Below are 144,179 nucleotides of genomic sequence, written 5' to 3'. Positions count from 1 at the left end.
ACCCTGTGAGCCCTGATGGAGATTAACTCTCCCCTGACCACCGTCTTCAGCGCCTCCCATACTACTCCCACCTGCACCTGCCCGTTGTCGTTCGCCTCCAGATATCTTTCAATACACCCCCCTCCCCCACCTCCCCGCCGACTAGCCATCTCCTATCTTAGGCCAGTCCCGTGCTCGCGCCTCCCACACCCTCCAGTCCCCCGCCCTTTTCCATTTTCAGTTCCCCCTCGGACAGTGCAGCAGCAACCCTAGAATCTCTCCCCCCCCCCCACGCTAGATCCACATCTAGCACTTTTGCTCCCCCCATATTACTTCCGTGAGTCAGCTGACCTCTGCTGACCCCGGCTTCCCCCGCCTTCCCGTTGATCTCCCCGTGTGGGAGTCTCTCCTCCTCCTTACCTTCCTCTATCCCCCCCCCCTTTATGGCACGGGAAAAAAGCCCGCGCTTTCCTGAACCAGCCCCGCCCCCTGTGGCGCAGCTCCTGTTGCGGCCATCATCCCAGTTCCCTCATCCCCGAGTCTCACCTCCCTCCAGGACCAACGCCCACACCCCCCATCATCATCATTTTGTCTACAGAAAGGAAAAAAGGAAATTTTAGGAATTTTAACCAGAACTCTACCCACATCCCCATCCATCATCCCATCCACAAAATATTCTTTACCCATATTTACAACCCCATATACAACCACATCCCCTCAGCTCGAGTCCAGTTTTTCCGTCTGTATAAAGGTCCAAGCCTCTTCTGGCGTTTCAAAATAATGGTGTTGGTCCTGATAAGTGACCCACAATCGCGCAGGCTGCAGCATGCCGAACCTGACTCTTTTTTTATGCAGCACCGCCTTGGCCCGGTTGAAGCCAGCTCTCCCCCTTGCCACCTCCGCGCTCCAATCCTGGTACACTCGGATCACCGCGTTCTCCCATCTGCTGCTCCGCATCTTCTTGGCCCATCTCAGAACACTTTCTTTATCCACGAAGCGATGGAACCTTGCCACTATCGCCCTTGGCGGCTAATCTGCCTTGGGTCTCCTCGCCAGGACCCGGTGAGCCCCTTCCAGCTCCAGGGGGGTCGGAGAGGCCTCCGCACCCATCAGCGAATGGAGCATCGTACTCACATACGCCCCGGCATCAGCTCCCTCCACTCCTTCGGGAAGACCCAGAATCCGGCGGTTCTTCCACCTTGACCTGTTCTCCAGGACCTCGATTCTCTCGTCCCACCTCCTGTGCACCGCCTCGTGCGCCTCCATTTTTACCGCCAAGCCCTGAATATCGTCCTCGTTGGTGTTCACCTTATCGTTCACCTCACGAAGCCCCACCGCCTGGGTCGCCTGGGTCTCCTTCAGCCCCTCGATCGCCAACAGCATCGGCGCCAGCACCTCCTTTTTCAGCACCTCCACACATCTCATGAAGGACTCCTGCTGGTCTGGCCCCCACGCTGCTTGCACTCCGCCCTCCGCCATCTTGCCTTCTTCCCCTCGTTTTGTTCTCTGCTCCATGGCCTCTTCCCTCGTTGCTCGACCGCTGCTCCCTGCCAAATATTGTGGGGGGGTCCTCACTGCTCCTTCTCACACGGGATCAACCAAAAAAAAGCTCCGTTAGGGCTCCTCTGTAGAGCCCGAAAGTCCGTTTTCGCGGGAGCTGCCGAAACACGCGGCTTAGCTCCGCATCGCCGCAACCAGAAGTCCCATGTTCGGCTTCTTGAGTGTTACTGGAACTGCACTCATCCAGGCAAATGGAAAGTATTCCATTACATTCCTTACTGGTGCCTTGTAGATGGTGGACTTATCTAACTTGGCAGTCTGATTAACTGTTAATTTGTAGTCTCCACAGATGTGAACAGTCTTGTCAGGCTTTACCACAGGATGCTGCCCACTCTGTGAATTGAACTGACTGGATAATACCCAGTTCTTCAAACTCTTTAATTCCATGTCTAACTTTTCTCACAAGATGTATGGTACTGGTCTTGCTCTGAAAAAACAAGGGGTTACCTCTGGATCTACATAGAGCTTTGCCTGGATGCCCTTTATTTTACCTAATTCGTCGTGAAAAACACTCTCATACTTCTTCATTCACTCAAGCATTCCCTCTTCCCGCACTTGAAAGATCTCCATCTAGTTTAACTTGATTACCTTGGGCCAATCATGGTCCAATAGACCTGGCCCTCGGCCTGAAACTTCGTATTGGAAGCTGAGTGCACGGCTGCTGATAGCTTATATGTACTGTGGTAGTACCCTTAAGCGACTTTGGTAGTACCTGTAAATGACTGTGGTAGTACCTGTAAGCGAATGTGATTGTACATGTAAGATACTGTGGTAATACCCGTAAGCTACTGTGGTAGTACCTGCAAGCGACTGTGGTAGTACCTGTAAGCTACTGTGGTCGTACCTGTAAGCAACTGTGATAGTACCCATAAGCTACTGTGGTAGTACCCGTAAGCTACTGTGGTAGTACCTGCAAGCGACTGTGGTAGTACCTGTAAGCAACTGTGGTCGTACCTGTAAGCAACTGTGGTCGTACCCGTAAGCTACTGTGGTAGTACCCGTAAGCTACTGTGGTAGTACCTGCAAGCGACTGTGGTAGTACCTGTAAGCAACTGTGGTCGTACCTGTAAGCAACTGTGGTCGTACCCGTAAGCTACTGTGGTAGCAAGCAACTGTGGTCGTACCCATAAGCTACTGTGGTAGTACCCGTAAGCTACTCTGGTCGTACCTGTAAGCTACTGTGGTCGGACCTGTAAGCTACTGTGGTCGTACCTGTGAGCAACTGTGGTCGTACCCATAAGCTACTGTGATAGTACCCGTAAGCTACTGAGGTCGTACCTGTAAGCAACTGTGGTCATACCCATAAGCTACTGTGGTAGTACCCATAAGCTATTGTGGTAGTACCCGTAAGCTACTGTGGTAGTACCCGTAAGCTACTGTGGTAGTACCCGTAAGCTACTGTGGCAGTACCCTTTATCTTGATGGCTTCTCCTGTGCAAATTGTTAGTTTTGCTGTTGTACCCCTCAAACTAAATTGTTGAATTCCTTTTTGCAAATATCAAAATTTGTGTTCTATCACGGTGGCAGAGGCTCCTGTGCAAACTTCCATCTTTAAGGGCCACCATTTACCAAAGACATCACAGCGATGGGGGCTACTTTGCCCGGTTTCACGTTGAACATTGAATGAAATTGAAATCTGTAGTGCTGGACATATTATGCCCTTGCGATGTATTACTAACTCTGTTACTGGGTAGACTTAACTTACTTTAACATCGGTGCCTTAAGTGACCTTTCCTGTGCCAGAAACAACATTCAGCCTCTTTATACCAGCAGGCTTTAGGGGAGTGATTACCCCCGTGCCGTTAACACTTTACTTCAATCCTAAGCAATTGATTAGCTCTTTTAAATTTTCTTGCTGTATTCGTGGTTGCATTTGTTTCCCATTTTAAAATTACATCTTCATATTTCACACCACTGCTGATTGCAGCTTCCTGCCCTGGTGGGCCAAGCCATTTTGCGGGTTCTGAAGCTTCTCTGTGCACTTCTCAGCACTCTCCATCGCCAGTGCTATCTTCAGTGCTTTCTTTAAATTTATACCTGCCTCTGCTAATAGTCTCCTTTGGATGGCCTCATTATTCACCCCGCAGACTACACGGTCCCGCAGCATTTAATTGAGAGTGGCTCGGAAGATGTCGTGCTCTGCGATCTGTCTTAACTTGGCAATATAAATTGCAACAGTTTTCCCAGGGGCTTCCTGGTTAGGTTAAACTTAAATTGCTGCAATATTACCAATGGCTTTTGGTGGCAGTGTGTTTTCACCAATTCAACTATCTCAGTGAATGACTTGGAGTTGTGCTTCGTCGATTTGAGGTTGTGTATTAAATTATAGGCCTGGGTCCCACAAGTGCTCAGAAAGATTGCCTTTCTCTCCCCTTCCTCCTCTATTTTGTTTTTCTGAAAAAAGTAGCCCGAACATTCAATGTATTGTGCCTAATTCTCCACAGAAGCATTAAAAGGATCGATCTATCTGAATAAGGGCATTTCTGTAAACACGCATCAGTTTCTCAACTTGAATTGAACTTCAGCGTGACTTAATACTCACGATCTTGGGAACGCTTTTTTTTATCATCGTTGCCAATGTAATATTTCCTGTTCTCCAGTTAGGTAAATAGCAACTGCAATGTTTATTTACAAAGAACTACAATGCAGAGGCTTGCTAGGGTGATCACCCACCCTTGTCCCTGATTGGTTACATGACCTTCTCGGTAGATCGCCCCTTAAAGGGGACAAACACCACAGTGATGGTTCGATCCGCTCTTCTTGGAAACGATCATTGACTGGCACTTGTGTGACATAAATGTAACTTGCTGCTTGTCAGCCCAAACCCGGATATTGTCCAGGTTTGCTGCATTTGGACGCTGACTGCTTCAGTATCTGAGGAGTTACGAATGGTGCTGAACATTGTGCAACCATCAGTGAACATTCCCACTTCTGACCTTATGAGGTCATTGGTGAAGCAGCTGAAGATGGTTGGGCCTAGGACACTACCTTGAGGAACTCCTGCAGTGATGTTCTGGAACTGAGATGATTGACTTCCAACCACCACAACCATCTTCCTTTGTGCCAGATTTGACTCCAACCAGGGGAGAGCTTTCCCTTGATTCCCATTGACTCCAATTTTGCTTTTTATTAACAGAAGTAATAGCCCGGGAAATGCAATCCAAAGATGTGTAGGTCAGGTGGATTGGCCATTCTAAATTGTCCCTTCGTGCCTCATAGAATCCCTACAGTGCGGAAGGAGGCCATTTGGCCCATTGTGTCGGCACAGACCCACCCCCCGAGATAGCGTCCTCGGGCCTAGACCCACTACCCCACCATATCCCCGTAACCCCACCTAACCTTTTTTGGACACAAAGCGGCAATTTATCATAGCCAATGACCTTCACATTATTTGACCGTGGGATGAAACCGGAGCATCCGGAGGAAACCCATGCAGACACAGGGAGAAAGTGCAAACTCCACACAGACAGTTACCCAAGGTCGAAATCGAACCCGGGTCCCTGGCGCTGTGAGGCAACAGTGCTAATCACTGCACCACCGTGCCTCACTGTCCAACGTTTAGGTGGAGTTATGAGGATAGGGCAGGGGCGTGGGCCTAGATAGGGTGCTCTTTCAGAGGGTCAGTGCAAACCTGATGGGCTGAATGGCCTCCTTCTGAGCTGGCGGGATGCTATGATTCTAGAAATGCAACTAGACACCTAATCATAGCGTTGCGAAGGTTGTGGGCCAGAGAGCTTGACAGGGGGTGACTGATACTGTCAAAGTTCATTTTTTTCCCAAATATTTACAAAGTCGAGCTTTCACCACATCCATGTGTTCCTTTAATATTGTTGAAAACAAATTCACTGGAAAGTTTTGTTTCAATAAAATCCATCCCTGTTCCTAATAGGGTTAACTGTGCTTTCTGACCAATGAACACACGTACACCATCCTGGTTAACCTCTCCAACAAACTTCCCCTCCTCTGTTGCGGCCTCTACCTCAGAAGCGAGACCATTGCAGCCACGAGTGCGGACTCGAACTTTCAAACCAACACATTCTGGTCTGTGTTCCTGAAGAGTTTTCAGATGAAGTCAGCAGCAGGGCGGCTGTAGCCAGGACCCTCAGCCTCGGGTCTCTCACCCCGAGGACACTCGCCCTCACCGCCGCCTTCACTAATCAGATTAGTTGAATGGAGCAGGGTTGTTAATTGTGTATCAATTTTGTTAAATCATATGCAGGTGGATGGCGTCGATTGGGTTTCTATTCGAGCCCATATAGAGAGAGACAGCCTTTTAGCGGGCTGTCCATTAATTAATTTCATCATTAGTTTAACACACAATGTTTCTCTCCCTTTGGGGAATAGTGGGGAATTCCCCAGCTGATGATCAGCCCGTTGAACCCCGTTATGAACACTCCTTCCGTGGTCAGCAAGTCCTGGCATTAGACTCGAACCTGGAACCTGTGGTAGGGGCACTACCACCACGTCACTAGGCCTGCTAGGAATATTCAATGTGGTGATATGGCTATGGGCTATATCATAGATGGATGGTGTGCGACCTCCATCCAGCAGGTGGTGGTGCAGGCACACTAGGCGGTCTCAAGACCAAGGTCATGTGACCAGTGACTCCCATATAAGGAAGACACATCCGGCCATCTTCAGAAGAAGACTGAGAGGGTATTGAGACATACAAGTGAATGGTCAGTGCCACATGCAGATTCCAGAGGAGTAATGAGCAGACTCCATGATAACGTGCTCTATAACAGATCGCGATCTTACCACACGAGACTCAATAAGGATCCTGGTTTGGACAAGTCGAGGGGCTGGACTCTCTGTCATGCCGCACCACATTTCTGTCTCACCCCGCCGGCGGGATGCTCCATTACGCCGGCTGGTCAAAGGGGTTTCCCATTGTGGGGCAGCCGCACGCCGTCGGGAAACCCCCGGGCTACTGGCAAAATGGAGCATCCCACCGGCGGAGAATCCAGCCCGAGGTGTTTGATGGATTCCTTCGTAAAGCATAGAAGAGCAACACTCAAGAAAGAGCCTGGCCCATTTGAGGGGTTGCTAATTAGTTAACGAGGTTTTAGTTTACTCGACAGAGTATAAAGAGACGTCCAGACACTAGGGGTGGCTGGGATAGGAGGTATATAATTGCAGGGTGTCCCTCTGTGAATAAATCTCAGATGGAGCAAAGATTGATTCCGGTATCATCCTTCACCAACTGGCTTTCAGGACAGTAACAAAGATATGACAGAGACAATTAGCAATATTAATGCTCCAATGGTGTCTGTTCATCTACAGAACTTGGTGACTTGGAGGTCACAGCAGGATTAAAATGGAGTAACAGAGGATAATGTGTCTCTCACTCGATGGCCCTCACCCTAACGTGGGAGAACACAGGGAGGCTGCTTCCACAGTGCGGTGTCCACAGGGGAGCAACCTCACAGAGGTGAAGAACCACCCAGGAGACTGTAGCAGCTGCTGTTCAGGTCAGGGCCTTTGGTCATAGTTATGGAGTCATAGAGTTTTGCAGCACAGAAAGAACCCTTCGGCCCTTCGTGTCTGAGCCAGCCATCAAGCACCCATCTTTTCGAATCTCATTTTCCAGCACTGTCCCTTGGCTTGTATGCCATAGCATTTCAAGGGTTCACCTCAGTACTTCTTAAATATTGTAAGGGTTCCTGCCTCGACTATCCTTTAAGGCAGTGAGTTCCAGATTCCCACCACTCTCTGGCTGAAAAAGCTTTTCCTCAAATCCCCTCTAAAAGAGTTAAAGCATCGTTTGGAAAAACTAATAGATTAGTCACGAAAATCACACAGGAGCAAGAGGACCAAACATTGTGTTGGCAGATATTTGCCGCAAAACCGATTATACATTTCTTGTGATTTACCTGCCGTGGTTGAGTTTATTTTATGTTTGGGAAACAGCATTGATATTCCAGAAGAATATTGTGGTTTGTTGTATGTTTGCTGCTCTTGACAATGACAGGAATTGATGTTGATCTATGTGGGAGACATTTAGGGCCTACTTAAGGGAAGGTTCCTCTGTCAAGTGTGACGGATGGTGCTTGTAGAGGCTGAAGGCTATTGCAGAGCACCTTCGCCAAGCTTTCTGCTCACTTTTTCCACTTCTTGCTCGTCTGTGGATGGCAACTTGAGCAGAATGCAGCAGGTCCCAATGATCCTTGAAGCTCTGGTTCTACTGTACCGAGGGACACCCACCAATGTACCCCACCCCCAACCCTGTGGAAAAATCAGACATTACTTCCTGCGCAGTACCCTTCAGAGAATCCGGTGTACATAGAACATAGAACAGTACAGCACGGAACAGGCCCTTCAGCCATCAATGTTGTGCCAAGCATTGTCTGAAACCAAGATCAAGCTATCCCACTCCCTGTCATTCTGGTGTGCTCCATGTGCCTATCCAATAACCGCTTGAGAGTTCCTAAAGTGTCCGACTCCACTATCACAGCAGGCAGTCCATTTCACACCCTAACCACTCTCTGAGTAAAGAACCTACCTCGGACATCCCTCCTATATCTCCCACCCTGAATCTTATAGTTATGCCCCCTTGTAACAGCTACATCCACTTTGTTATATCTGCCTCCTGCAATTGTCATTGGATGCCACAGAGAGGTTGTCAGCCAGGGTGGTAGCAAGTAATCCTGAACACCTAGCAGCCACCCTCTGAACCTCTGGGTATTAGCTAGTGGCGTAACCTGTGGTATTAATGCCTCCAGCCAGGGCAGTGGGCATTCATGTACAATAATCAGCAGTGATATAACTTGAACATTGATGAAGAGGAGCTTTGTGCACACTATTGCTTGTTGGAATACATTGAGCTGTATACATTCCACCAACAATTCCCAGAAACTGCCACGTAAATAAAACCTTGTGTGGTAAACCACTATTGCACCTCTATTAGGTGATGTATGGTAGGACCCGTACTACAGTTATGTTGGTAGTCCCTGTCTGCTGGCTCCGCCCAGTAGGCGGAGTATAAATATGTGTGTCCTCCATGCTGCACCCATTTTGCCAGCTGCTGTGGGAGGCCACACATCTTAGAGCAATAAAGCCTCAGTTGTACCCAACTCAAGTCTTTGTGCAATTGATTGTGCCTCACCTTGCGATCGCTCTCATTGTTCTGCTCTCCTGTTTCTGGGCTGTGGATTATCCTGCAGATATTGCAGAGCTCAGTAAGGGCCTTGGTGGTGAATCTGAGCCTGGGATGGTATCTGTGCAGTCCAAAAAAATCTCAACAAGGATTTAAATTTGGCAGGAGTCGTGTGCAGACACGGTATTTTTTTATAATATATGTATTAAGGTAAAATCAATAAATAGAGAAGAAAATGTGGAGGAATGACATGGTTGATATACCGTTCTCTTCCCGAATCTGAGTTGGTGTTTATGGTTTGACCACAATTTCCATCAGCAGATGCCTCTTATAAACTAACATCTGCCCCTAATGGGTGATGTGTATGTAGTCTGGATCTGACCTTTCAATTACTGGAGAATAGTTTGCACAGCAGCCACATTTTTCCTATAATCTCAGAGAGTGGAAAGTACCACAGTGGCAGGCTCTGAACTCAGGCAAACAACTGTCCAGATCTATTCGCAGATAGGATGATATATAGAGGAAGAAAGACTCTGCACCATACAGTAATTAAACTTGCATTGCCTACCAACTGTGCTGATTGATTAAAACTGTCTCTGCAGTCCTTAGAATTCCCCTCATCCAGCTCTTAAAATCATCCGCTTTATCTTGCTCATCATGTTTCGGTGGAGTGAGCAGAACGCAATGGTTGAATAGTGCAGCTGGTCTCCGAAGTAAACTGGCTGCAGTCTAGATCTGGAGGAGGGCTCTGATGGAACAAGCCACACGTTTGCAGCTCACACAAAAATGGTGGACAGGAGTTGAGGAATTTTGAGCACTTAAATAGATTCGGACGCATTGGGAAAATGAGCGCAGGTGTGGCAAATGTGGGACAGTGTCCTGCGTTTGGGCGTGCGGCATGTCCAGACTGGTGTGTACAACGCAGGGGCAGCCACCAAATGGCTAGAATCAGAGTTAATTAATTAATTAAAAACTGACAAGGGATGGGATGGGGTCTTAAGGAGTGGGTAACTAGTGTACGTGACTGCGCTATATTGGATGGGCTTGTTGGAGCAGCTGATGGGAGTCTGGAATTCACTGCCTGAGTTGGTGGTGGAGGCAGAGGCTCTAAACTCTTTTTAAAGGTACCTGGATCCACACCTTATGTGCTCTAAGCAACAGGGCTATGGACCGGGTGCAGAAAGGTGGGATTCGAAAGGACACCTGGGTGTCCTAGGGCTGGCATGGACAAGATGGGCTGAATGGCCTACTTCTGTGCTGTAACGTTCCTATGATTCTATGATCTTTTCTGGTCCTTTCCAGTTGTTCTAGCACAGCAGACAAGCCTGGCTGAATAGCCCCATTCTATGTTGTAATCAATCCATGATTCTATGTTTGAATATGTGACATGTGCAGAACAGCTGTTTTGCCATTGTGTCCACATGAATTCTCAGTGTTACAATGTCAGTCAGTGAGGATGCATTTATCTATTGACATGAGGAAATTGCAACATAATAACATCACGGGCAGCACGGTAGCATGGTGGTTAGCACAATTGCTTCACAGCTCCAGGGTCCCAGGTTCGATTCCCGGCTTGGGTCACTGTCTGTGCAGAGTCTGCACGTTCTCCCCGTGTGTGCATTGGTTTCCTCCGGGTGCTCCGGTTTCCTCCCACAGTCCAAAGATGTGCAGGTTAGGTGGATTGGCCATGCTAAATTGCACTTAGTGTTCAAAATTGCCCTTAGTGTTGGGTGGGGTTACTGGGTTATGGGGATAGGGTGGAGGTGTGGACCTTGGGTAGGGTGCTCTTTCCAAGAGCCGGTGCAGACTCGATGGGCCGAATAACCTCCTTCCGCACTGTAAATTCTATGTAAATCACAAACGTTGCAACTGGAGCTGTATGTTTAATAGGCAGAGTGACAAACGGCAGTGAGGATTGTGGTAGTCACCACTGATGTATATATTGTATATATAGGATGTTGATATAGGTGCTTTACGGTAAGACCCCTGTACTACAGGTACGGGGGTGATCCCTGCCCGCTGGTTCCGCCCAGTAGGCGGAGTATAAATATGTGTGCTCCCAGTACAGCAGCCATTTCGTCAGCTGCTGTAGGAGGCCACACACCTCAGTGTAATAAAGCCTCGATTACATCCTACTCTTGTCTTTGTGTAATTGATAGTGCATCAATTTACTACACTAAGTTTTCAGAAGATGGACCTCCGCATCAAGCCAGATCGCCTGCAGCTGCATCCGCAAGCAGACAACGGCAAAAGGGACTTTGAACACTGGCTAGCCTGTTTTGAAGCGTACGTCGGGTCTGCGCCAGATGAAATTCCAGAAGCACAGAAGCTCCAGATCCTTTACACGCGGCTGAGCTCCAACGTCTTTCCACTTGTCCAGGACGCGCCGACCTACGCAGAGGTCATGGCACTACTGAAGGAAAACTACGCTCAGTGGACTAACACATTCTACGCCAGGCACCTCCTCTCCACGCGGCGTCAACTTCCCGGTGAGTCAGTGGAAGATTTCTGGCGCGCCCTGCTCCCCCTTGTTAGAGACTGTGACTGTCAGGCCGTTCCGGCCACGGAACACTCGAATTTGCTAATGAGAGACGCATTTGTTACGGGCATAGGGTCTGACTACATCCGCCAGCGCCTCTTAGAGGGGGCCAGGCTTGACCTCGCGGTGACCAAAAAACTAGCGCTTTCACTTTCGGTCGCATCACGCAATATTCAGGCCTGTGCCCCCGACCGTGTGGCCCACCCCCCCTGTGCATCATGGGCTCAGCAGACTGCCGCCCCACCATGGACCCCATCAGCGACTGCCCTCAGCAAATCCCACGCCTGTGCCACACGGCAGCCAACCAACCCCGGGGAGCCCAAATGCTACTTCTGTGGGCAGTCAAAACACCCCCGACAACGCTGCCTGGCATGGAGTGCCCTCTGCAAGGCCTGTGGCAAGAAGGGACATTTCGCTGCAGTGTGCCAGGCTCGCTCGATCGCCGTTATTGTCCCGGCACCCCCCACGTGCAGCCAGTGGGCGCCGCCATCTTCCCCTCCTAGGACCACGTGCGGCCAGTGGACGCCGCCATCTTGCCCGACTCGCAACACACGCGGCCCGTGGGCGCCGTCATCTTGTTCCTCCCAGGACCAACGGGCGCCGCCAAATTGCTACCCCCACGACACGTGCGGCCCATGGGCGCCGCTATCTTCCCTGACTCAGGAACCATGCCCGTCGGGCACCTCATCCGGCCGCTCATTGCCTGCAACTGCCAACGACCAGCCGTGTCTCGCCTCGGTGACGATTGACCAGTCTCGACCCCACAACCTCGCGACTGCTTCAACTAAAGTGAAGGTCAACGGGCACAAGATCTCCTGCCTGCTGGACTCCGGGAGCACTGAGAGCTTCATTCACCCCTAAACGGTAAGGCGCTGCTCTCTCGCGGTACACCCCGCTAAGCAAAGAATCTCCCTGGCCTCCGGGTCCCACTCCGTGGCAATCCGGGGGAACTGCATCACCACTCTCACTGTCCAGGGCGTGGAGTTCAGCGGCTTCCGCCTCTACATCCTCACCAACCTCTGCGCTGCCTTGCGACTCGCCTGGACTTCCAGTGCAACGTCCAGAGCCTAACCCTGAAATTCGGCGGGCCCCTACCACCCCTTACTGTGTGCGGCCTCGCGACCCTTAAGGGCGACCCACCTTCCGTTTTTGCAAACCTAACCCCGGATTGCAAACCCGTCGCCATCAGGAGCAGATGGCACAGCGCCCAGGACAGGACCATCATCAGGTCTGAAGTCCAGCGGCTGCTTCGGGAAGGCATCATCGAGGCCAGCAACATCCCCTGGAGAGCCCAAGTGGTAGTGGTCAAAACTGGGGAGAAAAACAGGATGGTCGTTGACTACAGTCAGACCATCAATTGGTGCACGCAGCTCGACGCGTATCCCCCCCCACGCATATCTGATATGGTCAGTCAGATTGCACAGTAGCGGGTCTTCTCGACAGTGGACCTGAAATCTGCCTACCACCAGCTCCCCATCCGCAAGGCGGACCACCCATACACTGCGTTTGAGGCAGACGGCCGACTTGACCACTTTCTTAGGGTTCCCTTCGGCGTCACCAACGGGGTCTCGGTCTTCCAACGGGAGATGGACCGAATGATTGACCGGTATGGGCTGCAGGCCACTTTCCTGCACCTGGACAATGTCACCAACTGCGGCCACGGTCAGCAGGACCATGACGCCAACCTCGCCAACTCTCCTCACTGACCAACGGTCGGTTGCCTTCATGTTTAATAATACGCAGCAGGGCAAGATCAAAAATGATAAAACCTTGAGGTGGAGGATCGAGCTCTCCACCTACAATTACGAGATTTTGTATCGCCCCGGTAAGCTCAATGAGCCCCCCGATGCCCTATCCCGAGGTACATGTGCCAGGCACAAGTGGACCGACTCCGGACTCTGCACGACAACCTCTGTCACCCAGGGGTCACACGTCTTTACCATTTCATCAAGGCCCGCAACCTGCCCTACTCCATCAAGGAAGTCAGAGCGATCACCAGAGACTGCCAGGTTTGCGCGGAGTGTAATCTGCACTTCTACCAGCCAGACCATGCGCGCCTGGTGAAGGCCACCCGCCCCTTTTAACGCCTCAGCGTGGACTTCACCGACCACAACACGTACTTTCTCAGTGTGGTCGATGAACATTCCCGATTCCCCTTTGCCGTCCCATGCTCCGACATGACGTCTGCCACCGTCATCAAAGCCCTCAACACCATCTTCGCTCTGTTCGGTTTCCCCGCCTCCGTCCACAGCGACCGGGGATCCTCATTTATGAGCGATGAGCTGCGCCAGTACCTGCTCAACAGGGGCATTGCCTCGAGCAGGACGACCAGCTACAACCCCAGGGGAAATGGGCAGGTGGAGAGAGAGAATGGGACGGTCTGGAAGGCCATCCAGCTGGCCCTACAGTCCAGAAATCTCCCGGCCTACCGCTGGCAGGAGGTCCTCCCCAACGCACTTCACTCCATTCGGTCGCTCCTGTGCACCGCGACTAATGAAACCCCCCATGAACGTCTCTTTGCCTTCCCTAGGAAGTCCACCTCCGTGGAGGGTTTCGCTCCCGACATGGCTGGCAGCTCCAGGACCCGTTCTCCTCCGTAGACATGTTCGACTCCACAAGGCGGACCCGTTGGTTGAGAGCTTACAGCTACTTCACGCCAACCCACAGTACGCCTATGCAACGTACCCCGACGGTCGCCAAGACACAGTCTCCCTCAGGGACCTGGCACCAGCTGGTTCCACCCCCCCCCCTGCCCCGGCACCACCCTCCCCTCCCCCAGCGCAGCCCCCGCTCCGGGACAATCCGTCCTCCCCTTGCTCACACCCGGGGATGAAGAGGATTTCGACACGCTCCCGGAGTCACCGAAGACCAAGCCGCCGCCGGAGTCACCACCAGCACTGCGACGCTCTCAACGACAGATCAAGGCACCCGATCGCCTGAATTTGTAATATCTGTACTTTTCAAGCACAACTTTCTGTATATAGTTCTCCACCACCCCTGCAGGACTCATTTTTTTAACGGGGGTGAATGTGGTAGTCACCACTGATGTATATATGGTATATATAGGATGTTGATATAGGTGCTTTACGGTAAGGCCCTGTACTACAGGTACGCGGGTAGATCCCTGCCTGCTGGTTCCGCCCAGTAGGCGGAGTATAAATATGTGTGCTCCCAGTACAGCAGCCATTTCGCCAGCTGCTGTAGGAGGCCACACATCTCAGTGTAATAAAGCCTCGATTACATCCTACTCTTGTCTATGTGTAATTGATCGTGCATCAAGGATCACCTGGTAAAATTGTGTCTTTTTGATGACCAACATGAACAAGTTTAGTTTGTTTCGGTAGGGATTACCACTGACTGTGGTTAAGATGAGGGGTATCGCATCTCTGCGAAAGGTTTGGGTTGAAGTTGTTTCTGGATCTGTGATGTATTAATATTGGGATTACATTTGCATTACATAAGTGCCTGGCAATGACCATCTCTAACAAGAGACAATCTAACCTTCTCTCCTGGATATTCAATGGCATCACCATCACTGAATCCACCCACTAACAACATCCTGGGGTTAAGAATGACTAGGAAATGAACTGGACAAGCTATATAAATACTGTGGCTACAAGGCCAGATCAGAGGCCGGGAATTCTGAGGCAAGCGAATCACCTTCTGTCAAAGCTCTCCAAAGCCTGTCAACCATCAAGTCAGGAGTGTGATAGAACAGGTCGCGGGCGGGTGTCGGGAGGGTCGGGGAGCCATCCGTCGCGGCACCTCAATCACGCAAATCTGCGCGCAACGGCCGCAGCAGCTGTCTGTTAATAACGCCAGCTTCAAGCGGCCTTCAAAATGGCCGCGAGCATGTTAAAAAAATGCGGCCGCACTGTGCATGCGTGCCAGATCATCGGCGCGCACGTGCAAAACTATGCATGATGATCGGCGCGCATGCGCAGTGCGGCCGGTTTTTTTTTAAACGGTCGCAGCTTTTTGTTTTACAGGTTCGGTGGGGGTTTTATTCATTTATTTTATTCATTTAATTTTTTTTTCATTTATTTTATTCATTTTATCTTTTTTTTTCCAAGTTCAGGGGGGTTGTATTTGGTAAATGTTTGCAGGAAAAAAATGCAGAACTTTGGACAGATGGAGTCTCCATACTTTCCGACACCGGAAGGCTTCACCTTCATTCAATAGGTTCCATTGGAGGGGCCTGTACGAGGGCCAAAGGGACCCAAAACCATTTCCTCCATTTTTGTCAGCAGCAAACAAGGTAAGAGAAAATGGTGGGTCGCGTAGGTCGGCCGGCGTGGGTCGCGAATGTCGACCGGCGTGGGTAGCGAAGGTTGGCAGGGTTGGGTCCTTAAGGTTGGCCGGTTGGTAAAAATGGGTCCCTGGAAAAAAAGTTTGAAGAATGCTGTGATAGAATACTCTCCACTTACCTGGATGAGTGCAGCCCCAACAACACCCAGGAAGCTCGACACCATTTAGATCCCGTTGATCGGCAAATCCTTCAACAGCAATTTCCAAACTGCAACCTTTCCACTCTAGAGGGACAAAGGCAGCAGGCGCATGGGTACACCACCACCTGCAAATTCCCCCTCCCAACCACACACCACCCTCACTTGGAAATATATTGCTGTTCCTTCACTGTCGTAGGGTCACGACCCTGGAGCTCACTACCCAGCAGCACTGTGGGTGTACCTGCACCAGAGCGGCTCAAGAAGTCGGTCCACCACCAGCTTCCTTAGGGCAATTCGAGCTGGGAAACAAATGCCAGTAATGCCCACATGCCACAAACTAATATAACAAACTAACTGTTGGCTCCGTGGCAAATTTCAGCTGAGTTACTGCTGGCTTTATGCTATGTTTAAGTCTAGTTGCTGCTGGCTCCATGAGTTACAAATAGCAAGTGACGGTGTTAAAGCAACATGATGATTTGCATGTAAGATGACGTTTTAAACAGCCCCTTCATGTATAACTGAAGACTGAAAGCAATGAATAAGTAATTGTATTATAAAAATGAAATGACAGAGAAGATGGGTTCAAATAAATCTGGAATATAAAGCTACTCTCAGGAATGGCAATCATGAAACTATAATTGATCATCGTAAAAATACATCTGGCTCACTAATGCCCTTTAGGGTGAAGAAGCTGCCATCCATACCCAGTCTGGTCTACGTGTGACTCCAGACCCACTGTAATGTGGTTGGCTCTGAACTACCCTTTGAAACAGCCCAGCAAGCCCTTCAGTGCAAGGGCAATTAGGGATGGGCAGCATTGCTAGTGACACCCACATCTAATGAAAGGATACATTTTTTTAACAATATTTTTATTGAACTTTTAACATTTTGCATCTAAAAGTTTGCAAAGCACAACAGAACCAACATGTATATCAGAAAGTATACACAACAAACAACAGGAACAAAAATAACAGATATGCAACCCAAAACAATTCCCCCCCCCCCCACCAACTACCCTCCCGCCCACTAACAGTTAACAGTGACCAGGGATGTAATTCTCCCTTTCTGAGACGAACTGCTGATGCCAACACAGAATCTGTGGATTTTTACAACAGAAAAACAGGCGCCGCAACTGGACCCATTCCGTTACCGTTACAGGGTCTGGCACCGGTGCCGGCGGGAACACAATCGATTCCAATGAAAAGCGGTGCGGGATTCGCCGAGTCCATGATTGACACTTGGGAGGCTGACAAGTTACAATCCCGACACACACTTATCCCAGCCAAAAAGATGACACTGGCTGCACTGGAATGTGCCGATACAGCTGATTTAGCACAGGGTCTTGTTTAGCACAGGGCTAAATCACTGGCTTTAAAAGCAGACCAAGGCAGGCCAGCAGCACGGTTCAATTCCCGTACCAGCCTCCCCGAACAGGCGCTGGAATGTGGCGACTAGGGGCTTTTCACAGTAGCTTCATTTGAAGCCTACTTATGACAATAAGCGATTTTCATTTCATTTCATTTCATGATGGGTGGGCTGGGGCCAGAGGGCACCCGGGGGGGGGGGGACACCTATACGACCCATGGCACTAAGTTCAAAGTGGACTGTTAGCGGTGTGCGCAGCTGCATGGCTGCCTTGCCGGTTGCGATAATGGTGTTCCGTGCCCGTCCACCCTGACCCCACAGCCCACCTCCTGGCCACTCCCCACTACTCCTCTCGGCCCTGGCAGAAGCCCCCGGCCAGCGGCACAACTGTCAGCAAACCATGGTGATGTTGGACACTTTCCATATCCCCTTGCTCTCCCTCAGCAGCCACCAGGCCGGTTTCATGATTTTTAAAAGCACAAGTGAACCGCGCCGTCAGGAACTCAGCCCATCGGAGGCAGATAATCGCGGAGGCCCCGGAGAATACCGGATCGGGCCCGCTAATGATATGCAAACGGTGTCTACTGTACGTGTGTTCTGGAACGCATTGATACCACTGTTGAGGCACTGGAGAATTTTGATTTGCCGGCAAATCGCGCCTGCCATAATTTCGGCGTTGGAACTGCTTCTCCGTCCAATTGCCTTTCCCGATTTTGGTGTCGGCCAACGGAAAATCCTGCCCCAAATCTTTAAGGTGCAGAATAAATGGCCGCCATCTTTGATAGAACCCAACAATCGACCCCTCACTGCGGACTTGATCTTCTCGAGGTACCAGAATTCCATCAAATCACCCAGCCAGAAAGGAAACATTTGTTAAAAGGTGACTACAGGCGGATTTCTCCGGTCCCCCTGCCGTGTGTTTCTCAGTGTTGCGCCCTTCACTGGCGGTGGGATTCTCTACCCCCGCTACTTGTCAATGGGAATTCCCATGGAAGACACCCACGGCACTGAGAAACCCACTAGCACTGGCACGCTACCGGCAGGAGCAGAGAATCCCAATGTCCGGAAAATTCCAGCCCAGCTACACTCATTAACAAATTTTAATGTGGATTCCTCATGGATACTAGTTCGCAAGGAAATCACTGAAAAACAATATTATTTGATGATATATCCATTTCAGTATTTCAAGAGGAGCCAAGTTATTTGTATATATAAAGGAGATTTCTTGGATTCCGAAACAGATGATAGCCAATGGCAGAGGAGTTCTACTGCAGTTACTGTGGCAACAGATTGTTGTTAGTCTTTCAATAATAACACAACAGTGTTATTATCTAACTCTCTTTACAGTACATTGTCATGATATTTAGATCAGCATATCATGGTGCAATCACACACACACTGATGGACACGCAGTAGGACCAACCAACACACACACAACATCGCAGCCAATCACCAGTGAGAGCACACACACTATAAAAACAGGGGACACTACAGTTCCCACTCATTCCAGCAGCAGCCAGCTCAGAGCACCGAGCTCAGAGCCTGCCACTCAGACATTCACCATGTGCTGAGTGCCTCACCCAGACAGTGATAGGACAGGGTCCACAGATTAGCTGGTAATGCACGTACCCAAGTTAGCAGTGTGCTGTTACAGTTGAGTAGTTAATAAAATTGAGTTACACCATCTCCAGCCGTGTTGGATCGTTTGTACATCAGAACACCCAACACGACATACATTAGCTAACAAGCCTGGAATATAACCTGGTATCTAGAAGCTGAGGGATTAGTTCCAGCTCTCTAGGCTATCTGCCTGGTTGTGTAGTTCCCTCTGTCCAAGAATTCTAATTTCTGGAAGAACAATGCTCTATCTGTTTACGATGCAGCTGCCTTGCGCTGAATAGGAGCATAGGAACAGGAATAGGCCATTCAGCCCCTCGTGCCTGCTCCGTCGCTCAGTGAGATCATGGCTGACCTGTGGCCTACCTCCATATGCCTTTGGCCCGCATCCCTCAATACCTTTGCTTAACAAAACTGTATTTTAAATAGCATTGAGTGTTAGTTGCCTTAGCTAGTCTTTCAGTGCTACAGTTATTGTGATATGTTAGGATCTTAGCAACCGCGCTTCTCTAGGTGCCTAATACTCTAAACTTGGGTGTTATCCTGATTTTGAAACTCCTGGTGTTATCCTGGTCTTTCAAACTCTCCTACCACTGACACTTACCCTCTTGGTAAAATGTCTGGAGCTAAGGAATGACAATTTAGTTTCAAACCTGATGGGCTAATGGCCTCCTTCCATGTTGTATTGACTCTGTTCATAGAATATTCTAATATTCCCTCCTTTTGATGTTGAATGGTTCCACTCAGGTTAAATTTTCTCAAGGGTATTTTCACTTTTCCCCTTAACATCCTTCTGGCCTTGATCACTGTCAAGAGGCTATGTCCCGTTCCTTTTGGAAATGTGGTTTGAAACTTTCAACTGACTGGAAATTTTGCAATTTAAAGTGAGATTCAACAAACTTACTTGGTGATCCAAGGTGAAGGTGAAAAAGCAAACATGTTACCCTCAAGGGAGTGTGAAGCGAAAGACATTTCCCATCATTCAGAGATCCATCAAAACGCATCACTGTCGAAGGAAAAGACATTGCAAAATGCTGGGAATTGAAACAATGACTTTCCCAGACAAGACCCACCCAAAACCTCCTGGAAATACACACCGGGTGAAGTATAACAGGACAGGCTGCAGCTGTTGCAGAGAGATTTGCGAGAAATATTTCAAAACAAGTTCTCCCTCTCGCTATTTTGGAACAATAAATTACTCTGTTTGGAAGCCCAACTGTACAAAACATCTACCAGCGAACTGAGATCTCGCAATGAGGGCAACGTTCCTCTACATCTGACCACATCCACAAAGCCAGCTAACCCAAATCGGTTGCTATGTATAGAAATCCATGCCTCAAAAACAATCAAAGGATTGGTCCAGAGGGGCAGATTTTCCACACAGAGGGTGGTGGTGTCTGGAACGAGCTGCCAGAGCCTATAGTAGAGGTGGGTACAATTTTGTCTTCTAAAAAGCATTTAGACAGTTATATGGGAAAGCTGGGTATAGAGGGATATGGGCCAAATGCGGGCAATTGGGACTAGCTTAGTGGTTAAAAACTGGGTAGCATGGTCAAGTTGGGCCGAAGGGCCTGTTTTCATGCTGTAATCCTCTATGATTCTGTATATAAATCATAACATTTCTACAGTGCAGAAGGAGACCATTTGGGCCATCGAGTCTACACCAACTCTCTGAAAGAGCACTTTACCTAGGCCCACACCCCTGCCCTATCTCCATCACCCCATCTCACTTGCACATCTCTGGACACGACAGGGCAATTTAGCATGACCAATCCTGCACAATTTTGGACTGTGGGAGGAAACCAGGGCACCCGGAGGAAACCCACACCAGAGATGGGGACAAACTGCAAACTCCACACAGTCACCCAAGGCCGAAATTGAACCTGCATCCCTGGTGCTGTGAGGCAGCAGTGCTAACCACTGTGCCACTGTGCCGCCCCAATGCTTTTAACTTTTTTATTGGACCCTCACCTCTCTATTGCAGATACCTGTGTGTGGGATGTCACGTTGACTTTCTCTCTCGGGTCTCATGGTTAATAAATTTGCTCTTCCGTCAACTAAAGGCAATCTTATTTGATTGGCTCCTTAATCCTCGCAGTTTACATCTGGATTCAGAAAAGGCACATCCTCAGGAAAAATAAACTTAAACTTTTTTCGGGGCCTACTGAGGAGGCTGAAGAGAGGGGGTGCCAGTTCACTCCTTCTCACTCAGTCATAACAATCACCCTGAGTTAGTCTTGAAAAAGAATCATACGGACTCGAAACGTTAACTCTGTTTCCCTCTCAGCAGATGCTGCCAAACCTGTTGGGTTTATCCAGCATGTTCTGTGTTTACCCTTAGCCTATTAGCTCAGTTGGCTGGATGTAGAGTGGGGCCAACTGTACGGTTCAATTCCCATACACCGGCTGAGGTTATTCATGAAGGCCCCACCTTCTCAACCTCGCCTGAGGCGTGGTGATCCTCAGGTTAAACCACCTCAAACGGGAAAGCAGCCTATGGTCATCTAGGACTTTGGCGACTTTACTTTTATTTACTATTCTTGGCTAATATTATCTTCACAGATTCACACATAACATATCCAGATAAATCCAGCAGTCCCTTTGTTGATAATCACCGGTGAGATCCCCTCCACTCTGCGTCTGTGAGATTCCCTGGGTTGCTCTTTAATTTGACACGCAACACTGCCATGATACCCAGTCTAAATTTAATTTGGCCAATATGTCATGTTGTGAATCAGATAGAGAAAATCAAAATGCACTGTGCGGAAAGCCATTATCAAGAAATACTGGATTTAAAGGGTTCTACTGCTCTCCCTTTGCCTTTACCCACCTCATGGTTAATCCCTGTTACGTATTATTGCTCACCATTTCTCAATTGTCCCAATTTCACTGTTATAGAGTCACTGTTAACCAAACCTGAATTTTGCTAACCCAGACCCTTACTTTCCTCATTAATTTAATTTCAATCCCTCTCAGCGTGTTTAATTCAATCCCAATTGTTTCATAGAGAATTGGTTTCTCCATGGAATTTGGGTCAGTGCCTTGATTTTGGAGGGACAGTGGTGTCGAGGTAACGTTACTGGACTAATAGTCCAATGTCCTAGGCAGAATGCCCTGGAGACACAGGTTCAAATCCCACCACAGCACCGGTGCAATTTAAATTCAATTAATAAAATCTGGAATTAACAGCTGGTCTCAGCAATGGTGACCATGAAACAATTGTCAATTGTCATAAAAATGCACCTGGCAACCAATCCTTTAGGGAAGGAAATCTGGCACCCTTATTTGATCTGGCCTACATGTGGCTCCATGTTGAGTCTTGACTGCCCTCTGAAATGGCTTAGAAAGCTACTCAAATCAAGAGCAATTAGGAATGGGCAACAAATTCTGGACCAGCCAGTGACACCGAAGGAATTAAACAAAAGGTCTCTCACTCTCCTGAGCCACCTTCCCCATTTCATGTCTTGCTGTGTTTAAGTAAATCACATTTGCAACACATATCCCAATATTTTGTCATGCGTAACATCGAACAGATTGAGCCTTCAAGCTCAATGTCATCAACAGATGGTTGGGGGTGGGAAGGGTGTTCAGCCTGGAGACCTTTGCTCATCTGCCCCTGGATGGTCCCAATGTCATTGCTTAATGGGCAGGCTATCACATTCAGTTTTCTTATTGTTCAGTATAGGAAGGGGCACAAATATCTCAAAGAGATGTATAGATGGTGCAGTAGCACAGTGGGTAGCGCGGCTACTTCACAGAGCCAGGGTCCCAGGTTCGATTCCCGGCTTGGGTCACTGTCTGTGAGGAGTCTGCGCATGTAAGCCTACTTGCGACACTAATAAAGATTATTATGAAGAAAAGCTATTCTTAACTCTCCTTTGCTGGTTTTCCATTGGACTGTACATTGATACTGAGTATTGTTTGGGGAATGGTGCCCAGCTGATTTATGTTACTCATGAGTGAAATCACTCATCTTTTCCCCTTTGGAATGATTCCAATTCATCAAAAGAAAAAGAAATTCCAGTTGGTGGTGCAATTTTGCACCACCCATTCAATTTTGCACAGTAATTGCCATTTTGTCTCATTCATGAGGCCTGGAGGAACTTTACTCTCCAACACAATAGGCGAGGTTTTCTGGTCGTAAGATCCCGCCAACAATGCACCCCAGTTTCCCAATGGTGAGGGGTGAATTCAACGGGACACTCCGTTGACAATGGCGTGACCAGATGATCCCGCCACCTCCAATGGTGGGCCACCTCCAGCTGCGAAACATGCTGCAGGTTGCTCGGTAAATCCCGCCCAATATTACAGATGGGAAACCTAGGTTAAACCTTCCCACCTGGTCCAGCCGATCGGCATATTTTGTTTGTTTATTTACTTAATTGAGCCTCTTCTTGGAGCTATTATTCCCCAAAAACTAATGAAGAAAAACAATAAGTATACTGGTTAAACCAGAAGAGAAAAATAATAAACAAGCAAATAAAGCATCAGCGTTGAGGGACAGGTTAGTGGGTAGAGCCCAATTAAGAGTTCTATATATTAATCCACGCAGTGTAAGGAATAAACTAGATGAGCTGCAGGCACAAATTCAAATTGAAGCTTATGATGTAATTGCTATTACAGAGACATGGCTGCAGGATGGTCAGGACTGAGGACTAAATATTCCTGGTTATAAAGTTTACAGAAGGGACAGGAGAGGTGGCAGAGGGAGTAGAGAAGCCTTACTGATTAGAAAAACCATCTCTCAATGGTGAGGGAAAATATAATGAGGAGAAAGTGTCCAGTGGAGACCATGGGCATGATCAAACTAAATTGCAACAGAGTTCCATGTCAACCATGTTTAGCTTGTAGCACCGAGAAAGATCGCGCTATCAAGCGGGACTCTATTGCAATCTGGGGTCTCAGCAGGGAACGCTCGGCTGAAACCGCACTTCATCCTGTTTCCTGTACTGAGGGGCTCCACTTGCCAGAACTCCTCACTGCAAGAGGAGATCAGGACACCATTTTTAAATGGTGCACCGATCTCTCATAGAATCATAGAATACATACAGTGCAGAAGAAGGCTGTTTGGCCCATTGAGTCTGCATCAACCCGGAGTGGGGGTGCGTGAAATAGCATGGACGGAATTCCCTTCTGGATCCCACCTGCCCCGACTCAGACACAGTTTTACCATGGGACGGACAGAAAGCCCGCCCAAGCCCCAAGTTTCTGGGGCTTAGTCGCAGACACAGTGCTGCAGTACTCCTGCCGGCCACTGCAGCACTGTGCCTGGATGGGCTGTGATGCACGATCAATTGCACAACGACTAAAGTTGGGTACAACTGTGGCTTTATTACAGTCAGATGCGTGGCCTCTTGCTGCAGCTGGCGAAATGGCAGGGCACTGGAGGTCATGCATATTTATACAGTTCTCCCTGGGCGGAGCCAGCCGGCAGGAGCTATCGGCGAACCTGTAGTGCAGGTCCTACCTTACATCTCCTATTACAGTGGTTCACCACAGGCTGGAGAACCGTTGGCCAATCAGATTGGACGGCAACTCTCAGAGAACATAGAACATACAGTGCAGAATTAGGCCATTCGGCCCATCGAGTCTGCACCGACCCATTTAAGGCCTCACTTCCACCCATAACCCAATATCCCCTCCTAACCTTTTTGGACACTAAAGGCAATTTATCATGGCCAATCCACCTAACCTGCACATCTTTGAACTGTGGGAGGAAACCGGAGCACCCGGAGGAAACCCACGCAGACACGGGGAGAACGTGCAGACTCCACACAGACAGTGACCCAGCAGGGAATCGAAACTGGGACCCTGGCGCTGTGAAGTTGTGCTACTGTGCTGCCCTAAAGCAGGGCGGAATTCCAGGGCGGAATTTCTTTCCAAGTAAGGCCGGAGGTCCCACTTGCTCCCAATCAATGGTGATTGGAGGGTGAAATAGCAGTGGCGTGTCAGATGGCGGGTGTCGAGCGCTCGGCATCCGGAATATTCAGGCTTCTGTGTCTGATGCATAATACACTGGTGGGCAACGACCATCCAGTTGGTGCTGGAAGAGGCACCACTGCTCTAGTACTGGACAAGGAGGGTGACAGTGAACCAGGATGGCGGGTGAGAGCAGCATGTTTATGATGTGACTGAATGCTTGCTCTTGGTCTGGAGTCTACCTGTCCTTTCCTTTTGTTGCTTTATGAGCTGAACGGTTGCAGTTGTTCTATATATATGGAAGATTTGGGCCCTTTAGAAAGTTTTGGGAGTATTCCAGACCGATTAAAAGGCGATTCCTGACTCTGGCTGAGGTTTTCAAACTGAGCCTTTTATTTCACTGGAACTTGGTTGCCACATGGTATGGTGCCAACTCTGAATTGGGACTGGCCGCGGAGGTTAAGTTCGGGATTCTCCGCCCCGCCCCGCCACATTTCTGCCCCGACCGGCCGGCGGGGTTCTCCATTTCGCCAGCCGGTCAGTGGGGTTTCCCATTGTGGGGCAGCCCCACGCCGTCAGGAACCCCCGGGCACCGGCAAAACGGAGACTCCCGCCGGCGGAGAATCCCGGTCTAAATAATGGAATTGTTCTGCCTGATGAATGCCCTGAATACTGTTAAAGGTTAATTCAGACCTTGTGCTGAATATTTGCTCACCCTTGCTAGGTCCTCTGACCCTGCAATCGATAGGGATTCACAATGGGCTCTGGTGGAGTACTTTTAGCTGAACAGTGAATTTTTCTTCTACACTTCAATCTCTAAATCCGCAATGGTGCTTCTCATTTGGTGATCTCCTGGTGTACATATTCGGCCCATCCAGTCTGCAACGACCCACTTAAGCCCTCACTTCCACCCTATCCCCATAACCTAATAACCCCTCCTAACCTTTTTTGGACACTAAGGGCAATTTAGCATGGCCAATCTATCTAACCTGCACGTCTTTGGACCGTGGGAGGAAACCGGAGCACCCGGAGGAAACCCACGCAGACACGGGGAGGACGTGCAGACTCCGCACAGACAGTGACCCAGCGGGGAATCGAACCTGGGACCCTGGCGCTGTGAAACCACAGTGCTAGCCACTGTGCTACCGTGCTGCCCCCACGGTCTTCGGTTTAGATGCACTTGAGTCAGATCACTATACTGTTCCTTTAGTTTTCCAGATTCCAGGATACTTCGCCAGCTTCTCTAGGCTGAGAATGATTCCAGGGTAGCTATGAGGATAGCTGGGCGGGTTGGGTCTGTTTTCCTTGGAGGAAAGGCAGCTGAGAGGAGATTTTAGGGAGGTATTCAAGATCCTGAGGGGTATGGGCAAGTTAAATAGTGCGAAACATCCCATTCAGGCGAGAATCAAGAACGAGAGTGCGCAGATTCAGAATAATGGGAAAAAAGGAGTAAAAGTGATGTGAGGAAAAATATTTTGGAGTCTGGAATGAACTTCCTTTGGGAATTGGATTTCTATCTGAAATGAAAGAATGTATAAGGTGACAGGAAAGTGGGATCAGGAAGAATGCACTTTCAGCAAGTCAGTGTAAACCATGATGGGCCAAATGCCTTATACCACAACTGCCAGTGCAGCATGGCTACAGCATGCATCATCGACAAGAGCTGACCTATGAACCCATGAACCTCTGACCCAGAGGCATGTGTGCTGCCAGTGAGCCACAGTGGATCCTCCGGAGCACAGCTGCCAATGGTGGACTAAACCGAGGGGCTGTTACACAAATCGGAAAGAGAGAAACAAAGGCTGGGATTCTCCCCCAACCGGCCGGCGGGCCATACCGACGCCAAAGAATGGCGTGAACCACTCAGGCGTTGGGCCGCCCGGAAGTTGTGGAATCCTCCGCACTTCCGGGGGCTAGGCTGGCGCTGGAGTGGTTGGCGCCGCGCCAACTAGCGCCGAAGGGCCTCCGCAGGCCGGCGCGGGTTGGCGCATGCGCGGGAGCGCCAGCGTGTTCTGGCGCACGCGCAGAACCGCTGCCGTGATCCCTGCGCATGCGCAGAGGGTTTCTTCTCCGCGCCGGCCATGGCGGAGCTTTACAGAGGCCGGCGCGGGGGGGAAATAGTGCCCCTACGGCACAGGCCCGCCCACAGATCGGTGGGCCCCGATCGCGGACCAGGCCACCGTGCCCCCCCCCCCCCCCCCCGGGCCAGATCCCCCCCGCGCCCCCCCGAGGACTCCGCAGGTCGCCCTCAGAGCCAGGTGCCGCCGGTATAGACCTTGTGTATTCCACGCCGGCGGGACCGGCCGAAAACGGGTGGCCGCTCGGCCCATCGGGGTCTGGAGAATCGGGGGGGGGGGGGGGGGGTGCCACTGCCAACAGCTCCTGACTAGCGCGACGTGATCCCCGCCCCCACCAAAAAAACAGCGCCAGAGAATTCGGCAACCTGCGTCGTTGCAGCGGGGCGGGATTCACGCCGCCCCCCCCACCCCCCCGGCGATTCTACGACCTGGCGGGGGGTCGGAGAATCCCGCCCAAAGAGTTTGAGAGGCAAAATTGTAGTGCTGATGGAAGTTCCAGAGATAGGGAGTAGCAGAGCCGTGAAGGAATTTCAACATGCTGATGAGAAATTTAAATTTGAGACATGAGGGATTTTGGGAGATAGTTTGAGGTCAGTAAGCGCGTGAGTGAATGTGCAGAATAGGATATGGGTGGTAGCTTTGGACCAGCTGAAGTTTATGAAGGGTGGAGGATTGGAGTTTAGCCAAGGAAACATCAGGATAATGAAACCTCGGGTTGGAAAAGGCATGAACGAGGATTTCCACAGCCTAACACGCACTGAGTCCCCTGTACCTCTGTGCTCACTGACCTGTTGGAAAACCAAATCCTCCACATGTTAAAACTCCATAAACTATTTCTATAACCTCCTCCAACCCTACAGTTGTTTTTAAAATTTAAAGTTCCCAAGTAATTTTTTCAATTAAGGGACAATTTAGCGTGGCCAATCCATCTACCCTGCACATCTTTGGGTTGTGGGAGTGAAACCCACGCAAACACGGGGAGAATGTGCGAACTCCACACGGACAGTGACCCAGAGCCGGGATCGAACCTGGGACCTCGGCGCTATGAGGCTGCAGTGCTCCACACTGTGCCACCGTGCTGCCCTCCAGCCCTACAGTTGTCAGAAAACCCTACAACGGACCAAGTCTGGCCTCACTGCACCTTCAGCTATCTAGACATTAAGTTATCGAATGCTGTCCTCAAACCTCTCCAACTCTCTCCTCCTTTAAGACTCTCCTTCAAGCGAACCGCTTTGACCACGCTTTTGCTCACTCGTTTTAACATCTCCTCTGTGGGCTCCGTGTCAATTTCTGCCTGATTACACACTCATGGTGAAACACCTTGAAACGATTTAATATGTTTACGGGCATAGCATGAATGCAGCTTTTAGTTGCTGAGTTATTTATTGTGCAGTAAGGTATGGGATGCTGCATGTTTTGTTTTTATTGTGCGGCAACGTGTGGGTTATATTAATGCTGTTCACTGGTTCTATCTCCCGTTGGTACAGTTACAGTTAGTGTCTTACCTGGGCCCAGAGACACTAAAGGCAGGGTGATTCCCAGTTGCACTGTTCACTGATGATAACATTTGTTTTGAACAAAACTCATTTTACAAATTCTGCCAATTGAATCTGAAGGAAGTGTAAACATTACCCCCACTTTGAAGTTGAAACACAAGATGTCGCTTGCCTGTTAATGAGGCTGATTTGCAATTCCTTGTTGAGTGCCTAGCCATCGCTCTGCAAATTGGCAAAGGTAATGACTAATATTCAAGTTATGGAAGCCCAAGATTCTACCGCCTGCTGCTTTTTGATCTTGTTGCTTTCAATTTGATTTTAATAGATGCATCCGAATGTTTTTCATGAATCATAATTATGAAAACTGCAACTGCAAACAGTGAAAAAGTATAAAACTTTAATTGTCAGAAACTGGTTGCCAGCCCTGCAGAACACCAGGCCCCCAGGAAGTGCTTTGGAAACCCCTGATAATCAACTTATAACAAGAATTAGTGATTCTGAGTCACTGTTCAATTCCTAATAATCTCTCCATTAGTGATTGAAAAGGGGACGTTGAATTTTTATGCTGCGTTAGGTCTGCTAACGCTGTACCTTTGCTTGAAAAGGGAGTGAGGCATGGATCAAAATATTCCAGGCCGGCCAGTCACCTCGGTAGTGGGCAACTTATTGGAATCAATTCTGAGGGGCAACTTTCATTTCGAAAGGCACAGATTAATCAAGGACAGTCAGCATTTGTTAATGGAACATACAAACACACGGAATAGGAGCAGAAGTAGGCCATTTGGCCCCTCTGGCCTGTTCCGCCATTCAGTAAGATCATGGCGGATCTGTTCGTGTTTCGAGTTCCACATTCCCATCTGCTCCCGATAATCTTTGATTCCCTTGCCTAACCACCTTAGCCAGAAAGGTCGTGGAAGGGCTGGAAGGAGGGTTGATGAGGATGGTGCAGTTGATGTGGTCTGCATGATTTTAGCAAGGCTTTTGACAAGGTCCCTCATGGAAAACTAGTTGAAAAATATAAGCCCATGGGATTCAGGGGAATGTAGAAAGCTGGATACAAAGTTGGTTTAGCGGCAGGAAACAAAAAGTAATTATTGTCTGAATTCTTTGTGACTGAAAGACAGTGGGGTTCCACATCATTCACTACCAGTGTGGTAGCGTGGCTCCTTGAAGGGGCAATCCTTCATGGGCCACGTGACCGGCCCACAGCCTATGGGGACGGAGCGCATGAACATTATCCTATCAGGTGTTTCGGCACAGACATGGCTGTTGGGGTTTGGTCAATGTACACTTGGGAGTCAAGGGGACTAGACCTGTGTAGTAGTTCTGTATATAAAGTTCTACTTAGTTAAATAAATCACCGTTGTGATTTAACATGCCTCGTCATTTGCCTCGCAATACAACATTGGCGATGAGAATAAATCAACCCAATAGAAGGAAACTCGTCGACGATTGGAAAGGGTGGAAGAGTGGCCTCCCAGAGTCCTGAAAAGGTAAAAGATTGTCAGCAGTCAAATAGCTATGCCACTATTAGGGAAAATTGTTCCCTTTGATCTAGAGGTTGAACGTTGGGGCCAATATGTCGAAAGACTTCGACAATTCCTTGTAGTCAAGGAATCTATACAGAAAGTAATATTACTTAAAGTTTGCAGCCCACAAATATATACCCTCGTGCAAAGCCTAACATCTCCGGAGGCTCTGGACTCCAGGTCCTTGGATCAATTGTTGCAACTAGTGAGGGCCCATTACAATCCCCGAATCTCCATTATTATGCAGTGCTATAAATTTCATACAGTGATTAGAGGTCGTGGAAAAATGGTGTTCGCATTTGTTGCCAGGCTTCAACAAATGTGGGAACATTGTGAATTTGGTACTTTTCTCAGTGACATGCTGCCTGACCGGTTGGTCTGTGGGATCAACAACTTAAATATTCAGTCCAAAGATGTGGAGGTTAGGTGGATTGGCCATGCTAAATTGCCACTTAGTGTCCAAATTATGTGCAGGTTAGGTCGGGTTATGGGGATAGGATGGGGGTGTGGGCCTGGGTAGGGTGCTCTCTTAGACTCGATGGGCCAAAAGGCCTCCTTCTGCACTGTAGGAATTCTATGATTCTAAGATGCTGGCAGAAACCAAGATATGCTTGGACAAAGTGAATGAGTTGGCTTAAGTGACTGAAAGCGCTGTACAAAGCGCTTTTGAATTACAAAGCGTGCTGACCGAGATGAACCAGTTATGGCGGGAGGCAGCGGCCGCTCGAGATTCCTGAAGCAAGGGAGCAGCAGAGCCAGAGATGAAGAAAAGTGACCAGCAGTCACAAGGGTTAAAGGCTTGTTACCGTTGTCACCAAGACAGATGCAAGTGTAAGGAATTCATCTGTTTTTGATGTAATATAAAGGCCATATACAAGCCAGAGTCAGACAGCCTACTCCAAGTACCTAATAAAAAAACATCAGCAACTCCAGTAAACAAGCTTGAAGAAGACCTTGAAGAAAAGTTGAAAGCAAATATACTCAAGGTGGTAAGGTTAAACAAACATCCTCGATTGAGATTGTTCTTGTCGTCAACAACCATCTGCTTAAAATGGAGGGTGATACAGGGGAGGCTGCCACAGCAGTGGGTGTGAAAACGTTGAGGTATCTGCAGGGAGGGCTATAGCCTTTAGTGCAGGGCGATACGGTAGAACCGTGGTTAGCACTGTTGCTTCCAGGCCAGGGACATGGGTTCAATTCCCGGCTTGGGTCACTGTCTGTGCCGATTCTTCTCATTCTCCCCGTGTTGCCGTGGGTTTCCTCCGGGTGCTTCGGTTTCCTTCCATAGTCCAAAGATGTGCAGGTTAGGTAGATTGGCCATTCTAAATTGCCCTTAGTGTCCAAAAAGGTTTGGTGGGGTTACTGGGTTATGGGGATAGGGTGGAGGTGGTGGACGTAAGTGGGGTGCTCTTTCCAAGGGCCGGTGCAGACTTGATGGGCTGAATGGCCTCCTTCTGCACTGTAAATTCTATGATTCTGTGATCTCAGCAGTACATCGGCCACCTTAGCCATCTATACTGGGGAGGCACTGAGGAATTGGGGACGGCATCAATACCAGTGTTGTACCAACGTCAGTCAGCCCAGCTGCCTTTAATCATAGTGAAGGGACAAAGGCCAAGCCTTATAGAGCGGGATTGGCTGAAGAAAATGAAGTTAAATTGGTTAGAAATCTTCAGCATCACTGACGGGGTTGTTGTCCAGGAGTTTCTGCGGAAATACCATAAAGTCTTCCAGAGAGCGTTAGGGTGCATCATAGCAGTGAAAGCAAAGATCCATGTCGGGCTAGAAGCAATGCCAAAACCTTTTCATGCCAGATCGGTGTTTTATGCTCTACACCAAAAGGTGGAGGTGAAGTTGAAGCACCTGGAAGACCTGGGGGTAATTACCCCAGTTCAGCTTTCAGAATGGACAGCAGCAATCATCCCAGTGTTGAAGTTGGACAGCACAGTGCGACTCTGCGGTGATTACAAGATGATGGCGAACAAGGCTGTAAAGTAGATAAATATTCTATCCCCGGAATAGAAGATTTATTCGTCAACTTGTCAGGGGCCTCAAATACACCAAATTGGATTAATCCGTACATACCAGCAGCTTGAGCTGGAAGATGGGTCCAGGTTTGTCACAATTAATCCCTACAAAGACCTGTTCCAATATACGGGGCCGCCTTTTGGTATTTCATCTGCCTGAGCTATATTTCAGTGCACAATGGAGAACCTTTTTCAGGGACTTCCAAAGGTTGTCTTGTATTTGGATGATGTCCCAGTGATGGGAGCAACACCAGAGGAACACAAGGCAAATTTGGAAGAAGTCCTCAACAGGTTTATAGAAGCTGGTATTCGGCTCAAGCAACAGAAGTGAATGTTTCAGGCTGATGAAGTCGCATATTTAGCTTTCCGAGTTGATGCTCTCTATTCCCTTATTTTCTCTTTCATTTATATTGCCGTTACATTTTTGATCCATAGATGATCAATGGACATGTGCCTTTAAGGCAAATAGCCTCTGCCTATAATTCAAGCAGAAGATTTAATTAGCGGGAGTGACCGCTGTGCTAGGCTGTGCAGTTCATACTGGAGTTGTAGACTGACCGACACCAATGACAGAGATTGGCTGGGACTCAGTTTGATGATTTGGCTGGTGGCCAATGAATTGGCCCAAAGGGCTGTGCTGTGCCTGCTAACAGGCGGTGATTGGATCTGATCCCACTGCAATGTTTTTCAGAGCTCTGAGGGTTGCGTTTGGTTTCAGTTCTGATCCTGGCAGCCCCAAGAAAGGACCTGCTAGCCTCTCCTCTCTGTTTTTCTCCAGAATGCGGTGTTTCTGAACTGGCAGAGAACTGGGATGGATCTATGAACAGGCAAAGTCCAGAACTGACCAACTCTCTCTCCTGAAAGGCAAAAGGCAGAACCAACAAACTCTCTCTACAGAAAGATAGCGGCCTGAATGCGAACCTTGAGCTGAAGGCCCAGTTTGATGAGAAATAAGATGTCTCTCCAGAAACTGTGAGTACTGCATTTTCTAAACTGTGGGTCCCTGAATGAATGACTCTACAAAGAAAACCATTACCGGCTGCAAACCAGAGACTCTAATCTGCAAGCCTATTGTGGAGAAGGTGTGCTAAAGTGTCACCATCTAAAACAAAGACTCTTATCTTTTGGCCTTCATCCTTATCATTTTGTTTACCTCTTTCCACCCCCTCTGTGCTTGTCTGCCTTGTGTGTGTGGGTAGAGGTTGGACAGTTAAGATGGGTAGTAGGTATTAGCTTATTGTTATCCTGTTGTATATTTCATGATTATTCTTGGTATAAATAAACAGTAATAGTGTTTACATTTACAAATCTGGTGACTGTGATTATTGGGCAGCCAAGGGCAAAAGATTTTGGGTATTTTTATATGAATTATTGATTAATTCACTTGTCTTGTGACTCCAGGACGAGTGGGGCTGCAATTGACCATGTATTTGCCCAGGGTGTCATAACAATGTGAAGGGATTGCACCCACTTGAAGATAAGATAACGACAATAAAAGGGGCACTTGAACCACGGAACGTGTTGGAATTGAAGTCCTTTTTAGGGATGGCCAATCATTACGCCTGCTTTTTACCCAATCTATCTACCATTTTGGTACCCCTGCACGAGCTGCTGAAGAAGCATGGAGCGTTTGAAGTGGGAAGATTTCCCAGAGGAAGTTTTTTGATCAGGTCAAACAGGCCCTGCAATCGCCGGGCTTGCTGGTCCATTTCAACCCAGATAAACCCATCATAGTCACGGGCGCTCCATCACCTTATAGCATCGGTGCGGTACTCTGGCACTAAATGGAAGATGGTGTGGAAACGCATGTCGCCTTCACAACCAGAACAAGGTCGCATGCTGAGAAGAAATATTCCCAGATCGACATAAAAGTCTGGCAGACATTTATGTCGTAAATAAATTTCATTAGTATGTTTATGGCCAGCACTTCGCCATCGTCTCGGACCATAAACCATTACTTGGCACTTTTGTGAAGATAAACCCGTCCCCCCAATAGCATCGTATCGAGTGCAACGATGGGCACTGCTCTTGTCCACATATTCGTAAACCTTTCAGCATAGGCCGAGAACCCAGATAGCAAATGCTGATGCTTTGAGCAGGCTCCCACTGTCACAAACAATATCCGAGTCTCCCACTGCACCGGAGATCGTCCTGGCTCTGTATTTTCTTGACACTCTATCTATTTCACCCGGCCCCATTAGGACATGGCCCAAGAGCGGCCGAGTAAAAAGGATGGTTCTCACGTGCTGGAATTTTGAGAAGTCAGAACAGATCAGGCCTCGTATGCAATGAGGGGGCAAAATCACTTGTGAGGATAGGGTTCCCCTGTGGGGTGGCAGAGTGATAGTGCCAACCCCGGAGGTGGGCGGTGGTGCTTTTCTCCAAGAATTGCACAACGGTCATCGTGGTCAGTCCAGGATGAAGATGCTTGGTGGCCAGGGATCGACAACGAGGTTGAAGCTATGGTCAACCGATGCAAACAGCAAAAAGACACAACTTTCCACCTACAGAAAGTTAGCACCCTTGGGATTGGCCGAGGCGTTAGTGGACGAGGCTCCACATCAACTTTTCAGGCCCACGTTTGGGTAGGATTTTTTGAATTGTGGCAGACGCCCACTTGAAGTGACTGGATGTTCAGCTTACGCGTCTGACCACTGTGGCAGCCACCCTGGGCAAGCTACACCAAATCTTTGCCATTCATGGCATACCCAAGGTGATTGTAAGCTCCCTGACTGTAACTCTCTTCTACTGTATGTGATTGTAAATAAGAGTTTTTCTGTTTCTGTATTTCATGGATCTGTAAGGGAACTTAAGGGGGGGGGGGGAGGAATGTGGTTGCATGGCCCCTTTAAGGGGCAATCCTTTGCAGGCCATGTGACCGGCCCGAAGCCTATTGGGACGGAACGTGCGGACATTAGCCAATTAGGTGTTTAGGCGCGTATCTGGCTGTTGGGGTTTGGTCAGGGTTTGCTTGGGAGTCGAGGGGACTGGACCTGTACATTATTGTACTGTTCTGTATATAAAGCTCTTCTTAGTTCAATAACTCACCGTTGTGATTAACACTACCGCTTGCGGACTTCCGGGTGCGGCGATGACCAGCTAAGTCGCACGTTTCGGCAGCTCCCGGTGGAACGGACTTTTGGGCTCTTAATAGGAGCCCCAACGGCAATTTTAACGGCTAAAAACACTGTGCGGTAAACCAGAAGGGATTCCCCCCTGGACACGGATGGAAAAAGGAGAGGAAAGTGGCCGGATTGCGGTGGATCCTTTAGAGCAGCGGCAAGGAAGGCAAGCACAAACCAAGATGGCGTCGGAAGGTGGCAGTTTAATATGGGGCCCTGAACAACAAGAGTTTTTGAAGCGCTGCGTGGAAGAACTCAAAAAGGAGATGAAGAAGGAGCTGTTGGCCCCGATATTACAGGCGATTGAAGGGCTAAAGGATGAGCAAAAGACCCAGGAGCAGGAGCTTCGGGTCGTGAAGGCAAAGGCTGCTGAGAACGAGGACGATATACAAGGCCTGGTGGTGAAGATGGAGATGCACGAGGCACACCATAAAAGGTGTGTGGAAAGGCTGGAGGTGCTGGAGAATAATGCGAGGAGGAAGAATTTAAGGATTCTTGGTCTTCCCGAGGGTGCAGAGGGGGCGGACGTCGGGGCATATGTGAGCACGATGCTGCACTCGTTAATGGGAGCGGAGGCCCCGACGGGTCCGTTGGAGGTGGAGGGAGCCTATCGAGTTATGGCGCGAAGACCGAGGGCTGGAGAAATTCCCCGAGCCATAGTGGTGAGATTTCTCCGATATAACGACAGAGAGATGGTCCTCAGATGGGCAAAGAAAACTCGGAGCAGTAGGTGGGAGAATGCGGTGATCCGCGTATATCAAGATTGGAGTGCGGAGGTGGCGAGAAGGAGGGTGAGCTTTAATCGGGCCAAGGCGGTGCTTCATAAAAGGAAGGTCAAATTTGGAATGCTGCAGCCGGCAAGACTGTGGGTCACACATCAAGGGAAACACCACTACTTTGAAACGGCAGATGAGGCATGGACATTTATTGTCGAAGAGAAATTGGAATAAGTGGGTTATAAAAAAGAACGTTTGAGACAAAGTGGTGGGGCGAATATGGGGGGCGAAGAGGGGGGAAAAGGGGGGAGAGATGATTTTTAAGTTGTTAATCCTGCGACCCTGTAACTTTTCTCTCTTCCCCATGTTATGGGGGAGGGAGGGAGGGAGGTGGAGGAGCTGGGGGCGTCGGCCATTGGGGGCAGGGCCAAAAGGGAAGCGTGGGCTTTGTTCCCGTGCTATGATAATTATGGCGGGAACAGGGAAGCAGGAAGGAGGGGGCGTCGCACAGTGCGAGCCGAGGTCACGGGGGGAAGCCGAGGTCGGCCAGAGTTTGCTGACTTCTGGGAGCAACATGGGGGGAGCAATTACGCTAGTGAGGGATCTAGCAGGGGGGGGGTGGGGGGGGGGTTAACTGGGTTGCTGCTGCTGGGGAGAAGGGGGAGCTGGTATGGGGTGGGGTGGGCGGGGCGGGGGGCGCCGCCTGGGTGGGACACAGCTACGTGGGAACCGGGTGAGAAGCTGGATTAAAAAAGGGGATGGCTAGTCGACAAGGGGTGGGGGGGGGGGGTAAAGAGCCCCCCAACCCGGCTGATCACGTGGAATGTGAGAGGGCTGAACGGGCCGATAAAGAGGGCACGGGTACTCGCACACCTAAAGAAACTTAAGGCAGATGTGGTTATGCTGCAGGAGACGCATTTGAAACTGATAGACCAGGTCAGACTACGCAAAGGATGGGTGGGGCAGGTGTTTCATTCGGGGCTAGATGCAAAAAACAGGGGGGTGGCCATACTAGTGGGGAAGCGGGTAATGTTTGAGGCAAAGACCATAGTGGCGGATAGTGGGGGCAGATACGTGATGGTGAGTGGCAAATTACAAGGGGAGGCGGTGGTCTTAGTGAACGTATATGCCCCGAATTGGGATGATGCCAACTTTATGAGGCGCATGCTAGGACGTATCCCGGACCTAGAGGCAGGGAAGCTGGTAATGGGTGGAGATTTTAACACAGTGCTGGAACCAGGGCTGGACAGATCGAGGTCCAGGACCGGAAGGAGGCCGGCAGCAGCTAGGGTGCTTAAGGACCTTATGGAGCAGATGGGAGGAGTAGACCCCTGGAGATTTAGTAGACCTAGGAGCAAGGAGTTTTCATTTTTCTCCTATGTCCACAAAGTTTATTCACGGATAGACTTTTTTGTTTTGGGAAGGGCGCTGATCCCGAAGGTGACGGGGACGGAATATACGGCTATAGCTATTTCGGATCACGCTCCACATTGGGTGGACTTGGAGATAGGGGAGGAAAAAGAACAGCATCCACCCTGGAGAGTGGACATGGGGCTATTGGCGGACGAGGGGGTGTGCTTAAGGGTGAGGGGGTGTATTGAAAGGTACTTGAAACTCAATGATAATGGGGAGGTCCAGGTGGGAGTGGTCTGGGAGGCGCTGAAGGCAGTGGTTAGAGGGGAGCTGATATCAATCAGGGCACATAAAGGAAAGCAGGAGGGTAGGGAACGGGAGCGGTTGCGGAAAGAACTTCTGAGGGTGGACAGGCAATATGCGGAGGCACCGGAGGAGGGACTGTACATGTAGAATTTGATTTGCTGACTATGGGTAATGCGGAGGCACAGTGGAGGAAGGCACAGGGTGTACAGTACGAATATGGGGAGAAGGCGAGCAGGTTGCTGGCCCACCAACTGAGGAAAAGGGGAGCAGCGAGGGAGATAGGTGGAGTGAGAGATGAGGAGGGAGAGATGGAGCGGGGAGCGGAGAGGGTGAATGGAGTGTTCAAGGCATTCTATGAAAGATTATATGAAGCTCAGCCCCCGGATGGGAAGGAGAGAATGATGTGTTTTCTGGACCAGCTGGAATTTCCTAAGGTGGAGGAGCAGGAGAGGGTGGGACTGGGAGCACAGATTGAAATGGAGGAAGTAGTGAAAGGAATTCGGAGCATGCAGGCGGGGAAGGCCCCGGGACCAGACGGATTCCCAGTTGAATTTTATAGGAAATATGTGGACTTGCTGGCCCCGCTACTGATGAGAACCTTTAATGAGGTGAGGGAAAGGGGGCAGCTGCCCCCGACTATGTCAGAGGCAACGATATCGCTCCTCTTAAAGAAGGAAAAAGACCCGCTGCAATGCGGGTCCTATCGGCCTATTTCCCTCCTGAACGTGGACGCTAAGATTCTGGCCAAAGTAATGGCAATGAGGATAGAGGATTGCGTCCCGGGGGTGGTCCATGAGGTTTGTAAAGGGGAGACAGCTGAATACGAATATACGGAGGCTGCTAGGGGTAATGATGATGCCCCCACCAGAGGGGGAAGCAGAGATAGTGGTGGCGATGGATGCCGAGAAAGCATTTGATAGAGTGGAGTGGGATTATTTGTGGGAGGTGCTGAGGAGATTTGGCTTTGGAAATGGGTATATAAGATGGGTACAGCTGCTGTATAGGGCCCCGATGGCGAGCGTGGTCACGAATGGACGGGGGTCTGAATATTTTCGGCTCCATAGAGGGACGTGGCAGGGATGTCCTCTGTCCCCATTATTGTTTGCACTGGCGATTGAGCCCCTGGCAATAGCATTGAGGGGTTCCAGGAAGTGGAGGGAAGTACTCAGGGGAGGAGAAGAACACCGGGTATCTCTGTATGCGGATGATTTGTTGTTATATGTGGCGGACCCGGCGGAGGGGATGCCAGAGATAATGCAGATACTTGGGGAGTTTGGAGATTTCTCAGGGTATAAATTGAACATGGGGAAAAGTGAGTTGTTTGTGGTGCATCCAGGGGAGCAGAGCAGAGAAATAGAGGACTTACCGTTGAGGAAGGTAACAAGGGACTTTCGGTACTTGGGGATCCAGATAGCCAAGAATTGGGGTACATTGCATAGGCTAAATTTAACGCGGTTGGTGGAACAGATGGAGGAGGACTTTAAGAGATGGGACATGGTGTCCCTGTCACTGGCAGGGAGGGGGCAGGCGGTTAAAATGGTGGTCCTCCCGAGATTCCTTTTTGTGTTTCAGTGCCTCCCGGTGGTGGTCACGAAGGCTTTTTTCAAAAGAATTGAGAAGAGTATTATGAGTTTTGTGTGGGCCGGGAAGACCCCGAGAGTGAGGGGGGAATTTTTGCAGCGTAGTAGGGACAGGGGGGGCTGGCACTACCGAGCCTAAGTGAGTACTACTGGGCCGCCAATACCTCAATGGTGTGTAAGTGGATGGGAGAAGAGGAGGGAGCGGCGTGGAAGAGATTGGAGAGGGCGTCCTGCAGGGGGACTAGCCTACAAGCTATGGTGACGGCGCCGTTGCCGTTCTCACCGAAGAAATACACCACAAGCCCGGTGGTGGTGGCTACACTGAAAATCTGGGGGCAGTGGAGACGGCACAGGGGAAAGACGGGAGCCTCGGTGCAGTCCCCGATAAGAAATAACCATAGGTTTGTTCCGGGTAGAATGGATGGGGGATTTGGAGCATGGCAAAGAGCAGGGGTAACACAATTGAGAGATCTGTTCGTAGATGGGACGTTTGCGAGTCTGGGAGCGCTGACGGAAAAATATGGGTTGCCCCAAGGGAATGCATTTCGGTATATGCAACTGAAGGCTTTTGCGGGGCGGCAGGTGAGGGAATTCCCGCAGCTCCCGATGCAGGAGGTGCAGGACAGAGTGATCTCAGAGACATGGGTGGGGGACGGTAAGGTGTCAGACATATATAGGGAAATGAGGGACGAGGGGGAGATCATGGTAGATGAGCTGAAAGGGAAATGGGAAGAAGAGCTGGGGGAGGAGATTGAGGAGGGGCTGTGGGCTGATGCCCTAAGTAGGGTAAACTCATCGTCCTCGTGTGTCAGGCTAAGCCTGATACAATTTAAGGTGTTACACAGGGCGCATATGACTGGAGCACGGCTCAGTAAATTTTTTGGAGTAGAGGATAGGTGTGCGAGATGCTCGAGAGGCCCAGCGAATCACACCCACATGTTCTGGTCATGCCCGGCACTACAGGGGTTTTGGGTGGGGGTGGCAAAGGTGCTTTCGAAGGTGGTGGGGGTCCAGGTCGAACCAAGCTGGGGGTTGGCTATATTCGGGGTTGCAGAAGAGCCGGGAGTGCAGGAGGCGAGAGAGGCTGATGTTTTGGCCTTTGCGTCCCTAGTAGCCCGGCGCAGGATATTGTTAATGTGGAAGGAAGCCAAGCCCCCGGGTGTGGAGACCTGGATAAAGGACATGGCAGGGTTTATAAAGTTGGAACGGATTAAGTTTGTTCTAAGGGGGTCGGCTCAAGGGTTCACCAGGCGGTGGCAACCGTTCGTCGAATACCTCACAGAAAGATAGAGGGAATGGAAAAGAAGAAGACAGCAGCAGCAACCCAGGGGGGGGGGGGGGCGGGGGGGGGGGGGGGGCGGGTGGGGGGGAAGAGGGGGTTGGGGGGAGGAATCAGAAGGACTCTCAGGGATGTTATTGTATATGTATAGGTAGTTGGTATATGTAATTGTATATTGGATTGTTGGATTGTATTTTTGGAGAGTATTTATCTTGGACAAGGCAGTTGCCATTTAGTTTTATTTTTGATTTTGTTCATATATTATTTATTTACTTGTTTAAAACTGGCCATTGTTATTTATATTGTTTTATTGTTGTGTAAAGGAAACACTATGTACTGTTATGTTTGGCCAAAAAATCTTGAATAAAATATATATTTTTAAAAAAACACTACCGCTTGCCTCGCAATACAATAACTAGGTCCCCTGCTTTTTGTGGTGTATATTAATGATTTCGACATAAATATAGGGGGAATGATCAAGAAATTTGCAGACAGCGTAGAAATTGGTTGCGCAGTTGATAACAAGGAAGGATGCTGTAGGCTGCAGGAAGAAATCAATGGACTGCTCAGGTGGGAAATCCAATTAATCCCAGAGAAGTGTGAGGTGGTGCATTTGGGGGAGGTCAAACAAGACAAAGGATTATGCAACTAATGGGAGGATACTGGGAGGTGTAGAGGAAGTCAGGGACCTTGGAGTGAATGTCCACAGATCCCTGAAGGTATCAGGACATGTCAATAAGTTGTTATGTATCTGGGAATACATTCTTGCTGGTTCTGCGTTATAGTGAAGTGTTTGCCCGGGCTTTCGGCAGATCACCATCCTGATTGCATGAGCAATACCCTTAATAAACCTCTCAGCGTGTTTTACATGAATCTAGAGTGTGGGCACATCCAAACCTGTTCTCCGTGTGGCTACAAAGAAATATAACAGGAGAGAAAACTGGTAACGAGCATGGGAAAGGTATACACCATATCAAATCAGCGGCATACTACCACGCAAAGTTCACCGGCAACTTGTTGTTTAACAGTTTGATTTGTTTTCTTTTTTAAATTTAGATTACCCAATTATTTTTTTCTCCAATGAAGGGGCAATTTAGCGTGGCCTAATATGCACATCTTTGGGTTGAAGGAGTGAAACCCACGGGGAGAATGTGCAAACACTAGACCAGACAGTGATCCGGGGCCGGGATCGAACCCGGGTCCTCAGCACCGTAGGCAGCAGTGCGCCACTGTGTCGCCTCACAGTTTGATTTGTTAATTCCACCTGATACTTCAGAGATGGTCAAACAACAACAACAAGCAGAAATGATAAGGTGGGAGAAAATCTCTTAAAGGCGAGTATTTAACCAGGGAGAGAGATTGTTAGCAAGGACGTACACCACCAACGATAAATGGGTACCAGCTATGATCCTAGCAAAGACAGGCCCAATATCATACACTGTACAGATGGATGATGAAAACGTTTGGCGACGTCATGCTGATCAGCTACTTGCTGCACAAAGTGAGTTTGCAGAAACCTCTCAAGAGGTTCGAACTTTAGAAGATCTGGAGAGCTATACTTTGGAATGGAGACCAGAGACAGTGACGAGTTCAGATTCTGCTTCTGAGGACTTTTCAATGCCCTGAGTGACAGATACTGGAATATCTCCTCAACAAGTACCATCTACAGAAAGGAATGAGGGCACGTCTCAGGTCGCAAGTAGCCGAGTTCAAGAACACCGAGTTCTGCCAAAAGGGAATTGACGCCCACCACAGAGACTGTCTTATTGAACTGTATGTACGTGTAGAAATAACATATCGGAGGATCTTTTGTATAAATGTTAATTGTTGTTGTTGCACGAATGAAGTAAAGCGGGAAGGTGTTATGTACATGAGAATACATTCTTGCTGGTTATGTGTCACTGGTTTGCCGTGACGGCAGCAGAGAGTTGTGCGGGCTTTGGGCAGATTGTATGAGAAACACCCTCAAAAAACCTTTTATTGTGTTTACAAGAATCCAGTGTGTGGGCACCTCCAAACCTTTCCCCTTTGCGGCAACAAAGAAATATAACAGGAGGCCTTTGGAATCCTTTCTTTTATTTGCCGAGAGATAGACAATAAGTGCAGGGAAGCGATGCTGGGACTGTACAAAACATTAGTTGGGCTACAATTTGAGTACTGTGTACAGTTCTGATCACCTCATTATAGAAAGAGTGTGATTACATTAAAGAGGGTACAGAGGAGATTTGTGGGGATGTTTCCTGGAGCGGAAAGTTGCATCTATGGGGAAGGATTGGATAAGCTATGTTTGTTCTGCTTGGAACAGAGGAAGCTGAGGCGAGATTGGATTGAGGTGTACAGAATGTGAGCGACCTGAATAGAGGGGGAGGGGAGTGTGTGGGGTGAGGTAGTGGGTGGAGAGATGGAAGGGGGTTGAGGGGGGCGAAGGAGGTAGGGAAGGTGGTGGGGGCTAAAATTGGAGTTGGCAGCCCCTGAAGTGGTGAGGGGTTGGAGGCGGGGTCAGTGTGGGTCGGCCGACCTGGAGTCATATAAAAAGTGGTTCCTAAGAGTAGTTGGTCCGAGTGGCACCTGATGACTGTAGCTTTGGAGGAGATATTGGCTGGGATCTTTCGGCCCTGCCCGGCACTGCGATCTTCTTGTCCTGCTGAAAGTTAATGAACTGTCATATCCCCTCTGGCGGGTCCCGCCATGCGGGGCCGGGACATAGTCTCCAACTGTCGGATTATCCTAGAATGGATGGCCAATCATGGGCTTTCCCTGTGGTGGAACTATCATTGATGTTTCCAAACGTAATCTGCTGCACCAAGCCACAGCCTTGGAGATTGTGGAGTCTTGTCACCACAACTTGATGCAGATAATATACAGGGGTTTAGTAAGCTGGCTCGACTCAGTGGTTGAATGAACATCTTTGCCATGCTCATTATCCCATCCACTTGGCCTATTGCTACTTGTCTTTCTGGATGCACCACCCGCACTGTGGACCATTGACCAGGTCCTTCACATTTGCAGTATGAGTGCCTGAGTGAGATGGAGTAAGCCAGTAGGGTTGCCAGTTGACCGTGAACACAGCATGTCACCTTGGAATGGCAGCCACTGCATACACGGCACCAAGTGTATGTGCGGAGCTCTCCTCTCAACCACACCATTAAGAGTACTCATGGGTGAGATGATATGCATGGTTGGTGCATGTAAGCGCGCAAAAGTGAATTATGGTAATGTATTCCAAATTACTCATGACTCTTCTCGCCTTACATTTTAATTAATTAATTAATAGATCTATTAATTACTAGCATGTCGCACAGATCAGTCACATCTGAAGGGATGGGGCCAGCTGCCCCACTTTCTTCCGACTGGGCCTTGAGGGCCTGGTGCAGGAGGTGCAAAGGCGAAGGGACTTCATTTACCCGGCTGGCCATTGATAATCACCTGCCCTGACCAAGAAGTCATGGCTTCAGATTTCAGCAACAGTGAGTGTGACCAGCAATCTCAGAAAACTGTGGACCCAGTGCCTCAAGAGGTTCTGTGACCTTTCACATTCTGACAAGGTGAGTTACTTGGCTTATAGACACAGAGATCCAAGAGAAGGTCACACCTGCACGCTGCAGATAAGGCGCAGAACATGGCACATGCAATCCTCAATACTGAAGCAGAGGATTGAGTGAGCAGCTAATTTATCTGCACACAAAACAGATGTGAATAGGCAGTATGGTGCACAAAAGCATTGGATAGCATTGTTTCTGCATGTGTTACATATGAGGGTGATAGAAATGCATGTTATACTTGTAGAACAAAAAAACAGCAAATGCTTGGGCCCTACCTGAGGTCTGTGCACCCCATGGAGCAGATGGCCCTGGATATCGCTGGGGCACCAGAGCGGCTGGATGTTGGTGATGGCAAATCTCCAGTAGCAGGTGATAAAGAAGGTGTTGAGATTGCCTTGGCGCATGGTAGATGGTGGAGGTCATGCTGTCACTCCACTGAGGACAATGAGATGTGGGCAGGCGAGGGAGTGCAATGAAGGGGTTAAGTCATGGGAGCAGCGGAGGCACGATTAAGGCAGCAGTGTACATCTGAGCATGCTTTCATTATGAGGTGCCTCTCATACCTCCCAGCTCTGCTGGTTCTCCTTCTGGGTCCATAACATCCCTCAGGCATCTGAGGAGGAAGAGATGACTGAGGAGGCAGCAACACATCGTACAAGTTCATAAGCTGCAAACTCAGATACAGGCACTTCAAATGCATGTAGCGCACATTTAGAGTCAGTGGCACAGGGTGAAGGTCACCGCACCAGTGGGCTGGAGTCAGAGACGTCTGCACACATTGTCCCCTGGAGGAGGGGGAAAGTCACAATGATGCTCGAGTGCAGGGTTTTTCTTTTTTTTAAAATATGTTTTATTGAAATTTTTTTCCCAAACAACAATTTTTCCCCTCTTACAAAGCAAACGCAACAATAACAATACGGAAATTTTTAACAATACACAAGTAACAAAGCCCCTTTATCTTTGATCTAAACTAAACTAAACCCCCCCCCCCTCCCCCCTCCCCCCTCCCCCCCTTCCCCCTGGGTTGCTGCTGCTGGTCATCTGTCTTCCCTCTAACGTTCCCCTAGGTAGTCGAGAAATGGCTGCCACCGCCTGGTGAACCCTTGAGCCGATCCTCTCAGGGCAAACTTTATCTGCTCCAGTTTAATGAACCCCGCCATATCATTTACCCAGGCCTCCAGTCCGGGGGGTTTCGCCTCCGTCCACATGAGTAGGATCCTGCGCCGGGCTACTAGGGACGCAAAGGCCACAACGTCGGCCTCTTTCGCCTCCTGCACTCCCGGCTCTTCCGCAACTCCAAATAGAGCTAACCCCCAGCCTGGTTTGACCCGGGCCTTCACCACCCGCGAAATCACTCCCGTCACTCCCTTCCAATACCCTTCCAGTGCCGGGCACGCCCAAAACATATGTGCGTGGTTTGCCGGGCTCCCGCCACACCTCCCACATTTGTCCTCCACTCCAAAGAACCTGCTCAATCTTGCTCCCGTTATGTGTGCTCTATGTAGCACCTTAAATTGAATCAGGCTAAGCCTGGCGCATGAGGAAGAGGAATTTACCCTGCTTAGGGCATCAGCCCACATACCCTCCTCTATCTCCTCCCCTAGTTCTTCTTCCCACTTTCCTTTTAGTTCGCCCACCGACTCCTCCCCCTCTTCCCTCATCTCTCGGTAAATCTCTGACACCTTGCCCTCTCCGACCCACACCCCTGAAAGCACCCTGTCCTGTATCCCCTGTGTCGGGAGCAACGGAAATTCACTCACCTGTTACTCACCTGTTGTCTAGTAAACGCCCTCACCTGCATATATCTCAAGAAATTTCCCCGGGGCAACTTATACTTTTCCTCCAATGCTCCCAAGCTCGCAAAAGTCCCATCTATAAAGAGTGCAGGGTTTTTCTTTTTTTTTAATAAATATTTTACTGAAAATTTTTGGTCAACCAACACAGTACATTGTGCATCCTTTACACAACATTATAACAATACAGATAATAAAGACCTTTTTTATATAAACAAAAAACAACAAATAAATAAATATTAAATAACAAAAATGAAAACTAGCCCTAATTGGCAACTGCCTTGTCACAGGCTATACCCCCCCCCACCCACCACCCCCATCCCCCCATCCCCACCCCCCCCCCCCCCCCCCCCCCCCCCCCCCAAGTCCTGGGCTGCTGCTGCTGCCTTCTTTTTTCCCCCATCTATCTTTCCGCAAGATATTCGACGAACGGTTGCCACCGCCTGGTGAACCCTTGAGCCGACCCCCTTAGGACGAACTTAATCCGCTCTAGCTTTATGAACCCCGCCATATCATTTATCCAGGTCTCCACCCCCGGGGGCTTGGCTTCTTTCCACATTAGCAATATCCTGCGCCGGGCTACTAGGGACGCAAAGGCCAAAACATCGGCCTCTCTCGCCTCCTGCACTCCCGGCTCTTGTGCAACCCCAAATATAGCCAACCCCCAGCTTGGTTCGACCCGGACTCCTACTACTTTTGAAAGCGCCTTTGTCACCCCCACCCAAAACCCCTGTAGTGCCGGGCATGACCAAAACATATGGGTATGATTCGCTGGGCTTCTCGAGCACCTCGCACACCTATCCTCCACCCCAAAAAATTTACTGAGCCGTGTTCCAGTCATATGTGCCCTGTGTAATACCTTAAACTGAATCAGGCTTAGCCTGGCGCACGAGGACGACGAGTTTACCCTGTTTAGGGCATCTGCCCACAGCCCCTCCTCGATCTCCTCCCCTAGCTCTTCTTCCCATTTCCCTTTTAGTTCGTCCACCATAGTCTCCCCTTCGTCCCTCATTTCCCTATATATATCCGACACCTTACCATCCCCCACCCATTTCTTTGAGATGACTCTGTCCTGCACCTCTTGTGTCGGGAGCTGCGGGAATTCCCTCACCTGTTGCCTCGCAAAAGCCCTCAATTGCATGTACCTGAATGCATTCCCTTGGGGCAACCCATATTTCTCGGTCAGCGCTCCCAGACTTGCGAACTTCCCGTCCACAAATAGATCTTTCAGTTGCATTATTCCTGCTCTTTGCCACATTCCATATCCCCCATCCATTCCCCCCGGGGCAAACCTATGGTTGTTTCTTATCGGGGACCCCCCCAATGCTCCGGTCTTTCCCCTATGTCGTCTCCACTGTCCCCAAATCTTCAGTGTAGCTACCACCACCGGGCTCGTGGTGTAGTTCCTCGGTGAGAACGGCAATGGGGCTGTCACCATAGCCTGCAGGCTGGTCCCCCTACAGGACGCCCTCTCTAATCTCTTCCACGCCGCTCCCTCCTCCTCTCCCATCCACTTACTCACCATTGAAATATTAGCGGCCCAATAATACTCACTTAGGCTCGGTAATGCCAGCCCCCCCCTATCCCTACTACGCTGTAAGAATCCCTTCCTCACTCTCGGAGTCTTCCCGGCCCAAACAAAACCCATGATGCTCTTTTCTATCCTTTTAAAAAAAGCCTTCGTGATCACCACCGGGAGGCACTGAAACACAAAGAGGAATCTCGGGAGGACCACCATCTTAACCGCCTGCACCCTCCCTGCCATTGACAGTGCTACCATATCCCATCTCTTGAAATCTTCCTCCATCTGTTCCACCAACCGCGTCAAATTTAGCCTGTGCAATGTGCCCCAATTCTTAGCTATCTGGATCCCCCGGTAACGAAAGTCTCTTGTTACCTTCCTCAACGGTAGGTCTTCTATTTCTCTACTCTGCTCCCCTGGATGCACCACAAACAGCTCACTCTTCCCCATGTTCAATTTATACCCTGAAAAATCCCCAAACTCCCCAAGTATCCGCATTATTTCTGGCATCCCCTCCGCCGGATCCGCCACATATAGTAGCAGATCATCCGCATATAAAGATACCCGGTGTTCTTCTCCTCCCCTAAGTATTCCCCTCCATCTCTTGGAACCTCTCAGCGCTATCGCCAGGGGCTCAATCGCCAGTGCAAACAGTAATGGGGACAGAGGACATCCCTGCCTTGTCCCTCTATGGAGCCGAAAATATGCCGATCCCCGTCCATTCGTGACCACACTCGCCACTGGGGACCTATACAACAGCTGCACCCATCTAACATACCCCTCTCCAAAACCAAATCTCCTCAACACCTCCCACAGTTAATCCCATTCCACTCTATCAAATGCTTTCTCGGCATCCATCGCCACTACTATCTCCGTTTCACCCTCTGGTGGGGCCATCATCATTACCCCTAACAGCCTCCGTATATTCGTGTTCAGCTGTCTCCCCTTCACAAACCCAGTTTGGTCCTCGTGAACCACCCCCGGGACACATTCCTCTATTCTCATTGCCATTACCTTGGCCAGGACCTTGGCATCCACATTTAGGAGGGAAATTGGTCTGTAGGACCCGCATTGTAGCGGATCCTTTTCCTTCTTTAAGAGAAGCGATATCGTTGCTTCAGACATAGTCGGGGGCAGTTGTCCCCTTTCCTTTGCCTCGTTAAAGGTCCTCGTCAGTACCGGGGCGAGCAAGTCCAAATACTTTCTGTAAAATTCAACTGGGAATCCGTCCGGTCCCGGGGCCTTTCCCGTCTGCATGTTCCTAATTCCTTTCACCACTTCTTCTACCGTGATCTGTGCTCCCAGTCCCACCCTTTCCTGCTCTTCCACCTTGGGAATTTCCAGCCGATCCAAAAAATCCATCATTCTCTCCCTCCCATCCGGGGGTTGAGCTTCATACAATTTTTTATAAAATGTCTTGAACACTTCATTCACTCTCTCCGCCCCCCGCTCCATCTCTCCTTCCTCATCCCTCACTCCCCCTATTTCCCTCGCTGCTCCCCTTTTCCTCAATTGGTGTGCCAGCAATCTGCTCGCCTTCTCCCCATATTCATACTGTACACCCTGCGCCTTCCTCCATTGTGCCTCTGCAGTGCCTGTAGTCAGCAAGTCAAATTCCACATGCAGCCTTTGCCTTTCCCTGTACAGTCCCTCCTCCGGTGCTTCCGCATATTGTCTGTCCACCCTCAAAAGTTCTTGCAGCAACCGCTCCCGTTCCTTACTCTCCTGCTTCCCTTTATGTGCCCTTATTGATATCAGCTCCCCCCTAACCACCGCCTTCAACGCCTCCCAGACCACTCCCACCTGAACCTCCCCATTGTCATTGAGTTCCAAGTACTTTTCAATACATCCCCTCACCCTTAGGCACACCCCCTCATCCGCCATTAGTCCCATGTCCATTCTCCAGGGTGGGCGCCCTCCTGTTTCCTCCCCTATCTCCAAGTCTACCCAGTGTGGGGCATGATCCGAAATGGCTATAGCCGTATATTCCGTTCCCCTCACCTTCGGGATCAATGCCCTACCCAACACAAAAAAGTCTATGCGCGAATAGATTTTATGGACATAGGAGAAAAACGAGAACTCCTTACTCCTAGGTCTACTGAATCTCCACGGGTCCACACCTCCCATCTGCTCCATAAAATCCTTAAGCACCTTGGCTGCTGCCGGCCTCCTACCAGTCCTGGACTTCGACCTATCCAGCCTTGGTTCCAACACCGTGTTAAAGTCTCCCCCCATTATCAGCTTTCCCGTCTCTAGGTCCGGGATGCGTCCTAGCATTCGCCTCATAAAGTTGGCATCATCCCAGTTCGGGGCATACACGTTTACCAAAACCACCATCTCTCCCTGTAATTTGCCACTCACCATCACGTATCTGCCCCCGTTATCCACCACTATAGTCTTTGCCTCGAACATTACCCGCTTCCCCACTAATATAGCCACCCCCCTGTTTTTCGCATCCAGCCCCGAATGGAACACCTGCCCCACCCATCCTTTACGCAGCCTAACCTGGTCTATCAGTTTCAGGTGCGTTTCCTGTAACATAACCACATCTGCTTTAAGTTTCTTAAGGTGTGCGAGTACTCGTGCCCTCTTTATCGGCCCGTTGAGCCCTCTCACGTTCCACGTGATCAGCCGAGTTGGGGGGGCTTCCCACCCCCCCCCCCCCTTGCCGGTTAGCCATCATCTTTTTCCAGCTTCTCACCCAGTTCCCACGCAGCTGTATCTCCCCCAGGCCGTGCCCCCCCGCCCATCCTCTCCCGTACCCACTCCCCCCTTTCCCCAGCAGCAGCAACCCAGTAATTCCCCCCTCCCACCCCCCCCCCCGCTAGACCCCCCGCTAGCGTAATTACTCCCCCCATGTTGCTCCCAGAAGTCAGCAAACTCTGGCTGACCTCGGCTTCCCCCCGTGACCACGGCTCGCACCGTGCGACGCCCCCCTCCTTCCTGCTTCTCTATTCCCGCCATAATTATCATAGCGCGGGAACCAAGCCCGCGCCTCTCCCTCGGCCCCGCCTCCCATGGCCAACGCCCCATCTCCTCTCCCTCCCCACCTCCCCCCATCACCACCTGTGGGAGAAAGAAAAGTTACCATACCGCAGGATTAGAACATAAAACCCCTCTTCGCCCCCCCCATTCGCCCCACCACTTTGTCCAAACGTTCTTTTTCATAATCCACTCATTCCAGTTTTTCTTCTACAATAAAAGTCCACGCTTCATCCGCCGTCTCAAAGTAGTGGTGCCTCCCTTGATATGTGACCCACAGTCTTGCCGGTTGCAGCATTCCAAATTTTATCTTCCTTTTGTGAAGTACCGCCTTGGCCCGATTAAAGCTCGCCCTCCTTCTCGCCACCTCCGCACTCCAGTCTTGATAAACGCGGATCACCGCGTTCTCCCATTTACTGCACCGAGTTTTCTTCGCCCATCTAAGGACCATTTCTCTATCCTTAAAACGGAGGAATCTCACCACTATGGCTCTGGGAGTTTCTCCTGCTCTCGATTCTCGCACCATAACTCGGTACGCTCCCTCCACCTCCAACGGACCCGTCGGGGCCTCCGCTCCCATTAACGAATGCAGCATCGTGCTCACATATGCCCCGACGTCCGCCCCCTCCACACCTTCAGGAAGGCCAAGAATCCTCAGGTTGTTCCTCCTTGCGTTGTTTTCCAGTGCCTCCAACCTCTCCACACATCGTTTCTGGTGTGCCTCCTGTATCTCCGACTTCACCACCAGGCCCTGTATATCGTTCTCATTCTCGGCTGCTTTCGCCTTCACGACCCGAAGCTCCTGCTCCTGGGTCTTTTGTTCCTCCTTTAGCCCTTCGATCGCCTGTAGTATCGGGGCCAACAACTCTTTCTTCATTTCCTTTTTTATCTCCTCCACGCAGCATTTCAAGAACTCTTGTTGTTCAGGGCCCCATATGAAACTGCCACCTTCCGACGCCATCTTGGTTTTTGCTTGCCTTCCTTGCAGTTGTTCCAAAGGATCCGCTGCAATCCGGCCACTTTCCTCTCCTTTTTCCATCCGTGTCCAGGGGGAACACCCTCCTGGTTTACCGCACGGTGTTTTTAGCCATTAAAATTGCCGTTGGGGCTCCTATCAAGAGCCCAAAAGTCCGTTTCACAGGGAGCTGCCGAAACGTGCGACTCAGCTGGTCATCGCCGCACCCGGAAGTCCGAGTGCAGGGTTTTTCAATGTGCGAGTCTTTCGTCGGAATTTGTGTTAGTGCCGAGCCCTGTTTCACCTCAAGCTCTAATGGGTTCACTGTAATTATTGTATTCACGTTGCGCATGGCACATTTGAACCTTTGGTCAGTGTATTTCGGTTAATATCGGTTGTGTGCTAGTGTCACTCCAGTGCCTGCATTGTCATTTCCGGTGTCACAGGATGCGGTATATTTAAGGCAGGACTGAAGCATGTGGCGCCTTAACGGGCAGCACGGTGACATGGTGGTTAGCACTGCTGCCTCACAATGCCAGGGACCCGGTGTCGTGTTGGGTGTTCTGATGCACAAATGATCCAACGTGGCTGTAGATGGTACAACTCTGTTTTATTGTCTAAACAACTGTAACAACTAACTACTGGCTTGGGTACGTGCTTCACCAGCTAACCTGTGGACCCACCCTATCACTATCTTGATGAGGCACTCAGCACATGGTCTATGTCTGAGTGGCGCGCTGTGAGCTCTGTGCTCTGAGCTATCTCCTGGTATAATGAGCGGGAACTGTGGCATTCCTTGTTTTATAGCGAGTGTGCTCTCACTGGTGATTGGCTGCGATGTTATGTGTGTGCTGGTTGGTCCAACTGCCTGTCCATCAGTGTGTGTGTGATTGCACCATGATATGCTGATGTGGATATCATGACATCCCCCCCTTTCACAAAGGATATGTGCCTACATGATAATAAATAGAAATGTGTACTGAGTGCATCTGAGTATGTGTGTGCAATATTTACAACATGTACATGAGGCTAAACTATATACAGAGGAAGGTGTCAGGTGCAACAGAACAACGAGGTTGTACCAAAAACAGAACAAATGCAATCAACAAACGACGAGAGAAAACTTCTGGAACAATGAACGACAAGAAAAGAAACTCGTTAACAGTACTGTAAAACAATTCAGTGAGTCCAATATGCTAACAGGCTCATAAGTCAAGTCTCTCAGGTGGGCGACGAATTCGGGTTGACCACCTCAAGGGTGGGTCAGGATCCACCGGCTGAGGAATGGGCCTGGCCACGGGCAAGAGAGGAAGAGGCAGAGTGGCAGGAAGCTCAACAAAGTCAACATCAGCGATAACAGGAGGGCGTGGCACCGGTGCATGATCTCGTAGCAAGCGCAGAACCAGAGGAAGGGCCTGCCAATTACGTCGGCGAATGGAGCCATCAGGCATGCGAACCAGGAACGAGCGGGGAGCCACGCGGCGGAGAACCTCGGCAGTTGCCGACCAGCCGCCCTCCGGTAGATGTATGCGGACGTTGTCTCCAGGCGCCAGGGCAGGAAGATCAGTCGCCCGAGCGTCATGTGCCACCTTCTACTGAGCACGCTGTTGTTGCATCCTTCGCAATACTGGAGCATGGTCAAGGTCAGGAACATGAATGGATGGCACAGTGGTCCTGAGGGTGCGACCCATCAACAGCTGGGCTGGCGAGAGGCCCGTGGACAGTGGGGCCGAGCGATAGGCCAGCAGGGCTAAACAGAAGTCAGATCCGGCATCAGCAGCCTTGCAGAGGAGCTGCTTCACAATGTGGACGCCCTTTTCCACCTTGCCATTCGACTGAGGATGCAAGGGACTGGGTGTCATGTGTGTGAAGTTGTATGAAGTGGCTGTAGCGCACAAAGACTCCGTGAGACGAATAGGGTGAAGTCGATGAGGCTTTATTAAGCGTGTCTATTCCCCCGCAGCTCGATAGTAGAATGGCCTGCGGGGGAGGACTCCGGCTTCTTATACTCCGCCTTCAGGGCGGAGCTAGAGGTCAACGGCCAACCAGGACCCGGGATCTGTCAGCCAATGACATTAGGGCTTCCAGTCCCACATGACCCCTAATACATACTACCACATTCACCCCTTGTCAAAAATGAACCCGGCGGGGTGATGCTTCGCATGGTGGTCAGGGTTTACAGGGCTGGTCCTGGGAGGAAAAACATTCATATGGCAATACAGTATGTACAATTTTGTCCTGTTTCAACTATTTACAGAAGGTATCGGGAGAAAAGCAAAATGTTCTTGTGAAAAGTCCATATATTGATTTAGATCGACGCCACGAGTCGGTCGGGCGGTCTGGTCGTCCGTGTCGATCGCTTCGGCCCCGGTGGTGGTTGTGGTGCTTGTACCGGTGTTGTCGTCTCCGGGAGCCTTACGGTTTCAGCTCGGGCTTTATTCTTGGTCGGGCCTGAGGGGAGGGGAACTGATCCTCCTGGGAAGGGGGCGGTCGCGGGGTACGGCGGTGGCAGGAAGGGGGGGGTTGGGTGAATGGTGTCGGGGGGGTGTGTGTGTTGCCGGCGGGCGCCAGATCCCGCAGGGAGACCGTGTCCTGTCGGCCCTCGGGGTACTCCACGTAAGCGTACTGCGGGTTCGCGTGGAGGAGGTGAACCCTTTCGACCAACGGGTCCGCCTTGTGTGCCCGCACATGCTTTCGGAGCAAGATGGGTCCTGGGGCCGCCAGCCAGGTCGGCAGCGACGTTCCAGAGGAGGACTTCCTAGGGAAGACAAGGAGACGCTCATGAGGCGTTTGATTAGTGCTCGTACACAATAACGACCGGATGGAGTGGAGAGCGTCCAGGAGGACCTCCTGCCACCGTGAAACTGGGAGGTCCCTGGACCGTAGGGCCAGTAGGACGGTCTTCCAGACCGTGCCGTTCTCCCTCTCTACTTGCCCGGGGGTTGTAGCTGGTCGTCCTGCTTGAGGCTATGCCCTTGCTGAGCAGGAACTGGCACAGCTCGTCACTCATGAAAGAGGACCCCCTGTCGCTGTGGACGTTTGTGGGGCAACCGAACAGTGTGAAGATGGTGTTCAGGGTTTTAATGACTGTGGCCGCGGTCATGTCAGAGCAGGGGATGGCGAATGGGAAGCGAGAGTACTCGTCCACCACATTAAGGAAGTATGTGTTGCGGTCGGTGGAGGGGAGGGGCCCTTTGAAATCCAGACTATGGTGTTCAAAGGGGCGGGAAGCCTTAATCAGGTGCGCACCATCCGGCCTGAAAAAATGCGGTTTGCATTCTGCGCAGATGTGGCAGTCCCTTGTGACTGTACGGACCTCCTCTAAAGAGTATGGGAGGTTGCGGGACTTGATAAAGTGGAAAAACCGAGTGACCCCCGGGTGGCAGAGGTCCTCGTGGAGGGTTTGGAGGCGGTTAATTTGTGCGTTGGCACATGTGCCGCGGGATAGGGCATCGGACGGCTCGTTCAGCTTTCCGGGACGATACAAGATCTCGTAGTTGAAGGTGGAGAGCTCGATCCTCCACCTTAAGATCTTGTCGTTTTTGATTTTGCCCCGCAGTGCATTGTCGAACATGAAGGCTACCGACCGTTGGTCGGTGAGGAGAGTGAATCTCCTGCCGGCCAGGTAATGCCTCCAATGTCGCACAGCTTCCACTATGGCTTGGGCTTCCTTTTCCACTGAGGAGTGGCGGATTTCTGAAGCGTGGAGGGTTCGGGAGAAAAAGTCCACGGGTCTGCCCGCTTGGTTAAGGGTGGCCGCTAGAGCTACGTCGGAGGCGTCGCTCTCGACCTGGAAGGGGAGGGACTCGTCGATGGCGCGCATCGTGGCCTTTGCGATATCCGCTTTGATGCGGCTGAAGGCCTGGCAAGCCTCTGTCGACAGAGGGAAGGTCGTGGTCTGTATTAGGGGGCGGGCCTTGTCTGCGTACTGGGGGACCCACTGGGCGTAGTATGAAAAAAAAACCCAGGCAGCGTTTCAGGGCTTTTGAGCAGTGCGGGAGGGGAAATTCCATGAGGGCGCGCATACGTTCGGGGTCGGGGCCTATTATCCCATTGCGCACTACGTAGCCCAGAATGGCTAGCCGGTTGGTGCTAAAAACGCACTTGTCCTCGTTGTACGTGAGGTTCAAGGCTTTGGCGGTCTGGAGGAATTTTTGGAGGTTGGCGTCGTGGTCCTGCTGGTCGTGGCCGCAGATGGTTACATTGTCGAGGTACGGGAACGTGGCCCGCAACCCATGTTGATCAACCATTCGGTCCATCTCCCGTTGGAAGACCGAGACCCCGTTTGTGACGCCAAATGGGACCCTTAGGAAATGGTATAATCGCCCGTCTGCCTCGAAGGCTGTGTACTTGCGGTCACTTGGGCGGATGGGGAGCTGATGGTAGGCGGACTTGAGGTCCACGGTGGAGAAGACTTTATATTGGGCAATCCGATTGACCATGTCGGATATGCGGGGGAGAGGGTACGCGTCTAGTTGTGTGTACCTGTTGATGGTCTGGCTATAGTCTATGACCATCCTTTGTTTCTCCCCTGTCTTCACTACTACCACCTGTGCTCTCCAGGGACTATTGCTGGCCTGGATTATGCCTTCCTTTAGTAGCCGCTGGACTTCGGACCGAATGAAGGTCCTGTCCTGGGCGCTGTACCGTCTGCTCCTAATGGCGACGGGTTTGCAATCCGGGGTGAGGTTCGCAAACAAGGACGGGGGTTGCACCTTGAGGGTTGCGAGGCCGCAGATAGTGAGTGGGGGTATTGGGCCGCCGAATTTGAACGTAAGGCTCTGTAGGTTGCACTGGAAATCTAATCCCAGTAATGTGGGGGCGCAGAGTTGGGGAAGGACGTGTAGTTTGTAGTTTTTGAACTCCCTCCCCTGCACCGTTAGGGTAACTATGCAGAAACCTTTGATCTGTACGGAGTGGGATCCTGCAGCTAGGGAAATCTTTTGTGCGCTGGGATAGGTGGTCAAGGAACAGCGTCTTACCGTGTCGGGGTGGATAAAGCTCTCCGTGCTCCCGGAGTCGACTAGGCATGGTGTCTCGTGCCCGTTTATTAGCACCGTTGTCGTCGTCGTCTGGAGTGTCCGGGGCCGAGCTTGATCGAGCGTTATTGAAGCGAGACGTGGTTGTAGTAGTGGAGCGTCTTCCTCGAACCCCGTGGAGCCGTCGACACTGGGGTCCGTTGTTGCCGTCCAAGATGGCGTCGGGGATGAACAAAATGGCCGCCCCATACATCGCACATGGCTGGGGGGTCACAAGATGGCGGCGGGGTGGACAAAATGGCCGTCCCCATGCGTCGTACAGGTCTGGGGTGGTCCAAGATGGCGGCGCCCTTCCTCCCCTCGTGGTGGCCGAGACCCAAAATGGCGGCGTCTGCGGGTCGCACATGGGGCGCTGGGGGGGTTGGGGAGCGTTAGGACCGCGCGGGGCTCCCTCATCACTGGGGACAGCGGTGGTCGGGACCCAAATTGGTAGCGCCGGCGGGTCATACGTGGGGACCGGGGGGGGGGGGGGGGGGGGCGGTTGGGGAACGTAAGCGGCGTGCAGGGCTCCCTGTTCTCCCGGGACCGCGGTGGTTGGGACCCAGAGTGGCTGCGCCTGTGGGTCGTACATGGGGCGCTGGGGGGGTTGGGGAGCGTAAGCGTCGTGCAGGGCTCCCTGTTCTCCCGGGACAGCGGCGACCTCGCGGGACCGGCACACAACCGCGAAATGGCCCTTTTTCCCGCAGCTCTTGCAGATTGCTGCGTGGGCCGGGCAGCGCTGCTGGGGGTGTTTCGCCTGGCCGCAGAAATAGCAGCGGGCGCCCCCGGTGCGACTTGGCGTTTGGACTGCGCAAGCCTGTGGGGTGTCCGGGGGGGTGGGTGGGTTTGTCGCGACGGGTACGTACGGAGCCCAATGGGCTGCCGCGCGGTCGGGGCCGTAGGCGCGGGTATTACGCGCGGCCACGTCTAGGGAGGCTGCTAGGGCCCGTGCCTCTGAGAGTCCAAGCGACTCTTTTTCTAGAAGTCTTTGGCGGATTTGGGAGGAATTCATACCTGCCACAAAAGCATCGCGCATTAACATGTCCGTGTGTTCATTTGCGTTCACCGAAGGGCAGCTGCAGGCTCGTCCCAAAATCAGCAGCGCGGCGTAGAATTCGTCAATCGATTCTCCGGGACTTTGCCGTCTCGTCGCGAGCTGGTAGCGAGCGTAGATTTGGTTAACTGGGCGGACATAGAGACTTTTCAGTGCTGCGAACGCCGTCTGGAAATCCTCCGCGTCTTCGATGAGGGAGAAAATCTCCGTGCTTAACCTCGAGTGCAGGACCTGTAGTTTTTGGTCTTCTGTGACCCGGCCGGTGGCCGTTCTGAGGTAGGCCTCGAAACAAGTCTGCCAGTGCTTGAAGGCTGCTGCCGCGTTCACTGCGTGGGGGCTGATCCTCAGGCATTCTGGGATGATCCTGAGCTCCATAGTCCTTTTTAGGCACGCTTAATAAATTGTAGCGCACAAAGACTCCGTGAGACGAATAGAGTGAAGTCGATGAGGCTTTATTAAGCGTGTCTATTCCCCCGCAGCTCGATAGTAGAATGGCCTGCGGGGGAGGACTCCGGCTTCTTATACTCCGCCTTCAGGGCGGTGCTAGAGGTCAACGGCCAACCAGGACCCGGGATCTGTCAGCCAATGACATTAGGGCTTCCAGTCCCACATGACCCCTAATACATACTACCACAGTGGCAAAGGAAGACCATTCTTGACTCGCAAAGCAAGGCCCGTTGTCAGACATGACGGTGAGCAGAATCCCATGGCGAGCAAAGGTTTCTTTGCATGCCCGGATGACAGCTGATGATGTTGTGTCGTGCAGGCGTATGACCTCCGGATAATTTGAGAAGTAGTCAATAAGAATAATGTAGTCCCTGCCGAGCACATGAAAGAGGTCCACGCCCACCTTCGCCCAGGGGGACGTGACCAACTCATGGGGGTGAATGGTCTCAGGGGGTTGTGCCGGCTGAAACCTCTGGCAGGTGGGGCAGTTGAGCACCATGTTGGCGATGTCGTCGCTGATGCCTGGCCAGTACACAGCCTCTCGGGCCCTCCGCCTGCATTTTTCAACTCCGAGATGGCCTTCGTGCAGTTGTTCGAGGACAAGCCGGTGCATGCTGTGTGGGATCACGATCCGGTCCAACTTCAAGAGGACACCATCGATGACGGCCAAGTCGTCCCGGACATTGTAAAATTGTGGGCACTGCCCCTTGAGCCACCCTTCTGTCTTGTGGTGCATCACACGTTGTAGAAGGGGGTCAGTCGCAGTCTCACGTCGAATGTGGGCCAGACGTGCATCAGTGGCCGGCAGATTGGCCGATGTGAAGGCTACCTGTGCGTCGACCTGACAAACGAACCCTTCTGAGTCGGGAGGTGTGTTGACCGCCCTGGACAGAGCATCTGCGATGATGAGATACTTCCCCGGGGTGTAGACAAGTTGGAAGTCGTACCTCCGGAGCTTGAGCAAAATGCGCTGGAGGCGAGGGGTCATGTCGTTGAGGTCCTTCTGAATGATGCCGACCAGGGGGCAATGGTCGGTCTCCACAGTGAACTGCGGAAGACCATATACATAGTCGTGAAACTTGTCGATGCCAGTCAACAGGCCTAGGCACTCCTTCTCAATCTGCGCATAGCGCTGTTCTGTGGGGGTCATGGCCCGCGACGCATAGGCGACTGGAGCCCATGATGCGGTGTCGTCCCGTTGGAGGAGTACCGCCCCAATGCCAGACTGGCTGGCGTCAGTTGAGATCTTTGTTTCCCGTGTGGTATCGAAAAACACCAGTACCGGGGCGGTGGTGAGCTTCACCTTAAGCTCCTCCCATTCACTCTGGTGTGCGGGCAGCCACTGGAATTCCGTTGTCTTTTTAACCAGGTGGCGAAGAGCAGTCATGTGCGAAGCAAGGTTAGGAATGAACTTCCCCAGGAAGTTGACCATCCAGAGAAAGCGCAGCACTGCCTTCTTGTCTGATGGCTGCTGCATGGCTGTGATGGCTGCCACTTTGTCGGCATCCGGCTGCACACCCGACCGGGAGATGTGGTCCCCCAAAAACTTTAGCTAAGTCTGGCCAAAAGAGCATTTGGCTCGGTTAAGGCGCAGGCCCTGATCCCGTATCCGTGCAAAGACACGCAGGAGACGACTGATGTGCTCCTGTGGTGTGGCAGACCAGTGATAACGTCGTCTACGTAGATGCGTACCCCTTCGATACCCTCCATCATCTGTTCCATGATGCGATGGAACACTTCGGAGGCCGAAATGATGCCAAATGGCATCCTATTGTAGCAGTATCTGCCAAATGGAGTGTTGAAAGTGCACAACTTCCTGCAGGACTGATCCAATTGAATCTGCCAGAAGCCCTTTGAGGCATCAAGCTTGGTGAATATTTTTGACCGAGCCATCTCGCTCGTGACTTCTTCTCGTTTGAGTATGGGGTAGTGTTCCCTCATGATGTTGTGATTTAAATCTTTTGGGTCGATACAGATCCGGAGCTCGCCGGAGGGCTTCTTGACGCACACCATGGAGCTGACCCATGGCGTTGGCTCCGTGACCCGGGAAAGCACTCCTTGGTCCTGCAGGTCCTGCAGCTGCTGCTTGAGGCGGTCCTTGAGTGGTGCTGGGACCCTACGAGGTGCGTGAATGACCGGCGTGGTGTCCGGTTTGAGCCATATTTTGTACGTGTAGGGCAGTGTGCCCATGCCCTCGAAAACCTCCTGGTTGTGCGCGAGGAGTGAGTGGAGCTGTGCCCTGAAGTCTGCATCTGGGAAATCGGACGTGCCTTCTGGAGACAGAGTGTGTACCCGCTGAACGAGGTGATGGATCTTGCACGCCTGTGCGCCTAACAGAGAGTCCTTCGGGGATCCTACGATTTCAAATGACAATGTGGCTTTGTGTGAGTTGTGTGTAACATCGAGCTGGCAGGACCCCGTGGCCGGGATGACGTTTCCATTGTAATCAACCAGCTGACAGTGGGATGGCAGAATCGGTGGTTTAACCTTCAAGGTCTGGAAGGCTGACCATGCGAGGAGATTGGCGGAGGCACCAGTGTCCAGGCGAAATGTGATCTGGGATCGGTTGACCGTTAGGGTGGCACACCACTCATCGCCTGGATCAATGCTGTGCACTAGCAGCAGCTGGTGGTTCCGATTTGGGGACATCCGGTTCTTGTGGATTACCGCAATGCGGAAGGGCTCCCTGTCTTCGGTATCGCTGGTCTGCATACTATCTGGATATGACTCAGTGTAGGTGGGCTGAATCACCCGCACGTCCCTGCGAGGCTGGCAGAATTGTTGGGAGTTGGCTGAGCTGCTCGACAGCAGGCAGCATAGTGGCCCATCCTGCCACATCGAAGGCATTGTCACGCTTTGGTCGGACATTTCTGCTTTAAGTGGGTGGAACCACAGTTGCCGCTCGTTGCATTCGTTGCGCCACCGCGCATGCGCGGTGCGGTCATGCGTAGAGCACGCCTGCGCATCACGTCCCTCTGCGTCAACGTCCCCTCTTTTGGCGCGTACAAGCGCGGGAGGCCTCGGCAAGCACACAAAATGGCCGCCCTTGACCGGGCCGCAGGCCAGGAGGAACTCGATCGACTGGACCTGCTCCGCCTCGTGGGGCCCATGCCGTGCCGTTTCGGCCGCCTGGATTTGGGAGTACCGGCTGGTCGCATTCTCATGGAGAACGCAGGTTTCGATGGCAGTCGATAGGGTGAGGCGCTTTATTTTAAGGAGCTGCTGGCGTACAGTGTCCGAGATGACCCCAAAAACTATCTGATCCCGTATCATGGAGTCGGATGTGACCTCATAGCCGCAGGACTGCACGAGGATACGGAGGTGTGTCAAGTAAGATTGGAAAGGCTCATCCTTACCCTGCAGGCGCTGCTGGAATAGGTACCTCTCGAAGCTCTCATTGACTTCCACGCTGAAGTGTTCCTCGAACTTCCGAAACACCGTCTTATATTTTGTTTTGTCCTTGCCTTCAGCGAATGCCAGGGAGTTATAGATGTGGATGGCGTGTTGCCCCGCCGTGGAGAGGAGGAGGGCAATCTTCCTGGTGTCCGCAGCATTCTCCCTGTCTGTGGCTTCGAGGAAGAGCTGAAAACGCTGTTTAAACAGCTTCTAGTTTACGCCGAGATTACCAGCGATTCGGAGCGGCTGCGGCGGGCTGATGTTTTCCATGGAGCAGGATGGTGGATTTCTGAAAGGGTGCAGGTCGGTCTCACAGTCGCTGGTTAGCGTCCACTACTGGTATCATGTCGTGTTGGGTGCTCTGATGCACAAATGATCCAACGAGGCTGTAGATGGTACAACTCTGTTTTATTGTCCAATCAACGATAACAACTAACTACTGGCTTGGGTACGTGCTTCACCAGCTAACCTGTGGACCCAGCCCTATCACTATCTTAGTGAGGCACTCAGCACATGGTCTATGTCTGAGTGGCACGTTGTGAGCTCTGTGCTCTGAGCTATCTCCTGGTAGAATGAGCGGGAACTGTGGTGTTCCCTGTTTTATAGTGCGTGTGCTCTCACTGGTGATTGGCTGCGATGTTATGTGTGTGCTGATTGTTCCAACTGCCTGTCCATCAGTGTGTGTGTGATTGCACCATGATATGCTGATGTGGATATCATGACACCCGGGTTCCATTCCAACCTTGGGTGACTGTGTGGCGTTTGCACGGAGTTTGCACGTTATCCCCGTGTCTACGTGGGTTTCCTCCGGGTGCTCTAGTTTCCTCCCACAGTCCAAAGAAGTGCAGATTAGGTGGATTTGCCATGCTAAATTGCCCCTCAGTCTCCAAAGATGTGCAGGTCAGGTGGGGTTACGGGGATAGAGCGGGGGAGTGGGCTAAGATAGGATGCTCTTTCAGAGGGTTGGTGCAGACTCGATGGGCCGAATGGCCTCTTTCGGTACTGTGGGAATTTTATGTAAGGAATTCCAACCAGGACTATTTGCCAGAATGGATGTTGCAAGTGTTATTTCAATGGTATGTCATTGCACAATTAACTTATCATCATGCGTGAGATGTTATACCTCCATGTATGATGCAGCATACTCTCGTATCTTCATGTATAGTCTTTAACAGCTTCATTAATTGAGGCACGATCAATTGGACAAAGACGATAGTTGAATCCAACTGAGGCTTTATTGCTATCAGATGTGTGGCCTCCCACAGCAGCTGGCGAAATGGCTGCTGGCTGGAGGACACGCATATTTCTACCCCGCCTCCTGGGCAGAACCAGCAGGCAGGGACTACCAGCGAACCTGTAGTACATGTCCTACCTTATGTCACCTAATACAGGTGCAAAAGTGGTTTACCACATTCACCCCCTGTTAAACATGGAGTCCAGCGGGGGTGTTGGATAACTATATACAACAATGAGTTAATGTTTACAAGATTTGAGCAAACAAATGTCCTCTGATGTTCGGTGGACCGGTCAGAGGTTTAGCCAGTCCGGGGCCTTGATGTTCCTCTGGGAGCGACGCAGTGGGGTCGGCAATGTTGGTGCTGATCTGGTCGATGGTGACCAGATCCTCTTCATCGTCGGGCGTGGGCAGGGGTGGATGGATGGCCCTGGGGGGGGGTGCTGTTGGGAGTGACAGGGGAGGGGGAGGGTGGCATCGGGGGCGGAGGGGGTGTGGGGGTGGAACCTCCTGGTGCCAAGTCCCTGAGGGAGAGAGTATCCTGGCGGCCATCGGGGAACGCCACGTAGGTGTACTGGTGGTTTGTGAGGAGCAAGTGCACCCTCTCCACCAACGGGTCCGCCTTATGGAGCTGGACGTGCTTATGGAGAAGCACGGTTCCTGGAGCTGCGAGCCAAGTCGGGAGCGACACCCTGGATGTGGACTTCCTGGGGAAGGCAAAAAGACGTTCATGGGGTGTATTGTTAGTGGCAGTGCAGAGTAATGAGCGAATGGAGTGGAGTGCATCAGGGAGGACCTCCTGCCAGTGGGAGGCCGGGAGGTTCCTGGACCGTCAGGCCAGCTGGATGGCCCTCCATACCGTCTCATTCTCCCTTTCTACCTGTCCGTTTCCCTGGGGGTTGTAGCTTGTCGTTCTGCTGGAGGCGATACCCCTGCTGAGCAGGAATTGATGCAGCTCATCACTCATGAATGAGGATCCCCTGTCACTGTGGATGTAGGCGGGGAAACCGAACAGAGCGAAGATTGTGTTGAGGGCTTTAATGATGGTGGCAGACGTCATGTCGGGGCAAGGGATGGCAAAGGGGTATCTGGAGTATTCTTCGATCACACTGAGAAAATGTGTGTGACGGTCGATGGAGGGGAGGGGGCCTTTGAAGTCCACGCTGAGGCCTTCACCAGGCGTGCGCGGTCTGGCTGGTAGAAGTGCGGCTTGCACTCTGCACAGACCTGGCAGTCCCTGGTGATTGTCCTTACTTCCTTGACGGTGTACGGCAGATTTCGTGCCTTAATGAAGTGGTATAACCGTGTGATCCCTGGGTGACAAAGGCTGTCGTGCAGGGTCCGGAGTCAGTCTACCTGTGCGCTGGCACATGTACCTCGTGATAGGGTGTCTGGGGGCTCGTTGAGCTTACCAGGGTGATACATAATCTCGTAATTGTAGGTGGAGAGCTCGATCCTCCACCTCAAGGTTTTATCGTTCTTGATCTTGCCCCGCTGTGTGTTGTTGAACATGAAGGCTACCGACCGTTAGTCAGTGAGGAGAGTGAATCTCCTGCCAGCCAGGTAATGCCTCCAATGTCGCACAGCCTCAACGATAGCCTGGGCCTCTTTTTCGACGGATGAGTGCCGAATTTCAGAGTCATGGAGGGTGCGGGAAAAGAATGCCACGGGCCTGCCTGCCTGATTGAGGGTGGCGGCAAGGGCGACGTCTGATGCGTCGCTTTCTACTTGGAAGGGCAGTGTCTCATCTACAGCGTGCATTGTGGTCGTGGCAATATCAGCTCTGATCCAGGCGAAGGCCTGTTGGGCCTCAGCCGTCAGGGGAAACTGGGTGGACTGTATGAGTGGGCGGGCCTTGTCCGCATAGTTTGGGACCCACTGAGCGTAGTACGAAAAGAACCCCAGGCAGCGTTTGAGGGCCTTCGGGCAGTGGGGTAGGGGGATCTCCATGAGGGGGCGTATGCGGTCGGGATCGGGCTCCAGAACTCCGTTCTGGACCACATAGGGGTTTGTGCTGAACACGCACTTCTCCTTGTTGTAAGTGAGGTTTAGGAGAGTAGCGGTGTGGAGAAATTTAGCAAGGTTGGCGTCGTGGTCCTGCTGATCATGGCCGCAGATGGTGACGTTGTCTAGGTACGGAAAGGTGGCCCGCAACCCGTACCGGTCGACCATTCGGTCCATCTCCCTTTGGAAGACCGAGACCCCGTTTGTGACGCCGAAGAGGACCCTAAGGAAGTGGTATAGGCGGCCGTCTGCCTCGAAGCCAGTGTATGGACGGTCCGATTTACGGATGAGGAGCTGGTGGTAGGTGGATTTCAGGTCTAACGTTGAGAAGACCCAGTACTGCGCAATCTGGTTAACCATGTCAGATATGCGTGGGAGGGGGTACGCATCGAGCTGCGTGTACCGGTTGATGGTCTGGCTGTAGTCCACGACCATTCGGTGTTTCTCCCCAGTTTTAACTACTACCACTTGAGCTCTCCAGGGGCTGTTGCTGGCCTCGATGATGCCTTCCCGAAGCAGCTGCTGGACTTCGGACCTGATGAAGGTCTTGTCCTGGGTGCTGGACCGTCTGCTCCTGGTGGCGACGGGTTTGCAATCTGGAGTTAGATTGGCAAAGAGGGAAGGTGGGTCGATCATTCGGGTCGCGAGGCCGCACACAGTAAGGGTGGTAAGGGCCAGTTGAATTTCAGAGTTAGCCTCTGGAGGTTGCACTGAAAGTCCAGGCTGAGGATTAGTGCAGCGCAGAGGTTAGGGAGGATGTAGAGGCAGAAGCCGCTGAATTCTACGCCCTGGACCATTAGCGTGACCATACAGTACCCCCGGATCGCTACACAATGGGATCCGGAGGCCAGGGAGATGTTTTGGTTGGCGGGGTGTATTGTGAGGGAGCAGGACCTTACCGTATCCGGGTGTATGAAGCTTTTGGTGCTCCCGGAGTCCAGCAGGCAGGAGGTTGCATGTCCGTCAGCTTTCACGCTGGTGGATGCGTTGGTCAGGTTACGCGGACAAGACTGGTCGATTGACATGGAGGCGAGTCTTGGTTGGTTGTCGGATAATGGGGCGGGTGGTGAGCCCGGGTCCTGGAAGGCTGAGGGGTAGACAAGATGGCGGCGCCCGAAGATCTTGAGGGTTACAAAATGACGGCGCCCATGGAACGCACGTGTTGCGCGGAGGGGAAGATGGCGGTGCCCACTGGCTGCATATGGTCTGAGGGGGGGGGATGGCGGCGCCCATTGTCCGTGACCAAGGTGGGTGGGGGCGATAGCGGCTACTGAGCGGGCCTGACACACCGCGGCGAAGTGGCCCTTCTTCCCGCAGGCTTTACAAAGGGCAGCGCAGACTGGGCAGTGTTGGTGGGGTTGCTTCTGTTGGCCACAAAAATAGCATTGGGGGCCCCCGGGGTTCGCTGGCTGGCGTGCAGCGCAGGCATATTGGGTGGGCAGCGCCCCCGCTGGGGCGGCTGTCTGTGGGGTCCCCGAAGCATAGGAGGGGTGGGCCGCGCGGCTGGGGGTGTAGGACTGGACCTTGTGCAGGGCGACCATCATGGAGAGAGCTAGCATTTTAGTCTCTGCGAGGTTGCGCGTGGCCCCTTCTAGGAGCCGCTGGCATATGAGATCTGACCCAATTCCAGTCACAAAAGCGTCCCGCATAAGGAGGTCTGAGTGTTCCGTGGCCGTAACGGCCTGACAGTCACAGTCCCGGACTAGTGGGATTAGGGCCCGCCAGAAGTCCTCTATGGACTCACCAGGATGTTGAGAGCGAGTGGCGAGTGCGTGCCTGGCGAAGAGCGTGTTCGTTTTCTGTGCGTAGTTGTCCTTGAGCAGAGTCGTGGCTTCGCCGTAGTTCGGCGCGTCCTGGATTAACGGAAAGACTTTGGAGCTCAACCTGGAATATAAAATCTGAATCTTCTGAGCCTCCGGAACAGGGGTTGGTGCCGCGTTGATATACGCCTCGAAGCAAGCTAGCCAGTGCTGGAAGTCCTTTCTGGCATCGCTTGAGTGCGGATCCAGCTGCGGGCGATCCGGTTTGATACGGAGGTCCATCCTTAGAAACTGACAGCAATAAATTGAGGCACGGTCAATTGGACAAAAGACGATAGTTGAATCCAACTGAGGCTTTATTGCTATCAGATGTGTGGCCTCCCACAGCAGTTGGCGAAATGGTTGCTGGCTGGAGGACACGCAAATTTATACCCTGCCTCCTGGGCGGAGCCAACAGGCAGGGACTACCGGCGAACCTGTAGTACAGGTCCTACCGTACATCACCTAATACAGGTGCAACAGTGGTTTACCAATTCATGTCATTATCTGCATTGTGGGCATTGTCCATTTGGCAGCATGGGGTGCATGGTTTACTACCAATGACATTCATGTGAGGGGGCAAGGACGAAAGGTATTGATTACCATGTGTGACTGAAAGATGCTCTCGACCATGTTTATGATGGAAAGGATAGCAGCAATTTGAATGTTTTAGAATCTGAATCATTGATATTGCTTCCGTTTTGAGCAATGGGCAGCCCCTTGAGAGACTGTGGCATGAAGATACAAGGATATTTATGGGGTGACCAGGGACTGTTTGTTATTTTAGAGGAGGTTATGAAAGTCTATTCTGATCAAGGACCCCTCTGGCAATGATCCCATCCTGGATGGCATGAGCCTGGGGCCCATGTTTTTGCCTCCTTGCTGCTCTGCCATTGGCGGACTTATCATCCTCATCTATTTCGGAATGACCTGAATGTACATGGACTTCCTTCTCTTCCTCATCCTCTTTTTCCTCAGAGGTTGAAATGAATGAAAATGAAATGAATGAAAATCGCTTATTGTCACGAGTAGGCTTCAAATGAAGTTACTGTGAAAAGCCCCTAGTCGCCACATTCCGGCGCCTGTTTGGGGAGGCTATTACGGGAATTGAACCGTGCTGCTGGCCTGCCTTGGTCTGCTTTCAACGCCAGCGATTTAACCCAGTGTGCTAAACCATCCCCGAACCAGCTCAACCAGGCTCTGCCCATGGCTTCATCATCATGAAGATAGAGGCCCCTGGCTGTGCAGCAATGTATAGCAATAACTATTCTTGAACTCCTTGCTGGAGCGCATTGGAGAGCTCCACCTGAGCAATCGAGGCATCGGAATCTCATGTTTAAAATGCCAAGGGCCTTCTTAAATATTATTCCTTGTCTGCAGATAGTATACATGGCTGCAACTGTAGTTTCACGCTGCCTCTGATTGTGAGTGCCTAAAGGGGATCATTATGCCATGTTCCTAGGGGGTAGCTCTTGTCCCCTTGGAACCATCCCTGGATCTGCATGGGTGGATGAAATAGATTGGAGAGCTGAAAATTCCTTAGTGTGAAGGATCCTGGGAATCTTGCACACACTTCCGAAAACACCTTATTGCGGTTGCAAACGGCCTGCGCATTGATGGATGAAATGACTTGTGGTTGATTAAGGTGTCCACATGCTGAGTTGGGAGCTTTATTGCAACATGTGTGCATTCAATGATGCCTACACCTGAGGGAAGCCTGCAATTTCGCAAACTTAGTCATTGGCTCTCTGAGTCTGAAATTGAAGATCCATGGGGAAGCGAATATACTTCCCCGGATGAACGAACAGGGCATTAGTCACTTTCATAATGCATTTGTGAGTTGCTGTCTGGGATATATCAGGCAGGTCTTCTGCTGAGTCCAGGAAAGAGCCTGAGGCATGGAGGTTCCGTGTGGTGCTTACCTTCACAGCGACTGGCAGGGTATGGAAGTCAATGGATTGTGGCTCCAGTTGCTGCTGCACCATGTGAAAAATGTTTGTCACAATGTCACGGCTCAGTCTGAGCCTTCTTCCGCACGGGTTTTCCATCATGTTGAGGTATGAGTCCTCAGTCTGTACACCTTCCCCACAAGGTAGAACCTAGTTGTCCATCCTCTCCTCTCCTCCTTCCTTGTGCTCCTGCAGCCTTCTCTTCTTCTTGACCTTCGACCCTGTCTTTGCGTTCCTCCATGTGAGAGGGTGCCATGCCCACCACCCATTCATCCTTGAATCTACGTGCATTTCTCAGTGGGGGCAAAGAAAAATTACCCAGAAAGACCAGCAACCCCAGCTTCCCACTCCTTTGGGCCACAAGAGGACAATCGGACATAGGTTCCTGGAAATTCTGCGGCACTAAATGCAAGCTTCAATATAACTTTACTGGGATACCTCACCTCTCCAAGGGAGTACCTGGCTCTGAAAGCAAACGCATCGAAAATTGCCCTCCTTTGACTTGCCCTGCTCTGTGAACTTCAATATTCACGATGGGGAGATGTGGGCGTTGGACTGGGGTGGGCACAGTAAGAAGTCTTACAACAAACACCAGGTTAAAGTCCAACAGATTTCTCTGGAATCACTAACTTTCGGAGCGTAGCTCTTTCATCAGGTGATCAGCTCCTTCACTCGCCTGATGAAGGAGCTACGCTCCGAAAGCTAGTGATTCTAAAGGAATCTGTTGGACTTTAACCTGGTATTGTAGGACTTCCTACTGTTCAATGTTCACGTGGCTGGGGTGTCAGTGGAGGCAGCTGGTGAGTTAAATAGCCAGATACCTCTGAGAATTCTACACCTAGCCCATCTCCAGTCCCCTGCTCCCTAGAAAATGAACATAAAAATTAGGAGCAGGAGTAGGCCACTCGGTCCCCCCCCCCCCCCACACACACACTTGTTAATCAAGAATCTGAATAGCTATCCAGCCACGTCCGGGATTTTCCGGGAAGGAGAGACTCACTGCGGTGGTGAACATCCAGGCCTCAGATGTAGGTTGCATGGATTTTTATCCGTAAACCTGATCAGAGTCAGGGGCAAGGGGGCATGGAGGGCTTATGGATGTGGGCACCGCAGTCTGGGGTGCCAGCCGAATCTGCTGGGTTTGCACCCTATTGAGTCTGCACTCAAGCTCAAAGTTTCACTTTATTTTTAATGGTGACAGCTATCTCTCTATTATCTATTGGACATACCAGCAGTCAGACCATAATGAAATCTCCAGATATCTATTCGCTTTTGATTTTAAAATTGGAGTTCAGTGTAAAAAGTAAATGAGAATACACTGGAGTGTCATACAATCATGGGTACCATTTTCATATCTGTATCATTGTAACAGTCACCTGCCCAATTGCCATGGTGATATCGAGCTAATGTTTTGGATAGTGAAGCACTGAAATAACCATTGTGCCGCCTGGGAACTTCATCGATTAAATATATTGACCCTACACTTCTCAGCAGGAGCAGCACTGGACGGGGCATGGCTGGGGGGTTTGACTCCCGTTTGAGTCGGGCAGGTTCGGCAACGGGAGCAGAAAATATTGTGACAAGACCAAAGTCACGCTTCATGACAACATGAAAGCATGACGTAATTGTCCTCTGCCCACGTCAGTGGCAGGCTGCGTTTCTCGACATTGAATGTCTGGAACCCCATTATAATAAATTAACATATAATTATCAGACCCATACCCAGGAATTGATCCCCCCCCCCATGTCAAAACATCCATCCACTGTGGCATGGTGACATGGTGGTAGTGCCAGGGCAGTGCCATGGCAGTGCCCAGGTAGTGCCAGCTTGATGCCAGGATAGTGTCAGGGTTGTGTCCAGGTACTTCCGGCTTGATGCCAGGGTAGTGCCAGTGGGGAGCCGGGGAGCTGCACCTGGGTGAAGGAGTTTGCTCGCTGTGCACTGGGGCAGCCTTTAAAGATGGTGTCCCAGATCATCGGTTGTCTGATTTGATGGCAGGGCGAGCGAATCAGAGGCCGCCCTGCCAGTGATATGTCGGGCTTCCCGGGACTTAAATTTTTTTTCGAAGTCCTGCACTGTCTGGCGGAGAAACCTGCCATTGCTGTCGGCATCTTTGCCGATATCGGGGGAAATCCCGGGCTGTGGATTGAAGCTAACACCAGAGAGCTTCATTAACCAACATCTGTTACTTTCCAGTGTGGCTTCTTGCTGGCAGCGTGACATTGATGAATTTGCCCCTGCAAACCTGCTTTCGATTCATTTGAATATCCACGCGGTGGTCGAGGAAGAAGCCATTTTGAGTCCAAACATTACCCATCTGACAGAAAAGGACAGTAATAGGCCGCTGGTGAACAAATGATGTGGTATCTAAATTCAGTGCTGCTTTAGCAATATTTTGTGAAAGATGCTTTACATCACCAACATTTCCCCGATTTAATTAGTGGTCTCTATAAGTGGCTATATTGTAGTCCTATATCCACCCAATGATCAAACACTTTGATCTGGTACTGATGTTGGAAAGCAGTAGCAGTGTACCTATCCAGGAATGAAACCATGTAGCTTTCTGACTCCTTAACATCGATTTGTGTAGTCATGCATCAACTCAATGATAGGATACCATCAGCCTGCATGTACCAGGGGAAGGAATGCAAATGTTCTGAATCCCTATTTCTGTATAGGATATGAGTCTCGCTGGCAAGGCCAGCGTTTGCTGCCTATCGCTTATTGCCCAAGAACTGAGTAGCTTGCTAGGCCATTTCAGAGGGCAGTTAAGAATCAGCTACATTGCTGTGGGTCTGGAGTCACATGTAGGCCAGAGCGGGTCAGGATAGCAGATTTCCTTCCCTGAAGCACATTAGTGAACCACATTTTTTTTTACAGCAGTGGATAATGGTTTCACGGTCACCATTACTGAGACTAGCTTTCAATTCCAGATATCTTGTGATGAATGTAGAAATTTCAGGTGTACTGAATTATAGTATTTGGAGCAGTAAGGGTTAAAATCTGGGTTAGTGTATGTGCGACTGTTGCAATCGTGTTTTAAAAGAACTCCTAGTTTGAAAGGCAAGAATATTTTGGGTGCCAGGGGTGCATTTAAACAATCATGAAAGGCTTGGGCTAATAGAATGTTTTTGGTTAAGGGGATTCCCTGTGGAGTTAATTAGATTTCAGCTTGGTACGGTGGGCAGCACGGTAGCATTGTGGATAGCACAATTGCTTCACAGCTCCAGGGTCCCAGGTTCAATTCCGGCTTGGGTCACTGTCTGTGCGGAGTCTGCACGTCCTCCCCGTGTGTGCGTGGGTTTCCTCCGGGTGCTCCGGTTTCCTCCCACAGTCCAAAGATGTGCAGGTTAGGTGGATTGGCCGTGCTAAATTGCCCTTAGTGTCCAAAATTGCCCTTAGTGTTGGGTGGGGTTACTGGGTTATGGGGATAGGGTGGAGGTGTTGACCTTGGGTAGGGTGCTCTTTCCAAGAGCAGACTCGATGGGCCGAATGGCCTCCTTCTGCACTGTAAATTCTATGATCTATGATAAAGGTTGTTGCTGAGTGGAGCGAAGGCATCAGGTGTTTTGCAAAGAAGCAGTTCAGTTCTGAGCTGGATGGAGCTGTGACCACAAGTCAAGCAGTTTTATCTCTGCAGCTCAGTTAATTGATATGTCTGCAGGCAGAAGAGCAGTGTGGTTGGAAAGGTGAAAAAACAGCTGAAACAGCTTTTGAAGAGATAAAGCCAGGGTTTCTGCATGGGTCTGACAGGAGTCAGATCTTATCGTTTAAGCAGTCTCAAAATATCTTTCTTTCTCAAAGAACATCACTTTAAAGCAAGTATTCCCGAGTGCCAATGGTTTAATAATGGATTGAGAGCTGAGATGGGGCTTTATCTTATTGTTTAAGTGGGAATAAAGAAAGCAGTTAAGGATATTGTGTTCACTCCTTTGAGTAGCATTGTTTAAGGGGTAATTGTAAGTTATTTTCTTGTGTGATGTTAAATATATTTTAATACTGTGTCAGTAATAAAGTTTGTTTTAATATGCCACACCCCTATTTCCTCATGTAATCACTCCTGGAGCGAAGTATCCTTTCCTCACAGTCTTATAAAATTAAAATTAAATATTGGGTTTTCTGTCCAGTATCCTAGCCACTGTTGGGGTCTGACCCGGGATCATAATAACTTGAATTTGAATTCCACCAGCTGCCCTGAACGAATGCCTCTAGGTGGCGTTACCAGTACATCACTATTTCCCAATGACAAGAAGCCCTACCCCTAGCTTCTATCCAATGACAGAATCTAACCTGAGATGGAAGAATACAGTCACCTTCTATTTATCTGTGATTAATTAACATCGTCCTCCATCTACCCTCTGGAGGGATACTGTAACTCTGTATCTATGCACACACTGACTGAATACAATGTCACCACAGCCCCAGAGGCTGCTTTCCCCTTTGATGGGGGAGAGCTGACTGATGATCACCAAACCTCAGATGGGATCTTCATGAATAACCTCAGCTGATAAGGGAATTGAACCCATGCTGTTGGCGTCTCTCTGCATCACAGACCAGCCGCCCTGCCAACTGAGCTAGCTGACCCCCTAGCTGGCAAGATACTACAGCCCTATATCTACTGATGGAATGCTAAAGCCTTGTATTGGCCCATTTGATTCTGTTGTGCAGCTTTGAAACAGTGTAATGAAATATTGCAGTCCGGCATCTAATCAGTGTTGGAACACTAATCAATGTCCAGATGGTAAGGATAAAGTAGCACTGAGAAATGGTCAGTATTGTGGCAATATGGTGCCAGCATTCGTAGCTGACACTATTGTGATTTCATTCTGGCATGGAAAGATGTCAATATTGTAATATGATTGCGCCTGCAATGAAAGATGTTGGTGTTTGTTGTAAGTTATATCTCCAGCATTGATGACTATTGATGTAATATTAACGTTGAGAAAAGCCAGTTGGAATTACATTCTTTCTTTAAGTACATTTAGAGTACCCAATCATTTTTTCCCAATTAAGGGGCAATTTAGTGTGGCCAATCCAGCTGCATTGCAGATCATTGGGTTGTGGGGGTGAGACCCACGCAGACATTGGGAGAAGGTGACATTCTGTCAGTATTGGCAGATAGAACGGATTCAAAACCTTTCCTGTAAGAGAGCATCCGTACTGTCGTTGAATAGGAAGTCCTATGGCAAGGGCTGGTTCCATGCTGTCACTGCACTTGTGCATGATAGGGAGTCACTGAAAAGATTCCATTTTGATGTTTATGAAATCGCAAGTAAGGATGCATCATTCTCCACGTTTCAGCATAGAGCCACATTTATTCCATTTGCAGTTTTCACAAGTTGATTATTTTTCACGGTTTGCATTTTGCTATGTTTGTGCTGACGTGTTGCCAGACTGGAAGCAGATCACTTGGCGTGAGCAAAGGGTTAAAACGATCATGCCATTAGAAACGTTAGGCATTGATAGCAAAATGATTCTGGTCACATCTAACATTTCGAAGGATATTTGAACAAACAGGCAGTGTACATTAACTGTGGTTTATGCTTGAGAATTCACTGTGGATTAGTGCAGTGGTTCTCCCAATCCTGACAGAACATTAGCAAACATACAAACCACTAACTGATATTCAAGGGCACTAGCAACTAACATCACCATGGGCTCAACAGCACAGAGAATGAATCTGTGATTATCCCTCATTGGAAAACATGCTCCGTGCCTCTCTATTCCTGTATTAATTGGGACATAAAGCCAAACAAAATCTCCACCTCTCCTCATGTAATGCCAATGCCTTCACACATAAACATACATAAGGTTTATGAATACTGATCAACACTTATAGGTTGTGCGGGATGCTGCTAACTTGGCACTAGAAATCCTTCCCATGTCTACTGCGGCACAGCGGTCAGCATTGCTGCCTCACAGCGCCAGGGACCCGAGTTCAATTCCAACCTCGGCCTGTGTGTGTGGAGTTTGCACTTTCTCCCCATGTCTGCGAGGGTTTCCTGCAGTTTCCTCCCCCAGTCCAAAGATGTACAGGTTAGTTGGATTGGCCATGCTAAATAGCCCCTTAGTGTCCAAGGATGTGTAGGTAAGGTGGAGTTACGGGGATAGGGTGGGGGAGTGGGCCTAGGTAGGGTGCTCTTTCAGAGGATCAGTGCCGACTTGATGGGCCGAGTGGACCTCCTTCTGCACTGCAGGGATTCTATCGTTCTATTTGACAGAAATGTGTATCTTTCTCCTTTTGCCGAGCCATCCTGTAAATTGCTGTGTATTAACCTGCACAGCAAGTGCCTGTTTTTGTTCGCTTTTCGGCCTTATGGCTAAGATCAAGTGTCAGATCAAGCCCAAGATGATGCCGAGGGAGCTTTCTTGTCAGCTTGGACCTTGTATGTCTCTCTTGTGGAGACCACGAATTGGCTTCAATTTGAATTTGAATTGTTTATTTGGAGCAAGCCATGAGATGAATTAAGGGCTTGACCCATCCACTCTGCACATTGGCTTTGTAACTTTAAGAATGGAGTTAAAAAAAAGATTCAAATGCTGTTTGAAAGGATGATCAAGTGACTGGATTTGGTGACACAATGCTGGTTCTGGGATAATCAGTCCAGATGAGCGCGCAGTGTGAGGGGTGAATTTATTTTCTACAAATCCCAATCGCTTATTTTAAAAGAAATGCCATAAACACGTCCAAGGACTTTGAATCCGACGGATTTTTCCTTCAGGCAGTTTTTTGCAAACGCTGAATGTGGCTGCTCTGTCACGGATTATGAACGATGGGCTGTGCTGTAATGGCCCATTAGCAGCTCTGTCAGAAAGAGATATTTAGATGACGGTAGCTAATGGGAAACTGGGGCTGCTACCTTCAGCTTGCTAAAAGTGCAGAATGCAGGAAACTACTGGAAGCGCCACAGCTCTGAGGTCCCAGATGTTGACTTGTGATTTGCGAGCTCATCTAACTGTGGACAGTCACGTTACTCCTGATGAGGGGGGTTTGCAACCTTGAAGAGATGGGCGTTTTTGGGTCAGGTGGGATGAAATAATTTATTAAAGTTCTTAAACCTGAACCCAACCGTCATTGAACATGCTCCCTGTTGGTTCTGACAGCCGGGCAATCAATCTGCCACACCTAGTGGGGCTCCATCAGAAAGAGGCCATTTGTCCCATCATATTTGCACTCTCCAAATGAGCAGTGTGGTTTAGTGCCACTCCCCTGCCTCCAACCCCCCACCCCGCTCACCCGTACCTTTGCACATTGTTTTTATTCACACAATCATCTAATTCGGATACATCTCTCAAACCAAGACATACATTCACCTGTCCAAATGCTGAGGGGACCTGTTTTGATTTTAATTGTAAAACGTCAATAATTTCACAATGCAGAAGATGGAAAGCAAGATTATTATACAAGTGTGCGCAGTCAGGTCATCTAAAACACACTCAGACCCAAGCCTTCAAATTGCTGTCCCATTCTTTTCCGCAGCAGCAGCAGCCGCTGGGGTGGTCATGCCCAGTCCACTTCATGCCTTTGTAGACGGCTCGGGTGTAGGGCACGAAGCAAAGGAAGAGCCGCAGACGACGTGCCACACTGCAGTAGGTCACCATGGCGATCACAATAAGGGGGGACATCAGGACGAAGCCGAGAATGATGAGGGCAGAGGAGCTGTTATCATCAAGGATAGTTTTACAGTAATAGGCATCGGAATGAATAACCTGCAGATTGAATAGTAAAAAGAAATGTTACTCTTGAACTCACTGAGACAATGATTATGGTTTGCTATTTGCTCATTGGAAATTCTACAAATAAGGTTTCTATACATTTTATTAAGGCAGAGATCGTAGATGGTGTTAAATCACAATTAATATTGTTAATTGATACTTCAAAGTTTTTGTTAAATTTTTTAAAAACTTTTTTTTTCCAATTAAGGGGCAATTTAGCATGGCCAATCTCCCTACCCTGCACATCTTTGGGTTGTGGAGGTGAGACCCAGGCAGACATGGGGAGAATGTGCAAACTCCACACGGGCAGTGACCCAGGGCTGGGATCGAACCCGGGTCCTCAGTGCCGGGAGGCGGCAGTGCTAATCACTGCGCCACTGTGCTGCCCTGTTCTTAAATATTAGTAATAGATTTTGTGAGATAGCAATCACCAGCCAGCCCATTGTGTCTGCTCTGCCAGTCTTTTGTTAATTATGTCCATTTTATCTTTTTAACATCGGGGCCTGATTTTTTTTTTTTTTTTTAAATAATATTTTATTGAAAATTTTTGGTCAACCAACACAGTGCATTGTGCATCCTTTACACAACATTGTAACAATACAGATAATAATGACCTTTTAAAATTTAAACAAAAACAACAACAAATAAATAAATATTAAATAACAAAAAATAAAAACTAGCCCTAATTGGCAACTGCCTTGTCTCAGGCCACACACCCCCCCCCCATTCCCCCCCATCCCCCCCCCCCCCCCCAAGTCCTGGGCCGCTGCTGCTGCCTTCTTTGTTCTCCCCTATCTATCTTTCCGCAAGATATTCGACGAACGGTTGCCACCGCCTAGTAAACCCTTGAGCCGACCCCCTTAGGACGAACTTAATCCGCTCTAACTTTATGAACCCCGCCATATCATTTATCCAGGTCTCCACCCCCGGGGGCTTGGCTTCTTTCCACATTAGCAATACTCTGCGCCGGGCTACTAGGGACGCAAAGGCCAAAACATCGGCCTCTTTCGCCTCCTGCACTCCCGGCTCTTGTGCAACCCCAAATATAGCCAACCCCCAGCTTGGTTCGACCCGGACTCCTACTACTTTCGAAAGCACCTTTGTCACCCCCATCCAAAACCCCTGTAGTGCCGGGCATGACCAAAACATATGGGTATGATTCGCTGGGCTTCTCGAGCACCTCGCACACCTATCCTCCACCCCAAAAAATTTACTGAGCCGTGTTCCAGTCATATGTGCCCTGTGTAATACCTTAAACTGAATCAGGCTTAGCCTGGCGCACGAGGACGACGAGTTTACCCTGTTTAGGGCATCTGCCCACATCCGCTCCTCAATCTCCTCCCCTAGCTCTTCTTCCCATTTCCCTTTTAGTTCGTCCATCATAGTCTCCCCTTCGTCTCTCATTTCCCTATATATATCCGACACCTTACCGTCCCCCACCCATTTCTTTGAGATGACTCTGTCCTGCACCTCTTGTGTCGGGAGCTGCGGGAATTCCCTCACCTGTTGCCTCGCAAAAGCCCTCAATTGCATGTACCTGAATGCATTCCCTTGGGGCAACCCATATTTCTCGGTCAGCGCTCCCAGACTCGCAAACTTCCCATCCACAAATAGATCTTTCAATTGCGTTATACCTGCTCTTTGCCACATTCCATATCCCCCATCCATTCCCCCCGGGGCAAACCTATGGTTGTTTCTTATCGGGGACCCCCCCAGTGCTCCGGTCTTTCCCCTATGTCGTCTCCACTGTCCCCAAATCTTCAGTGTAGCTACCACCACCGGACTCGTGGTATAGTTCCTTGGTGAGAACGGCAATGGGGCTGTCACCATAGCCTGCAGGCTGGTCCCCCTACAGGACGCCCTCTCTAATCTCTTCCACGCCGCTCCTTCCTCCTCTCCCATCCACTTACTCACCATTGAAATATTAGCGGCCCAATAATACTCACTTAGGCTCGGTAGTGCCAGCCCCCCCCTATCCCTACTACGCTGTAAGAATCCCTTCCTCACTCTCGGAGTCTTCCCGGCCCAAACAAAACCCATGATACTCTTTTCTATCCTTTTGAAAAAAGCCTTCGTGATCACCACCGGGAGACACTGAAACACAAAGAGGAATCTCGGGAGGACCACCATCTTAACCGCCTGCACCCTCCCTGCCATTGACAATGCTACCATATCCCATCTCTTGAAATCTTCCTCCATCTGTTCCACCAACCGCGTCAAATTTAGCCTGTGCAATGTGCCCCAATTCTTAGCTATCTGGATCCCCAGGTAACGAAAGTCTCTTGTTACCTTCCTCAACGGTAGGTCTTCTATTTCTCTACTCTGCTCCCCTGGATGCATCACAAACAGCTCACTCTTCCCCATGTTCAGTTTATACCCTGAAAAATCCCCAAACTCCCCAAGTATCCGCATTATTTCTGGCATCCCCTCCGCTGGATCCGCCACATATAGTAGCAGATCATCCGCATATAAAGATACCCGGTGTTCTTCTCCTCCCCTAAGTATTCCCCTCCATCCCTTGGAACCTCTCAGCGCTATCGCCAGGGGCTCAATCGCCAGTGCAAACAGTAATGGGGACAGAGGACATCCCTGCCTTGTCCCTCTATGGAGCCGAAAATATGCCGATCCCCGTCCATTCGTGACCACACTCGCCACTGGGGCCCTATACAACAGCTGCACCCATCTAACATACCCCTCTCCGAACCCAAATCTCCTCAACACCTCCCACAGATAATCCCACTCCACTCTATCAAATGCTTTCTCGGCATCCATCGCCACTACTATCTCCGTTTCACCCTCTGGTGGGGCCATCATCATTACCCCTAACAACCTCCGTATGTTCGTGTTCAGCTGTCTCCCCTTCACAAACCCAGTTTGGTCCTCATGAACCACCCCCGGGACACATTCCTCTATTCTCATTGCCATTACCTTGGCCAAGACCTTGGCATCTACATTGAGGAGGGAGATTGGTCTGTAGGACCCGCATTGTAGCGGATCCTTTTCCTTCTTTAAAAGAAGCGATATCGTTGCTTCTGACATAGTCGGGGGCAGTTGTCCCCTTTCCTTTGCCTCGTTAAAGGTCCTCGTCAGTAGCGGGGCGAGCAAGTCCAAATATTTTCTGTAAAATTCAACTGGGAATCAGTCCGGTCCCGGGGCCTTTCCCGTCTGCATGTTCCTAATTCCTTTCACCACTTCTTCTACCGTGATCTGTGCTCCCAATCCCATCCTTTCCTGCTCTTCCACCTTGGGAATTTCCAGCCGATCCAAAAACTCCATCATTCTCTCCCTCCCATCCGGGGGTTGAGCTTCATACAATTTTTTATAAAATGTCTTAAACACTTCATTCACTCTCTCCGCTCCCCGCTCCGTCTCTCCATCTTCGTCTCTCACCCCCCCTATTTCCCTCGCTGCTCCCCTTTTCCTCAATTGGTGTGCCAGCAATCTGCTCGCCTTCTCTCCATATTCATACTGTACACCCTGCGCCTTCCTCCATTGTGCCTCTGCAGTGCCTGTGGTCAGCAAGTCAAATTCTACATGCAGCCTTTGCCTTTCCCTATACAGTCCCTCCTCCGGTGCTTCCGCATACTGTCTGTCCACCCTCAAAAGTTCTTGCAACAACCGCTCCCGTTCCTTACTCTCCTGCTTCCCTTTATGTGTCCTTATTGATATCAGCTCCCCCTTAACCACCGCCTTCAACGCCTCCCAGACCACTCCCACCTGAACCTCCCCATTGTCATTGAGTTCCAAGTACTTTTCAATGCATCCCCTCACCCTTAAGCACACCCCCTCATCCGCCATTAGTCCCATGTCCATTCTCCAGGGTGGACGCCCTCTTGTTTCCTCCCCTATCTCCAAGTCTACCCAGTGTGGGGCATGATCCGAAATAGCTATAGCCGTATATTCCGTTCCCCTCACCCTCGGGATCAATGCCCTACCCAACACAAAAAAGTCTATGCGTAAATAGACTTTATGGACATAGGAGAAAAACGAGAACTCCTTACTCCTAGGTCTACTGAATCTCCACGGGTCCACCCCTCCCATCTGCTCCATAAAATCCTTAAGCACCTTGGCTGCTGCCGGCCTCCTACCAGTCCTGGACTTCGACCTATCCAGCCTTGGTTCCAACACCGTGTTAAAGTCTCCCCCCATTATCAGCTTTCCGGTCTCTAGGTCTGGGATGCGTCCTAGCATTCGCCTCATAAAATTGGCATCGTCCCAATTCGGGGCATACACGTTTACCAACACCACCATCTCTCCCTGTAATTTGCCACTCACCATCACGTATCTGCCCCCGTTATCCGCCACTATAGTCTTTGCCTCGAACATTACCCGCTTCCCCACTAATATAGCCACCCCCCTGTTTTTCGCATCCAGCCCCGAATGGAACACCTGCCCTACCCATCCTTTGCGCAACTTAACCTGATCTATCAGTTTCAGGTGCGTTTCCTGTAACATGGCCACATCTGCTTTAAGTTTCTTAAGGTGTGCGAGTACTCGTGCCCTCTTTATCGGCCCGTTAAGCCCCCTCACGTTCCACGTGATCAGCCGAGTTGGGGGGGTTCCCACCCCCCCCCCCCCCCTTGCCGGTTAGCCATCATCTTTTTCCAGCTTCTCGCCCAGTTCCCACGCAGCTGTATTTCTCCCAGACGGTGCCCCCCCGCCCATCCTTTCCCGTACCCACTCCCCCCTTTCCCCAGCAGCAGCAACCCAGTAATTCCCCCCTCCCCCCCCCCCCCCGCTAGACCCCCCGCTAGCGTAATTACTCCCCCATGTTGCTCCCAGAAGTCAGCAAACTCTGGCTGACCTCGGCTTCCCCCCGTGATCACGGCTCGCCCCGTGCGGCGCCCCCTCCTTCCTGCTTCTCTATTCCCGCCATAATTATCATAGCGCGGGAACCAAGCCCGCACCTCTCCCTCGGCCCCGCCTCCCATGGCCAACGCCCCATCTCCTCTCCCTCCCCACCTCCCCCCATCACCACCTGTGGGAGAAAGAAAAGTTACCATACCGCAGGATTAATCATACAATCCCTCTTCGCCCCCCCCCCCCCCCCCCCCACTCGTCCCACCACTTTGTCCAAACGTTCATTTTCGTAGTCCAATCATTCCAATTTTTCTTCTACAATAAAAGTCCACGCTTCATCCGCCGTCTCAAAGTAGTGGTGCCTCCCTTGATATGTGACCCACAGTCTTGCCGGTTGCAGCATTCCAAACTTTATCTTTTTTTTGTGAAGTACCGCTTTGGCCCGATTAAAGCTCGCCCTCCTTCTCGCCACCTCCGCACTCCAATCTTGATAGACGCGGATCACCGCGTTCTCCCATTTACTACACCGAGTTTTCTTCGCCCATCTAAGGACCATTTCTCTATCCTTAAAACGGAGAAATCTCACCACTATGGCTCTGGGAGCTTCTCCTGCTCTCGATCCTCGCACCATAACTCGGTATGATCCCTCCACCTCCAACGGACCCGTCGGGGCCTCCACTCCCATTAACGAGTGCAGCATCGTGCTCACATATGCCCCGACGTCCGCCCCCTCCACACCTTCAGGAAGGCCAAGAATCCTCAAGTTGTTCCTCCTTGCGTTATTTTCCAGTGCCTCCAACCTCTCCACAGATCGTTTCTGGTGTGCCTCCTGTATCTCCGACTTCACCACCAGGCCCTGTATATCGTTTTCATTCTCTGCTGCTTTCGCCTTCACGACCCGAAGCTCCTGCTCCTGGGTCTTTTGTTCCTCTTTCAGCCCTTCAATCGCCTGTAATATCGGGGCCAACAACTCTTTCTTCATTTCCTTTTTTATCTCCTCCACGCAGCGTTTCAAAAACTCTTGTTGTTCAGGGCCCCATATGAAACTGCCACCTTCCGACGCCATCTTGGTTTCTGCTTGCCTTCCTTGCCGTTGTTCCAAAGGATCCGCTGCAATCCGGCCACTTTCCTCTCCTTTTTCCATCCGTGTCCAGGGGGAACACCCTTCTGGTTTACCGCACGGTGTTTTCAGCCGTTAAAATTGCCGTTGGGGCTCCTATCAAGAGCCCAAAAGTCCGTTTCGCAGGGAGCTGCCGAAACGTGCGACTCAGCTGGTCATCGCCGCACCCGGAAGTCATCGGGGCCTGATTTTAACTGTGTACATGGGTGGGTCTGTCTCTAATCTCCTTACTTTACAAGTGTTCATGTACTTTGTCCTTGACGACATGGGCCGGATTTCCCGACTCCCCATGCAGCGCGGCTCGCCATTGACCCCCGGTGGGGTCTTCCGGCCCCGCCGATGTCTACAGCATTTTACGTGACTGGCCTGTCCCGTCGCTGGGTAACCCCCCGCAGGGAGTCACCTTCAGCAGGTCCGGAAAATCCCATCCAATAGCAATTTTCCCATTTCTGACATCAAACTTAGTGGCCTGTAGTTTATTGATGTGTCCTTTCCTTTGAACTTGGACAAGGTATCTTCCAAATCAGTGGGGGGTTGCCATTGGCAGGACTGGAAGATCTCACGAGCAAGAACGGCCAGAGAATTTCCCACCTCTTAGTGTTCTTTTATTTTACCGATCGGTGTAGTTCTATAGATTGGTTTTAGCTCCCCGTGTGATTCTCAGACCGGTCTTTAAGTTGACTCTTGTTCCATCTCTCTGTGAGTGTGGATATCTGGGGCGAGATTCTCCGACCCCCGCCGGGTCGGAGAATCGCCGGGGGCTGGCGTGAATCCCGCCCCTGACGGTTGCCGAATTCTCCGGCACCGGATATTTGGCGGGGGCGGGAATCGGGCCGCGCCGGTTGGCAGCCCTCCCCCCCGCGATTCTCCGGCCCGGATGGGCCAAAGTCCCGCTGCTAAAATGCCTGTCCCGCCAGCGTAGATTAAACCACCTACCTTACCGGCGGGACAAGGCGGCGCGGGCGGGCTCCGGGGTCCTGGGGGGGGGGGGGGGGGCGTGGGGCGATCTGGCCCCGGGGGGTGCCCCCACGTTGGCCTGGCCCGTGATCGGGGCCCACCGATCCGCGGGCGGGCCTGGGCCGTGGGGGCACTCTTTTCCTTCCGCCTTCGCCATGGTCTCCACCATGGCGGAGGCGGAAGAGATTCCCTCCACTGCGCATGCGCGGGAATGCCGTCAGCGGCCGCTAACGCTCCCGCGCATGCGCCGCCCGGAAATGTCATTTCCGCGCCAGCTGGCGGGGCACCAAAGGCCTTTTCCGCCAGCTGGCGGGGCGGAAATTGGTCCGGCGTGGGCCTAGCCCCCCAAGATGCGGAGCATTCCGCACCTTTGGGGCGGCGCGATGCCCGACTGATTTGCGCCAATTTGGGCGCCAGTCGGCGGACATCGCGCCGATACCGGAGAATTTCACCCTTGGTGCTTAACAATGAAGAAATGTTTCGCAGAATGTGACTACCAACCTGAATAATCCTGAATTTATGTCCCCACGTCTGGCTGTATTGGGGATTGACATGTTCTGCACAGTTTGCGGAACAGATGCAAAATGGCATTTGTGGTTCTCAAAATGACTTCAATTTTTAGCATCGACATTCATACGATGCGCACAAAAGGACGGTTAGATTCATCTGAATGGAAGTTGGACACAGGGCAACGGAAATCTTGCAGTCCCGGAATGTCAAGTTGGAATGTGCTAGCAGAGACTGAAAAGGGATTGAGTGCTGGCATGATATTTGGGTTAGGGGATGCCACGCTGACAACAAATAAAGCTTCTTCAATATAGTGCCAACAAGCAAAAAGTTCACACATTAATAATGAGTGTGAAGCACATTTATCAGCTCAGGGACTCCATGAAGGCAACAAAATTAAGATGTGAAGCTCCAGGGTTCCAGCTTTCAATCACAATCCAATTATTCTTGCTGAAAATGAACATGTGTGGGCATTCATCGGGAACAGGGTCAGGCACGACCGTGATGCCCCCTATTGTTAACACCCCACAGTCTCACACTCACACCTCAAAATCAGCCAACCGAGTGTGACACCAGAGAGCAGTCAACGTGCAAGTAACAGCAAGAGAGGAATCGAGAGAGAAATGTCGAGGGGGGAATAAAAAGGGATATATAGTTGTTCAGTCATTCAGAGAGGCTGTGAGAATGTGCAGATTTGTGAAATTAAATGCCCTCCCTCGAGGCCGGATTAAAGCTATTCTGTTGGGCGGAGTACATGACGTTTTTCTGAGGATCCAGTCAACCGAGAGTTCCCGCTACAGCCCGGTTTGAACTCCTTTCTGACTCAGAGGCCGTGCTTAACAGTCAAATATCAATCTCAGGACAGCCACCATCACCATAAATAGATAGAGCGGAGACCAGGCCGTCTGTCTCCCTGACTCTGCGTTCCACTTTCTCTCTGATCATACATCATTTGTAAATGTTCATTTGTATTCAATACCATATATTAGTCCATATGAACCACTGAATTGATGCAGTAGATTTTAGAGTCTCATTTATTTTGGGACCTTTCTGACAGCCAAAGGTTTAGAATCATAGAATTGCTACAGTGTGGAGGGGGGCCATTTGGCCCATGCCCTCAGGGCGGCCAGGGTGAGGTGCCAACGCCATGCCCCTGGCACCGACCCCCGTCCCACACACACGTAACCCCATCCCCCACCCGTAAGGTGATCGAACCCCACCTGCTGGCAGTCTGCTCGCACCCCAGCCTGCGCCACATGCCAACACACATACCGTCTGCCATGGCCGGGTGCCCTGTTCACAAAAGCCACCAGCTGCCCACCCCCTGTGCTGCTCGCGCCCGACTGCTGTGCATTTTCTGTCTCCCCTGGCCCAGGAGAAGGCGACACACAACTGCAGGGAGAGAGAGAGAAGTCTGGAGGGGGCCCGCTGGACCTGCGGCCCCTCACCATCACGGAGCAGTGGTGACAGGACCTGGTCGGTGCGGCACACGTGCCACAACCCTCACACTACCCACACCACCCACACACCACCCCAACTCCCCCACACCACCCCAATTCCAGCCCCCCCCACACCACCCCAACTCCCCCACACCACCCCAATTCCAGCCCCCCCCCCCACACCACCCCAACTCCCCCACACCACCCCAATTCCAGCCCCCCCCCACACACCACCCCAACTCCCCCACACCACCCCAATTCCAGCCCCCCCCACACCACCCCAACTCCCCCACACCACCCCAATTCCAGCCCCCCCCCACACCACCCGAACTCCCCCACACCACCCCGATTCCAGCCCCCCCACACCACCCCAACGCCGCCACACCACCCCAATTCCAGCCCCCCCCCACACCACCCCAACGCCCCCACACCACCCGAATCCCAGCCCCCCCACACCACCCCAATTCCCCCACACCACCCCAATTCCAGCCCCCCCACACCACCCCAACTCCCCCACACCACCCCAATTCCAGCCCCCCCCACACCACCCCAACGCCCCCACACCACCCCAATCCCAGCCCCCCCCACACCACCCCAACTCCCCCACACCACCCCGATTCCAGCCCCCCCCACACCACACCAACTCCCCCACACCACCCCAATTCCAGCCCCCCCCACACCACCCCAACTCCCCCACACCACCCCAATCCCAGCCCCCCCCACACCACCCCAACTCCCCCACACCACCCCAATTCCAGTCCCCCCACACACCACCCCAACTCCCCCACACCACCCCAATTCCAGTCCCCCCCCACACCACCCCAACTCCCCCACACCACCCCAATTCCAGCCCCCCCCACACCACCCCAACGCCCCCACACCACCCGAATCCCAGCCACCCCACACCACCCCAACTCCCCCACACCACCCCAATTCCAGCCCCCCCCACACCACCCCAACTCCCCCACACCACCCCAATTCCAGCCCCCCCCACACCACCCCAACTCCCCCACACCACCCCAATTCCAGTCCCCCCACACACCACCCCAACTCCCCCACACCACCCCAATTCCAGTCCCCCCCCACACCACCCCAACTCCCCCACACCACCCCAATTCCAGCCCCCCCCACACCACCCCAACGCCCCCACACCACCCGAATCCCAGCCCCCCCACACCACCCCAACTCCCCCACACCACCCCAATTCCAGCCCCCCCCACACCACCCCAACTCCCCCACACCACCCCAATTCCAGCCCCCCCCACACCACCCCAACGCCCCCACACCACCCGAATCCCAGCCCCCCCCACACCACCCCAACTCCCCCACACCACCCCAATTCCAGCCCCCCCCCACACCACCCCAACTCCCCCACACCACCCCAATTCCAACCCCCCCCCACACCACCCCAACTCCCCCACACCACCCCAATTCCAGCCCCCCCCCCACACCACCCCAACTCCCCCACACCACCCCAATTCCAGCCCCCCCCCACACCACCCCAACTCCCCCACACCACCCCAATTCCAACCCCCCCCCCACACCACACCAACTCCCCCACACCACCCCAATTCCAGCCCCCCCCACACCACCCCAACGCCCCCACACCACCCGAATCCCAGCCCCCCCCCACACCACCCCAACTCCCCCACACCACCCCAATTCCAGCCCCCCCCCACACCACCCCAACTCCCCCACACCACCCCAATTCCAGCCCCCCCCACACCACCCGAACTCCCCCACACCACCCCAATCCCAGCCCCCCCCACACCACCCCAATTCCCCCACACCACCCCAATTCCAGCCCCCCCACACCACCCCAACTCCCCCACACCACCCCAATTCCAGCCCCCCCCCCACATCACCCCAACGCCCCCACACCACCCCAATCCCAGCCCCCCCCACACCACCCCAACTCCCCCACACCACCCCGATTCCAGCCCCCCCCCACACCACACCAACTCCCCCACACCACCCCAATTCCAGCCCCCCCCACACCACCCCAACTCCCCCACACCACCCCAATCCCAGCCCCCCCCACACCACCCCAACTCCCCCACACCAGCCCAATTCCAGCCCCCCCACACCACCCCAACTCCCCCACACCACCCCAATTCCAGCCCCCCCCACACCACCCGAACTCCCCCACACCACCCCAATTCCAGCCCCCCCCCACACCACCCCAACGCCCCCACACCACCCGAATCCCAGCCCCCCCACACCACCCCAATTCCCCCACACCACCCCAATTCCAGCCCCCCCACACCACCCCAACTCCCCCACACCGCCCCAATTCCAGCCCCCCCCACACCACCCCAACGCCCCTACACCACCCCAATCCCAGCCCCCCCCCCCACACCACCTCAACTCCCCCACACCACCCCGATTCCAGGCCCCCCCCACACCACACCAACTCCCCACACCACCCCAATTCCAGCCCCCCCCCCACACCACCCCAACTCCCCCACACCACCCCAATCCCAGCCCCCCCCACACCACCCCAACTCCCCCACACCACCCCAATTCCAGCCCCCCCACACCACCCCAACTCCCCCACACCACCCCAATCCCAGCCCCCCACACCACCCCAACTCCCCCACACCACCCCAATTCCAGCCCCCCCCCACACCACCCCAACTCCCCCACACCACCCCAATTCCAGCACCCCCCACACCACCCCAACTCCCCCACACCACCCCAATTCCAGCCCCCCCCACACCACCCCAACTCCACCACCCCACCCCAATCCCAGCCCCCCCACACCACCCCAACTCCCCCACACCACCCCAATTCCAGCCCCCCCCACACCACCGCAACTCCCCCACACCACCCCAATTCCAGCCCCCCCCACACCACTCCAACTCCACCACCCCACCCCAATCCCAGCCCCCCCACACCACCCCAACTCCCCCACACCACCCCAATTCCACCCCCCCCACACCACCCCAACTTCACCACACCACCCCAATTCCAGCCCCCCCCACACCAACCCAACTCCTCCACACCACCCCAATTCCAGCCCCCCCCACACCACCCCAACTCCCCCACACCACCCCAATTCCAGCTCCCCCCCACACCACCCCAATTCCAGCTCCCCCCCACACCACCCCAACTCCTCCACACCACACCACCACCAGCACCCCACCACTCCACACTCCTCACTCTAATCTGTGATCCAACCATGCATGTCTTGTGTCTTGCAGGAACACCTGGTGAAGAGGCGGGCCCTTCTGGTGTCCCTGCCTCCGGCCACCACTTCAGGACATGTCCAGCGACGAGGCGGCACCGGACAATGACACAAGCCTCTAAATGCCAACGCGAGACACCCCAGGGCGCCAGTCCGGGGACGACACCAACTTCCCATCACAGCTGTCTCCAACGCCCTCCACCATCCCAGAGACACACACCTTGGTTGGGCACTTTAGTGAAGAGGCTCCTGGGGCACTATCTGGTGCACACCACACACATGCAGCGGTACATCAGGTGGAGGTAGGAGCCCCTGAGGGGGCGAACGGTTGGACAGCAGCCTGACCCCAGGGACCTACATCTTCAGCATCGATGGGACCGCCATTTCCAGAAGCCCGAGACCCATCTGGACGGCAGTAGGTCCCTGCCCTGCCCATCCTGGCCCTCCCCACGTCCTCCTCCGACGACGACGAGGCCTGCCGTTCATCCACCTCTTCCAGCATGTCGCCCCTCTGCTGCGAGATGTTGTGGAAGGCAACAGCAGGCCACCTTGTGCTATACTGGAGAACCCCTCCAGAGCGGTCAAGGCACCTGAACCTCATCTTCAGGACACTGATGCACCACTTGATCACTGCCCTGGTCGCGACATGGGTTTTGTTTTAGCGGGTCTCCACGCCAGTCTGTGGCCTCTGGATAAGCGTCATCAGCCATGACCGCAGCGGATAACCCCTGTCACCCAGGAGCAGTCCCCTCATTTGGGGGAGCACCTCAAAAGGTGTTGGAAACCATCAAATGTGCCAGGATGAAGGCGTCATGCACGCTCCGGGTATCGGGCGCAGTGTGCATGATGTGCACCTCATGGTCGCACACCAGCTGCACATTCATGGGGTGGAACCCCTGTCGGTTTGGGAAGACCACCACCTCGTGTGCTGGTGCACACAGGGGGACATGCATGCCATCAATCACCCCCTGAACTTGGGGCATCCCGGCGATGACGGTGAACCCTGTTGCCCATGCATACTGGAGGGCTCGGTCCACATTGAACCTGATATATTGTGCCAAGCGGGCATACAGCGCCTTCGTGATGGCACGGATGCACCTGCGCACCAAGGTCTGAGTGATCCAACAGGTCCCCACTCGATGCATGCCGAAATGTTCAGGGCAACCTTCACCTTGACGACCACCGTATGGCCCCCTGCTCAGCCGGAGTCTTTCACGACATGCCCGGCCCACCAGGTCCTCGAATGACAGGCGCTGCTGGTAGACACAAAGCCTAATGTGGAGGCTCCTTCCCACCTCCTCCTCGGCCTGGTGGGTGGCCGGCTCTCCATCCTCACGTGTTGGCTCCTGTTCCTCTTGGTCAGGCTTCACAGCTGCAGGGTCCTCCTAGAGCAGCTCCAGCTCGTCCAGTCTCAGTGCATCTCCCAGGGCTGAGGCGGTTAGGATGATGGCAACCATTCCTGGTTGGATTCCAAAATTCATTGTCCGTAGGGGGTGAAAGGCAGACATGTTGGCCTGGTGCGTACACTCGTGCCCAACCAGGTCCAACAGGCTACACAGTGGCCCCGGCGGCACTGCAGCCCCTGCCCCTACCCCCCCCTCCTCTCCCACCCACACCCAGCTGTTCCCCTGGCACTCTGCCCTACGCCCTGCACCCCTGGCCGCATCGGTGCCCGGCACCGATCGCATTTCCCCATTCCGGCGCTGGCCAACGGAGAATCCCGCGCAAAGTTACAAAATGTCCGCCATGCCCTCTCCGATCTCTGCAATTTTGCGCACCGCCGCATCTCCCATCCCCCCTCACCTCCTGGAGATGGGGGTCAGTGGGGAAAGCAAAAATAAAGCACTGAGGAACATCTACTGCCAATTCAGGAAATTTCTTCCCTCTCCCCCTACTCCAAAAATGCCCCCATGTCCCTAAAGGCCGAGGAAGGGGCCAATTTGGGCTTGTTCCAAAGGTGCTTAATCAGAAATTAGGGCATTGTCCGCTGGCGCTACCCCCCAAGGGGCACTGCCAAGATACTACCCAGGCATATCCTCCCCCCTCCAAGGGGCTATGCTTACCTGTGCCCCCCCACCCCCACCACCCCGGTACATTCCCTTTGCCTGGTTCACATTTTTACAAACATGTTGTGAACCTTGTCAACGTGATGTCAAGGGGTTGGCTCCTGGGTGACAGGGGTTATCCGCTGCGGTCATGGCTGATGACACCTATCCAGAGGCCACAGGCCGACGTGGAGGCCAGACGTGGATTGGAATAGTCAAGTCTAGGAATAACAAAGGTATGGATGAGGGTTTCAGCAGCCGATGAGCTGAGGCGGGGGTGGAATTGGAGCATGTTACAGAGGTGGAAAGAGGTGGGCTTGGAGATGACGTGGGCCTGTGTCTAGAAGCTCATCTCAGCATCAAATATGAATGTTGCAAACAGTCTGGTTCCGCCTCAGCCAGTTGTTGGAGGGAGGGATAGTGTCAGTGATAAGGAATGGAGTTTGAGGCAGGGACAAAATTAATTGCAGGAAATGAGTGGCTGATGCGCAGGTTAGGTGGATTGGCCATACTAAATTGCCCTTAGTGTCCTAAATTGCCCTTAGTGTTGGGTTGGGTTATGGGGATAGGGTGGAGGTGTGGACCTTGGGTGGGGTGCTCTTTCCAAGAGCCGGTGCAGACTCGATGTGCCGAATGGCCTCCTTCTGCACTGTAAATTCTATGAAATTCTATGACATAGCTTAATTGCCTGGATGCACAATAATTGGTCTAATCATACGTTATTCATTGTGTATTAATTTATTAATGGCTTGTTTAATTCACTCGGGAAAAAGATTGCAAGCTGTGGCAACAGTGGTTTAGCTGCCAAATTCTATAAACAAACTAATAGTTACATTATTGCAGATCGATTGCAGCCCGGTGACATTGCTGTTACCTTGTTGCATTGATTCTTGATCCCATATCTGATATAAATCTTGCAGAGGCTAAATAGTGGGTCCATTTAACATACAAGTGGCTTTCATTTTACTTGCCTTCCACTTGACTTTTCCTTGCCTTGCTGGCTGTGCCTGACAATGCACATGTTTGTATTCAGTGTGTGTGTTGTGCCTGCAGTGACATCTCCTCTAAATGATGCCAAACATTTTGCTAATATTCTAAGAAGGGAAAATACACCATTACAAAGAACATACCAAATTGGCAAGGCTTCCACTTCAGAAGAAAGGTTACATTTCCATCAACATGAGGCAATGCATTTTTTATAGATGAAGTAACAGAATTGCTTTGTTCGCCTTTGCTGCCTGTTCTCGTTTGTGTGATGTGGTGCTTTAGAAGTAGTTAAACTCTGCTGACAAAATGGAGTTATTATACTGGTGACACAGAAAGAATCATGGTGACAGTGGAACTTTTATTGTGCTGCTAACTGCGGCACGATCTTCTGCTGGAAAGATGCCTTGCTCTCATTAAACTGGCAACAACCTCCAGCATCCAGCAACATTACTTCACGTCTCTCAGAGAGAGGAAAAAGAAATACCCTCTGGCTCCTTAGTGAATAATACTGTGTTTCTCACACAGCATTGGATAGCGTTTCAAAGCAGGAGACGAGAGTCCAGATAAACAAATCCATTGTACCTGTGTCTCTCACAGTTACAGCGAGTCCCTCTTCGCAACACGTTGAATCTTCCCAAATGAGAAAAGACGTTCACCAGATCACATTTCCAGGTTTGAAATGCCCACCCAGGTATCTCAGAGCTGAATGGTTGTACACCCTGAATGAAGCTTCCAAAGTGCTGAGAGACAATCCCACCCGTAAATCTGCATTTTGTTATATTACTAAATTGTAATATAAATATTACTCTTTTGTCTTGCCAAGTTGTATTGAATTCTGATGAGAAATAGACAAAGTCTTCCAAATGATGACAAAAATGTTTTATTGAGTAATATATAATAAACTAGTGAGTTCTTTCACTTCAATACTAAACTAGTAAACAAGTAAGTAAGTTTATATTAAATTAACAATTATAATAATACACTACACTCTGAACTGATCACGTCTTCCCCTCTATCTGTCCTCCACACACACTAACTAAAGAAAGAACGGGAAACTCCTTTTATAGGTCTTGTTAGTGTTGCCACCTCGTGATCATCCGTCTGTACTTACTTTACATTAACTGAACATGTATTAACACATACAGAGATCACTACACATTTAACACACCTGAACTGTAACAAATAGCCCTCAAGGCACTGGGGCTAATTGTCAACCGTGGCTCAATAGATAGTCAAAAACAACAGGGATGCAGCAATTCAAGTCATACCTGTTGTAAAAGCTGAATCCTCCCAAATCTGACACATCAACAAAGGACCAACATTACAAACCAGCATGCACACAGTTAGGAAATTGATTGAAATGGTGTCTGGTTAGTTTAGAAGAAATGGTGACCAGAGAACTTGCAGAAAATCTTCAGGTCTCACTCGCTTAGTTTTACAGAGCGGCCATCGTGATTCCACCCCAGTCTTAGACCATGAAAGGCTATTCCTTTCAGGGGTCTGTGTATTTGAAAAATCCTTTGCAATTGCAGTTGAAATAGTTCCTGCAAAGATGGACGACAGGCTTCAGGTTCCAAGCGCAACGTTGATGCCGCTGAGCCAGCCACTGGAGAGAATAAATTAAAAGTAAATCACCAAATGTAGCAGGGTCGGTGCAACCACTCGGCAAAGTAGGCGGTCACCTGGAGCAGCAAAGTCTGTTGAGCAGAGCGGCAAAAAACTCAATGAACCATTCCTGAAGCTATCTAAGTTAACAACAGACTTCAGCAGTGGGAATGAAAGGTTGATCAGTGATGGGCAGCCTAGGCTGGGAGTGGGCCAAATATCTCGTAACAAGTTAGCGAAAACGCTTAATCATTTATATATTAACAGAACTGTCATCAACTTCAAATGGTAAAAACAAAAGAAATATTTACACTTTGGACACCGAGGGAGCGCACGGCTCTCACAGTCGATGTTGTGAGCAATCAGCGCGCACCTCACTTCACTCGCCCTTGCTTTACGTGGGAATCACTTCAGTCATACCGGTAGGGAAAAGAACTTTGTGGACGGAAATCAGCGGGTTGTGGTGACCCGGTGCTCGGGCAACGGTCAACAAAATGTCTCGTGGGCCACATTCAGAACCCAGGTGGGCTGCACGTGGCCCCTGGGCCGCAGGTTGGCCAGGACTGGTCTAAATCCACTGATATACATCCACATAAACTGACAGACATACATAGATGGCCACGTATTCACATTACAGTCTTTCCCAAAGTTTCATATTATAGTCCTTATTCTGTTTATCTGACAGTTTTACAAATTTGTACATCCACATAACTATTCCAAAGCCGCGAAATGATATTAACGAACATAATTTAATCTGTCTCACTCTATAGTACTGAGTACCATTTCTGTAAATTGCACATAAAATCATCTAGTAACTGTTTCAGGAACACGTTACATCACATGAACCATATTACACATTATAATGTGCATTTCTCAAAGTCCATATCCTGTGGAAAGTGTAGAAGAATGAGAATGCACAATCAGTCTCGTAATATTCTACTTTTTCCTGTAAAATAAATCTGCAATTATAAATGCAGAATTTTGATTTATCCTAATGTACAATATTCATTTTCGCAAGCTAATTGTTGGGGGTTTGCAAGACTGAAGGTTTGTCAAGGGTACCTAATACTCTTGCACCAGCCTTGATAACGAGAAAGGTCAGGAAGAATGTTTCTTCTAAGAGAATTGTTAGAACACGGAGGCCGGAAACCTCTGGCTATTGGGATTCACTCTTCCCGCTGGCAGTGTATCCCCGCCCACGGGTTTCCTGACGGTGTTGGGTGGCTTCAATGGGAAATGCCATTGACAAGCGGTGCAAATGTAGAATCCCACCGCCAGTGAATGGCAGGCTGCTGAGAACCACATGGCTGGGGGCCGGAGAATCCAGCCCAGAATATTTGACCGGAAACAATGATAGAAGCACAGTTGAAGATCATTTAAAAGAGAAGTGGATAAATATTTGAAAGAGTAAGAAGTCTTACAACACCAGGTTAACTCCAACAGGTTTACTTGAAATCGCGAGCTTTCGGAGCGTCACCTAATGAAGGTGCTACACTCCGAAAGCTTGGGATTCAAAATTAACCTGTTGGACTTTAACCTGGTGTGGTGAGACTTCTTACTGTGCCCACCCCAGTCCAACACTGGCATCTTCACATCATATTTGAAAGAGGGACAAGCATATGATTAGTGTAATGGGGTTAAGTGGGTATCTCGTTCACAAACCCTGAATAGACATTATTATTCTTTGAGGGGATGTGAGCATCACTGGCAAGGCCAGAATTCATTTATTCCTCATCCTTAATTGCCCTTGAGAAGGTGGCAGTGAGCTGCCTTCTTTTACTGCTGTAGTCCATAAAGTGTTGGTACACCATAGTGATGTTAGAGAGTGCCAGGTTTTTGATCCAGAGACAGTGAAGGAACGGCGATATATTTCCAAATCAGCATGGTGAGTGGCTTGGAGGGGGACTTGCAGGTGGTGGTGTTCTCCTGCATTTGCTGTCCTTGTCTTTCTAGGTGATGGAAGTCATGGGGCGGGATTCTCTGACGCCGGTCCGTGTGGTAAACCACTGTTAGTATATTATATGTATTATGGTAAACTGTTACTGTACTACATGTATTGTGGTAAACCACTGCCTGATGGCTCCGCCTCCCCTCGGGCTCGGTATAAAGGTGGCTGATCTCCAGCCCTGCCCCAGTTCGGGATCAGAGGCCAGGAGGCTTTCTGTTTAGCTTATTCATTTTGCGAAATGAATATTTTTTGCTAAATCAATATTTTTCATCAGTATTCACACAGGAAAAAGACAATGTTGTCGAGGAGAATACTGAGATTCAGGCTACTAGACTAGAAGGGCTTGAGGTTCATAAGGAGGAGGTGTTAGCAATTCTGGAAAGTGTGAAAATAGATAAGTCCCCTGGGCCAGATGGGATTTATCCTTGGATTCTCTGGGAAGCTAGGGAGGATATTGCTGAGCCTTTGGCTTTGATCTTTAAGTCATCTTTGTCTACAGGAATAGTGCCAGAAGACTGGAGGATAGCAAATGTTGTCCTCTTGTTCAAGAAGGGGAGTAGAGACAACCCCAGTAACTATAGACCAGTGAGCCTTACTTCTGTTGTGGGCAAAATCTTGGAAAGGTTTATAAGAGATAGGATGTATAATCATCTGGAAAGGAATTATTTGATTAGAGATAGTCAACACGGTTTTGTGAAGGGTAGGTCGTGCCTCACAAACCTTATTGAGTTCTTTGAGAAGGTGACCAAACAGGTGGATGAGGGTAAAGCAGTTGATGTGGTGTATATGGATTTCAGTAAAGCGTTTGATAAGGTTCCCCACGGTAGGCTACTGCAGAAAATACAGAGGCATGGGATTCAGGGTGATTTAGCAGTTTGGATCAGAAATTGGCTAGCTGGAAGAAGACAAAGGGTGGTGGTTGATGGGAAATGTTCAGACTGGAGTCCAGTTACTAGTGGTGTACCACAAGGATCTGTTTTGGGGCCACTGCTGTTTGTCATTTTTATAAATGACCTTGAGGAGGGCGTAGAAGGATGGGTGAGTAAATTTGCAGATGACACTAAAGTCGGTGAAGTTGTGGACAGTGCGAAGGATGTTACAAATTACAGAGGGACATAGATAAGCTGCAGCGCTGGGCTGAGAGATGGCAAATGGAGTTTAATGCAGAAAAGTATGAGGTGATTCATTTTGGAAGGAATAACAGGAAGACAGAGTACTGGGCTAATGGTAAGATTCTTGGCAGTGTGGATGAGCAGAGAGATCTCGGTGTCCACGTACATAGATCCCTGAAAGTTGCCACCCAGGTTGAGAGGGTTGTTAAGAAGGCGTACGGTGTGTTAGCTTTTATTGGTAGAGGAATTGAGTTTCAGAGCCATGAGGTCATGTTGCAGCTGTACAAAACACTGGTGCGGCCGCATTTGGAGTATTGCGTGCAATTCTGGTCTCCGCATTATAGGAAGAATGTGGAAGCATTGGAAAGGGTGCAGAGGAGATTTACCAGAATGTTGCCTGGTATGGAGGGAAGATCTTATGAGGAAAGGCTGAGGGACTTGAGGCTGTTTTCGTTAGAGAGAAGAAGGTTAAGAGGTGACTTAATTGAGGCATACAAGATGATCAGAGGATTGGATAGGGTGGACAGTGAGAGCCTTTTTCCTTGGATGGTGATGTCTAGCATGAGGGGACATAGCTTTAAATTGAGGGGAGATAGATATAAGACAGATGTCAGAGGTAGGTTCTTTACTCAGAGAGTAGTAAGGGCGTGGAATGCCCTGCCTGCAACAGTAGTGGACTCGCCAACACTAAGGGCATTCAAATGGTCATTGGATAGACATATGGACGATAAGGGAATAGTGTACATGGGCTTTAGAGTGGTTTCACAGGTCGGCGCAACATCGAGGGCCGAAGGGCCTGTACGGCGCTGTAATGTTCTATGTTCTATTGAAGCCTCAGTTTCGTTCACTACTTGTCTTGTGATTATTGATGGCACATCAATTTAAAAAGCTAAACATCTAAGATGAATTCATCGCTCAAGCCTGATCATCTGGAGCTGGACCTACAAGCAGCCGATGCAGCAGCAACATTCAAGCACTGGCTAAGCTGCTTCGGAGCTTACCTCGGATCCTCCACCGAAGACGTCACGACCTCCAAATGCAGCAAATACTGAGGCGTATACTCATATACGGAGGCGATAATGCTGCTGAAGGGACAATACGTGAAGTCAGTAAACGAGGTGCATGCTGGGTACCTTCTTGCCACGAGGCGACAACGCCCCGGAGAATCACAAGCCAATGCGTGCCTTGCGGGTACTCGGCCGGAACTGTGCTTGCCAGGCCGTATCGGCTCACCAACACACGGAGCTGCTGATCAGGGACGCCTATGTCGTGGGCATTAAATCGAATTACATTCGCCAGCGTTTGCTAGAAGGGGGTACACTCGGCCTCCCAGAGACAGTGCAGCTCTCAAACTCGCTTGAAGTGGGTTTCCAGAACATGGAGGCCTACACCTCTGACATCACCTGACTCGGGTACGGCGCAAGCCTGTGCCGCTCAGCCGCCCGCAAACGGCGGAAGCCCGAAGTGCTACCTTTGCGGCCAGGTTAAGAATCCCAGACAACGCTGCCCTGCACAGAACGCGATTTGCAACGGGTGTAGGAGGAAGGGCCACTTCGCTAAAGCCTGCCAGGCCCGACCTGTTCCTAAAGTTCCGAGGCCCAGCAGCGCTGCCTGTTGCCTGTCGGGGCCGTCCCCAGCTGCCGCGCCACCTGCCACGTGCGACCCGTGGGCGCCGCCATCTTCGCTGCCATCTTCGATTTCGCCGCCACGCGCGACCCATGGGGGCCGCCATCTTTGATGCCATCTTCGATGCCACTCGCCACGCGCGACCCATGGGGGCCGCCATCTTGGGACCACTCCGCAGCTTCCCGGGGCCCCTGCTCACCCGGACGTACGCTGGCCACCGCTACCTCCGACCGGCCCACCCATCACCTTCCGAAGCTTGCCTCCATCACACTCGACCAGTCCCGACCTCATCACCTCAGCTTACCGTATCTGGGTGGATAAAGCTGTCTGTGCTCCCAGAGTCGAAGAGGCAGGCTGTCCGGATCAATGGGCACAAGATGGCTTGCCTCTTCGACTCCGGGAGCACAGACAGCTTTATCCACCCAGATATGGTAAGGCGCTGCTCCCTCCCAATTTTACCCGCGACCCAGAAAATCTCCCTGGCTTCCGATCACATTCCGTAGAAATCCGGGGGGAACTGTGTCGCGACCCTTTCAGTACAAGGCTTGGAGTACACTAACTTTAAGCTCTACGTCCTCCCCCATCTCTGCGCTGCCATATTGCTGGGGCTCGACTTCCAGAGCCACCTCCAAAACCTTACTTTAAAATTCGGTGGACCTCTGCCCCCCCCCTCACTGTCTGTAGCCTCGCGACCCTGAAGGTGGCCTCACCCTTGCTCTTCGCTAACCTCACCCCGGACTGTAAGCCCGTCACCACTAGGAGCAGATGATAAAGTGCCCGGGACAAGGCCTTTATCAGGTCTGAAGCCCAGCGACTCCTACAAGAGGGGATCATTGAGGCTAGTACCCCTGGAGAGCCCAAGTGGTGGTCGTCAAGACTGGGGAGAAGTACCGGATGGTCATCGCCTACAGTCAGACCATCAACCGGTACACGCAGCTCGATGCGTACCCCCTCCCCCGCATATCTGACATGGTCAATCAGATTGCGCAGTATCGAGTCTTCTCCACAGTTGACTTGAAGTCTGCATACCACCAGCTCCCTATCCGCCCGGAGGACCGCCAATACCTTGCCTTCGAGGCAGATGGCCGCCTCTACCACTTCCTCAGGGTTCCCTTCGGCGTCACCAATGGGGTCTCGGTCTTCCAGCGAGAAATGGACCAAATGGTTGACCAGTACGGGCTTCGGGCCACATTCCCGTACCTAGATAATGTCACCATCTGCGGCCATGACCAGGGAATAGTCATGACCATGATAAGGTCATGACCATGACGAAAACCTCCGGCATTTCCTCCACACCGCTAAGCTCCTTAACCTCACCTACAATAAGGAGAAATGCATTTTCCGCACAACCCGCCTAGCCATCCTTGGCTACATTGTGGAAAACGGAGTCCTAGGGCCCGACCCCGACCGCATGCGCCCCCTCCTGGAACTTCCCCTCCCCCACTGCCCCAAGGCCCTGAAGAGATGCCTGGGGTTCTTCTCTTACTATGCCCAGTGGGTCCCCAATTATGCAGACAAGGCTCATCCACTTATTAATCCACCATTTTTCTCCTGATGGCTGAAACCCACCTGGCCTTCAACCGCATCAAGGCAGATATCGCCAAAGCCACGATGCACACTGTGGAAGAGTCCATTCCGTTCCAGGTGGACAGCGATGCGTCCGACTTTGCTCTGGCCGCTACCCTCAACCAGGCGGGCAGGCCCGTAGCTTTCTTCCCCCCTACCCTCCATGCCTCCGAAATTCGACACTCCTTCGTCGAAAAGGAAGCCCAAGCCATTGTAGAAGCTGTGCAACATTGGAGGCATTACCTGGCCAGCAGGCAATTCACTCTCCTCACTGACCAATGGTCTGTTGCCTTCATGTTTAACAATACACAGCGGGGCAAAATCAAGAACGACAGAATTCTGAGGTGGAGGATCGAACTCTCCACCTACAACTACGAGATCTTGTACCGACCTGGGAAGTTCAATGAGCCCCCAGATGCCCTATCCTGTGGTACATGTGCCAGCGCACAAGTAGACCGTCTCCGGGCCCTCCACAATGACCTCTGTCACCCGCTTTTTTCATTTTGTCAAGGCCCGCAACCTGCCTTACTCCATCGAGGAGGTCAGGACCGTGACCAGGGGCTGCCAGGTCTGCGCGGAGTGCAAGCCGCACTTCTATTGGCCAGACAGAGCGCACCTGGTAAAGGCCTCCCGCCCCTTTGAGCGCCTCAACATCGACTTCAAAGGGCCCCTCCCCTCCACTGACTGTAATGTGTACTTCCTCAACATTGTTGACGAGTCCTCACGATTCCCCTTTACCATCTCGTGCCCCGACATGACCTCTCCCACCGTCATCAAGGCCCTGCACAGTCTTTTCACCTTGTTCGGGTTCCCCACCTACATCCATAGCGATCGGGGTTCCTCCTTCATGAGCGACGAATTGCGTCAGTTCCTGTTCAGCAAGGGCATCGCCTCAAGCAGGACGACCAGCTACAACCCCCGGGACAATGGACAGGTGGAGAGGCAGAACGCACCGGTCTGGAAGGCCATCCTGCTGGCTCTACGGTCTAGAGGTTCCCAAGTCTTCCGCTGGCAGGAAGTCCTCCCCAATGCGCTCCACTCCATCCGGTCGCTCCTGCCCACTGCCACCAACGAGACCCCTCACGAGCGTATGTTTGCCTTCCCCAGGAAGTCCAGCTCCGGGGTCTCGCTTCCGTCCTGGCTGACAGTCCCAGGGCCCGTCCTCCTCCGGAAGCATGCGAGAAGTCATAAATCGGATCCCCTCGTCTAGAAGGTCCTGCTCCTCCATGCCAATCCACAATATGCCTACATGGCACACCATGACGGGCGGCAGGACAGTCTCCCTCCGGGATTTCCCCCAGCGACTATCACTACTACCCCCACCCCTACACCGTCTCCCTCCACCACTACCCAGCTACTTCAAGATTTGGCACCCGCAGGCCCGCCGGCGACTATCACCACCACCCCCGCCCCTACACCATCGCAACTACTGGGTGGAGAAGAAGACGACACACTCCCGGACGCGCAGGTCTCGACACCAGTGTCCACACCACAGCCGGGACTGAGGCGATCACGGTGGAAGGTCAAGGCCCCCGACAGACTGGACCTTTAAGTCCACTTCACCCCCACTGGACTCTTTTTTTAACAGGGGGTGAATGTGGCAAACCACTGTTAGTATATTATATGCATTGTGGTAAACTGTTACTGTACTACATGTATTGTGGTAAACCACTGCCTGATGGCTCCGCCTCCTCTCGCGCTCAGTATGAAGGTGGCTGATGTCCGGCCCTGCCTCAGTTCAGAATCAGAGGCCAGGAGGCTTTCTGGTTAGCTTCTTCAAGCCTCAGTTTCATTCACTACTCGTCTTGTGATTACTGATCTCACATCAGTCCGCCAATTCTCCGCGCGCGTTGGGCCGAGTGACCGCCGAAATAAGCCGAGTACTGCCGGCGCCGTTCACCTATGGCCCTACCCTGCGGGATCTCGGCGTGCAACCTGCGGAGGGCGGCCTGGTGGGGGGGAGGGGGGATCCGACCCCGGGGGCCTGACCCGCGATCGGGTCGATTGAAGGGCCGGCTCTCCTGGTGGGGACCTATTTTACTCTGCGCTGGGCCCCTGTTGTGTCGGGGCCGATGTGGAGAACGCAACTAGCGCACATGCGTGAGTTTGTGCCGGTCGTAACACACATGCGCGCATTTGTGCCGGCCGCAGTAAGCATGCGCAGACCCGCGGCGCCTGCTTGACGCTAGTATCAGCAGCTGGATCTGCCTGAATCGCTCTAGTGCAGTGCTGGTCCCCTGTAGGGCGCAGGATCGCTGATCCTGGGGGCCTGTTGACGCCATCGTAAAACTCGGCGCCGTTTGCGACGGCGTCAACACTTAGCCTCAGGATCAGAGAATTCCGCCCATGGTTCTGTTGAAGGAGCTGAAGCTGCATTGCATCTTGTAGATAATAGACACTGCTGCAACTGTGCATCAATGATGGAGGGAGTGAATACTTAAGGGTGGTGGATGTGATGCTGATCAAGCGGCTGCTTTGTCCTGGATGGTGTTGAGCTTCTTGAGTGTTGTTGTTAGAGCTGGACTCATCCAGGAAAGTAGAGTGTATTCCACACACTCCTGCCTTGTGCCTCGCCAATGATGGACAGGCTTTGAGTCAGGAGGTGAATTACTCACTGCAAGGCCCCAGCCTCTGACCTGCCCTTGTAGCGACAGTTTATATATGGCCAGGCCAGTTCAGTTTCCGGTCAATGATGACCCCACAGGATGTTGATAGTGGGAGATTCAGCAATTGTAATGCCATTGAATGACAAGGGGTGATTGCTAGATTCACTCTTGTTGGAGATAACCATTACGTAGTGATCAGCCCAAGCCTGAATTGTCCAGATCTTGCTGCATATAGGCACAGAGTGCTTCAGCATCTGGGCGTTACAAATTATACTCAACACTGTGTAATCACCAGCAAACATTCCCCACGTCTGACCCGACTGATAAAGCAGCTGAAGATGGTTAAGCCTGACCCTGAGCAACTCTTGCAGCAATAACGCCTGGGCTAGTGATGATTGGCCTCTAACAACACCAACCATCTTCATTTGCACTAGGTATGACTTCAGCAGTGGGGGAATTTCCCCTGATTCCCATGGACTTGAAATTTTGATGGCGCTCTTTGATGCTACACTCAGCCAAATGCTGACTTAATGTCAAGGGCAGTATCTTCCACTTTCCACACGGGCTTCTCTGTTTTCCAGACCTTGGTCAGTTTTTTTATCTATGCTGTCACTATCTCTTTGATCCCATGGACTTTAATTTCTCTACAAAGTCTGTAATATTGAACTTTGTCCAACCACTTTTAGAAGTTTCCATGCACAACATCAACCACAGTACCCCCATCAACGCTCTCCGTTACTTCATTAAAGTACTTGATTAAGTTAGTCAAACACAATTTGCTTTAATAAATCCATGCTGACTTTCATTTGCTAGCTCATACTTTTCCAAATGCCACTTCATTTTGACTTGGATCATTAAAGTTTCCACATCACTGATGTTAGGGCTGACTGGTCGGTGTTTGCATGGTATATCTGTCTTCGCTTTTTTAAACCATTGTGTAATATTTGCAATCCTCCACTTCTCTGGCACTATCCCCATATCCAAAGAGGATTGTAAGATTGTGGTCAGAGCCTCTGCAATTTTCATCCTTTCTTCCCTCAATAACCTCGGATGCATCCCATCTGGACTGATGACTCTTCCACTTTGAACACTGCCAAGCTTTCAAGTAGTCTTCATCGATATTTATCCTATCCAAAATTGTTATCGCCTCCTCCATTAATGCTACACAAGCATCATCCTTGTCTAGAGTGAAGACAGATGCAAAATACTCACTTAGCACTTCACCCATGCCCCTGTTCCTCCACAAGAACATCTCTGCTTTGGTCCCTAAACAGCTTCACCCTTTCTTTGACTGCCTTTCCACTGTTGTGTTCCCTTTTACGGTAATGACTATTCTATTCTCATACTCTCATTGCCCCCCTTCTGGCTCCAGTGGAGAAGCTAGTGAAACTCGAAGGAAATTCCAGGCACTGGATGAATCTCAGTGAAATCTCAGGCAGTTTTAAAGCCACCCCTCTGTTGCTTTGTACCTGTAGGAGTTCCTTTGCTCCTACCATGTTCTGCTGCCAAGGGCACAACTTCACTCTCTCCCCGGGCAGCAAGGACATGTTCCAACCAATGCCCTAACTAATAATGTTTTTGTTGAAATAAAAGGTTCTTTAGCGGACAATGATCTCTTAAATAAATAATTCAAATGTGAATTCTGATTGTTACAAAGCACACTGCAACCGAAGTTAATCAGTAACAAAGAAAAAACCGTGAAGCCTTCATCCTCATTGATATAAGTGAGCAGGATTTTGTTTGTTGGGCTGGGACTTGCACTGTGACCCAACAGTGACTTTGCCTTAATTGGTCAATTAGTGACCAGAGGCCACATTCAATGCCCAATTAAGGACGGCAGGTGGGCTCTTGAAGCTGGAGGACCAATAGGAGACCCTCCTACACCTCACAATCTGCCTGGAGCAGTGGTCTCCTCCAGTCAGCCTCTCAGCCCCCGAGGGAGGGTGGCACGGTGGCACAGTGGTTAGCTCTGCTGCCTCACAGCAGCAGGGACCCAGGTTCAATTCCGGCCTTGAGTGACTGTGTGGAGTTTGTGAGTTTTCCCTGTGTCCTTGTGGGTTTCCTCTGAGTGCTCCAGTTTCCTCCCGCAGTCCAAAGATGTTCGGGTGAGGTGGATTGGCCATAACATTTTATTAAAACAATAAAAAGTGTATACAAGGCCAAACGGTACAAACACTCATTTTGTGTTGGAGAAACAGGGTACCCTCCCCTCAGTACCAACGTACGGGGAGGGGGGCTGGTTTCTCTGATTATTAAAACAGCTCACAACACATTTCTACAAAAAACAAATGGTACAAGCACTAAACTTTGCGCTGGAGAGACCAGATACCCTCGCCTCTGTACCAACAGAAGACAAGGAAGGGGGTGGTGGGGGGAGAGGGGAAAGGAGGGTGGTGGGGAGGGAGGGAGTCAGGGTGTTGGTGGAGGGGGGGCCCAATAGGGCACTGCCTGAACTATCTACGGAGGCAGAAAAATAAAAACCTTCAATTATGACGTGCCAGATTGCGGGAGTCCCCCATGCTAAATTACCCCTTAGTGTTCAAAGATTTGGTGGGGTCACGGGGATAGAGCGAGGGAGTGGGCCTAGGTAGGGTGCTGTTTTAGGGAGTGGGTGCAGACTTGATGGTCTCCTTCTGCACTGTAGGAATTCTATGATTCTAATCCACGGCCTTAATTGGCCTATTAAGTGGTTTAATAAGTTACCCACCGTTGATGCCCTGTTCCAGCCTTCAGCAAAAGCACTTGGGGACAGGATGTTACATCAAACCAGAACACCAGGCAGCAGGATATAAAATCGTGCCCTCCCTCAAATTCAGGTGGAAATTCTGTCCTTACTCCTAAATCAGAGCCAGACTGCCAAAGGCAAAGGGCTTTAGTTACTGAAGTTTTCTATTTTTTTTCATCGCTTCCAAGAGCCTTACATTAAAATTGCATGCGACCAGAAAAGTGATGCAGAAAGCAAACCAGAACAAGCAACTCTCTGAATGCATAGCTTGGTGAATTATTGATTCAGTAACTCGATGTTCTGAACCACACTTACCAATGACCAGCTCACTGATGTTCAGCTTGAGTTCCTCATGGACCACTCAGCTCCAGACTTCAGCACTACCTTCTGGATAAAAGAGCTGAATTCCAGGGGTGAGGTGAGAGTGGCTGCCATTGCATTCAAAACAGAATTCGACTGAATGTGGCATCAAGGAGCCCGAATATTGTCCGGGATTCTCCGCCCCGCCACATTTCTGCCCCGACCGGCCCGCGGGGTTCTCCGTTTCGCCAGCCGGTCAATGGGGTTTCCCATTGTGGGGCAGCCCCACGCCGTCGGGAACCCCCGGGCACCGGCAGAACGGAGAATCCCGCCGGCGGAGAAGCCCGGCCAATATGAAGTCAGAGGGGATTATGGTGGGAGGGAGCGAGCAGAAATAAATTGGCTGGAGTCTTATCTAATACCAATAAGGCTGAGGATTCGTAGGCCATTCATCACAGTCTGTGGGCATTGTCTGCCGAAGCTACTCAGGGCAGTACCCTGGGCCCAATCATCGTCAACTGCTTCACTCATGACCTTCTCTGCAACATAAGGTCAGAAGGAGACTGTTCATTGATGATCTCAATTTTCAGCTCCATTTTTAATAACATTGAAGCAGTCCATAGCTATATGCAATAAGACCTGGGAAACATTCAGGCTTGGGCTGATAAGTGACAAGTAACTTTCATGCCATACAATTGCCAGGCAATGACCATCGCCAACATGAGACAGTCTGATACCACCATCAAATCCCCATTGTGGGAGTCACTGGTCACCAGAGACCCAGACTGGATTAGTGACGTAAATACTGTCGCTCAAAGTAGGCCTGAGGCTCGGTGGGCTGCAGCGAGTGGCTTACCTCCTGACTTCCCAAAGCCTCTCCTACAAGGCACAAGCCCAGAGTGTGGTGGAGTACTCTGCACTTACCAGATGGATGCAACTGCAGCAACGCTAAAGAAGCTCAGTATTACCCAGGACAAAGCAGTCACTTGACTGGCAGCTGGTCCACCAACTAAAGCAAAAACTCGCTCCACCGGCAGTGCAATGTTGCTGCACTATGCATGAGATGCCCTACAGCAACCGGCCAAGGCTTTTCTGGCAGCACCTCCCAAATCCGTGACCTCCCATCGCCTGGAAGGAGACGGTCAGGAAGTGTATTTTGTCACAAAGCCCGCTGATGTTATCTGCGATGATATCCCAACTTGGAAAGCTGGTTCGTGGGGGTGTCGAGTTTTGTTCAGTTTTGCTGTGAGGAGACAAGTGAAACCCCAGTGAGAATAAACAGCCTAATCGTCATGTCACAATTATTCAAGACTATTTAAAACAAAGAAATGGCAAATACACATGAACAGGACCGCTCTACTGTATGAATTATTAAACACACACAATTTCTACAGACTGTACCCCTTGTTATAAAATATATCTGCAATACCTGAACTCGGTAAGATTTCCCATGTCCCCCAAACAACATCCAAATTGAATAACCAGCTATAGTTACCACACAATACAGGGGCGATACTCAAATCTGGGAACTGTCTTTTTCCTGGTCCAGCGAAATATTTTAAAACAGGTGTTACAGAGGTTTCTGCACTGCCTCTGTTCTAAGACTTAGAGGCCTGTTTACTATAAACTTGGCCTTCAGGCTTGGTGGCTGGAAACTGGCGTGTCTGCTTTCTGAGACTGCGAGATGTTAACTGCTCCTCCTGGCTTCTCAGGTTCTGGGCAATTATACCTTTGTTGTTCTTTGTTTATGCCTTCTGTGTATTCGGTTATCTGTCCCTATCAACCTCCTTGGCTATATATCAACAGATGTATACCGTATGGACCTTCCCAATCATCTATAAGCTGCGCCTCTTCCGTAAGCTATTCACATTTGATTATTATCTATACTGACGCTCTAAACCCGTTACCGGGAGAGACGCATTCTATCTGATACCCTTTGAATACTGTCTACTGCTTTCTCCATGCGGATTCATGACAATTTGAACAGCATCACATCCAAATCACACACTGTCCCGATTTTAACATATATCGCAGTTCCTTCATCGCTGTTTGGGTCAGGATTCATTATAATCGTATGCAACTAATCTGATACTATCATATACATTGATAACGTTATGGACTGCAGATTTTATATAATTGAGTTCTTCCCAATGGAGGATGGAGAACAAACTTCAAGATTGAGTTATGTGGAGTCCGATTTCTGAGAATATCCTGTTTATTTCCCCAATTATTCATTGCCGAACGAAAGGCGATGATTGGATGTTAATTTGATCTCCTGTGGACAGGCCGCACAAAGTTATTTTTATTGTAATTACTGATAAGGAGGATGTCAGTGTTAGTTGATTGTCGCTGTCAGTTTCTCAGCAGCCAGCTTCGAAAAGCTGCCCAAAGCACCCTGTTTCCTGGAACCATTCAGGCAGCAAATTAGAAACCATTCAGGTTCTGACATCCAATTTCTTCTTCAGGTTATTTTCTTTGCAATCCATTTTCCAGCGTCTCCCACGCCGCCCCAAAACCTGTTCACGATATTAGTGCAGCAGAGCAGTTTGCCAGCTGCTCCCATTCATGTAACGTAACGCACTCTCACTTTCCTTGTTAGTTAGTGGATTAGCCTCTTATGTGTCCAATTATAGTCTGTCACGAGTGATTTGGCTGAAGAGATGTTCAGACCAGAAGTAAGTTTCGGTAACGATCAAAGTGGAAATATTCTGCCCGACCTTTTGAGGAGGGGTAGTCATTATAAAATACACTTGTACAGTCAAGAGTTACAGAATTCTACTGTCATGGAGAAGGCCATTCGGCCCATCTACCCCAGTGCTAGTTCTCGAAGAGAGTTATCCATTCCATTCCATTCCTCTACCTTTGTACCTCTTGAAATGTTTATGTTTCAGTATTTTGTCCACTTTTTTAAAGGTAATCATAATGGGTTCTGATCTGTCTGAACTCTGCATTAAAAAGTAATCTCCTAACCCCTCCCTTTGTTATTATAGCCAATAATTTTACATTTATGCCCACTAATTCCTGACTATTAATGAAATGAAATGAAATTAAAATGAATGAAACCATTATTAATCTGTGGAAATAACTTTTCCTAATTGACTTTGACAAAACCCATTATCATTTTTAGCATCACTCCTTTTAACCTTCATTATTTCACTGGGGGGGGCGGCACGATGACGCACTGGTTAGCACTGCTGCCTCATGATGCTGAGGACCCGGGTTTGATCACGGCCCTGGGTCACTGTCTGTGCGGAGTTTGCACATTCTCCCCGTGTTTGTGTGGGTTTCACCCCCACAACACAAAGATGATATAGGTGGATTGGCCACGGTAAATTGCCCCTTAATTGGAAAAGAAATAATTGGGTACTGTAAAAAAAATTTTTTTTTCATTATATCACTGGAAACAGTTCCATTTTTCCCTCATAACTAAAGCCTCTCAACCCTACTATCATCCTCACAAATCTCTTCAATACCCTCTACAGGTCCTTGACATCATTCCTAATGCAAGACATCCAAAATTGGACACAACGGGCGGGATTTACTGACCAACCCATCGCGTGGTTTTTGACAGTGGAGGCCGCCCACCAGCGGGATCTTCTGCTTCCGCCATTGTCAATGGGATTTCTTGTTGACTGCACCCCTTGTTGCCAGAAAACCCATGCGTCGTCGGTGGGACCAGAATATCCCGCCAGCGTGAATAGCCGGTGAATTCCGCCCAATGTTGTAGATTCACCATCCCCCCAACACACAACCCTCACCCCGACACCTGCACCTCCATCTAACTGCTCAATTGTCCTTGGGGGCCTGAGGGGGAAGCTCAGTTTTGAAGGCCGTGCCTTATTGGTATTCGACTATGGGGGTGGGGATAAACGGGGTCTGTCGGGTAGCACCTGCCAGTTCTGGGCCATTGCAATATGAGGCACCATGTCGGGTCACAGGCTTTGTGGAGTCAGGAGGTGAGTTACTCTCTGCAGAATTTCCAACCTCTGACCTCCCACAGTAGTTATATGGCTCAGTTCAGTTTCTGGTCAAGGGTAATCCCCAGGATGTTGATAGGTGGGGATTCAACGAAGGTAATGCCATTGAATGTAAAGAAGAGATGGTCAATGCCTGCCACTTGTGTGGAATGAATGTTACTTGCCACTTATCAGCCCAAGTGTGAATCTCAAAAGCACAGAATGTTTATGGTGCATGAGGCCATTTGTCCATCATGTCTTCACTGGCTCTCCAAATGAGCAAGTTACTTAGTGCCACTCTCCCACCTTCTCCCCCAAACCCCGCACATTGTTCCTTTTCATAGAATCCCTACAGTGCAGAAGGAGGCCATTCAGCCCTTTGGGTTTGCACCAGCCCTTGGTCAGAGCACCCTACTTTAGCCTCCACCCTGTCCCCGTAACCCAGTAACCCCACATAACCTTTTGGACACTAAGGGGCAAATTAGCATGGCTAATCCATCTTTGGTCTGTGGGAGGAAACCGGAGCACCCGCAGAAAACCCACGCAGACACGGGGAGGAAGTGCAAACTCCACACAGACAGTCACCCGAGGTCGGAATTGAACCTGGGTCCCTGGAGCTGTGAGGCAGCAGTGCTAACTACTGTGCCGCCCCAGGTAACAGTTGAATTCCCTTTTGAATGCTAAGCTTGAATCTGATCATTGTCCACTTCTTGCTGTATATGGCACAGACTGCTTCAGTATCAGTTGCAAATAGTGCTGAATATTGTGCAATCATCAGTGAACATCTCCACTTCTGGGGCGTCATTCTCCGCCGGCGGGAGTCTCCGTTTTGCCGGCGCCCGGGGGTTTCCCGACAGCGTGGGGCTGCCCCACAGTGGGAAACCCCATTGACCGGCCGGTGTTACGGAGACTCCCGCCGGCCGGTCGGGGCAGAAATGTGGCGGGGCGGGTAGGAGAATTTCACCCCTGATCTTATGATGGAAGGAAGGTCATTGATGAAGGAGCTGAAGGTATTTGGGCCCTGGACACTCTTCGAGGAACTCCTGCAGTGATGTCCTGGGACTGAGAAGAATACCTCTAACAACTACAACAATCTTCCTTTGTGCTGGGTATGACCTCAACCAGTGGAGAGTTGTCCCTCTGATTCCCATTGACTCCAGTTGAAATGAAAATGAAAATCGCTTATTGTCACAAGTAGGCTTCAAATGAAGTTATTGTGAAAAGCCCCTAGTCGCCACATTCCGGCGGCTGTTCGGGGAGGCTGTTAAGGGAATTGAACCGTGCTGCTGACCTGCCTTGGTCTGCTTTCAAAGCCAGCGATTTAGCCCTGTGCTAAACAGCCCCTGTTTGGTTCAGGCTTGATGTCACATTCAGTCAAATGCTGCCTTGATATCGAGGGCAGTCACCCTCACCTCACCTCTGGAGTTCAGCTCTTTTGTCCATGTTTGGACTGAGGCTGTGTTGAGGTCAGGAGCTGAGTGACCCTGGTGGAATTGAAACTGTGGGCGGGATTCTCTGACCCCCCCGCCGGGTCGGAGAATCGCCGGGGGGGCGGCGTGAATCCCACCCCCGCCGGCCGCCGAATTCCCCGGCACCGGAGATTCGGCAGGTGGGAATCGCGGCGCGCCGGTCGGCGCCCCCCCCCACCGGGCGATTCTCCGGCCCGCGATAGGCCGAAGTCGCGCTGCTCCCATGCCGGTCCCCCCGGCGTAAATTGAACCAGGTCCCTTACCAGCGGGAACTGGCGGCGTGGGCGGGTTCCGGGGTCCTGGGGGGGTGTGGGGCGATCTGGCCCCGCTGACGCTCCCGCGCATGCACGGGCTCGTGTCGGCTGGCGGAGCCCCTTCGGCCCCGGCTGGCGTGGCGCCAAAGGCCTTCCCGCAGGCCGGTGGGGCACCAACCACTCCGGTGCGGGCCTAGCCCCTAAAGGTGCGGACCTCCCCACCTTTTGGGCCGCCCGACGACGGAGTGGTTCACGCCACTCTGTCCCACCAGGTCCCCCCATTGTGCGGGATTCTCCCCTACCTAGCAGGGCGGGGGGTCCCGGCGGGATGGTGTGGCGAGAACCACCCCTGCGTCGGGCCGCCCCTAAAGGTGCGGAATCCTCCGCACCTTTAGGGGCTAGGCCCGCCCCGGAGTGGTTGGCACCCCGCCGGCCGGCGGGAAAGGCCTTTGGCGCCACGCCAGCCGGGGCCGAAGGGACTCCGCCGGCTGGCGCAAGTCCACGCATGCGCGGGAGCGTCAGCGGCTGCTGGCGTCATCCCCGCGCATGCACAGGGGGGGTTCACCTACGCGTCGGCCATGGCGGAGGCTGATGGTCGGCGCGTAGGAAAAGAGTGCCTCCATGGCACAGGCCCGCCTGCGGATCGGTGGGCCCCGATTGCGGGCCAGGCCACTGTGGGGTCACCCCCTGGGGCCAGATCGCCCCGCGCCCCCAACCCCCCCCCAAGGACCCCGGGGCCCGTCCGCGCCGCGAGGTCCCGCCGGTAAGGGACCTGGTTCAATTTATGCCGGCGGGACTGGCATAGAAGCAGCGGGACTTCGGCCCATCGTGGGCCTGAGAATCGCCGGGGGTAGGTCCGCCGACCGGCACGGCGCGATTCCCGCCCCCGCCGAATCTCCAGTGCCGGAGAATTTGTCGGCCAGCGGGGAGTCGGAGAACCCCGCTCTGTGTGTCAGTGAACAGGTTATTGCTGAGTAAATGCCACTTGATAGCAATGTCAATGACACCTTCCATCACTTTGCTGATGATCACGAGTAGACTGATAGGTGAGTTATTGGCTGCCTTGGATTTGTCCTGCGTTTTGTGGACAGGATGAACCTTGGCAACTTTCCACGTTGTCGGGTGATGCCAGTGCTGTAGCTGTAGTGGAACAACTCGGCAGCAGACGCCATGCTGTTTAGTCTCTCCAGGAACTTACATTCACTGTGTTTTAGAGCAGTCAGAGGCTGCTCCCAGGAGCAGTTGTGTTTTGATCTCATTGGTGTAGCATTAGGGATCTGACAATTGGGGAGGAATATTTTCTTCAATTATGGGGGCAAGAATGGAGGCAGACGGGCCCATAATTTCATGATGCTAGTCGCCATGCTGATTTAACCATTGCATCCAGTGCAATTTTCCCTGCAGTGGGGATGCAAGAGCAGGTAGCAAATTAAGGTCAGTAAAAGGCCAATAATCAGAGGCCAACCCAGAGTCTCCCAGCCAGCCTGTAGGCCCCTCACAGCGTTACAAAGACGTCAGCCGCATAGAGACAGCCTCCTGGTATCAGAGTGGAGGACAGCTACTCAAGGCAGGCTTGAGGATTGGCCTCTACATTGGCCTCCACCTCACCTACCTATCCACAGCTACAGCCACAGGCCGCCTAGCGGAAGGCCCCCACCCCCGTCCACAATGGTGGCCCGTTAGCTGCGGCCATTTTAAAATTCGAAACGTTCAGAAGCACTGAGAGAGTGCCTGAAGACGGAGGCGCTATCTGTCTCTCTTCCCCATACCTGGAATGACAAACTGCAGCTTCTTCCATGCTGGGGGGTGTTCTATTGACCTGCCAACTTTGAGAGCTTACCTGCCTTAATTGGACAGCTGTCACCCACCCTTTGGCCACTAATTGACCAATTCAGGTTAAATCACTGCCAGGTTACTGTCATGATATCCACATCAGCATATCATGGTGCAATCACACACACACTGATGGACAGGCAGTTGGACCAACCAGCGCACACATAACATCACAGCCAATCACCAGTGAGAGCACACGCACTATAAAACAGGGAACACCACAGTTCCCGCTCATTCTACCAGGAGATAGCTCAGAGCACAGAGCTCACAGCGCGCCACTCAGACATAGACCACGTGCTGAGTGCCTCACCAAGATAGTGATAGGGCTGGGTCCACAGGTTAGCTGGTGAAGCACGTACCCAAGCCAGTAGTTAGTTGTTACAGTAGTTTAGACAATAAAACTGAGTTGTACCATCTACAGCCGTGTTGGATCATTTGTGCATCAGAACACCCAACACGACAGTTACTGCCCCTGACACACTGTGGGGTGATGATTCTCACTTGACCCTGACATCAAGGTCCTAACTCAAAACCCCAAACCCTGCCCTTGGACCTGGACTGGAGAGGAGAAAATCAATTGGGTTTGTGACACAAAGATTCAAGTTGAGCAGTGCAAAGATGTGTTTATGGAAATGGGATCAGGTGTAGCTGTGACGTCAATGCTCCGACGGGATTTTCTGGCTGTTCCCGCCGGGCGGGATCTTCTGGTACCTCCGCTGGCGATCCCGGTTCCCCAGCAGCGGAAGGTGCCAAGAATGGGAAACCCTATTGACAGCGGTGGGACCGGACGATCCTGCCACTGGTTAATGGCGGACGATCTCTGCCACCACCACGCATGGGGGATGGGCAGGTAATACCTCCCCACGTGTTCACTTTGTTGTAAGAGAAACCTTCCTCTTGGCGTGATAGCAAAATAACAGTAGCAGAATAGAATCAGTACTAATGACAGTTAAGTACAAATATACACAGGTAACAAGAACGAATGATGTCACAGCACACACTGATGACATCAGCAATGGATTTAAATAAGAAGATGCATAATAATAACACTCTGTAACATTTCTGTTTGTGAATTTATGGATGTGTCAATTGTTGATTGTGTTGTGGAGTTAACAATGTACAAAAGAGCAGAGATAATAATGAATAACCATGGTATATAAATCAAACTTGTTCGCTGTTGCCACCAAGTGAACAGAGATGTAAATTGAACACGTGATGGATGGTTACTGCACACTTCATGACATTTGATTTAGTGGCTATATTTCTCTATTTTCCCCATCACTGTAGAAGTTCAGAGGTTTGATAAACTCCTCAAATGATCGCCTAAAACACTCTGCATGATGGCTCTGGTTGAAACTAGCTGTTCAAGAGCTTTCATGTTGCAAACTCCCCATGGGGCATTGTCACTTGACCTATTGCAATGATGCTAATGAACATCGGCTAGAAGGTGATAAAACACAAAATGAAAAACAGTGGTCCCATTAAATCCAGAATCATTAACGGCAACAGAAGTAGGCAGAGGGATCTTTTTCGACCGTGTGCCCCTGTACCCATCCCCCCCGTCAAGAACTGAATGTGTTGATGTTGCTGTTTCTGGTTTGCCTTGCCTGCTATGCTCTCTTTTCTAATGATTATACTTTACTGCTTTCTGATTAAATTCTGACAAGGGCCTCAACTTTCCTCTGAGCTGATTATGTGGCTGGGAGTGTATAGAGGCCTGATAGATTTATCTTTCAACCTGATTTGAACTGCTTTGTTGAGCTCCTGGCAGAATTTCTGCCTCTGCCTCGGAGCATGGGGTGTGGGAAGGATGTGGGGAGGGTTGTTTTGTACTCTGAGGCTTTGTTGCCCGGAACAACTTCAATAGGCTGCTGACTTTGAAGCCTGGGATGGGTTTCCAGCCCTCTCTCATAGATCCCCGTTCCAATATCCAGGTTTGAGTCACATTCCCAGAATTGCTATATGGGAAATGAAAGGAAATGCAACATGAATCTAACCATGCTCTGAGTTATTATAGGATCCCTAGAGTGCATAAGAAGACCATTCGCCCCATTGAGTCTGCACCGACCCTGCGAAAGACCACCCTACATAAGCCCAATTCCCCCGTAACCCCACCTAACCTTTTGGACACTTAAGGGCAATTTATCATGGCCAATCCACCTAACCTGCACATCTTTGGACTGTGGGAGAAAACCGGAGCACCCGGAGGAAACCCATGCAGACATGGGGAGAACGTGCAAACTCCAGTTACCCAAGGTCGGAATCGAACCTGGGCCCCTAGCACTGTGAGGCAGCAGTGCTAACCAGTGTGCCACCAGAGTAAATAGACAGCAATGTCCTGCAACCACACATCCGTAGTACTGTCCTATTTACCCTGCTGGTCCACAAGTACAGCTCCACCAGACACTTTGCTAGCGTGGCATTGAAATCCATGGGAGGGCGTAAAGCTGCCGTACTTACCCGCCAAATACATCAGCCAAAGTTAGAGCTGGTGCATTCAGGTGTAAGTAAATGTTTAACCATGTGCCAAGTCTTACTCACTGCCAACCAGCCTCTCCGCACTATAGATTGCATTTTAAAAGTGTGCAGTCTCATTCCTACAGAACAAAGTAATTTTTTTAAACCCTTGCGATATATTTTACCTCTTTCTCTTCCATCTTCCACTCTCTTTCTTTTGCTTTCTGTACATGTTTTTTTCAGCGAATTAAATATCCTAATTCATATTTTCTGATTAAGCCTCTGCACGTCTCAGTGAAGATTCTTCAATGTGATTGTCGGAGGAGCTATATTGTTGCCTACCGGCTCGTACAAGTCACAGATATCCTGTTGAGAGCACCACATTGGAAATGATCTCTGGGAGCTGCAAGTTGCCGTTCAAAAGTCGGTGAAAGTCTTTGGGCAGCACCGAGTGCTGCTCTCTCACTGCTAGCCACAAAATCAAGGCCATGGTAGTACTTGTCATATCACCTTTTTACTTACACCTGCCTCCTTTTGACTGGGCCTGTCCAGCACCTTGATGGAGATGAAACTGGGGGATTGATTGGGCCAATTAATGGATAGAGAGCCAGTAGCATAGTCCCGTGAGTCCCTGAAAGCCTGAGCTATTATGGAAAATTGGCATAGAATAAGAGGAAATTGCTGCCAGTTGTTCCGCCTCAAGAGGCTTTTGTCAATTGTTCATCATCTAAGAACATTGATTTTGTCTTCTTTTCAAAAGAGTGCTCACCAACACATCATAATTCAGCATGCAGCCGGTCTAGGAAACACGTCCAGACCTGCAGATCTAAAAAGACCTTTGAAGATTGTGATAGGAACATAGTGCGTTTAAAAAGTCATTGCATGAAGTAAGTTTGATATTCTGGAAGAATGATTAACCCGCAAGAGGTGACTCAGTGGGCTGGATTTCTTTGGTCCTGCAGTGAGGGGTTTGGAGGTGGGACTGGCTTGACTATTCTGGTGGGTGGGGTGTAGGTGGACAGTGCCCTTCGATGTTGTCTCCTTCAAGTACACTTGTCGGAGGCAGCACCTGACTGGCACCAGCCTCCCAACCAGCTGTGAATAGCTAGTTATGTACAATTAAGACCCCACTTGGTTCTAAGGTAGTGATGCTGCTGGGATCTTCGCCATGTCGACAGGCCCTGCAGCTCAGGCTGAAACCTGACCGTTGATTGCAGATGACCACGCCTCCTTTAAAATCTCTCCTCCCTGATTTGTAGAGATGGGTGGGCCACAGCTGCAGGCCATCCTGGGAAAGGTTCCCCCCTCCCTCGACAATGGTGGCCATGGCAACCATGGCATGGACACACGTATTTTCACGATGCTTCAGAGTGTCTCTGTCTTGAGGCACCCCTAGGGTCTGCTACCTGCCTCAGCAGTGCCCGTCTCTCATGCTGGGGCGGCTGGATGGTCATCGCTGCCAGGCCCACCTGATGGGTCTGCAAGTTCCCTGCTCTGCCTCAATTGGACAGGGCTCCAGGAGGCGGCTTTCTAATTGTCTGTCTCTGTGAAGGTTCTGATCACCAGAGCCTGATCCAGAATTGGTGCAAAATTCAGCACAGTTTACCTGGGACAATAATCCTTCCTCTTGCGCTACATCAGGGAGTTTTTAGCAAACAAATAATGATCAAATTAACAAATTGACAGCCCATTAAAGTGGCAGTGTTACAAAAGACCAAACTTTAAAGGAAACTTAATAAATCAAATTCTAATGTTGTTTCTGGCACTGACAAAGCACCAGCCTCTGCGATGCCCACTGGTCACGGACAGCCTCAAGCATACCAGTCAACACCCCGTGCTCCCTTCTGCAGGGACACCGGCCGCGAGCATAGTCACAGAACGGGGCCAAATGAACCCCTACAACCGCCGCTGCCTGGACCGGTTAATAGCCATTGCCTTGTGATGTTTGTGCACTTGCTTATAAAACAGCCTGCTCAGGGGGCTGTAAGAAAAATATTTGACAAAGAGAAGGTGAACAAATCATTAAAAACAGGTCAGTTCAGTTAATTAGAAGTTGTTCATTTTCACTGAGCTCAATGTTCACTTCTGGTGAAGATTTCTCCAGCCTCCAAACCAAAATGCGATTCAAGTAGAGACATAGACCTCAGACACATGAGAACACCGGTCCATCTACTTAAAGGATGAGAGTAAGCATCTTAATAATTGAGGCCTGTTTCATTGATAGCAGCGTATTTGGAGTCAGGGGCAGAGTTTAATACTAGGCTTTTTATACTGCATACTTCCTCGAAATGCTGCAAATTGGGGCATGATATGGTTTTAGCATATTTGTATTTTCTTTAATTTAATAAGTGATCTTTGCTAATTGTTACATGGCCACTGGGCTGCTTGTCCTCTCTGGGGTTTCACTTGACTCCTCACATCATTCCAAAAACAAAACTATACACCCCCACGAACCGGTGTTCCAAGTCGGGATACCCTCGCAAATAACATCAGTGTGGTTTGTGACATAGTCCAGTAAGGAAACTTTGTAATTTCTGTAAAATGGTTCAGCAATTTGCAATTGTTTTTAAGACTGCTTGAAAGGGAGTTTTAAGGGTTTTGTTAAGGGATCAATTGAAATTTTCTTGGATAATAAATACTGGTCTAAGTGATCTGGCGACCTTTAACCTGGAAGCAATTCCAACAGGAAGGACGTTAACAGACAAAGGCTGTGCGGCTGGCAGGCACAAAGGAGAGCTGGAGATGGAAGGTGATACACAATCAATGACTACTAAAGTGAGGTTGCAGTCCAACTGAAGGCTTTAATAAGCTATGGTGTTCCAGCATTACCAGGTACCGTAATACTTCTACACAGACTACCACATTCACCCCTGTTAAAAAAAGTCCAGCGGGGGTGGTGGCTTGATATTACAACATGGTAACATGGTATAAGTTATAGTTATGGAGATACCGTAATACCTCCGTACAGCATTTTGTCTTATTGTAACTATTTACAATTTCACAGTTAACTACATACACTTCAAAATGAAGCAATTTCTGTTCTCCCGTGGGTGTGTTTTCAGCCATTCCGAGATATCCGTTGAAACACGCCAGCCAGTGCTTGAAGGTTGCCGCTGAGTTCGCCGTGTGGGGGCTGAGTTGCAGACACTCCGGCTTGATTCGGAGCTCCATCCTTTTAAATCTAGCTTATTAAATTGATACATGATCAATGACCACTAAAGCGAGGTTTAGTCCAACTGAAGGCTTTAATAAGCTAGATGTTTCCCCCAGCAGCTCAGGTACAGAAAGACGGCTGCTGGGGCGGCACGGGCTCTTATACCCCGCCTTGCAGGGCGGAGCTACCATACAGCTTGACCAATAGGACACATACAATAGACCGTGAGCCAGGCATAGTTGGCTGGTCAGTTGAAAAGGAACTCTGGAAAGACACACCATCAGGAGTCCGTGAGAAAGGGTTTGTGGGCGCCTTGTCAGTGTTAGCCATACCCAAAGATCTCTGATGGACAGGGATCTCTGGTGAACAGAACCCGAGGGCTGAATCAACTGAGTGGGAAACTACCGGAGTGCCGGATGCCACGTTGGAAAGACTTGAGGTTGCACGTAGCGTCTCATGTCTGTGAGGAGTGATGCTTGTGGTTGTGTAAGAGGCATCTTTGTTATATTGACTACTTAAAGTGAAATTTGCCTTTTTATTTGAAGTATCATTTGCCTGTTAATTCATGTTTAATTTGCACTGGTTCTGACACGCGTTAAAATAAAAGCTTAACAGGTGGAATCTTGTTGTAGGAACGTAAGAATTAGGAGCAGAAGTGGGCAATTCAGCCCTTCGAGCCTGCTCCGCCATTCAAACAGATCATGGCCGATCTCTTCCTGTAATCTCTTCTTTCGGGAGGTCATTCAGTAAATTTGGTTTCTTTGGTTTATGCTTTCGCCACTGGGATTGGAACAGGGAGAGGGGAAGCACCAGGCAGATGGACAACACGACAGGGAGGGTTTCAGCTCTGTTATGGATGGCTCAAGTGGGACCAGCAAGTCTGTGATGGATCTAACAGAGCAATAATCAGCAACACTACAGCTAACTCAACAGGGAGGCAATCAGTGCCTGCAGGGGGTCAAGCTGCTGTGGAACGAAGTAGCAGCAGAACTGTGACAGAAAGCCGAGCAGAAGAGACAGCTGCTTGGCAGGAGTGACAGCAAGACTGGCAGGATAGACAGCTTGGCTGGCTGTGCATTACTATTATTGACCGCGATGTCAATAGGGCAGGCGAGAGCAAAGAAAACAAAAACCTAAAGTGATAAACGTCCTTGCATTAACTGAATAAATTGTTGGCCTGGGAGTTGGCCACTTATCCTGTTCAATATTTATCCTTCAATCAACATCACTAAAAAGGAATATCTGGTCACTATCGCTTTGCTGTTGGGGGAAGCTCCCTGAGTGCAAAGTGGCCGCCACACCTCCTACCTGACAACCGCGACTACAATTCAAAATTACTTCATGATTGTAAAGTGCCTTAGGATGCCCTTAGGTCATGAAAGGCGCTATGCAAATGCACGTTTCTTTTAATCACAGAATTGTTCCAGTGCAGAAGGAGGCCATTCAGCCCATGGTGTCTGCACCAATTCTCCAAACGCGCGTCGTGACTTATTGTCATCCCCCTGCCTTTTCCCCGTAACCCTGCTGTTATAACCTGCCTGCTTACCATTGGCTGGGGACTATTGACAATCCCACAATCCTGTGGGAGTATGAGCTTCCCCAATGAGGGGGGCGGAGAAACCATTAGTAAACTCCAAGTATAAATAAAGCTGGCCAGTTTGGAACCAGCAGGAAGGAGTGTGCAGCAAGGGAAGTTGCTGCTGCTGTTATATATATATGTTATTGTAAATAAATGTTATTACTTTGTATCCTTAAAACTCGTGCTGGATTCTTTGTGGCCCTCACAAAACTGGCGACGAAGGTTAAAGTGAATAGCTGTCTACACTCCTTGGATTTTTGTTGGATACAGGTTGGAAGTTGTTTTCTATTGCACCATGCCTCTGTACGGACATTTGGATGTTTTTGATGCTGCGCTGGAAAGCTGGAACCAGTACGCACAACGGATGCATTTCTATTTCTGGGCAAACAATATCACCGAAAACGAGCGCTAGGTGGTCATATTGCTCACTGCCTGCAGCCCGCAGACGTTTGGGGTGATTAGGAGCCTTACGTACCCAGCTGCGCCGGACACCAAAACGTTTGATGAACTTGTGAATTTAGTGGGGCAACATTTTAACGATAGCCCAGCGTTACCATTTTAATACTGCTGAGAGGACCCCAGGAGAATCCCTTGCCAACTTTCTATCCAGGCTATGCAGGATTGCGGAGTACTGTGACTATGGTGAGACCTTGTCAGAAATGTTACACGACCGTTTGGTTTGCGGTATTAATAATGCGGCCACCCAGAGAAAGTTGTTAACTAAGCCAACATTGACTTTGCAACAAGCCATTCAAATAGTATTATCCCCGAGAGAGCGCAGAACGAGGAGTGCAGGAGCTACAGGGAATGGAAGTGTATGCCTTGGGGCGCAACCCCTTCCGTCCGAAAACATCCCCCCGCACTCCTGCGGTACCTTGGGCAAGGTGACGTCTGGATCGACGCCAGTGGCCGTCGGACATTCCTCCCCGAAGGGAGCCTTCTCCAGAACCAATGGATGAGGAGCCATGTCCGTGTCAGACTTGTAGGCGCCGACCCTGTCGCGGACGCCGGTCCTGGGTGCGCCAGAGGCGCCGTTGTTCCGACCGAAACTGGGACTAGCCCAGGGGCCGTACCTTCCATGTGGATGAACCTGCGGCAACTACTCCTGAGGACGTGGAGACGGAGGACGACTGCCTGCAGCTGCATTGTGTGGCAGCTCCCCGTGTGGCCCCCATTAAGGTGACAGTACGGGTCAATGGTCACCCGCTTGAGATGGAGTTGGACACTGGCGCAGCGGTTTCCGTGATCGCCCAGAGGACATTCGACCGCATCAAGCAGGGTATACAGACCCTTACATTAACCGACTCACAGGCCAGGTTGGCCACCTACACGGGGGAACCACTGGACATTGCAGGAACTATGATGACCCCTGTTGTTTATGGACGCCAGGAGGGGCGTTTCCCACTTATCGTGGTGCGCGGCTATGGGCCCAGCCTGTTGGGTCGGGACTGGTTGCGCCATTTGCGGTTGCAATGGCAGCACATCCTCCAAACAGTTTCTGGAGGGTTGACTGAGGTGCTAGGACGATACCCAGATGTATTTCAGCCCGGTTTGGGGAAAATAAAAGGGGCTGTAGCCCGTATCCAAGTCGAACCAGGAGCCACGCCGCGCTATTTCCGGGCGCGCCCGGTGCCTTGCGCCTTGCTCGAGAAGATTAGAAGGGGAGCTTACTCGTTTGGAGAGTTTGGGTATTATCAGGCCCGTCCGTTTCGCTGACTGGGCAGCACAAATTGTACCTGTAATGAAGCCAGATGCCACAGTTCACTTGTGTGGTGACTATAAACTTACAGTGAATACGGCTTCCCGACTCGACCGATATCCAATGCCTCGCATAGAGGATCTCTATGCGAAGCTTGCAGGCGGACTCTCGTTCACAATATTAGATATGAGTCACGCCTACCTACAGTTGGAGCTGGACCCTGCCTCCCGACCATATGTAACGATTAATACACACCGGGGCCTGTATGAATATACACGGTTGCCCTTTGGAGTATCCTCTGCTGCGCTATTTTTCAACGTGATATGGAGGGCATTTTGAGAGGATTACAGCGTGTCGCTGTCTACTTAGATGACGTTTTGATTACAGGGACGTCGGAGCAGGAACATTTGGAAAATCTGGAGGCTGTCCTTAGACGCTTTTCGGAGGCTGGAGTCCGTTTACGTCGCACAAAGTGCGTATTTCAGGCAAAGGAAGTAGTCTACCTAGGTTATCGGGTGGACCTCGAAGGTTTGCACCCCGTCGCAGAGAAGGTGCGCGCGATTCAACAGGCCCCCGCCCCGATTGACACTTCGCATCTTTGTTCTTTTCTCGGTCTTGTAAACTATTACGGGAAGTTCCTCCCCAATCTGGCAACTACGCTGGCCCCGTTGCACCTTCTGCTAAAGAAAAATCACACCTGGGTTTGGGGTCAGCCGCAAGAAACCGCTTTCCGGCAGGTAAAGCAACAATTGTCGTTGTCTGATTTACTAACCCATTATGATCCTGGAAAGCCTTTGCTCGTCACATGTGATGCATCCCCGTATGGTATTGGGGCCGTCCTGTCCCACAAGATGGAGAACGGGGCCGAACGACCGATAGCTTTCGCCTCCCGCACATTGACTGCAGCGAAGAAAAAGTACGCGTAGATTGAGAAGGAGGGCCTGGCAGTGGTTTTTGCGGTGAAACGCTTCCACCAGTACGTGTATGGCCGCCATTTCACTATCGTGACTGATCATAAGCCCCTGCTGGGACTTTTCAGAGAGGATAAGCCAATACCGCCATTGCTTCCGCACGGATCCAGCGCTGGGCTTTGTTGCTTGCTGCATACGAGTATTCTCTGGAGCACAAACCAGGAACGCAGATAGCGAATGCCGACGCACTGAGCCGATTGCCTTTATCGACCGGCCCCATGTCGACCCCCACAACCGGTGAGGTGGTTGCATCCCTAAATTTTATGGACACCTTGCCTGTCACGGCATCACAGATCCGTGAGTGGACCCAGATGGAGCCAGTCCTGTCAAAGGTTCGGCACATAGTCCTGTATGGTGGGCAGCATAGTCAGCTCCCAGGCGAGTTGCGGGCATTTTCCTCCTAGCTTTCAGAATTCAGCATGGAAGACGGCATCCTCTTGTGGGGGACGCCTGTGATTGTCCCGGACAAAGGACAGGAGCTGATACTATCAGACTTGCACAATGGGCATCCAGGTGTGACCAAAATGAAAATGTTGGCCCGGAGTTATGTCTGGTGGCCAGGCCTCGACACCGACATTGAGAAGGTGGCCCAAAACTGCTCCATTTGCCAGGAGCATCAGAAGCTTCCGCCGGCCGCACCCCAACATCACTGGGAATGACCAGGGCGGCCTTGGGCGCGCTTACATGCGGATTTCGCAGGCCCTTTTCAAGGATCCATGTTCCTTCTATTAATCGACGCCCAGTCTAAATGGCTAGAGGTGCATAAGATGCTGGGCACAACGTCCTGTGCAACAATTGAGAAGATGCGTTTGTCTTTTAGTACGCATGGCCTCCCCGAGGTGCTGGTCACGGATAACGGCACTCCATTCACGAGTGAGGATTTTGCGAGATTCATGAAGATGAACGGCATACGCCATATCTGCACTGCCCCTTACCACCTGGCTTCAAATGGGTTGGCAGAGTGCGCAGTGCAGACATTCAAACAAGGCCTAAAGAAGCAGTCTTCCAGATCAATGGACACGAGACTGGCTCGCTTTTTGTTTTCGTATAGGACCACCCCCCATGCGGTGACTGGGGTAGCTCCCGCAGAACTCCTAATGGGCCGGAGACTTCGCACCCGCCTTAGTATGGTTTTCCCGGACATTGGCGCAAAAGTACGCCGCACACAAGAACGGCAAGGACAGGGTTTTTCTCGGCATCGGCCGATTCGGCAGTTTGTGCCCGGTGACCCAGTGTTCGTTCAGAATTTTGCTGTTGGTGACCAGTGGGTTCCTGGCATACTCTTTCGCCAAACGGGCCCTACATCTTACCAGGTGCAAGCCCAGGGTCGTCTCCAGCGCAAACATGTAGATCACGTTCGGTCCAGAAGACTATCCCTTCCAAAGATTCCCCGCCCCCGGAGCTCATTGCTACAGCCACAGAGACCAGAGACAATGGAAGGTAGTCCTCACAATCTTCCTCTGGTGCCTCACTCAAAGCTTGCGCAGGTCGTTACAGAACTGCGCGGAGATAGAGACGCCGAGATGACAGAGGCAGCAGACTCTGACTCCAAGATGGAGACACAGAACGCATCAGAGGGGGAATCCTCGGGCCCACGGGCCGTGGATGTACAACCGTTACGCTGTTCATCACGGAAGCGCCGGTCTCCGTCCCATTACACGCCGCCTGATCCAGCGCCTCGTGCAAATGGTGTCCGGCCTGCGGCAAAACGAGTCCAATGCCCTCCTTTGCCAGGGTCGGTGGAATCCTTGGACTTTGGGGGGGAGGGATATTATAACCTGCCTGCTTACTATTGGCTGGGGACTAATGACCATCCCACAATCCTCTGGGAGTATGAGCTTCCCCAATGAGGGGGGGCGGAGAAACCATTCGTAAACTCCAAGTATAAATAAAGCTGGCCAGTTTGGAACTAGCAGGAAGGAGTGTGCAGCAAGGGAAGTTGCTGCTGCTGTTATATATATATGTTATTGTAAATAAATGTTATTACTTTGTATCCTTAAAACTCGTGCTGGATTCTTCGTGGCCCTCACAAAACCTGCGCATTGTTTCTATTCAAATACTCTTCCAATGTCCTCTTGAATGCCTTTGATTGAACCTGCCTCCATCACACGTCCAGGCTGTGCTGTTCCAGACCTCAAACACTCGTTGTGTGAAAAGACTTTTTTCTCCCATCGCATTTGCTTCCTTGGCAAATCACTTTAAATCTGTGCCCTCTCATTCTTGATCCTTTTATCAAGGGGAACTGTTTCTTCCTACTTGTTAATCCAGCCCCCTCATGATTTTGAACATCTCCATCAAATCTCCTCTTAGTCTTCTTCACTCCAAGGAGGACAGTCCCAACCTCTGCAATGTATCCTCACAACTGAAGTTTCTCATCCGTGGAACATCTGTATAATAGGCCATTTGGCCCAATGGATAAGTGGTGGCATTTATGCTTTGCAGGAGCTTCCTCCTGTGCTACGTCATCTAATCCTATCAGCAGACCCTACCATTTATTTCTCCCTTATGTATTGAGCGAGTTTCCCATTAAATGCATCAAATGCTATTCACCTCAAGTGCTCCACACTTTGACCACTTTGTGTAAGGAACTTACTTATAAATTATTTATTGGGTTTTATTAGTGAATAGCTTGTAACTATAGTCCCTGATTTTGACCTCCATGTTTAACATCTTCTCTGCACCGAAACTATCAAACTCCTTCATAACATTAAAGACCTGTTAGTTCACACCCCAGCGAAAAAGGACTACAGTCTGTTTGTTCCTTCCTGAAAGTTAGAATCTCTCAGTTCTGGCATAATTCCTGGATATTATGTTTGCACTTCCTCCAGAGCCTCTGGGTGGGATTTTCCAGCTCTTCTCGCCAGCGGGACCTTTTGGTCCATCAAAGGTCATTCCACACCACCACCACCCCCCCTCCCCCCCCCCTCCTTCCCAGGGTGGGTACCTCGGTGGCTGGACGGGCGAGCCATAAAATGCACCGTAAACGTCAGCGGGGCCAAAAGATCCTGCCAGGAGCAATGACGAGCTGCCTCTGCTGCCGGAAACATGCCACAGAGGGCAGGAAAATCCCGCCATCTGTATCCTTTTCTCTACTATGAGGATTAAAACTGTGCACCATATTCTAAGCATGATGTACACAGGGTGCTATACAGGTTTAACATAACTGGTTTTGTTTAAAGTCTGGCCTGTAGGAAATGAATACCAATGCTTTGTTTGCATTTTCCTGGTATTGCTGCTTTATGGCCTTGCTCATGGGGATTTACTGATCAGGAGCCTGAAGCGTCAATAGGGAATCAGTGATATGGAAGTATGGGGTAGTAACAAGGAGTTATTGTTCTGGATGTATCAGGCATTAATAAGGTATTACATGCTTGCAAATGTGGGGGGATTAAAAGGGATCCACAGGGATGGGAGGATGGAGGCAGTACGAGGGTATCATTGGGCTGAGATTGTGGGGCAGTAACAGGGTACTCAATTGGGAGCATTTGCCTGTCATTCAGATGTAGAAGAGCCAGGACTAAAGGACGTGTACAAAGTCTGGAACATGCTTATAAGGTCAAACAGAACATGAAGCGCATTTGGATACTTAATGAGAAGATGAAGACGCCATACGAGAGAGCACACAGTGAGCCAAGCATGAACTGCTCCAGGAACCAATTCCTCACCTCCCACTTTTACCCCAATTACTGGAAAACGAGACATGCTGCCGAAGCTTTTCACCTTCCACTCATCAGGACAGATGCAAGAATGCCAAATTTCATAGGGAGCAACAATTCATACTGCACATGAAAAGGGGTGCTCATTGATCAGCAAGTTGGCCCTGACTTGTCAACCAATCAGCACCCTGTTTCTCATGCAGTATAAATCGTTGGTCCCTATGAAATTTGGCATTCTTGCACCTGGCCTGATGAGTGTAGGGTGAAAAGCATCAGCAGCATGTGTCTTTTTTCAGCAATATTCTCAAGTTCTGTGCTACCAAATGACTACTTAACGGCAATATCCAGATAAATCCCCAAACTCATTTGGCAAGCAATGTGCCTTGCTGATTAAACCCACTGTATATGCCTCCACACTGATCGTTGTATTGTGATTTGCTACATATAAGATCTAATAGATTTTATAGCTAATATGCTGCAGAGAAATGGCACAAAATTAAACTGATCCATCATTCCAAGCCCTGCTGCTTCTCACCTCTCCTTTCACTTGTTTCATTTCCTATCAATTACTGTCCTTTCCATTATTGTCACGGGGCCAGATTTTCAGTTTGCGTTGTTTTATGAAACTCTGCATTGTGCATCTGAATTCATTGATGTGGCTCAGAGACTGAATTAGAGTCTATGAAACATGAAATAGACTTACAATAAATGACAGTCAAATTATAAGTTTCTAGATAACTCTCTATCAAATTGTGTTATCCAGCCAGAGCTGCCTGAGCGTCAGCTGATCGTGGAGGTTTCTGTCAATAATCCCCTCATGGTTATATTGTGGGCAATAGGCACAGAGCGAATAATGAAACTGGCCGAGCCTGCCATGGTACCTTGACAAACAATCCAACAGATTAATTCCATGCAATCTTTTCACTCGTACTGAATCTAAACCACATCAGTCATTGCCTCCAATATGCTTGTGGTTTTATTCTGTCAGATCCATCTTGGGCAGGATTTTTCACCCCCCCCCCCCCCGCCCCGCCCCCACCACCCCCTCCCCCACCCCGCCCCACTCCACAGCATGTTTTCCAGTGGCAGAGGCGGCCTGTCTTTGGCCGGCTGCAGGATCTTTCAGTCCCGCCGATGTCTGAGAGATTTCTGCGTGCACGGCACCCTCCGCTGCCGGGAAACGCGCCGCCTGGGGTTACCTTCGACGGGACCGGACGGTCCCACCAGCGGGAAGGGTCGGAACATTTTGGCCACGTTGTTTATAAGATTTGGAGGCAAATAGTTAAATATCAAATCTCAATCTTGATCTCAGTCCGAAATTTGCCCCGTCTATGAAGGGGATGTAAGAACCTTCATGGAGAACCATGTGTTCTTTATAGTTCCTTGATGATCCTCTCGCCACCCCAGTTCCCATTCCATGGAAGTCTACTTCAATAACCTCAACCTCAAATTTGAAATAATGCAAAACCACTGGGCCGGAATTCTCCCATCCCAAATTAGGATGGAATGGAGACAGGACAGGGAATAAATGGCCTGTATGCAGGTCTGCCGCCTCTGATCTAACTCTGAGGATTATTCTGAGGTCGGGGTGTGGGGGGGAAGGGGCGAGTGCGGAACAGGCAGGAAAGCGGTGTAGCCAGCCTTGTTCATTGGACAGGATGCTTTTTTTTTAAAAAAGGAATATCTTTAAGATGGGAGCTGGTGGCAGAGGAGTGGGCCGCAGACTCAAGCCCCGCCCCCCCTTCCTGAACACCACCTGGGCAGTGGTGGCAGAGGCAGTCAGCGCTGCCAGCCTCACCAGGAAGAGACAATTGGTGACCCTGTGGGATGGGGGGGGGGTCACTGGTAAGGCCTTTGCCCTGCAAGAGACAGAGAACCAAGGAGGGTTCCATAGACCATGGTGCAGGTGTACTCTGATTGGGTTGAGCTCTGCTGATTCCCTGATTCCTCTGCAATGGGGCAGAGCTTTTGAGGAGTGCCAACACCTGGTGGACCCCTGCTGGAGCTGTACTATGCCAATCCCCTGAAGGAAACAGCTGGGGTATGAGGGTGTTCAGAGGGGCGGCCTGGGTGGGCTCCCATATGACCAGAGGCTCTTTGAGCATTCAAAGGACACAGTGAGCACTCAGTAGTGTGAGCAGCCAGGAGCTTGTAAGTAGGACCAAAAGGGTGCCTGTAAAAGACAGACCACAGCAATGGTGGTCTGAGCCAGACCACCCGATACCGAGGAGGACACCCACGACCACGAACTTGACACCAAGTTGTTCCCCATTACTGCCCCAGGCCCGGCAGTGACCACCCCCCCACCCCCCCCCCCCCCCCCCCCCCCCCCACCCCCAGCAAGCCCGGTAATTTTTGCGTGGTTTTCAGTGATTTATAGCTCCCCCTCTGCAGCCTTCATACCCACGCCCCGCTTAGCAATACTTGGACTAATTGCGCCCGCGAGAATTCCGTCCAAGAGGGTTGGGTCATCGCGGAAGGGCGGAGCATACTGTGTCCAAGCAGCTAATGATATTGCAATCCTTGCAAATCACGGTTTTGCATGGATCCGCCGGGGCTGGGCGCAAACATCAATATCACCACCAGTGAGGGACCGGAGCATGGCTAACCCGCGATTCTCCGCTTCAACTTCATTCATGCTTCTGGTGTTGCAAAGTGGAGAATTCAGCCCTTTTGGCAGGTTTGCCAGGGTGATTTGTGCCAGGTTGTTGTGTTCTGTGTTCTTGTCTTGCAATGAACCTACAGAACCTCTGGTGACTGAGCCAAACTGATGATTTATTAATGTACACGTGGTAAGGTAATCTTATACAGACCAAGTTATTACAGAGTTAGATTAGACTCTCCTGGAACGGCCCTTATGTGCGACTGTCCTCGTGTACGCCTTACAACCTTCTCCTAGTAACCGGATGTCACCTGACTGATGTCTAACACCACTTGCTGCTGTGAGGTCACACTGCTGAGTACATTGTCATGTGAGAGTACCTTTAAAAAATGGGTGTTTTTTATAGAGCAACTGTAGTGGGTGTACCTTTCAGAAATGGGTGTTTATTATTGCAGTGATGTCAGAGTGTGGGTGGAGCTGGGCTGTCTGACAGCTTTTTGTTTCACTTTGAGAAAAGCTTGGATGTGCCTGTATTTGTTTCAGTGTTGGAGCTGCAGTCAGCCACAGAATGTGTAATGTTGTTCTCTCTGCCATGTAAAGACTATCTCTTGATCATTTGTTGAATTCAGAGTTATAACTGTTCTCAGAAGTGAATTTAAACCTGTTGTGCTTCTGTTAAAGGTTTGTTTTAAGTCTTATGGATGTTAAAAGGAAAGTAATATTACTTAGTGCTGTATTCTTTGGGGGTTGTATTTGAATTAATGGTTGCTAAGATGTTCACTGTATGTTTTAAAAAGGTTAACTTGAGTTCATAGAATAAACATTGTTTTGCTTTAAAAAATACTTTTCCATTTCTGCTGTACCACCCCTATAGAGTGGGCTGTGTGCTCCCCATACCACAATCTATTAAAAGTTGTGGGTCAGGTGAACTCCATGATACACTTTGGGGTTCTCTAAACCCTGGCCTATAACAACATGAAATATTATCTACAGGTTTATCACCACACAGGTGTTTGGGTGTGATCCGGACCAGTATTCACCCACACTTCGTCATTTTTATTAAGCTTGGGGAGTAGAAGTTATTTCTGGAGTGGGAAACTAAATTTGCCGACAAGAGATCGGGGCGCATTTTTGAAGGGCCACCCACCCACCCCCCGTACATCGCAGACATGGGCAACACCCCCAACCCTCAGCCCCAGAGGGGTAACCTCCCACCATCACTAAACGTCCTTGTGATCCCCCCCCCCCACCATCCAAGCATGAGGATGATACAGTCCCACACCCATCCATCCTCGTGGGCATTGGGGCATTGGTACCCTTCCATCCTAAGTGAGTGTACCCCACTTTGAGATTGCTGACGGCCTCCCACCTTTAGTTCCCCTTTTTTCCATTCCCCCTTTCTTGCACCCCTTTAAGGCACCCCCCTCACCCTCACTCTTTGTAACCCCCTTCATCCCACCACTTCACCCCCCCCCCCACTCTTCATACCCCCCCTTCACCCCTCCTTTCATGGGCATGGCCCCCTCAGGCTCTGCACCTTTGCAGTGCATCTGGCACTCTGGCAGTGCCACCCTAACACCCGGGAACTGCCCCTGCACCCTGTCAGTGCCATTATGGCAGGTTGGCACTGCCAGGTTTCAACGCACTGCCAAGGCACTGCCCTGCCCGGTCCCTGATCACCCGGGGGCTCCAATGGACTCTGAGCCCCCTGGCATGGCCATCGCACCTAGTCTCAATTTGTGGAGACCAGTACTAATCCATGTCTCAGCGAAGCCTCGCCGGTGAGACCAGTGACTACCAGGAGCTGTGAGATTGCGGCCACAAATAGGATGCGGATTTAAATGATTGAATATGGTTATGTGGATCACACCGGGTGTCGTGAGTCAGGTGCATCGTGATCAGCTCACCATCTGGCACAAAATCTGTTCTGGGCCCTTCTCATCATGCAGCTGGCACAACGGGATTGGCGCTGGGTGCAACGGGGTGGGGAAATCCCACCCCAGATTTCATATTGTGTTTAACGGTGCAGGTTTCCATCTGAGATTGATCTATCGGTGGATAGCGTGGTAGAACGGTGGTTAGCACTGTTGCTTCACAGTGCCAGGGTCCCTGGTTCGATTCCTGGCTTGGGCCACTGTCTGTGTGGAGTCTGCACATTCTCCCTGTGTCTGCGTGGGTTTCCTCCGGGGGCTCCAGTTTCCTCCCACAGTCCCGAAAGATGTGTTTGTTAGGTGAATTGGACATTCTGAATTCTCCTTCAGTGTACCTGAACAGGCGCCGGAGTGTGGTGACTAGGGGATTTTCACAGTAACGTCATTGCAGTGTTAATGTAGGCCGACTTGTGACAATCATAAAGATTATTATTACCATCTTGTGTGGTCCTGTTGAACTGTGTGGGGAGCAGGTTGATCATTTGGGCATGAGGGTTGATTCCCTTCGGCAAGGGATTGATTACTTTGAGGGGAGGAGACGGCCCTGTACATCTCCCCTTCATCTTGAAGTCTTGGAATTCCAATTTAACCGGATGTTCTCCCAACTGTCTGATTTCAGTGGGAAAGGATTTCCAATGGCTTGCACCCTGGACATGAGGCCTTGACTGAATATGAATTTCAACAGCGGATACATCGCAGGAGCTGGTAAGTACAAAGTATGTAAATCAGCAGTGAGGACAGCCCTTGGATGGATAGTCCATCCAGTATATCCCAGAGCACTCATCGCTAACAGATTAGATGTCCGAAGCTGTTGGAAGGACAAAGAGGGTAGTGGTGGTCAGGGACTGGACTGACTGCAGGTGCAGAGTGACATGGTTGGCCTGAACTGTCCTCATTATGACTGCACAAAACGTTTTGCTTTCACTACATTGAGACCCTGCTTGGTGGGAAAGAGGTTGCCAGGGGAACACTTATTAGCGCTGATTTTCCAAGCCCTGGATGAAGGGAAACAGCCTCTTCCAGTTGAAATAAATCAACAGAGTCATCGATGATCATTTCAGGAACAAAAGTGTTTCTGTGAAAATTGGTTGTGATGGGTGTTATCTTATGGGCTGATTGATGCTGCCGATCACTGGGAACTATTCAGCTGCCCATCATTTAGATGCATTCAGTGTCACTCACTCAGCTAGTAAGTGCTTCATCCTGCTGTTAAGAGAAGTTCACACTTTGAGAAATCCACTCAGAACTGACTATAGTCTGACTGACAGTGAGGCAGGTAATTCATAATGTTCTCTTTGAGTCCTTCAATATTACAGGTCAAAGTGGCTTCCATTTCGGAGTCCTCCCCACCTCCTCCACAAATAGAACAGTGGCCGGGAAAAGTTTCAGCATTTTGAAGTCGCAGAAAGGAAGAGACTGCGAGATAATAATGGATCCTGATGGGAATTTTGAGCTCTGATGGGCCGAATGGCCTCCCCTCGCCTCTTCGTACATTTTCTAAAGTTATTTCTATTTGCAGGCAGTCGAGCAGAAAACCCTGCTCCGGCTCTTTTGTGGGACAATTGAAAAAGGGACGTTATCAATGTGACTAGGAAGCAATTGTCAAAAGTGCGACAGAACCGAGATTACGGAAACCATCATTTCGAAATCATGCGTCAATTATTTTCAGCAATAACATTTCAAATCTAATTATTTCCTGATGCATCATACCATTCATAGACCAGAAAGTCATTTGGCTCATCAAACTGGCCAGGAATAGATCTTGAACTGAAGCAGCTTTGATTAATCCCATTTCTCCGCACTTTCCCCATATTATCTTTTATATTTTTCTTTTTCCAATATTAAATAATCTCCATTTGATTGATTTTAAAGCCTTTGCCTCAGTAACCACTTGTGGTAAGGCTTTCCGTCTATTCAGAATGCTGCGGATAAATTTGGGATGTTCGACGCCGCTGGTTTGCTCCATGCTGTGGACCATGTCTTGCAATACCATTCAGGTGCTGCAATGATGATTGTAACCAGCGGGTTCCCCAGTGGTGGGGACGCCATTGACATCGGCGGGCCAGAAAGATCCTGCCGGCGGTCAATAGTGAGCAGCCTCCAGTTGGGGGGTGCGGGGTGGGGGCAGAAAACCCAGGTATCATCCTGGTAAACCTATGCTGCACTCCCTCTGAGGCTAGTATACCTGGTATATAATCCCTAAAGGGCAAAAGGAGGCCATTTGGCCCATCAAGTCTGCACTGGCCCCCATGAAATGAAACGGAAATGAAAATCGCTTATTGTCACAAGTAGGCTTCAATGAAGTTACTGTGACAAGCCCCTAGTCGTGACATTCCGGCGCCTGTTCGGGGAGGCTGGTACGAGGAGCATTCCACCCAGGCCCACTCCATCCCTGTAACCCCACCTAACCTTTTTGGACACTTAAGGGCCAATTTAGCATGGCCAACCCACCTAACCTGCACATCTTTGGACTGCGGGAGAAAACTGGAGCACCTGGAGGAAATCCACGCAGACACGGGGATAACGTGTATACTGGCCACACTGACAGTCACCCAAAGCTGGAATGGAACCCGGGTCCCTGGTATTGTGAGGCAGCAGTGCTAACCACTGAGCCAGTGCGCTGCCCAAGGTGTGGTGCCCAGATCTGCCTATTCCAGGTGTGATCCGAAGTGGGGGCTTGACATAGCTGAAGCATGACTCCTACACTTTTGTCTGCTAGTCTGCTAGTCCTCGACATCTAAAGGTCAGCTTTCCATTAGCCTTTCTCCCCCTCTGCCTACAACCTAGCATAAAATAGCAAACCCTGCAGGTAAGTGGCAGCAGCACCGACCGTTCTTATTTACGACCTTGTAACGAGGTGGTATTTCTAGCCTCTGGAAGGAAATTACTGCCTCATTTATATTGTGGTGCTGACTCCAAAGGCCAGGCTGTCATTCCAGCAGCGTACGGAACAGCTGTGAGGATGTCTCACGTAAAGATTTCAATTTATTGCAATTCGCAGTTCATAAAGTTTAAAGGCTGCGCAAAAGGTACCGAAAGAGGTTCAGCAGGGGCACAGTGGCAGCAACAGGAAGATCAAAAAAGTAAAAAGCACAGGAACAGGAGTCACACAAATGGCAGCCGGGGATAAGAGGATAGCGTTCGGGTAAATGGTGCAGCAGAACGTGATCGAGCAAAGGGATCAGATTATTCAAGATCTTATGGCTCCTGGTAGGATAAGGCTGAAGATAATATAGGGAAAGAGCAGATGCGATCAATAAATCCTCCATGTCGTGTGAAGACTTGCAAATTCTGAATCATGCAACAACAATAAAAACCTTATCCTCATCCAGAAATGCTGAATCTCTCCAGGCCAATCAGCCAGGACCAAATACTGGGGATGGGAAGATGGACGAAATGGCTGGAGCCTCATTATCATGGATGCTCAGGGAGGATTGATACAGAAATTTTAATAGGTGGATTCCATGGCGCCTGACAGACAGGAGGGGGTTAATGTCTGAATACCAAGTAAGCCTCTTTTTCATCCCCACACCTCAATTTTTAAGCTCAGCAGTGATAATAGGAATCAGTGAAATTGCAATGGTGGCGAGATTCCCAGGAATGAAACAAATTGGGCTGTTTCAGTCAAACAACATTTTTGTTTGTGAACACTAAATATTGAAAACAAAGTAATTCCACTGTGGAATGTTTACCCTTAAACTTTAAAATCAATTGTCTCAACACATCCCACCAATGCCCCCCCCCCCCTCCCCTGGGCCATCTGCCACTTGTTCTTATGTTTTGTTTTCACTGAGCACTGACCTTCATAGGTTACCATAGATTATCATAGAATTTACAGTGCAGAAGGAGGCCATTCGGCCCATTGAGTCTGCACCGGCTCCTGGAAAGAGCACCCTACCCAAGGTCAACACTTCCACCCAATCCCCATAACCCAGTAACCCCACCCAACACTAAGGGCAATTTTGGACACTAAGGGCAATTTATCATAGCCAATCCACCTAACCTGCACATCTTTGGACTGTGGGAGGAAACCGGAGCAGCTGGAGGAAACCCACGCACACACGGGGAGGATGTGCAGACTCCGCACAGACAGTGACCCAAGCCGGAATCGAACATGGGACCCTGGAGCTGTGAAGCAATTGTGCTATCCACAATGCTACCGTGCTACCCCAATGAAAATCGCTTATTGTCACAAGCAGGCTTCAAATGAAGTTACTGTGAAAAGCCCCTTCATTCTCTTATTAACACATTCTGCCATCTTAACTTTATGCCACTATTAACACCTTCTTTAGTCCTTAACACTGCCATTAACTCTTCTTTTCGCTTGTGTCCCAAACATTATTGTGCAATCTCTCCTGGCTCACAGCTATCACTGATCTATTTTGCTCCACCCCCTCTTATACAGTATGCAATCCTTCACATTTCGCCCTCTCTTTAACTCTGAAGAAGAGTCATGCAGACTCGAAACGTTAACTCTGTTTCTCTCTCCACAGACGCTGCCAGAGCTGCTGGGGCTTTCCAGCATTTGCTGTTTTTGTTTCAGATTTCCAGCATTTATGTTAAAAGATGCTGGCCCAGGGATCAGGGCATCAGGGCACACCGGGAACATTTTTGGGCTGATATGTTTCGCAGCATTAAACATTGTGATGGGTTTCTGCACTGGCTGGGTGGTGCTGGGGTTTCTGAGTGGGAGGGAGGTTCTGATAATCGGAAGGAGATGGAATTGGCACTTACAGGAAGGCCTGCCAGTCCCAGCTCTAGTGCCCCATCTCGTCTTCATGAAATAGATTCAAGGCACCTTCAGGAAGGGGGAAAGCAGGACCCAGCCCATTTCAAACAGAGATAAGTCAAAATGTTTTCACTCAGAAGATTGTGAGCCTTTAGTATTCTCTTCCTGGAAAGGTGGTACAAAGGTGCTACAAGTCTTTGAATATTTTGACGGCAGAGGTGAGTAAATTCTTGGTAAGCAAGGGGGTTAAAGGTTATCCAGGCTACGCGGGATGCAGTTTTGAGGTTACTACCACATCATTGATGATGTTATTGAATGGCAGAGCAGATTTGAAGGGCTGAATGGCCTACATCTGCTCTTTGTATGTTTGTGCTTGCGGCAGAATTCATTTCTGCCAGATTTCCCTCCTTTCAGCCCAAGAAGACATTTGCTCAGGAAGTGAGATTTCCTTCTTTCCTATCCCGTCCACTTCGCCCCCCCCCCCCCCCCCCCCCCCATCCCCCACTCTGTCCCACTCCCCCCACCCTGCCTCACATTATGGTTTGATGCAAAAGTGCCGTAAGCGGGTACCACACGATGGGAACTGCCTGGGGCGCAACTGTACATTTACCCTGTAATATTTCAACCAGACCAAGTCTCCACCTCCACACAACAGGGTAACATGATAATGCGTCTGTCTCCTCCAAATGCCCCAATCGTGCCGGGTCACCCAAATTAGGTTTAATCTTCGATAATCTGGGCAGCACGGTGGCGCAGTAGTTAGCACTGCTGCCTCCCAGCGCCAGGGGCCTGGGTTCAATTCCGGCCTTGGGCGACTGTGTGGAGTTTGCATTTTCTCACCGTGTCTGCGTGGGTTTCCTCCGGGCGCTCCAGCCCTTGGAAAGGGCATCCTACACAAGCCCACGCCTCCACCCTATCGCTGTAACCCAGTAACCCCACTTAACCTTTTTGGGCACTAAGGGCAATTTATCACGGCCAATCCGCCTAACCTGCACATCTTTGGACTGTGGGAGGAAACCAGAGCACCCGGAGGAAACCCACGCAGACACGGGGAGAACGTGCAGACTCCGCACAGACAGTAACCCAAGCCGGGAATCAAACCTGGGACCCGGAGCGGTGAAACAACTGTGCTAACCACTGTGCTACCATGCTGCCCCACAGTCCAAAGGTGTGCGGGTTAAGGTGGATTGGCCATGATCAATTGACCCTTAGTGTCCAAAGATGTGTAGGTTAGGTGGGGTTACGGGGATAGGGCGGGGGTTTGGGCCTAAGTGGGATGCTCTTTCGGAGGGTGGGTACAGACTCGATTGTCCAAAACGCCTCCTTCTGTACTGTAGGGATTCTATGGAACCAGAGAAGTGAAACAAAACCCTGGTCCTCAGACTGGTCCATTTATTTGTTGCTGGGGCGAGGTATCATCTCAGTTCCATTTTCATTCATTTCATTCAGTTCCATGTCATGTCCTCCTTCTCCTGGGCTGGTAGAATTTGAACTGAGCTTATTTTAGGTTCAGCAACGCACAACAGCTTGTTCATTTCCATTTGTGCCTTTCAGTCTAAGTTAACCTCCTCGCTAATTTCACATTTGACCTTCTAGTCATGGTCTGACCAACCGTGAAAATATATTTTCAAACTGTGGACTTTATTGAATTTTCAGAAATGGAGGGTGACCTTTTTTTCAAAAAAGGGAAATTTTCCAACAGACCAGTTCATGGAAAATGCGGAGACACTGACTGACCTGCTGCACTTTTAGGTCCCTTGACTATGAAAGCAGTTTAAAGATTGCTCATGATTTCAGTTTATGCCCTCCTTGTTCTAAGTCCTGATACATCAACGTCTGAGAATGCAGACACGGAAGCAAGTGTTCCCAGGTCTCCCCCAAGTTACACACAAGGACATGGCTTAGCGAGTGATTTGCCAGACTCTTTCCCAGCCCTTCATAAACGGGCGTGTGTGCCCACCGTCACTAGATGCCCCTAAAGTGTTTGACTTCGGGATTTTGGCAGTGTCTTAACTAAAGGTTAAGGCATGAAATGTACCAAACATGCGCCTGCATTATCCCCGTGACCCATTTTCTTCTATCTAGAACAAGAGCCTGAGTTTGTGGTTTATAAAAGTGGGCCAGGCCTCCCTTATGTTCAGACATGGAATATATTTTTTTTTAAAGTACTGTTAGGAAAATTCACACTAACTCTGGGAATTTTCTTAAGAAATGGACCCTTGCATTTCATATTCAGACATGGGATATATTTCAAAGAAAGTATTGTTAGGAAAATTCACACTAACTCTGGGAATTTTCTTAAGAAATATACCTTCTGAGGGTGAAAGATTGAAACCTTTGTTTCCCTGTACCTTACAGCAGAAGTTAGTTTTAGCATTAGAAGGGTGCAGAGAACTCTACACCGTTTATTAAGGTTTCTGGCAATATCGTTACAGCATGATTCACACTCGCGACAGCTGCAAGAGCCGTAGCTATAGCTGACTAGCAGAACTGGAACATTTTAATATTTTACGAGTTACGCCATTCCGTTGCATTTGAAACCTTTGGCAGTTATATCAGGCAAGCATTTTTTAAAAATGCTGCTTCCTCACCGGGCAACTCAACATCAACGGGAATCCTCTACCAATCAGATGAGCTATTAATGTGGACCAAACCAAACCATCCCCTCTGCATTTAACCAGGGATTGCTGCATTTCTGCCCTAGAGCATTGGTCAGACAAACAGAGCACCCAAGCTGCAATTATTTTAACAGAAAACGCAATCAAATATCAAAAGACTCAGGCACACTTTACAACCTTTTTAACTTTAGTCAGTAGTTATCTTTGGTCGGGCGGTCCGCTTTCACAATTTCACAGCTACGACAAGGCAAGTAGAGAATTAGCATTCCTCGCCGCAGTTCACTTACCCTGGAGTGACACTGAAACCCAAAGTACACCACCACAATAGTGGGCAGCAGCACAATGCAAAACACAGTGGCCATGAGGACAAAGTTCAGGAGGAACAGCACAAAGTTAAAGACAGTAACCAGGAAAGCCCATCCCCAGAACTCGCACATGCTGCGTGCCTCCAGTGGCCATGGCTGGTCGTCGATGCTGTACGGTGGAGGGTGGACATGATTGAGCATGTAGGCAGTGTCGGACACACTGTCCGCCTCAAAGTCCTCAATTTCTTGCTCTGCCATCTTACCGCTGCAGATATTTCTTTTTTGATTTGTCTTCCACAGTTAATTGATTTTTTTTAGATTTTTGTTGCGGTTCCCCGGCTTCAGTTTTCCTTATCCGACGAGTAACTGTGCTGGGTTCCGATCCCCGCAGATAGTTTCCTTGTCAGTTACCCTGCTATTCCCACATTAACGTTTCCCTGTCCTGCGACAGATATGAATCACTTTCAGCGTTGAGAGGACTGGTGAAGGAGTCTGAGCCTTGCATAAGCAGCATCCACAAACGGCAGCTGATTCTATCAGCCTTTGACACTAAGCCAGTTAGTCGAGATTAACAAGCTGCCTGAGGATGCAGTCCTTCCCGCCACGAACCAATCCCCTTGTGCTGTATCCCCAGCCACTGAGCAAGCACCACCAGACCATCACCTGGGTATCAAACAATCAGCATAGACCGAAGCAGCAATCACCAGGTAACAACACACACACACACAAATACACACACACGGTACAAAGCCTTAAAGCAGCCAATGCATTCTGTGCTAATGAACTAGCAGCAGATAAATTGTGGTGTTTAGTAAATTATCAAATAAATCATTTTTGCATCTAACACCAGTAGTAATTCTTTTTTTTGAATAAACATTTTATTGAGGTATTTTCGGTACAGTAGCAACAACAAAATAAACAAAATACATGAAACCATAAACATAGGGCAAAAGCCATTTACCTTTCGTACAGGTCCCACTCTTATTAAGCCCCTACTCTAATCTAAACTACGCACCCCCCCCCCACCCCCCCCCACCCCCCCCCCACCCCCACAACCCCCAGTCTGCTGACGATTAATTTTCCGCAAAGAAGTCAACGAACGGTTGTCACCTCCGGGTGAACCCTAACAATGACCCTCTCAAGGCGAACTTGATTTTCTCCAAACAGAGAAAGCTCGCCATGTCCGATAGCCAGGTCTCCAACTTCGGGGGCTTTGAGTCCCTCCAAGCTAATCGTATCCGTCTCCGGGCTACCAGGGAAGCAAAAGCCAGTACGTCTGCCTCTTTCTCCTCCTGGATTCCCGGGTCTTCTGACACCCCGGAAATCGCCACCTCTGGACTCAGCGCCACCCTTGTTTTTAACACCGTGGACATGACATCCGCAAACCCCTACCAAAATCCCCTAAGCTTCGGACACGTCCAAAACATGTGGACATGGTTCGCCGGTCCTCCCGCACATTCTGCGCACCTGTCCTCCACCCCAAAGAATCTGCTCATCCGGGCCACTGTCATGTGAGCCCGGTGAACAACCTTAAATTGTATCAGGCTGAGCCTGGCATATGTTGCGGATGCTGTGGTAGTCACCACTGTTGTATTATATTGTATATATGGGTATTACGGTAAGGTCCCTGCACTACAGGTACGGGGGTAGATCCCTGCCTGCTGGCTCCGCCCAGGAGGCGGAGTATAAATGTGTGTGCTATCCGAACAGCAGCCATTTTGTAAGCTGCTGTAAGAGGCCACACATCTCTGTGTAATAAAGCCTTGATTACATTCTACTCGTCTCGTCGTAATTGATAGTGCATTAATTTATTACACAGAGATCTTTCAGAGATGGACCTCCGCATCAAGCCGGATCACCTGCAGCTGCATCCTCAAGCAGACAACGCCAAAAAGGATTTCCAACATTGGCTAGCTTGCTTTAAAGCATACATCGGGGCTGCGCCAGACCCAATCTCAGAAGCACAGAAGCTCCAGATTCTGTACATGCGGCTGAGCTCCAACAATGTTTTTCCCCTCGTCCAGGACGCGCCCACCTACGCAGAGGCCATGGCGCTACTGAAGGAGAATTACGCTCAGCAGACCAACAAGATCGACGCCAGGCACCTCCGATCCACGCGGCACCAACTTCCCGGTGAGTCTGTGGAAGATTTCTGGCGTGCCCTGCTCGCCCTAGTGAGAGACCGTGATTGCCAGGCCGTTTCGGCCACTGAACATCCGAACCTGCTAATGAGAGACGCGTTCGTTACGGGCATAGGGTCTGATTACGTCCGCCAGCGCCTCTTAGAAGGGACCACGCTTGACCTCGCGGCAACCAAGAAACAAAGCTCTCGCTCACGGTCGCCTCACGCAACGTACAGGCTTATGCCCCTGACCGCATGGCCCACCCCCCCCTGTGCATCGTGGACCCCGCCAGCGGCCAACCCATCGTGGACCCCATCAGCGACCCACGCCTGCGCCACGCGGCAGCCAACCAACCTCGGGGGACCCAAGTGCTACTTCTGCGGACAGACAAAACACCCCCGGCAGTGCTGCCCGGCGCGGATGGGTATTACGGTAAGGCCCCTGTACTACAGGTACGGGGGTAGATCCCTGCATGCTGGCTCCGCCCAGGAGGTGGAGTATAAATGTGTGTGCTCTCCGAACAGCAGCCATTTCGTAAGCTGCTGTAGGAGGCCACACATCTCTGTGTAATAAAGCCTCGATTACATTCTACTCTCGTCTCGTCGTAATTGATAGTGCATCAGACGCGTTGACTCTACTCAACGCGTTCACCCATAGACCTTCCTCTATCTCACCTCCCAGCTCCTCCTCCCACTTGCGCTTCAGCTACTCGGTCTGCGTCTCCTCTGACCCCATAAGTTCCTTGTAAATGTCCGAGCTCTCCCTTCTCCTACCCACCCTCTGGAAACTAGCCTGTCCTGAATCCCCCTCAGCGGTAGGAGCGGGAAGGTTGACACCTGTTTACGTAGGAAGTCCCGCACCTGCAGATACCTGAATTTGTTTCCCCTCGCCAGCCCAAACTTCTCCTCCAGCACTCTCATACTCTGAAAGCTTCCCTCTATAAACATATCCCCCATCCTCTCAATCCCCGCTCTCTGCCATAACCAGAACCCCCCTGTCCATACTCCCCGGGGAAAACCGGTGATTATCACAGATTGGGGCCCAGACCGATGCTCCCACTGCTCCCACATGCCGCCTCCACTGGCCCCAAACTCTCAGGGCCGCCACCACTGGACTGATGGAGAACCGTGCCGGCGTGACCGGCAGAGGCGCAGTTACCAACGCTCCCAAACTGGTGCCCTTACATGAAGCCGCCTCCATACCCTCCCATGCCGACCCTCCCCCCCCCCCCCCCCCACTTCCTGATCATGGCTATATTAGCCGCCCAGTAATAGTTGCTAAAATTTGGCAGCGCCAGCCCGCCCTCTCCCGGACTCCGCTCAAGCATTACCTTCCTTACTCGCGGGGTCTTGCCCACCCAGACAAAGCCCATGATCACTCTGTTGACCCGCTTAAAAAAGGACCGCGGAATAAAAATGGGGAGACGCTGAAATACAAATAGGAATCTCGGGAGGACCGTCATCTTCACCATCTGCACCTTCCCAGCCAGAGACAACGTAAGTGCATACCGTCTCCGAAAATCGTCCTTCATTTGGTCCACCAGCCGGGCCAGATTCAATTTATGCAGCCGGTCCCATTCCCGCGCCACTTGGATGCCGAGGTACCTAAAGCTTCCCTCTACTAACCTAAACGGCAGCTCTCCCAGTCGCGCCTCCTGTCTCCTCGCCTGGACCACAAACATCTCACTTTTTTCCACGTTAAGCTTATACCCTGAAAACCGGGCAAATTCCCCTAGAATCCTCATGATTTCTTCCATCCCCTCTATTGGGTCCGAAACGTACAGAATCAGGCCATCCGCATAGAGCGAAACCCTGTGCCCCCCCTCCTTCGGACCAGTCCTCTCCAGCCCCTCGAGGCTCACCGAGCAATTGCCAACGGCTCTATAGGCAGCGCAAACAACAGTGGGGAGAGGGGGCATCCCTGTCTCGTCCACCGGTGCAGTCTAAAATAGTCCGATGTAGTCCTATTCGTCTGTACACTTGCCACAGGAGCCTGATACAGTAACCTGACCCAGTCAATAAAGCCCCGCCCGAATCCGAACCGTCCCAGTACCTCCCACAGATAGTCCCATTCTACCCGATCAAAAGCCTTTTCTGCATCCATTGCGATCACTACCTCTACCTCCCTACCTTCCGGGGGCATCATGATCACATTTAACAGCCTTCTTACATTGGCCACCAACTGCCTACCCTTAACAAACCCCGTCTGGTCCTCCCCAATAACGTCCGAAACACAATCCTCAATTGTGGAGGACAAGATTTTGGCCAGCAACTTGGCATCCACATTTAACAGGGAGATCGTCCTGTAGGACCCACACAGCTCCAGGTTCTTGTCCCGCTTAAGAATCAGTGAAATCATGGCCTGTGACATCGTCGGGGGCAGCACCCCTCATTCCCTTGCCTCATTGAACATCCTCAACAACACCGGCCCCAATATCCCAGAGAACATTTTATAGAACTCCACTGGGTACCTGTCCGGCCCGGGGCTTTACCCGACTGCATGGCCTTCAGACCCTCCACTATCTCTTCCAACCCGATCGGAGCCCCCAGCCCTTCTACCCGCTCCCTGTCCACATTTGGGAAACTCAGCCTCTCCAAGAAGTACCTCATCCCCTCCGGCCCCGTGTGGGGTTCCGACCTGTACAGCCTACTGTAGAAATCCCTAAACGCCTTATTCACCCCTGCTGAATCTCCAACCAGGTTCCCATCTCCGTCCTTTACTTTCCCTAACGCCCTAGCTGCCTCCCTTTTCCTAAGCTGCTGAGCAAGCATTCTGCTGGCCTTCTCTCCATGTTCGTAAATCACCCCCCTCGCCTTTCTCAGCTGCACCACCGCCCTCCCTGTGGTCAGCAAGCTAAACTCCGTCTGTAACCTCCGCCGTTCCCTTAAAAGCCCTGCCTCTGGGGTCTCCGCATACCTCCTATCAATCTGTAGTATGTCCTTTACCAGTCGGTCCGTCTCTGCCCTGTCCACCTTCTCCCTATGGGCCCGGATCGAGATCAGCTCCCCCCTGAGCACTGCCTTCAGTGCTTCCCACACCACCGCTGCTGAAATTTCCCCCATGTCATTGACCTGCAGGTAGCTCTGAATACATTTCCTCAGCCGCTCGCACACCCCTTCATCCGCCAAAAGTCCCACATCCAACCTCCAGCGCGGGCGCTGGTTACTGTCTTTACTAACCTGCAGGTCAACCCACTGCGGAGCATGGTCTGAGATTGTAATCGCTGAGTACCCCATGTCCACCACCCCAGCCAGAAAGGCCCTGCTCAAAATAAAGAAATCAATCCGGGACTACACTTTATGCATGTGTGAGTAGGGGAACTCCTTCACCCTCAGCTGCCCAAACCTTCATGGATCCACCCCCCCCCCCCCCCCCCACCCCCCCATCAGTTCCATGTACCCTCTTAGTTCCTTTGCCATTGTTGGCACCCTGCCCGTTTGCGAGTTTGACTGGTCCAAGCCAGGGTCCATAACTGTTGAAGTCCCCTCCCATGACCAACCTGTGCGAGTCCAGGTCCGGTATCTTCCCCAGCATCCTCTTTATAAACTCAACATCATCCCAATTTGGCGCATACACATTTACTAATACCACCTGCTCCCCCTCTAGCTTCCCACTGACCATAATGTACCGACCTCCCATGTCCGAGACTATTCTACCCGCCTCAGACACCACCCGCTTATTGATCAGGATCGTGACCCCTCTAGTCTTTGAATCTAATCCCAAGTGAAAGATCTGACTGACCCAGCCTTTCCTCAGTCTAACCTGGTCCGTTACTCTAAGGTGTGTCTCCTGCAACATTACAACGTCCGTCTTCAACCCCCTAAGGTGCGCGAACACGTGCCCTTTTGACCGGCCCATTTAACCCTCGAACATTCCAGGTGATCTGCCTAGTTGGGGGGCTCATTGACCCCCCCCCCCCCCCCGCCGATCAGCCATCCCATTTTTTAGGCCCGCCTCCAGCCCGTGCTCCGCACCTCCACCAGTCCATCCCCAGGCAGCCCCAGCCCCCAACCTCCTCTCTGTCCCACAGTTCAAGTCCCTCCCTCATCAGCAGAACATTCGCCCCTTTCCCCCCAGTAACAACACCCTGTAACCCAACCCCTTTATTAAACTAAACATATGCACACCCCCCACTGCGTTTCCGTGAGCTAGCTCGCCCAGCTAGTTTGGTGGCCCCCATCCCCGGCGCCTGATAGTCTCCCACCTATTGTTCCCTCCCCACCCTCCCCCCCGCTCATACAAACAAACTTCAGCATAAAACAATCCCCACACAATTGCCCAACAGAAAAGACACAAAGATCAAAAACAAGCACCCCTTCATCCCCCAACAGTGTAAATGAAAACCTTAACTCACTAAGCTCTACCAAATCAATGCAAATGGCAACACAAACATCTTCCATAAAACACAAAACGAGAAACGTTTTTTCAAAAACAGAGAAACAGAAAGGAAAAAAAAAAAACCAAAAACATGAACGTTGCAGCCAAGTTCAAAAGTTCTCAGTCCTTCGCCAGACCCTTCTTTTTTGCAAAGTCCAACGCGTCCTCAGGCGACTCGAAATAGTAGTGCTGATCCTCATGCATGACCCAGAGACGGGCTGGGTATAACAGTCCAAACTTCACCTTTTTCTTAAAAAGGATCGACCTGATCTGGTTGAAGCTTGCTCTCCTCCTGGCCACCTCCACACTCAGGTCCTGGTAAACCCGCAGGATGCTATTGTCCCACTTACAGCTCCGTGTCTGCTTGGCCCACTGTAGAATGCGCTCCTTGTCCGAGAACCTGTGGAATCTCACCACCATTGCCCTCGGGGGTGGGGGGGGGGGTCTCCCATTTGCGGCTTCCTCGTGAGTGCTCTGTGAGCTCTATCCACCTCCAAGGGCCGGGAGAATGCCCC

The 144,179-nt window shown here is 50.8% G+C and overlaps 1 protein-coding gene and 1 long non-coding RNA gene across 3 annotated transcripts; one reads left to right on the top strand and one right to left on the bottom strand.

Moving 5' to 3' along the window:
- Positions 1-73,000: 73,000 nt before the first annotated feature.
- LOC140392701 (transmembrane protein 88-like) lies at positions 73,001-137,837 on the bottom strand. Of its 2 annotated transcripts, none has more exons than XM_072478241.1 (2): positions 137,147-137,837; positions 73,001-75,415 (listed from the first exon to the last, which is right to left on the bottom strand). In XM_072478241.1, exons 1-2 carry the CDS (start codon positions 137,420-137,422, stop codon positions 75,143-75,145), a joined length of 549 nt encoding a protein of 182 aa, XP_072334342.1. In that variant the 5' UTR covers positions 137,423-137,837; the 3' UTR covers positions 73,001-75,142. The 2 variants fall into 2 exon arrangements, 1 of the variants encoding a protein (XP_072334342.1); XR_011935413.1 differs by lacking the exon at positions 137,147-137,837 and adding an exon at positions 91,732-92,085 and having other exon boundaries at positions 75,281-75,415.
- LOC140392702 (uncharacterized) lies at positions 92,383-139,878 on the top strand. Its single transcript, XR_011935414.1, has 4 exons — positions 92,383-92,490; positions 116,607-116,752; positions 130,132-130,217; positions 138,984-139,878. It is a non-coding gene; the product is annotated as an uncharacterized lncRNA (long non-coding RNA).
- The last annotated feature ends 4,301 nt before the right edge of the window (positions 139,879-144,179 follow it).

The sequence above is a fragment of the Scyliorhinus torazame genome, chromosome 16 (assembly GCF_047496885.1).
Source record: "Scyliorhinus torazame isolate Kashiwa2021f chromosome 16, sScyTor2.1, whole genome shotgun sequence".
Lineage (NCBI taxonomy): Eukaryota > Metazoa > Chordata > Chondrichthyes > Carcharhiniformes > Scyliorhinidae > Scyliorhinus > Scyliorhinus torazame.
Note: the sequence above shows the minus strand (reverse complement) of the source record. Positions and strands in the feature narration are given on the sequence as shown.

What these genes read in the sequence shown, in the direction of transcription:
- LOC140392701 (XM_072478241.1), bottom strand. Translation starts at nt 137,422, where the DNA reads ATGGCAGAGCAAGAAATTGAGGACTTTGAGGCGGACAGTGTGTCCGAC. An exon ending in GGTTTCAGTGTCACTCCAGG is followed by an intron (nt 75,416 to 137,146) that starts GTAAGTGAACTG and finishes TTCAATCTGCAG; the next exon opens with GTTATTCATTCCGATGCCTA.